At 55.2% G+C, this 135,011-nt stretch overlaps 8 protein-coding genes across 18 annotated transcripts; 7 read left to right on the top strand and 1 right to left on the bottom strand.

Moving 5' to 3' along the window:
* Nucleotides 1-8,170: 8,170 nt before the first annotated feature.
* Nucleotides 8,171-36,814, top strand: TACC1 (transforming acidic coiled-coil containing protein 1). Of its 4 annotated transcripts, none has more exons than XM_088068213.1 (14): nucleotides 8,171-8,253; nucleotides 17,053-17,159; nucleotides 23,111-24,128; nucleotides 25,125-25,160; nucleotides 26,718-26,778; nucleotides 27,024-27,222; nucleotides 28,874-28,929; nucleotides 30,724-30,837; nucleotides 30,999-31,075; nucleotides 31,747-31,790; nucleotides 31,884-32,044; nucleotides 32,265-32,371; nucleotides 32,880-33,000; nucleotides 33,425-36,814. In XM_088068213.1, exons 1-14 carry the CDS (start codon nucleotides 8,186-8,188, stop codon nucleotides 33,491-33,493), a joined length of 2,238 nt encoding a protein of 745 aa, XP_087924339.1. In that variant the 5' UTR covers nucleotides 8,171-8,185; the 3' UTR covers nucleotides 33,494-36,814. The 4 variants fall into 4 exon arrangements, with proteins under 4 accessions (XP_087924339.1, XP_087924338.1, XP_005530894.2 ...); XM_088068212.1 differs by lacking the exon at nucleotides 8,171-8,253 and adding an exon at nucleotides 16,348-16,583; XM_005530837.3 differs by lacking the exons at nucleotides 8,171-8,253; nucleotides 25,125-25,160 and adding an exon at nucleotides 16,349-16,583.
* A 133-nt stretch (nucleotides 36,815-36,947) lies between these two features.
* LOC148182423 (uncharacterized) lies at nucleotides 36,948-39,726 on the top strand. The gene is made up of 3 exons (XM_088068229.1): nucleotides 36,948-37,695; nucleotides 39,135-39,248; nucleotides 39,521-39,726. Exons 1-3 carry the CDS (start codon nucleotides 37,638-37,640, stop codon nucleotides 39,724-39,726), a joined length of 378 nt encoding a protein of 125 aa, XP_087924355.1. The 5' UTR covers nucleotides 36,948-37,637.
* Nucleotides 39,727-41,672: 1,946 nt separating this feature from the next.
* On the top strand, nucleotides 41,673-55,773 carry PLEKHA2 (pleckstrin homology domain containing A2). Of its 2 annotated transcripts, none has more exons than XM_005530800.3 (12): nucleotides 41,673-41,800; nucleotides 44,536-44,699; nucleotides 45,050-45,106; nucleotides 46,495-46,543; nucleotides 46,671-46,768; nucleotides 49,690-49,836; nucleotides 51,597-51,734; nucleotides 51,829-51,897; nucleotides 52,026-52,096; nucleotides 52,614-52,677; nucleotides 52,928-53,005; nucleotides 53,119-55,773. In XM_005530800.3, exons 2-12 carry the CDS (start codon nucleotides 44,559-44,561, stop codon nucleotides 53,425-53,427), a joined length of 1,221 nt encoding a protein of 406 aa, XP_005530857.1. In that variant the 5' UTR covers nucleotides 41,673-41,800; nucleotides 44,536-44,558; the 3' UTR covers nucleotides 53,428-55,773. The 2 variants fall into 2 exon arrangements, with proteins under 2 accessions (XP_005530857.1, XP_014115087.1); XM_014259612.2 differs by lacking the exon at nucleotides 41,673-41,800 and adding an exon at nucleotides 44,298-44,373.
* Nucleotides 55,774-56,658: 885 nt separating this feature from the next.
* On the bottom strand, nucleotides 56,659-57,823 carry TM2D2 (TM2 domain containing 2). Its single transcript, XM_005530799.3, has 4 exons — nucleotides 57,606-57,823; nucleotides 57,446-57,533; nucleotides 57,262-57,377; nucleotides 56,659-57,149 (listed from the first exon to the last, which is right to left on the bottom strand). Exons 1-4 carry the CDS (start codon nucleotides 57,791-57,793, stop codon nucleotides 56,936-56,938), a joined length of 606 nt encoding a protein of 201 aa, XP_005530856.1. The 5' UTR covers nucleotides 57,794-57,823; the 3' UTR covers nucleotides 56,659-56,935.
* Nucleotides 57,824-59,086: 1,263 nt separating this feature from the next.
* Nucleotides 59,087-82,352, top strand: LOC102103092 (disintegrin and metalloproteinase domain-containing protein 9). The gene is made up of 22 exons (XM_005530798.3): nucleotides 59,087-59,277; nucleotides 66,115-66,212; nucleotides 66,723-66,787; nucleotides 67,789-67,867; nucleotides 69,328-69,404; nucleotides 70,130-70,319; nucleotides 71,064-71,129; nucleotides 71,567-71,638; nucleotides 72,175-72,344; nucleotides 72,681-72,762; nucleotides 73,506-73,639; nucleotides 73,848-74,019; nucleotides 74,136-74,228; nucleotides 74,492-74,687; nucleotides 75,208-75,313; nucleotides 75,735-75,918; nucleotides 76,559-76,639; nucleotides 77,103-77,208; nucleotides 78,216-78,354; nucleotides 78,823-78,925; nucleotides 79,486-79,613; nucleotides 80,308-82,352. Exons 1-22 carry the CDS (start codon nucleotides 59,163-59,165, stop codon nucleotides 80,420-80,422), a joined length of 2,571 nt encoding a protein of 856 aa, XP_005530855.2. The 5' UTR covers nucleotides 59,087-59,162; the 3' UTR covers nucleotides 80,423-82,352.
* A 118-nt stretch (nucleotides 82,353-82,470) lies between these two features.
* Nucleotides 82,471-90,507, top strand: LOC102109626 (disintegrin and metalloproteinase domain-containing protein 32). Its single transcript, XM_005530836.2, has 19 exons — nucleotides 82,471-82,670; nucleotides 82,817-82,954; nucleotides 83,101-83,179; nucleotides 83,316-83,392; nucleotides 83,550-83,721; nucleotides 83,907-83,972; nucleotides 84,222-84,293; nucleotides 84,916-85,082; nucleotides 85,515-85,596; nucleotides 85,763-85,899; nucleotides 86,513-86,690; nucleotides 87,672-87,761; nucleotides 88,119-88,317; nucleotides 88,747-88,855; nucleotides 89,137-89,320; nucleotides 89,635-89,715; nucleotides 89,795-89,912; nucleotides 89,990-90,143; nucleotides 90,315-90,507. Exons 1-19 carry the CDS (start codon nucleotides 82,471-82,473, stop codon nucleotides 90,487-90,489), a joined length of 2,478 nt encoding a protein of 825 aa, XP_005530893.2. The 3' UTR covers nucleotides 90,490-90,507.
* A 5-nt stretch (nucleotides 90,508-90,512) lies between these two features.
* LOC102102902 (indoleamine 2,3-dioxygenase 2) lies at nucleotides 90,513-99,444 on the top strand. Of its 7 annotated transcripts, none has more exons than XM_088068223.1 (10): nucleotides 90,527-91,675; nucleotides 92,125-92,220; nucleotides 92,796-92,915; nucleotides 93,095-93,213; nucleotides 93,533-93,547; nucleotides 93,943-94,042; nucleotides 94,251-94,368; nucleotides 94,460-94,511; nucleotides 96,264-96,412; nucleotides 98,623-98,791. In XM_088068223.1, exons 1-10 carry the CDS (start codon nucleotides 91,523-91,525, stop codon nucleotides 98,703-98,705), a joined length of 1,005 nt encoding a protein of 334 aa, XP_087924349.1. In that variant the 5' UTR covers nucleotides 90,527-91,522; the 3' UTR covers nucleotides 98,706-98,791. The 7 variants fall into 7 exon arrangements, with proteins under 7 accessions (XP_087924346.1, XP_087924347.1, XP_087924349.1 ...); XM_088068218.1 differs by lacking the exon at nucleotides 98,623-98,791 and adding an exon at nucleotides 97,092-98,042; XM_005530797.3 differs by lacking the exon at nucleotides 98,623-98,791 and adding an exon at nucleotides 97,092-98,040 and having other exon boundaries at nucleotides 90,527-91,621.
* An 11,652-nt stretch (nucleotides 99,445-111,096) lies between these two features.
* Nucleotides 111,097-113,735, top strand: TCIM (transcriptional and immune response regulator). Its single transcript, XM_014259611.2, has one exon. It carries the CDS (start codon nucleotides 112,307-112,309, stop codon nucleotides 112,625-112,627), a length of 321 nt encoding a protein of 106 aa, XP_014115086.2. The 5' UTR covers nucleotides 111,097-112,306; the 3' UTR covers nucleotides 112,628-113,735.
* The last annotated feature ends 21,276 nt before the right edge of the window (nucleotides 113,736-135,011 follow it).

Consider the following 135,011-nt stretch of genomic DNA (forward strand, 5'->3'; position numbering starts at 1 on the left):
AGCCCGTCAGTAGCTGCTGCATTGGAGCTCTTTGGCTGGGGCCCTGCACAGACACGAGCTCTTTTCTGGGGTCTCTGAGCTCTCCAGGACCTGCTCCCTTCAGCAAAGCTGGAGGATCAGTGGCTGCAGCTCCTGCAGGTGCTCCTGGCTGCTTTGGGGTGGGGATGTCGCTGCAGTGAGTTCACATCAGTCCTGCTGTGGCATGGCTGAGGGTCCCCACTGCAGCCTCCCACGGCAGCCCTGGCGCTGGGGCACTGCTCCCTTCCGGACTGGGAACGGGACGAGCAAGGACAGAGAGCCCTTTGAGGTTTTGTTTGCCCAGAGCAGCTTCACGAGCTGTGGCTTTGGATGGGGTTTCTTGACGGAGTTCCGCTCGCTGCATTGCTGAGGTCTGAGGATGGAAAACAAACCCTTTGGCCTTTCCTACCTCCGGCTCCAACAGCAGATTTTTCTCTTTTCCTCCCCACAGGTACCGGCTCTTCCCAGCCACAGGAACTGGGGGAAAGTACAAGCAAAAAGGAATTTCTCCATGTCCCCAAGGCTGTGTTCTTCATTTTACGCACACACAGGTCAGTCCACAAAGCCCTGGGGGGGCTGCACAACCCCAGGACTGGTGACTGTGGCTCTGAAGCCCAGCAGTGAGGTGCAGGCATGGCTCTGGTCCTGTGACCCTGGCCAGGGATGCCAACAGTCACCCAGAGCCGTCCCTGGGGAGATGCAGCAGAGCCCTGGCCCCACAGGGCACTCCTGGAGCTGGAGGGCACTGAGATGCCCTTGGACCCCTACAGTGCTTGTGGCCAAATGAAAAGAGTGGTCTCTAAAAGAGTGGCTCATGATGCACGAGACACCTGCTCCCAGCTATAAAAATGGATTAGTTGCATTGCATCTGGAGCCCATCCAGGCAGCAGCGCCTTCCCCAGCATCCCATTTGGCACGCAGAGCCCGGTGCCTGAAAGCACAGCAAAGAGCAGTTAGGGGACAAGCTGCAGAGTTAAAAGGAGGCTCTGGAGGCTGTGATCCTCCCTTGGTGGAAAATCAGAGAGCTGGGAGCAGCCCCAGACATGGTGCTGTCACCAAGGTTGGGTCTTGCCCCAGAGCTCCTTGCTGAGCCTTCCCATTGTTCTTTGTACCGGAGCCTGGTCGCAGCGTGCTCCCAGCTGGCCGGGCTCTCAGCTGGGATGCAAGCTCCAGAGCAGCAGAGACTAACTCATTGTATTCCAAGGCTTGGAAGGACTCCATGGTCCAACGCAAATTGAGTGCTGAGATATTCAATGGGAGGAAACCCTCCTCTTTAACAGAGCGTCCCAGGCATGTGGAGGTGCTGCCTTAGCCCTGTGCTGGGAACCCGCAGCCAGGAATTCCCCAGGGACATCTGCTGGGACCTGCTGCTGCTGCTGCTGCTGCTGCTGGTGTGGCCCTGCTGTCCCCCAGAGCCCGGTGGCGCTGGGAGGGTCCCCCTGGCTGTGTGCCACAGCAGCAGCTGGGCACAGCCTTGGTGGCAGTGCTCTGCTACTCTCTCATGACAGAGGAGCAGTGAGCAGCCACTTCTCCTCATCAGCGCTCAGGAATATCCCAAAACAATGGCTATATCCATTTCCTTCTTTCACCTGGAAAATCTAATGCTACACATCTGCCATAATGCAGTTCTGCCTGGACTGTCAACCACACGTGGAGTTCGACCAACTATTTCAGGTCCTCCTGCAGCAATCTCTGCCCCAAAGGATGTAATAAGGGAATTGGAGCTAAGCTGAGACCACGTTTGGGTGATTGCTACATGTCTGGTTTTACTGAAAGCGCTTTGGTCGGTTTGGCACTTGGTCCTCACTGCCCTGGTTTGGACTGACACACTCTGCAGTCCCAGATGCCTGGGACCAGCTCTTGGAAAACAACTGTCAAGGTCAGGGCTGCAATCAGCAGCTCAGGTTTCCAACTGATTTGCAGTGCTTGGGGAAGCTCCCAGAGCTGCAGCGTGGTCCTGCCACTCATCAAAGGTGGGACGTTGGGATGTGCAGAGTTTGGAGCAACCTGCTGACCAGCTGGGGAAAGCACAAGGATCAGGGAGGAAAGGAGGATGGAGAGCTGTGGGAATCCACATTTCCCTGGGTGAGGGCCCAGGAGAGACTCCTGCAGCTCTCTTGGCAGCCTGGGCCACCCCTGCTTCTCTACGACCCTCACCCGGAGCCAAACACCAGCAGGACCCCTGGGAAGGGCAGGAAAACAAAGAGGGGACAGGAAATGAACGTGGCCCAAGGCTGAGCTCGCTGACCGAGCTGTGGCCAGGGTGATGCAACCAGGGTCAATTAAGCTGCCACCACACAGCCTCACAGGGCACATTAAGTGCCAATTTTCTGCACTGCTGAAGAGGTAAAGAATGAAAATAAGAGCCAACAGGAAGTTTCAGCCGAAAAGAAAGAGCCACTCGGGAGACAGGAGCTGAAGGTGAGACTCGGGCCAGCGATGCGGCGAGCAGGCGAGTGCCACTGGCCACGGCTACAGCAAACCCCGAGGCTCCGGCAGCTGGGAATGCTCTGCTGCCCCGGGCCCTGGGGAGCACAGGGGGTCTGAGGGTCTGGGGAGCACAGGGGCTCTGGGGAGCACACGGGCCCTGGGGAGCACACGGGCCCTGGGGAGCACACGGGCTCTGGGGAGCACACGGGCCCTGGGGCTCTGGGGAGCACACGGGCTCTGGGGCTCTGGGGCTCTGGGGCTCTGGGGAGCACACGGGCTCTGGGGAGCACAGGGGGTCTGGGGAGCACACGGGCTCTGGGGCTCTGGGGAGCACACGGGCTCTGGGGAGCACACGGGCCCTGGGGAGCACACGGGCTCTGGGGAGCACACGGGCTCTGGGGAGCACACGGGCTCTGGGGAGCACACGGGCCCTGGGGAGCACAGGGGCTCTGGGGCTCTGGGGAGCACACGGGCTCTGGGGAGCACACGGGCCCTGGGGAGCACAGGGGCTCTGGGGCTCTGGGGAGCACACGGGCTCTGGGGAGCACACGGGCCCTGGGGAGCACACGGGCCCTGGGGCTCTGGGGAGCACACGGGCCCTGGGGAGCACACGGGCTCTGGGGCTCTGGGGAGCACACGGGCTCTGGGGAGCACACGGGCCCTGGGGAGCACACGGGCTCTGGGGAGCACACGGGCCCTGGGGAGCACAGGGGCTCTGGGGAGCACAGGGGCTCTGGGGCTCTGGGGAGCACACGGGCTCTGGGGAGCACACGGGCTCTGGGGAGCACACGGGCCCTGGGGAGCACACGGGCTCTGGGGAGCACACGGGCTCTGGGGCCCTGGGACAGGCTGTGAGCGGGGCTGGCAGCAGGCAGAGCCAAGCCCGGCTGAGTGTGAGCGCTGGAACCCACAGTGGGTGGGTGGGACACAAAGAGGACGGATCCTCTGCCCCTCTGGGTAGGGAAAGGGACGGATGGGAAGGGTGAGCAGACAGGGAGAAACCCAGAAAAGGCAGAAGTAACGGGGGCTCCTGGGCTGCCACTCCCCACCCTGCTCGTCCATGGGAGGTGTTCGTTCCAAACGCTGCCCTCCTGCTTTTTGCGGGAGGTGGGAATGAAGAGATCTGCTTTATCCCCCTGCACGGATGCCGTGCTGGGTGTTTGGGAAGGGCACGGGGCACGGGCCGGGGTCTGGCCGGGCACTCCGGGAACAGTCGGCACTGGTTTTTTGTTTGCATGGGGAAGTTCCCCGCCTAAGCCGAGTTTTCTCTTCTCTTTGGAGAGCTGCCGCTTCCCGAGGACGAAATGGCTGCGCGGAGCCCGTGGCTCATTCCCGTTCCTTGCGCTCCCTCTGCAGGAGCGGGCGAGGGCCGGGGGAGCGGGGGGAGCGGGAGGGGTCTGGAGGGGTGGGGGGAGCCGGGGGGGGAGGGGGGGGGAGCGGGAGGGGTCTGGAGGGGTCGGGGGGGGTCGGGGGGAGCGGGGGGGAGCGGGGGGAGCGGGGGGAGCGGGAGGGGTCTGGAGGGGTCGGGGGGGAGCGGGGGGGGCCGGGGTCCCTGCCAGACCACGCTCGCAGCCTGCACCAGGCTGGCACGAACCCTTCGGGGTGAGGACGGGGGATTAAAGGGAATGGCTTGAGCCGATTTCCGTGTGCACGGCGTGGGCCGAGTCCCGCCCGGAGGGACGCTCGGGGGCCGGGCTGAAGTTTGTGCTCAGGCAAACGGGGGGTGATGGCCCCAGGGCTCCGGGCCAAGGGGGGACCTGCCCCAAGCGGGGGCGGGAGCTGAGTGGGGCCGACAGGCTGCGGCATGCGGAGATGCTCAGCAGAGCGATACCTCAATACATCAGTGCCCGCCTGTGGGGTGAGGCTCAGAACAAAACCTTCGGACCCTCACAGCTCCAAAATGTGTCCTCACTGCCCCAGGGCTGGTAGCCTGTGCTCCGGGCGCTGCCGCCTCCTGCCCAGCTGCTCTGGGGAGCTCCGTGGCTCTGTCTGTCCCTGTCACATCTCGCACGAGGCGGCCGGGGCAAAGCGGCATCCCTGGGCATCAATCCGCGGGCACATCCACTGCTCCTGGCCCTCCTTCCCCAGCCTCGCACAGCTCAGGAGCAGCTCCCTGTCACCTCTCCCTGCAGCCCCAGGGCCGCAGCTCGCACTCCCTCTGTAAGCCGAGAGGTTCCCTCCCCGTCAGGGGCTAGCCTGCCAAATTCCAGTCCAGAGCACATTTTTACGGCATGACAGCAGCGGGGCCCCGGCAGGAGCCGCCACGAGATGCGGGCGTTCACCCGCGAGGGGGGACGGGTCACCCCCTGCCCGCTGCTGGCCTCTCTCCGCCCGTGGAGGCGCTGGCCAAATATTACAAAACATCCTCCTTCTTTCCCCCCCGGCTCCAGGGTGCAGAGCCACCCGCGCCGCCCGGCCCTCCCCACCCCGTCCATCCCCTTCCTTCCTCCCCGCTCCTTCCCAGACAGCTGGGAAGTGGCAAGTGGCTTTCGAAGGAGCCCCGGGACAGGTAGCAGAGAGTGACGGAGCCTGGGACCAGTCTGCAGCTGCAAAGGTAGGAAGGAGAAGGGAGCCGAGGGCTGGGACCTCCCCCAGAACTTGCCTACATCAGGCTGGAGGGAGGAGGAGAGCAGGGACCGAGGGCTCCTCGGCTGCCCAAGGCGCAGAGCTTGGAAAACACCTTTGAACAGCACGACCTCCCTCCGCCTTGCCCTGCCAGGGAGCTCGATCTCACCATCCGGGCAGAGCAGGGCACCGGCACCTGCCGGGCCGAGCGGTCACTGCGGGCTCTCCTGCAGAGCCCCAGGGCTGGCCGGGATGCGATCCTGTCGTGGCTCTGTTCGGGTTGCTAAGGAGGAGTTCCCGGAGGCAGACGGGATGATGTGTGCTGCTGGCACGCTGCTCCACGCCTCCTGCCCTCCCTCGGCACCGGGAGATGCCTCCAGAGCTCTGGACAAGCGCAGGTGGACACAGCGCTGTCCCTCCGAGGCGCTGCTGCTCTGCCAGCACCGGTGTGCAGAGCCGAGGTGTTCAGGTACTCCCGAGGTGTTCAGGTACTCCCGGGGTGTTCAGGTACTCCCGAGGTGTTCAGGTGCTCCCGAGGTGTTCAGGTACTCCCGGGGTGTTCAGGTACTCCCGGGATGTTCAGGTACTCCTGGGATGTTCAGGTACTCCCGGGATGTTCAGGTACTCCTGGGATGTTCAGGTACTCCCAGAGTGTTCAGGTACTCCCGGGGTGTTCAGGTACTGCCGGGATGTTCAGGTACTCCCGGGATGTTCAGGTACTCCCAGAGTGTTCAGGTACTCCCGGGGTGTTCAGGTACTGCCGGGATGTTCAGGTACTCCCGAGGTGTTCAGGTACTCCCGGGTGTTCAGGTACTCCTGGGATGTTCAGGTACTCCCAGAGTGTTCAGGTACTCACGGGATGTTCAGGTACTCCCAGAGTGTTCAGGTACTCACGGGATGTTCAGGTACTCCCGGGATGTTCAGGTACTCCCGGGATGTTCAGGTACTCCTGGGATCTTCAGGTACTCCTGGGATGTTCAGGTACTCCCGGGATGTTCAGGTACTCCCGGGTACACCTTGCAGTCTGATGGTGCCAGCTCCGGACAGGTTTGGAACTGGTGCCATTGGGAGGCTCCAAGGGGACATTTAAACACCATCATGTGACAGAGCGGGCTCTTAGTCACAGTCTCTGCAAACCTCTGCAAACCTCTGCAAACCTCTGCCCCGGGCAGCAGGAGGGATTGGCCGCCTCTTTCCCATGGAAATTTCCGTGGAATTAACACAAGGATAATTATTACCATCAGACCACAATCGTCCCGCCGGCCAGCTCCAGCGCTCCTCGGGGCTCTGGACGAGCCGGGGCTGCAGGAGCCCCACCTGAGCTGAGTTCTGCCGGCACAGGAGGACCTCACAGCTGGGGCACATCTGGCTGCTGTGTGCCACCAGCCCTGTGTGCCCGGCCAGCCCGCCTACAGCACACAGCTTCCCGGGCAGGGTCTGTGGCACCTGGCACAGCCGGGTAGCAAAGTCTCTCATGCGGCTCTGCTCACCCCCAGACCCCCAAGTGGGTCTGGGGGCTGCTCTGGGACTGCTGGGGGTCTGAACAGCACTTGGCACTGCTCTAAAGTCGAGGCCGTAGCTCACAGATGGTGACACCGATCCTTCCTGTTGTCCTGAGGGACTGGGAAAAGCTTGATCAGTTTTCTTTTGCCAGTTTGTCAGGTTGAGGGAACTCTGGGGATTGTGGTGAAGGATGTCACCGTGTGCCCTCCGGGTTCTTGGGGTTGGGAGCTGGTTTTCTCTGCTAGTGTGCTACATCACTGTGATTTAATTTTGGTGCCTTCCCCCTGCTGACTTTCCCTCCAGTGGCTGCCTGGCAAGCCAGCAGTTTCCCAGCAATCTGTGTGTGTTTACTCCTCACAGGGTGGGACCCTGCCAAGGAGGGTGGGGACTGCGGCCAAAATCGCCGAGCACGGAGCCACAGTGCTGGCGTGTCCCCTGCTGCCTGTCCCCAGCTAGCCTGGCTTCCGTGGGCCTGTCCAGATTTTTTTCAGCTGGTTTCTAATGTGTGTGTGTGCTGGAGCCTTGGCTCCTGGTCAGATTCACCCCTTCAGTTTAGATCCCTGCTCCGACAGGATGGACTTTCATAGGAAATGCTGAATTCCACCCGCCGAGGTCCTCGGCTCAGCAAAGCCTCATGGAAGCAGATTCTTGGGATGAGCTGCTGAAGCCTGGATCCAGCATCCCAGCCTGGAGTGCAGGCAGGTCCTGGCAGCTCCGCTCCAACAGGTGGAGATGTGTGTGTCCCAGCTTTGCCCAGCCAGGCAGGGCAGCATTTCCAGATGCTCGGAAATGGCTAGAGGAAATTCCTTTGAAAGCAAAGGCACAGGAATGGAAGGGCCAAGCCCTGGGAGTTCTGCCCATGCCAGAGCCTGGCTCCTGGGAACGCTGCCTCCACAGAAGGATGCTGGGCATCATCAGGGGACTGCACATCCATTCCTAGAGCTCACTCCAGCCCCATTCCACCAGCAGGGATGTGCAGAGGCAGAGCTTTCCTCGGCTGCAGGGTGGGGAGGCAGACAGTAACAGCAGGCAGGCACATCATACAAGTGTTTGGCCTTGATAATGCTGCAGGAACCCCGAGCAGTCCAAAACCCACCCCAAGGTCTGCACCTAGGGCCTGGGAACCCAAAAGTCATCTCCTTACCTTCTTCACTTGCTGCCACAATCCATCAGGGCCCGGGGCTTCTGGCTCCAGCCTGAGACCCCCTGGAATTCTGCTCTGGCATGGCCAGTTTCCCCAGCCGTGCTCAGCAGGGGAAGGCAGAAGAGCTGGAGCAGATCCAGTGGGAGCTGTCAGGCTGTGGTGTGGATTTGGAGCAGACCTTTCCCTGGGCCATGCTCAGAGCCATTTCCTGGTGGCTTTTCCTTTCCCCCCGTGGCCGTGGTGCAGTGCCAGGAGGCTGCAGCACCCCAGGACAGGTGTCACCAGAGGTGCCAGGGCTGCAGAGCAGGGTGCAGGGCGCTGCCCAGCCCTGCCTGCATCGCTGCCAGGGATTCTTTGGCCTCCTGCAGCAGCCAGGGCCCCAGGCCACATCCCACATGGCTCTCACCTGACTCAGTCCCGGTGACCGAGCCGACCGCAGCCTCCGGCAGCAGAGGTACCGCTCGCTCCTCCCAGGGGCATTTCAGGGCTCTGGGGTGCTCGGGGCCGCTGTGGGACCCCCGGTGGATGCAGAAGGGTCCCCGTGGGTGTGCGTGGCTCAGAGATGCTGCCCACAGTCACAGGCAGGAGTGCAGGTGAGCCTGGCAGGACATTTTTTCATCAAAGGAAAATTTAGTTGGCTTTTTTGAGGTTTTATTTTGGGTTTTTCTTTTAGGAAGGTGAGAGCTTTCAAGGGCATTGATACTTTTCTTGCCAAAAAACTCTGCAACCGGAGCCAGAACACCCCGATTGACAGGAAAGAAAACAGATTAATCTTGCAGTTTTCAATTTCTCCAAAGTAAAAAGCTCGAAGTGTTGTCAGAAATGGATACTCAGGCACTTTAATTAAAAGGACTCTAACCAGGACGTTTCCTTAGCAGGGTCACCTCCGAGCTTTTAAAGTGCGACCTTAAACCTCCCTCCCGTGAAGGGGTCTGGCCGCTCCTGACATCGGGGCTTCCCCGGCAAGGCAGGGTTCGGAAAGAGGCTGTTCTCAGGGGAGAAATGACACCTGCCCTTTAGCAGGGCTTCTTGACAGAGAACAGGCGCTCTAGACAAGGGGCTCAGACCCCAGTTTCTCGTGGAATGTGCAGTATGAGGGGCTGTGCTGGTAAATGAGCAGGCTTAGCTTGGCTAACAGGGGAAATTTCTTCGTCCAAAGAGCTGTCCCGCCCTGGCACAGGCTGTCCGGGGCAGTGGTGAACTCTCCACTCGTGGAGGATTTAACTCGTGGAGGATTTAACTCGTGGAGGATTTAACTCGTGGAGATGTGGCACCTGGGGACGGGGGTCAGCGGCAGCCTCGGCAGTGCCGCGTTAATGTTGGACTCGGTGGTTTCCGAGGGCTTTTTCCAAGCTCAGCGGTTCCGTGGATCTGTGACTCCCGGTCAGACCGATCGCCTGCCCCGTGCCAGCCCCCGCCCATGCCCCGCATCTGCCGGGGCTCTGTCCGGAGCCGCGGTTCTGCCCCGCCAGGAGGGTCCGGGGGTTCCGAGCGGGCGCTCCGGGCCCCCCCAGCCCGGCCGAGCCCCCCCAGCGTCCCCGGGCCCCCCCAGCGTCCCCGGGCCCCCGCCCGCCTGCGGGGGAGGGAGGCGCCGGCACCGGCGGAGAGGCGACAGCAAGCCCGGCCATGGGGACGGCCCAGAGCCGGGACCCCCGGGACCCCCGGGACCCCCAGGACCCCCGGGATCCCCGGGACCGCCGGGATCTCCGGGACCCCCGGGACCCCCGGGATCTCCGGGACCCCCGGGACCCCCGGGACCCCCGGGATCTCCGGGACCCCCGGGACCCCCGGGACCCCCAGGACCCCCGGGATCTCCGGGACCCCCGGGACCCCCGGGACCCCCGGGACCCCCCAGCCCCGCCGCGCCGGTGAGTGTGTAGGGGAGGGGGGGTCGCGGTCCGGGGTGGGTCCGGTTCCCCCCCAGCCCCCGCCCCAGCCCCTTCCCACGCGTGGGACTGGTCCGGGCTCGCTGCGGTGAACGGGGAAACCGGAGAGTGAAATTCCGTTTGCGGGGAGAAAGTTCCTTTCCCTTTTCTCCTGTCCCCTCCTACACCGAGCACGCTTCGCTCCCCACCCACGGGAGCTGAACATCCCACCCTGGTCTCGGCACACCAGAGCTCCCAGCCCAGCCCGGGGGGAGCTGGGGGAGCTCTGAGCCCCCAGCCCTGAGCTGTGGGTGGGGGCCGGCGCTGCCGATGCCGGGCTGGGGTGAGGTGGGGGCTGCTGGGGGTCTGCGGGCTGGGGACAGCTGGGGACAGCTGGGGACAGCTGGGGGAGCTGCTCCCTGCCGCCTGCTCGGAACTGAAGGGGAGACGCTGGCTGGGATCAAATGGAAACGTGGAAATAGCTATAAACAGTCTGTAAGTCAACCAAAACATTGTTGAGAACAGACAAATTTTCTTTAATTGGGGGACCCTGTAAGGCTGTTTGTTTGCAAGCAGTGGGCTCAGACAAGGAAAACAAGTGCGTTCTGCCCTTGTAACTGCTCGGTCCCGCCTTCATTTCCCTGCAGCCATCACCTACCCAGACATTAGAGGTGCTCTCAGGTGGAAAACCCATTCCAGGGTTCCCTGCGTGGCTGGAGCTGCTTCTTTCTGCCCTGCTGGCCTCAAATGTTTCTCCTTCCCACCTGTTTGCTCCACCTTGAGCAAACTTTGTTTTGCTCCTCCAACCTTTTATCGTCTCCCTGGTCCCCTGTTCCTGTCCTGGCTGTTGTCCTCACTCTTTGCTGTCCCCATTCCTGCTGGTCCCCCAGGTTATGGGTTAAGGGGCTGCCTGCATTTCCCAAAATGACGGAGTCTGGAGTAAGCTCAGGGATCTGAGGCCTGACAAACACCTGATAAAAGCATTCCTGCCACATAGCACAGATATTTTTAGCAAATGGAGTTGAAGGGGGAGTCAATAAGCTGCATGATGAAGGCAGCTGCTTGTGTTCATCCAGCATCAGTGTGGAAATGGGGCTGGAGCCTGTTCCCTTTGAAATGAGCTCGAACCACACGAGTGCATCAGTGAGATTAAGCTGTGGTTGGCATTTTTAAAATGCAGAAATAGCAGAGCATTCATTATCCCGTCGGTCCTTTTCAGTGCAGCCACGAATGTCTGTATTTATCCATTTGCTGGCAGTCTGGTGGGGAAAGGCAGCTGGAGCCTTGGGCTGGCTGCTGGTGTCCAGGCTCGTGTGTGACAGTTGTGTCCTTTATTTCTATTTCTGTAGAGCTGTTTTGATGGAATGTGTGGCGATGGGAACTGTCACATCCCGGGCCGTGAAGGGTCCTGGGGGAGCTGAGCTGCTCAGCAGCGCTGTCCCAAGCTGGGCACAGCTTTGGAGCTCTGGAGCAGCGGGTGATGCCCTGGCTCCTGCTGGGCTCTGGTGGGCAGCTGGCAAAGCCCGAGATGGGAGGGTTTTGTCTGCCTTGAGCTCCAGGGCGTTCAGTGTTGTTCTCCCCAGTCTGGGCTGTGCCCAGAGGTGTCCAGGCTGAGGTTCTGCCAAGGTCAGGAGAAGCAAAAGCAGCCCTGCACACTGGGGCACTGCCAGCCTGCGGGCACCTGCACAACCCCAGCCCTGGAGAGCCTGGCAGGCTCGGGAACCCACCCTGGAGAGCCCTCAGGAACCCTCGGGAACCCTTGGGAACCCACCCTGGGGAGCCCTGGGGAACCCTCGGGAACCCACCCTGGGGAACCCTGGGGAACCCTCGGGAACCCACCCTGGGGAACCCTGGGGAACCCTTGGGAACTCACCCTGGGGAACCCTGGGGAGCCCTGGGGTTCCCTCAGGAACCCTCAGGAACCCACCCTGAGGATCCCTCTAGTGAGAGCAGTGTCTGCCCGAGCCCGCTGGGCTCCCAGGGATGCTGCTGAGTCCAGGAGATGCTCTGTGCAGCTGTCATACCTGGGGGATACTCTGGGATGCTCTGGGATGCTCTGGGATGCTCTGGGATGCTCTGGGATACTCTGGGATGCTCTGGGATACTCTGGGATGCTCTGGGATGCTCTGGGATACTCCGGGATACTCCGGGATGCTCTGGGATACTCTGGGATGCTCTGGGATGCTCTGGGATACTCTGGGATGCTCTGGGATACTCTGGGATACTCTGGGATACTCTGGGATGCTCTGGGATGCTCCGGGATACTCCGGGATGCTCTGGGATACTCTGGGATGCTCTGGGATGCTCTGGGATACTCTGGGATGCTCTGGGATGCTGCAGGTGCTGCCACACGCAGGGGATGCTGATCCCTGATCGATAGAATAGGCTGGAATAAAACACAGCAACAGAGAAATGCTCCTGAAACATGGACCTCCTTTTCTGGAGAAGATAAATGCTATTTGGATAAAGTGCTCATTACAAACTGTGGGGGAGATTTACACAGAATGAAATGTGGATTCATGTCTTTTCCATGTGCTGATCTCTGGGTTGTCATCACCTTCCCCTGCTGTCCTTGTGCCCCATCCTGGAATTGTCTTCAGGGAGCCAGACCCTGGTCCTGGCGAGGGAGCAAAGCCCCCACTGCAGAGGAGCAGAGGGGCAGGAGTGGAGAAGAGAAAGAAATTCCACAAAAGATCTGTTTCTGAGCTGGAAATGTCAGCACTCGCTGCTGTGCCGTGCCCAGAAAAGCTTTGCAGCCAGAAATAGACGTTCTCCTGCCTGAGGAAAGGGCTGAGAAGGGAAATTCCAGGCACACGCCTTCCTCTGGCCTGGGGCACTGCAGCTCCAAACGCCACAGGTGTGATACCCGCTCCACAGCGTTATTCCCTGCGCCCTTCCTGGGGACCAAGGTGTGGATACACCGACAGGAATTGTGCACGCTGTGTTTTGGGGGTCAGGCAGACGGCTCGAAGGAAGTTCATCCCCAGTGTGAGGGGAAGGTCCATCTGGATGAGAGCTGTTATCCCTGGATGCAGCTGGCTTCCTGCAAGGATAAACATGAAAAGCTAAGCAAGGTTTTGCTTCTTTTTGCAGCTTCTGTGATGACAGGGCTTTTCTAGCTCCAAAATATTCGGAATATTTGGAACTGTCCTCTGTGCAGCAGGGGCCGCTGCTCTCCCCCTCCTGGAAGGTGCAGGCAGTGTGTGAACCGTGGCTGGCGTTCCTGGGTAGCTCAGCACAGCCGGTGCCAGAGACATCCAGGAGCTGTAGATCCCCTGTCCCTGAGCTGTGGTGTGTGCATGGTGAGTCCTGCGGCAGCAGGGAGGAGGTGACAGCGGTGCCAAGGACAGCCAGTCCAGCTGCTGCCTGTGTGGGCTGCATCTCACTGTGTGCATGGAAACTGCTGCCAGGTGTTTTTAAACAGCTCAGCATCCTCCCTGCTCTGCAGAGATGCGTTTGCTGACTGTGCCAGGCAGCGTTCGGCAGGCAGAGCCTCCGGTGTGACTGCCCAAGTCAGGTTATCTCCTCGGCGGTGATTTGCAGCCGGTGCTGCTGCCAGGCTGGGTCAGGTGCCAAGCTGGAAAATGCCACTCGAGGCTTTTTCTTAATTGCTCATCAGGAACAGCAAGTGGAGGCAGCGGGCTCTGCCCCTGCACAGCTCTGGGATCCTCCTGCCCCAGCCCCAAGGCAAAGCTCAGCGGGCAGCGAGGTTCAGTCCTGCTGATCCTGCTGCTGCCGGCTCCTTCCCGGGGGGTGGGAGTGGGGGGACCTGGCTGGGTGTAGTGTGTGTGTGAGGGGTTGTGTGTGTGTGTGTGTGTGTGTGTTTGTCTCTGTGTGTGTGTGTGTCTGTGTGTGTGTGTGTTTATGTCTGTGTGTGTGTGTGTTTGTCTCTGTGTGTGTGTGTGTGTGTGTGTATGTGTGTGTGTTTGTCTCTGTGTGTGTGTGTGTTTGTCTGTGTGTGTGTGTGTCTCTGTGTGTGTGTGTGTGTTTTTCTCTGTGTGTATGTGTGTTTGTCTCTGTGTGTGTGTGTGTGTGTGTGTGTGTGTGTCTCTGTGTGTGTGTGTGTGTGTGTCTCTGTGTGTGTGTGTTTTTCTCTGTGTGTGTGTGTTTTTCTCTGTGTGTGTGTGTGTTTGTCTCTGTGTGTGTGTGTTTGTCTCTGTCTGTGTGTGTCTCTGTGTGTGTGTGTGTGTCTCTGTGTGTGTGTGTGTGTTTGTCTGTGTGTGTGTGTGTTTGTCTCTGTGTGTGTGTGTGTGTGTTTTTCTCTGTGTGTGTGTGTTTATCTCTGTGTTTGTGTGTGTGTGTCTCTGTGTGTGTGTGTTTTTCTCTGTGTGTGTGTGTGTTTATCTCTGTGTGTGTGTGTGTTTGTCTCTGTGTGTGTGTGTGTTTGTCTCTGTGTGTGTGTGTGTTTGTCTCTGTGTGTGTGTGTGTTTTTCTCTGTGTGTGTGTGTGTTTGTCTCTGTGTGTGTGTGTGTGTTTGTCTCTGTGTGTGTGTGTTTTTCTCTGTGTGTGTGTGTGTTTGTCTCTGTGTGTGTGTGTGTGTGTGTGTGTGCAGCCTGCACAAGGACAGTTCCCGAGCATTTCCTGCACTCGTGTGTCCCAGTTCCCTCAGCCAGCGAGTGGAGCTGTAGGAGTCAGCCTGCCACCCTCAGCCGCTGCTGCTGCTGCCGCTCCTGCTGCCTTTCCTTCCCCCGTGAGGGAAAAGGAAAGCTTTCCCTGGCAGAGCTGCTCAGCTGCTCACAGCACGGCGATGCCGTCGCTCCTGCTGCTCCTGGGGTTCCCTGGGAGCTGGGAAGGGGAAGCGGGAGCAGGAGGAGGAGGAGGATGAGGTCAGGCTGCCTCACGTTGCTGCAGCGCTGCTCATGCTGGAGATGTAAAATTCATCTGCAGAAATCATCTCTGCCGCTTTGAAACAGGGAAGTGGGCTGTGCTCTGCTCACGGCAGCCATGGGCAACAGGGGGCTGAGCTTCTGCTTTTGCTTCAGACTCACGGGTTTTGGCTAAGCTTCAGTAACAGTCACGCAGTCCCCTCTTGCTGGGTGTCCTCTGCACAGCAGCAGGGGGATGTGCAGGGTCCCTTGTCCCCAGGGTCTGGGGACTGGGGATGGTGTGTGGTTCCCTGGGGCCCAGGTGCTTCTCCTGCACTGGGAAATGGCAGCACCTCAGCTTTGGTTCACCCAGAGAAATCTTTGGAGAAGTTTAGAAGTATTGCAGAAAAGAGATTTTGTTTTCAAGAGGATGGGCAGTAAAAACACACAAGAGGGACACACATAATCAGGACACCAAGAGAGGGAAGCTTGGGAGAAAGGATCCCTGCAGGGAGGTTATTTGAGATGCTCAACGGTGAAGAATGAGCCCTTTGAAGCTTCTGCCAGGGGCTGGTGACAGAGGCAGCCAGACCAGATGGATGGGTCTGCTCTGGCCCAGGGGCCTCTCTGGCCATGCAGAGGCATTCCCAGCTCCCAGAGCTGGCTGATGATTCCCAGGGAAGCACCAAGCCCTGGGCTCAGTCTGCCGGGGGAGCTCTTGGTGTGCTCGGGGGCGGGCCAGCAGCTCTGCTCTGCAAGGGGCCAGGTTTGTTTCCCGGCAGGATGTCTGCAGTTCCCGAGGTCATCCCTGGGACCTGTCTCTGGGATCGGGATAAAGCAGTCAGGGCTCCAGGGAGCTGCCGAGTGTCCCCAGTCAGCAATGGCAGTGCCGTGACAGATCTGCTGCCAGAGGCCTGCACACTGCTCACAGCGCTGCCGGTGCAGGGGTCAGTAATGTTATCCTCCTGTCTCGAGCAAATGTGTGGGAGGTGATGAATTTGGGAGTGGGAGCCCTCGTTAGGGGAGAAGTTCCTGAGGGAAAGTTCCCGAGGCAGTCCAGCAAGGTTGTTTTCTGTGGAAACTGCTGGCTGTTATTTTTAAACAATAATAGTTTAATAAATAAATAAACTTGCTGCCACGGAAGGATGTAAGTCAGCTAGGGGCCGGTAAAATGGAGAGGACAGGTGTTCCCCTCCCGTCTGCCCCTGCCCCCCGTGCTCTGCTCCTCAGCTCTGGGAAATGCCCTTCCTTGGGCTCACCCAGAGGGCTGAACCTTCCCGGTGGGGCCGAGTGTTCCCGGGCCAAGTGAGGATTCCTGGGAGCTGCGTGCCCCCGGGGCAGCTCCCCGCCCGCCTGGGCTCTCCTCCGGCACGTCCAGAGCGGAAAGAATCCGTGTCCTGCCGGCTCTGTGACAGCACACGTGCAACCAAATAAATGCGGGATAAACTGCCGGGATCCGGTTCCGCAGCCCCCTGCCCTCGCACCTGGGGGTCTCTGGGGGGAGGAGGGCAGGGCGGCCCGAGGGGTGACAGCCACGTGTCCCGGCCCCGCCTTTGGGCACAAATAGGTGACTTTGGGAGCTCGCTTAGGAAAGAGCAGCAGCGGCGGTGACCTTGGGCCGGGAGAGCCGGGGAGCCCGCATCCATCCCCGCGGCCGGGGGCGGGCGGTGCCGGGGTGCTGTGGGGGTGCTGTGGGTGCTGTGGGTGCTGTGGGAGCTGTGGGTGCTGTGGGAGCTGGGGGTGCTGTGGGTGCTGTGGGTGCTGTGGGAGCTGGGGGTGCTGTGGGAGCTGGGGGTGCTGTGGGAGCTGTGGGAGCTGGGGGTGCTGTGGGAGCTGGGGGTGCTGTGGGAGCTGTGGGAGCTGTGGGTGCTGGGGGGGCGGGGGGTGCTGTGGGTGCTGTGAGTGCTGAGGGTGCTGTGCCGGGGCGGTCCCGGCGGGCGGTGCCGGGGGCGGGCGCCCCCCGCCCGGCAGCGCGGTGCGGGGGCGGCCCGAGCGGAGCGGAGCGGAGCGGGGCGCGATGGGGGCGGCGGCTCGGCCGCAGTGTGCCCGGCGGGCAGCGGCGGCGCCCATGGCGTTCAGCGCCTGGCAGATCCTCTCGCCGGTGCAGTGGGCCCGCTGGACCTGGTCGGCGGTGCGGGGCGGGGGCAGCCCCGAGGAGGGAGACGGCGGGGCCGGTGCCGCCGAGGAGGATGATGGTGATGATGAGGAGGAGGACCGGGACCCGCCGGCGGGGGGCTCGGGCCTCGGCTTCAGGCAAGTCACCCGCGGCCCATTGCCCTGGCCGCTCTCCCCATCCGCCCCTCGCTCGCTGCCTGGCTGCCGGGGTCCCGCACCGCGCTTGGGGGGCCGGAGCCGCTTCCCGGAGGATGCTCGGGAGCTCGGGGCCGCGGCAGCCCCGCTCGCTTTCCGCGGCAGCCTCCGGAGCGGCGTGGGAGATGCTGCGGGGCTGCGTGTCCTTGGAGGCCCGTGCTGTGTGCTCAGCTCGGGAACGAGCTGGCGAGAAGCCCTCCCGCAGGGCTGGGGATGCTCAGGGGCTGCTGACGATGATGTTTCACCTGCTCTCCCTTTTCCGTCTGCTAGCGTGTCCCGCTGGACAGGAGCGAGAGGCCGCCCCGGATGCCCGCGGCCAGCCTGTGGCCTGGCTGGACGTGTGGGCGTCGTGGAGGATTTCAGAGGTAGCCTTGAAAGCAGTAATTCCTCACTCTTTTCCCCCCCTCGGCAGCTCGGACTCCACTGATAATTTTGAGACCCCTGAAGCAGAAACACCAAGCTGCTCGCCACTCAAGGAGTTCTGCGAGCCACCGGGATCGCCAGAGTCCGGGACCCAAGGTAAAGGTCATTGTGCACCTTCTGCTCCTGGAGCTCTGCTCCATCGGCAAAAAGGCAGGGTGGGGTCAAGGAGAAAAATTCTCTGACTTTGAGTAACGCCTGGCACTCTTCTGGTGGTTAATGGCCTGGACAGTTCAAATGCCAGGGCTGGGTTGGGTGCTCCACAAAGAGCTGTGATGGGTTGAGAGGAATCTGGGGATGCTGTTGAATTACTTTATCAGTTAAATGTTCCTTTGGTACTTCCTCTGTGGCCTGGGGGCTGCCCTGACTGCTGCTGGCTGGTGGGACCTTTCTCATGTGTCACTCACCCCTGCCTCGTACAGGAGTGGCGAGTTGCCAGGTTTGTGTCCCCCAGGCTGGTCAGTGGTAGGGGTTTCATTTCCTTGGGGTTGGGTGCCAGGTGTCCACACTGTGTAGCTGCTGTTAGAGATGCAAAAGCTCCATGCCACTAAACTCCATTTTTTGAGAAATTACAGGGGATCTGCTTAACTGCATGGGGTTTCCTTTCCTGAGCTGTTTTGCAGGTTTAGCCATACATCCCCCACTGCTGCTGTGCCCCTGAGCGTGGCTCCCCATTAGCCCATGGCCTTCTGAGCACCAGCTCCCCACTGGCTCCTCCTCCTCAGGAGTTTGTGCTGGTGTCCATGGTTGCTCTTGGTGTTTATCTCTGTTTTTGTGCTGCTGGGAGGAAGCTTTGAAGCTCTGGCACTGCTGCAGCAACGCACTGGGGGTTATCAGGGCAGGGCCCTCTCATCTGCTCTCGGCAGGGCAGGGTGGCTGGGCAGTGGCAGGGTGCTGGTGAGCCCCGGGGTGATCTGCAGCAGAGCAGCCTCTCCAGGGCACAGGGCACTGTGTGGTGGGTCAGGCTGCCCTGAGCATTCTCTGCCCTCTCTTGCCCCTCACTGCTGCAGACCCTGGTATGTGATGTGTTGTGCCTTCCTTGAATGCTCACAGCAGCGGCTGGGAACTGTTTGCAGGGCTGGTTTCAGAGACTGTGGGTCCAGACCTGGATCCAGCCCAGCCCATGGCAGTAACAGGATGCTGTGGCTCTCCATCTCCTGTTGTTCTGCTGTTGGGTTGGATCTGGGTGCTCATCCATCCTCGTGGAAAACTTGTGTTTGTCTGCTGTGATGGAGGGAGCGCTCGCTTCACGATTCCAATAATCACAGCTCTCGGAATAATCCTTTTAAGAAGGGATGATAGAGACATCCTTACTTAGGGGGTGAGATAAAGGCTTTCCTGGCAGGCAGGAGGATCATTTCTAGGGACAGCGCAGCTTAGGGAGGCACATTGCTTCAGACTCAAGGGTGTCACCGTTCCCGTGTGCCGGTGCCCCTTGTCCTGGGATGAGCAGCTCCTGCTCTGCAGCGAGGCAGTGGCTGCTCCTGCACACAAAGCTCCCAGTGTTCTGGAGATGAGGGCATGATCTCCAGCAAAAGCTGTTTTTCTGTGCTGGCTGGCAGAGAGAGGGATGTTGGAGCCGGCAGAGCCCAACTGCGGTGCCACCACGCTTGGCTCCAGCCCGTCCCTGCCCGTGTCTCTGGCTGTGCCTTTTCAGTTTGTCTGGAGTGGTGGAGAGGCAGGATTGTCCAGCTGTGGGTGGGTTTGCAGTGTGCAGAGGCACCCTGGGGTGTCACACCACCGTGCCAATGTAACCCATGTGTTAGGGCCTCACCTCTGAAGGCTGCTGTGAAGCCTCGGGAGCAGCAGTGGGATGGAGGTGATCCCTGCAATGGCAGCTCGGCACGGGAGAGCTGCTGCCCTGCAGTCCCTGGGCACAGGGACACACCCCAGCACAGCTGCTGCCCTTCTGGGGTGTGTGGGGCAGTGCCAGGGCTGGAGCTGAGGGCAGGTGTGGCTCCCCTGCCCTTGAGGCACAGCGAGGAGCAGGCACTGGCTGTGGTACAGCTGCAGTCTCACCCTGCCTTGGGAACAAGCAGGGTGAGGAATGGCAGAAACCGTGACTCCAGGGCTGGCTGCTCCATGCAAAGCCAGGAGATGACCTGGCTGTGTTAAACCCTGTCCTAGGACACAAAAATTCAGCCCTGGAGTGGGGGTTTATGCCCACTCAGGATCACTCGGTTTCCTCTTGCCATCTCAGATGGTGGCATTAATTCTGTCCCATCCTTGCTCAAGTTACCTCCAGTCATCTCCCAGCAGGTATTTTGCAGAAGGAAATGAGCAGAAGCAGCAGATCTAGAGCCATCAGTGCTGGGAGTGCTGTCGCTGCCGTTACCCTGATGCAGGGCACGTGTTTTCCGGTGCGTTAGCAGCATCGCTCGCCGCTAGGCTAATTCTTAACAGAATAGATTTAAAAATAGATCAACGGCTGTTAAACACAAGCGGAAAGCCAAAAGAGGAAGAGAGTGGTTGGCCATGTGGGGCTGAGCCGGGCGTAGGGGGGCAGATATCCTGTGCAGAGACAGGAGAGTGCAGCTCCCAGTGAGCGCTGCCCTGGGCTGAGCCCGAGGGCAGAGGGGTTGTCTGGCACAGGGATCGAGGGCAGAGGGGTTGTCTGGCACAGGGATCGAGGGCAGAGGGGTTGTTTGGCACAGGGATCGAGGGCAGAGGGGTTGTTTGGCACAGGGATCGAGGGCAGAGGGGTTGTTTGGCACAGGGATCGAGGGCAGAGGGGTGGTCTGGCACAGGGATCGAGGGCAGAGGGGTTGTCTGGCACAGGGATCGAGGGCAGAGGGGTTGTCTGGCACAGGGATCGAGGGCAGAGGGGTTGTTTGGCACAGGGATCGAGGGCAGAGGGGTTGTTTGGCACAGGGATCGAGGGCAGAGGGGTTGTCTGGCACAGGGATCGAGGGCAGAGGGGTTGTTTGGCACAGGGATCGAGGGCAGAGGGGTTGTTTGGCACAGGGATCGAGGGCAGAGGGGTTGTTTGGCACAGGGATCGAGGGCAGAGGGGTTGTCTGGCACAGGGATCGAGGGCAGAGGGGTTGTTTGGCACAGGGATCGCTGCTGCTGCTCCTCCTGCGGGATGGAGAGGACGCCGAGCCTTTGCCTTGCACCGCTGCCAAGTGTTCCCGATTCCTTTGAGGGATGGCATGTTGGAAAGCTGTTTAAGTCAGTGTTTGTGTTTAATTTCAGCCCGAGGAAGACAAGCGAAGCAATTATAATGCAGAGGCACAAAGTGTCTATTACTGCGGTGCCAGACTGTCCTGTCTGTTTTTCTTTAGAAAGTAAAAAATCTCTGTTTTCACTTTGTAGCATCCCCTGCAGGTGCTGACCTGGATGTGGAGCAGGTTTCCAGGCTGTGTTGGTGGGGTCGGGATGCCTGTGCTGGCTGTGTGCTTGGGACCCTGGAGTCGCTGTGTGTGCCATGCTCCTGACAGTGCCCGTTTTCATGCTGGGACTGAGCTGTCCCCTGCTGCAGGGCACGGTGCCAGAGGTGGAATGGGAGACCTCGGGGTCACCTTTCTGGGATGCTGCAGCGAGGCATCTCCTGGGATGCCTGTGAAGGTCTGAGGGGCAGAGCTGTGTGTGGTCAGCGGCTGCCAGCCTGCCTTCTCCTGGGGTGATCAGCACAGTTTTGGCCCAAAAGGAGGATTTGGGCAGTGGGAGGGCTGGGGGACAGCTGCAGGAGTGGGGGACGAGCTGGGTTCCTTGGCAGGAGCCATGGGTGAAGGGAGTACGTGCGGAGCCAACACGCTGCTCACGACGTGAGTGCCCGGGGCTGGCAGGAGCTGGGGATGGTGCAGCTCTCACAGGAGGAGCAGGGAGGGCTGCAGGCAGAGTGCTGGGGTGGGGGAGAGCCAGGCTGGGCTGAGGCACTGCCAGTGCAGCACAGCTGCGGGGGCTGGGGCAGAGAGCTTGGCTCTCTGTGTACCCCAAGGCCCTTCAGGCCGCTGTTTCCTGCATCCTGTGCAATTGTTCCCACAGGAACACGCGCTCCTGTCACGCTGCGTTGGAGGCAGGAGAAATGTAGAGGGGGAGGAAGTAGGGGAAACCCCCCCTGAGCTTGTAGGAGGGAACATTTCTGCTGCAAAAGATTTCCAGAACCATAGGCGAGCTCCTGAGCTGCCTCCCAGTATATCCCAGTTCCTGAGCTCGCAGACTGGCTGGGCAGGGGGGCTGTGCTGCAGGAGGGGCTGAGCACTCCTGGCTGCAGGAAATGGGGGAATCACAGAACTGGAGAGCCTGTGTGGGTGGTTCCTCTGATTTCTGTGGGAAAACGATTCTGAGCTATGGCCACATGTGCCATTGCTCCTTCCCTCCCCACCCTGCAGACACTCCAGCACGGAGAGGTGTTTTGTGTGCCGACTGCTTGTTATTCAAGAAGTAATTACTCATTGCTTGGGTTAGAAACCAGGATGGGCTCACGTCTGTGAGAACAGCGGCTGCCAAACCTTCTGCTGGGAACGCAAAATGCACTTAAATAGTCCTTTTGCCCTGACTTTGAAGTCTGTTTTTCTATTCAGGGCTGTCTCAGGAAGGCTTCAAACAGCTGAGCAACACAGCAAGTGTAATAAAGTTTTATTTGGGGTCTGTTAAGGAGGTTCTCCTGGTTCCTAATGATGGGAAGGCCTGCCAGGCGCTGCCTCAGACTGTTTCCTGGCTGCACTCCAAGTACTCATCCACTGGATTTGTGTTTACTGATGCATTTTCTGGGGCATCATGGCAACGTCTACTTGGAGGGAGCTTTCTTTTGCAGTCAGAGGAAGCATTTTTGCAGTCTCAGGGAGGACACAGACCCTCATGATTCATTTTCATGGCTTTTAGCATCCTGGGGATCAATTATGCTAACCACGAGCCATCAACTGAGTCAGGATTGTTGGCTCCACTGGCTGGATTAGTCCTGGGACCAGATATTTGCCTGCTTCACTTTTCCTCTGCCAGCCTGTGACTCGCTCTGTTCCCAGCACACATGAGCTGGTTGCAAATGCCTGGTGACAGGAAAAACCTCTCCTGGATGCCTGGGGATGGGGGTCTGTGGGGGCACGTGTTTGGTGTCCTCCTGCCAAACGGGGGGGGGATGCTCGAGGTGTCTCCCCTCTGCAGCTGTCACCTCTGTTCCAGGGCAGGGACAGGGACAGGGACAGGCAGATTTCCCTGCCACGAGCTCTTCATCACCCAGCCTGCTCTTCCCAGCCAGGTTTTCAAACCACTTTGGTCCTTGGGAGAGCATTAGTTCTGTTCTGCCCTTGGAGCCCTCTGCCTGTGAGGGCTGCAGATACCCCGTGCTCCCTGTGCATCCCAGCATCCTGCTTTGCCTTCTCCCAGGAGTCTGGGCCATTGTCCCTGGTTGAGGTGCAGAGAAACACCAGTCATTTTCCTCTTGTGCCTTGGCACACCTGCACCACAAGCCTGGCTCTGGGTGCTCAGTGGGTGCAGCTTTCAGGGTGCCCCAGCAGAGGTACAGGATCTTCTCCATCCCTTGATGTCAGAGAAGAGATTAAACAGTAAAAGGATTGAGGGGAAAGGATTGGAGTAATGGTGATTAAGTCATCGGTCAGGATTTGTCATTAGAAGATGCTGACAGCAGTGTGGAGAACCTGGTGTGACTGCGGCAGGGTTTCTGCAGGTGGAGGGTCAGCTTGTGTGGGGCAGCTTCTCCTGCCTGCTGCACATCCAGCTCTGCAGCCCCAGATCCCTCCTGCAGCCCCAGATCCCTCCTGCAGCCCCAGATCCCTCCTGCAGCCCCAGATCCCTCCTGCAGCCTGTTTCTCCTTCACTGAGCACGCCTTCCTGCTCCCCTTCTCCCTGCTTGTGCACATTTTGTGGTGTTGTCTTGTGTCATGCATCCCTGAGCACTGCTCACCAATTTTTAACTCTGCCCAAGTGAGCAGTGACTGCCTGTCATCAGGCAGGAGGGAAATGAGTTCTGAGCCAGTGGATCCCCCATCAAATCCAACCCTGGAGCAGCTGTGAGGAGGGAACAGAAAGCCCTCTGGAAAGGAGTGCACTGCAGGTCAGGGTTTAACCATCTTCTTTTATCTTTTCAGAGCCAGGTGACCTGCTGGTAGGGGAAGTCCACCAGGACAGCTCGCCTGGGAAGCACCCCAAAGATGAGGCTCAAGCAGAGATTGGAGCCCCTAAAGCCAGTTTGGATGCTGAAGGGGAAGCTGAGCCCGACAAGTCGCCCCTGATGCAGCCCCTGGCCGGGCTGGGCTGCAGGGCTGACCCTGGGCAGGCTGCTGTGCCCACTGTGCTGCCAGCCCCCGTGGCCCCTGTGGGCACTGCCACCCGGCCCATGTCAGGAGGGGACACGGCTGACACCGGCACGGGGCCGGGGCTGGGGGCTGATGGCCTGGCCCAGGAGCAGCTCGGGAAAGGGAAAACACCTTCACTGGCGAGGAAAACAGATGAAGCCACGGAGGAGACACAAGCATCCTACCAGCTTGACCCTGAGCAGCGTGACGGGAGTGCGAACCCCTTCATTGCCGGAGCCTGCCAGCTGCAGAGCTCTCCCCCTGCAGCCCCACAATGCTTTCCCCATCCCGGGGAGCTGGGGGGGCACCTGGCTCTGGAGGCCCCAGGGCAGGTCCTGAAACCTGGGGCTGATGTTACAGAAGCTAGAGAGAGCGTGGAGGCCAAGCCAGCTTCGCCCAGGAGGGGCAGCAGGATCCCGGCCAGCAAGCTGACACCAAAGAGACACAGAGAGTCCCCCAGGAAAGCAGCTGAGGATGCAGAGAGGGGTCCCACAGAGCCACCTCTGCCCCAGGGCTCCTCCCAGCCAGGTCCCCCCTGCTGGGACAGCCCTGCTCTCAGCTCCCTCAGTGGCAGCTCAGCACTGCAAAGTTCGCCGGTTCTCCCCAAGGGTTCTTACCGGTTTGACCCCAATAACTTTGACTCCATGGATCCATTCAAGCCCACCAAGACACTTGCCAGCACCAACGCCGACTCTTGCTCCACTGCAGATAACAGCCTCAATGAAATCCTCGAGTCTCAGACGCTGGAGATGCAGGATGATGCCCTGAAAGGCACAGACTCCCCCAAGAAGCCCAAGTCACGGCTGATAACGTGAGTGCCAGTGTGTGCAGGGCCGGGGCCACAGCCCCTGTTTTCCCCATGGGCAGCAGAGCTGCAGTGCTGGTGGTGATGGAGGTGCTGCTGCTGCTGCCCTGCTGCCTCCTGAGCCAGCCCCAAATCCTGTCGTGCACCTCAGGTTCTGCTGGTGCCTGGGTTTTATCCTCCTGCTGTCCCAGCAGAGGGGCAGCTCCCTGGTGCCTTCAGGGATGGGAGGAGAGGGACAGCTGCTCTGGAACAGTGCCAGAGTCCCAGGCAGAGCAGGGAAGGCTGGATTGGGACCCACTTGCAGGATCACCTCTTTGGAACCCCTTGAGGGTCCAGCTGGTGGGTCACGGTGTAGATGTGGTGTCAGAGGAAACCTGTAGTGGAGGCTGGAGCTGATGTGTTTGCTGGACTTGGGCAGGGATTTGCAGGAGCTGGTGGATGCAACTGTGGTTGGTCAAATGTAGCTGAGATATTTTGTGAGCTGACACTGAATTTCTTCTTTATGTCAGAGAAAGAGAACAGGTTGGACAGGTAGACTCTCACTCTGCTGTCAGATTCTCCAGTGAGAAAATCAGATAGTGGGTTTTTACAGAGAAAGAAAAAAATCAGGCTGTGTTGGATGTTGGATGTTTTTGTCCAGGAAATACTTTACAGAAAGTAGATAGAGATTTTTTAAGAGGAAGTGTTCCCATGTGTGGCTGTGGGTGAGCAGAGCCAGTGGGGAGGAGAAGCTGCAGGGAATTCTCTGCTCGTTCTCTGTCCCCCTGGAGCACTGCAGGCAGCAGGATGTTGTCCTGGCAGTGAGGTTTGTTGATCTCACCCCTCTGCTGTGGATAGCAAATGCAGGATCAGAGTGTCCAGTGTGTGTGTGTGCCTTCCCAAAGACTGAGCCAGGCAGCTCACTGTGCTTCTCCAGAGCAGGGTTAACATCCAGGTCTTTTCACACACTCTTCTTCTCTCCATCTGTCTGTCTCTCTCCCTGTCCGTGCTTTGGTGCATCAGGACTACTGAGCAAGTGAAATTTCTCTGTTTTCTGTTGTAAGTACTCTCTCCTGTATTCCTTTTCTTTTCCTTTGCTGTTTTTGTCCTCTCTCTGGGTGTGTGCTGCCCCACTGGTCTCCATGGCATGCTGCTCCTTCTGCCCTGTGACCTGTGCTCTCTGCTGTCCCTTGGCGGGGTCCCCAGGGTGGCCTGGCCTGGTGAGTGCCTGGGAGTGAGGGAGAGGAGGAGAGCTGAGCTGAGCTGAGCTGCAGCAGAGGCACAGGCCTGTGCTTCTCCTCACAGCATGCCGCCTTGCAGCGTCTTCTGATGCTGGATGAGCACTCAGAACCTTCAGCTAATGGAGGGGCAGCAGGACTTCGTGCGATCCAGAGCTGTTATCTTGGTGCTGGGGGGGAGCTCAAACCTGCTGCCAGGTGATGGGGTAACCCTGGCACAGGAGAGGGTGAGGACATGACAGGTTTGACTTGCTGGTGGCAGGGCGTGAGGGAGAAGAGCAGCGCAGAGCGGTTCTTCGATGTGACCGAGGTGTGCATGGCAGCGTGCAGAGGAACCTCGCTGTGCTCGCTGCACGGGTGGGATGGGGAGGCTGGAGAGTGGCAGTGCCTGGGGGCAACTCCATAAACCTGGGAACAGCTCTCTGCAGTCCTGCTCGAGCCTTTGCCTGTGTCCCTGTGTGCCGAGTGCCGTGTCTGGAGGCTGGGATCCCTCCCCAGGTCCCCACTGCTCTCACACGAGCTGTTCCAGCTTAGCAAGCATCTCCTGGGGGCAGACGTGGCCACGAGCTTGGGAGACCCCTGAGTGTCGGTTGTGAGGGGTGAGATGCAGGAGAAAAGCTCACGCCACAAGAGAAATGTCCCAGCCACATTCCCCCTGGGACCGTGCCTCCGCTGCTGTGCTGACGCCCGGTGCGTGGGGACGCGGCCGTGCCCGTGCGCAGATGGATCGGTGTCTTCAGGAACGTGGGATGAAGTTCCAGGGACAGCAAGGGGACCACCTGCAAGACCTGATTGAGCTAAACTTGCCAGCCACAGGCCCTTCTCCTTGGGACGGCGTTTGCGCCAGGCGGAGCGTTCGTTCCAGGCACGGTGCCTTGAGCCGGCCCTGCTGCTCTGAGCCGTGTGGGAACGTGGATGCTGTGGAGAAGTCCCCGACAAGATTCCAGATGTAGGGACAGGGCATAGGCAGCCTGGACGTGGTTCTCCCTGCAGAAAGTCGACTGAAGCCGTGGCTGCTGTCGTGCTGGACGCGCAGGGCGAGGGCGCGGCGAGGGAGATCCTTCTTGCTGGCGCCTTGGCAGTGCCTCTCTCGCCATCAGCTTCTTGGGGTCTGTGCTCTGCTCCTTACCTTCCTCAGGAATAAACACCTCACAGACAAACCCAACTTCTGTGTAGCTGTGTCTTTTGTTTGCCTGTTCCTTCTGTTCCCTCCAGAACTTGCTCTGCCCCGGTGTTCAGTGGTGAGTGGGGTGCTGGCACGTGGTGGGTGCAACGCTGGTGCTGGGACTGCTCCCCCTGCTTGGGCTGTCTGGCACGTGCCCCCGCTCCCCTGCACTGCCCCTGAAGCCCCCTCAGCTGCTGCTTCTCTCTCCTGCAGGAGCGGCTGCAAGGTGAAGCAGCACGAGGCGCAGCCCCTGGTCCTGGACGTGGGCGCTCAGGTGCGTGGGGTCTCGTCCCCAGAGCGGCGGGCTGGGCACAGGGATGGTGGTGGGGAGAGCTGGGCTGAGCTTCGGGCTGGCATCTTCCCTGTGGGCGCTTCCTGATGGGAAGGGAGGGAAAAGGCTGGTGGGGAGCAGTTTGACACTGGATTTTAGGCTTCCATGCTTTCTGTGGAGTAACCAGCAGCTCGCCTGGTGGCCTGATCCCCGCAGGTCTTGCTTAACTGCACGCTCTGATCCTGCAGGATGAAGGAGTGCTGATCTCAGAAATCCCAGCCATTACAAACCGGGATGGGCGTGCCACTGATGAGGAGAAGCTGGCCTCCAGCAGCTCCATGCAGAAACCATCCGGGATGGAGAAGAAGGCCGAGCCAGAAGATGACCTGGAGTACTTTGAGTGCTCGAACATCCCCGTGTCTGCAGCAAAGCACAGACCAGAGGCAGGTGAGGAACATCTCTGTTGCCTTCAGCCCTAGGAATGCACCCAGGGAGCCTCTGCAGCCTCTAGCGAGGGATTGGTGCTGTTGAGGCAGTGCAGCGTCCTCAGTTTGTTTGTACTGCCAGGGCTAAAGGCTGCTGCAGGTTCTCCTGGAACCTCCCATTGCTTTCCTGCTCTATTTCCAGTATGGAACATGATGGTGTGGGCTGTGTTTATTGACACTGGGTAGAGAGCTCTCTCCCACACTGCTGCAGTGGGATGTGGCTCAGGCACAGGGTTCCCTCCCCGAGGTGCTCCTGGCAGTGCCCCACTGGTGCTCAGTGCTGAGCTGAGAGCTGAGCAGAACCATTGTCCCCATTCCTGCCCTGGCTCCTGGGCTGCAGAGTCCCTGCCTAGAGCCTGTGCCTGGAGCAGAGCTGCCAGCACTCGGTGTCCTGGCACAGGGGCTGTGGTTGATGGAGATCTCAATAATGCCTAGAGACTCCAGTTATTGCTCCTGGTGGAATTCTGCTGTCAGTTTCCCATGCAATTAGCCTCTCTGACCGAGCCATTACAAAATAATTAAAATCCAGGCAACATGACACTTTGTCAATAGCCAAGGCCTAGGTGCAAGCAGGAGAGATCACCACAGGGGGTTTGCAGCCCTCCCCTCTGCAGGGACCCATTAATCACTTCTCCCCATGGCTGTGCTGGGCTGCCTGCTCCGGGAGAATGGTCCTTTGTCCTCAGGGGAGGAAAATGTGACAGTGGAGGGAGAGGCTGGGAGGGTTTATTGACTGCTGCTGGTCTCAGAGGGCAGGTGCAGGATGGGCTGGGAGCTGTGGGTGCAGCTGCTGGCACCGGGATAAACGGAGGGAAGCAGTGGGAAGGCTGCAGTCAGCAGTGTTTCATTACCTCCCTTCTCTCCAAGCTGAGCTCTCTAAATGCACTGTTCTCTGCCTGCTGAACTCATGGATCATGTCTGCAGCTGTGTGGGTGCTGCCCATAAGTTATTCCTTATGCTACATGAGGCAGCACCGTGCCCACAGGTCAGGGTGTCCTGTGAGGCAGTGTCACACAGGTCAGGGTGTCCTGTGAGGCAGTGTCACACAGGTCAGGGTGTCCTGTGAGGCAGTGTCACACAGGTCAGGGTGTCCCACACCTTGCAGATGGGAGGAGATGTTCTTTATCTCCTCTCTGCTGTTAGGAGCAGCAGGGGCCCTATGGCAGGTCCTTTGGAGGGTGTTGAGAGCTCCCATCAGGCACGGGCTGATGCCTGTGCTGTTCTGAGCAGCTGGTCTGTTCCAGCATCCTGCTCCAGTGCAGAACATCCTGTGCCTCTTCCTCAGCCTCCGTGGTCTCGGCTAGTCCTGGGGACATGGCCCAGGCTGAACTGCCACCAGAGGGAAGTGTTGGTTTCCTTCCAAGGACTGCTGGAAGCTCCAGGGTGCACCTGGGACAGGGGTTAATGGTGCCCTTAGCAGTGCTGGGGACTCGATGGTCTTAGGGAGCTTTTCCAACCAAAATGATTCCATGTGGGGGCGAGAGTTGGGGGCAAAGACGCCTTTGGGAGGGGAAGCTCAGGGGATAGAGAGGCTCAGAGGTACCCTGCTGTGTCTCTGCATTCCCAGGGTCTTGTTTCCAAGTCAATAAAAGGTTGTGTTTCATTGTCTTTAGGTTTTGAAAGGGAGATCTGCAAGCAGATGGAAAAGGGAGGGCCTGGAATCTTCCCTGTGAGTGTGTCTCGCTTTTTCCTTTCTCAGACGGGTTTCTTTGGGAGGTAAAATTCTTGACAAGCCCACACAGGGACTTGATAAAAATAGCAGAGCTTTCCCAGCAGGCCTGGAGAGCCTGGCAGAGGCTGATCCCTGCTGGGGTGGGAGGGAGGGACAGGGCAGGAGCTGTGCAGAGCCAGGGCTGCACTGGAGCGGGGCTGAAGGACAGGGAGAGGGCAGAGCAGACCATGGGGACGAGCTGCTGGGCACGGGCTGTGTCTCAGGGGCAGTGCCTGGGCTGGCTCCCATGGCCCAGTGGTGCTGATGCCTTCTGCAGGGGATCCTCAGCCCTGCTCTCAGCAAGGCAGCTGGCAGCAGGGATGGGGCAAGAGTAAAGAACCCTGGCTCTGCAGCCACGCTGACCTTGGCACCCCAGCAGCAGCAGCAGCACCGGGCTGGGACAGCCCTGGCATGCCCCGAGACCCCTCTGCTGCGGGGGGCACCCTGTGCCAGCTCAGCAGCCCCTGGCCAAAGCTGCTTGAGCTGACGAGCAGATGACAATGAGATTAGCACCATCAGCAAAACCAGCTTCTCTGAGACAGATTTAACTGAGCTGAGCCCCAAAAGGACTGAGGCAAAGTGAACCTGTTCTTTGGTGCCCAGGAGAGCCAGGATCTGGCCCTGCAGTGTCCCCCTGTGGGAGGCAGCTGGGCTGGACCTCCTCAGTGTTGGGTGCCCAGCCCCAAACCTGTCCCTGGGGGTGGGTCCCACCTCTGGCCCTGGCTACAGCAGAGCTGTGAGGGCTTGGGGAGCTTGAACTGAGCAGCAGCTGAAGCACCAGGGAGGAGGGGAGGGGAGAAGTGCTCCAGTGCTCTCGTTTCCAAAATGTGACGGGTAGGCTGCCTCCTTCCTCCCAGCACTTCTCTATTTCTGGCCTGGCAGCCCGTTCTCAGGAGATGCTGCGTGGCTGTCGCTCGCCTGGGTGGTGAAAGCAGGAACAGGCGCTGTCAGCACCTGGGCTGAGCCTTCCCCCAGTTTGTCTCTGTGGCTGCACTGGTGCCCAGGCTGGGCTTTGGGAAGGGAAGGCAATGGGGAACAACCACCCCAGTCCTTATGGAGGCACCCAGAATGGCAGCAGGAGGGTACCAGGATCTCTGTGTGAGCATCTCCTATTTCAGAGCTCTCCTGGACACCTGGAGCACCAGGGATGAGTGGGGCTGTCCCTTGGACCCCTGCTCTGTAGAAGGGTGAACTCTGCTGCCCTCACAGCTTCCTCGGGCATTTGGGTGATCAGCAAGGCTCAGGAAACATCCCTGCTGCTGCCAGCAGCAATTTGAGTACATCAGCTGCAGTGATGTCCCCACCAGACTGGGAGGGGCTAAAGTCAACCCATACCCTTGCAGACCACCCCTGCCTGTGGCTCACAATCAGCAGAGACCCTCCAGGCTGGGGATATTTTCAAACCAGCCATGGAATAAGGGAAGTTGGATGTGAGCACATCTGCTCTTGGAGCTGCATCTCCTCCTTCTGAAATGGGCCCTTAGTGGGTCTCCCTTTTGGGGTATTGCCTTCCTGGGGCAGCTCATGGGTGTCCTGTGGCACACTCCTGGCTCCTGGCAAGAGAAGGCACTAAAACCTCACACAAGCTCTGCCAGGTGTCAGGAGCAGGCTCTGGGCTCTGTGTGTGCAGAGTGGGAAATGCAGTACGTGAGCAGATGCTGATGAAATAGCAGAGAGCACTCCACAGAGGGGAGGTGGGTACAAAGAACCACACACCCCACCCCAAACATCCCAGCTGGGCAATTCCCCCAGGACAATCCCGGGCTGTGCTCCATGGACAAGTGCCCCAGCAGCGAGAGTCCCCTGGCTGGCATCTGCCTCAGCGAGTCCGAGAAGGCGGCCGTGCTCACGCTCATCAGGGAGGAGGTAAGGGCTGAGCCCCTGGCCCCTGGAGCTGCCTCTTGCCACGGGGGAGCAGGGCCAGCTCCTGCCTGGGGGGGGGATCTGATCCCCTGATCCCCTGCATGGGACACGGAGGGGAACCCTTTGGAGCACACCCTAAGGGCCCCCTGTCTGCTGCAACCCAGATAATCACCAAGGAGATGGAGGCCAACGAGTGGAAGAAGAAATACGAGGAGAGCCGGCAGGAAGTGCTGGAGATGAGGTAGGAGCTGTCCCCTTGCAGGGCTCTGCGCTTGGGGCAGGAGGAGGCTGAGCAGGATGTGAGGGGTGACTGACACAGGACAGCCTCAGCAGGGTGGGCTGTCCTGGCAGAGGTGTTCCCTTAGTGCTGGTGCTGGTCACGCCTGCTCCTTCCTTTGCTGCAGAAATAAAATCCCGTGAGCTGGGCCAGCCCCAGTGGCACAGCTTTGGCCTGATGGGTGCTGCAGCCCCAACATCTGTGCTGCAGCCCCAACATCTGTGCTGCATCCCCAAACATCTGTGCTGCATCCCCAAACATCTGTGCTGCAGCCCCAACATCTGTGCTGCAGCCCCAACATCTGTGCTGCATCCCCAAACATCTGGGCTGCATCCCCAAACATCTGGGCTGCATCCCCAAACATCTGTGCTGCAGCCCCAACATCTGTGCTGCATCCCCAAACATCTGTGCTGCAGTTCTAACATCTGTGCTGCAGCCCCAACATCTGGGCTGCATCCCCAACATCTGGTTTGCAGCCCCAACATCTGGGCCCTGTGGCCATGCTCCTTGGGGGTGCAGTGGTGACAGGGCATGGGCCAGCAGAGCCTCCTGTGGGGCAGATTGGCAGCACAACTGGAGGGGCATGTCCCCAGAATCAGTGACCTCCCACCTCGTTTTTTTTCTCTTCCTCGTAGGAAAATCGTGGCTGAGTATGAAAAGACCATTGCCCAGATGATAGGTAAGGTGCTGTCACCTGGCCAGGTGTGTGGGGCAGGGAGCTGGCTGCCACAGCTCAGTCACTTGTGTCCTTGTTGTTTGTTCCCCATCCCAGAGGATGAGCAGAGGACAAACATGACATCTCAGAAGAACCTGCAGCAGCTCACAATGGAAAAGGACCAGGCTCTGGCAGACCTGAACTCAGTGGAGAGGTCCCTGTCAGATCTGTTCAGGAGATATGAAAACCTGAAGGGCGTCCTGGAAGGATTTAAGAAGGTCCTTACCTTGCTTTGCCCTTTCTCCCTGCAGCTCTGGTTCCTGTGCAGTGACACTGCATGTTTCTATGCTGCTGAGCTGGATAAGGGGCTCCAGCATAAAGCAGAAGTTGGGTTTTTTTAAAAACCTTATTTCTTACACTCAGAACAGTATCTATCATCTGTCAGAGCAGTGTCTTTGTGCCCAGTCCCAATGCAGATGGATGTACTTTCTTTTCCAGAATGAAGAAGCTCTGAAGAAATGTGCTCAAGATTATCTAACCCGTGTCAAGCAAGAAGAGCAGCGGTACCAGGCCCTGAAAGTCCACGCAGAAGAAAAATTAGACAAGTAAGGTCATGCATGAGATTGCTGGGTGCTTCAGGACCTTGTAGGGAAGTGGCTTCCTTTGCTCTCCAGAGGCTGGAGCTGAATGATGTGAAAAGCTGCATTTTACAACCTCAGCTTCAAGTGTCTCTGAGCAAGGCAGAGCAAATCCCTGAAAACATTCTCTGATCTCTGCTTATTTATTTTTTAATGGAGAATCTGAGGTTCACGGTCTATTTACGGTCACTTACCAGGCTCCCATCTTTCAGGGTTTGTGGTACAGGAGGGGGCTGTGCAGCCCTGGGGCTCAGCTGATGAGCAGGAGCTCACCAGCACACGTAACCCCAGGAGAGGTGGGTGGTGAGCTGCTTTGGCCTGGCACTCAAAGAGCAGAGTTTGGTACAGGGCAGGAGGAGCTGGATGAACCCAGTTTCCATACGGGCAGACCCCCTCTGCTGTGTGCAGGCTCTGCAGGGCCTCAGGCCGTGCCGTGGTGCTCCTGGCTGCACCCTGAGCTGGCCCCTCTGTCCAGAGCCAACGAGGAGATCGCCCAGGTGCGCGCCAAGGCCCGAGCGGAGAGCGCGGCGCTGCACGCGGGGCTGCGCAAGGAGCAGATGAAGGTGGAGTCCCTGGAGAGAGCCCTGCAGCAGAAGGTAACGCTCCTGCCCTCGCCTCTCTGCCAGCAGTTCCTGTTACTGCCCTGAGCATCCTGTTCATGCAGGAGGGGGTCTCCGGATTTTTGGTCCAGAAGGGGTTTCGTGGGTTTGGTTTTTGGGGTATTTTTTTTGTTTGCTCGGGGTTTTTTTGTGTTTTATGGGCTTGGTTTGGATTTTTTTGGGCAGAATGGCTTAGGTGTGCCTGTTTGCAGAGCTGTGGGCTGGGTTGCTGCAGACCTGACTGGGATGAAGAGGGGTGAGCACAGGGCTCCACACAGTGCCTGGATGCACAGAGGAGCTGCTGCAGGGACAGCTGTAGAAGCTGCTGCCCTTTCCCACACAGACACGGTGGCAGATGGGCCCGGGTGTTATCCCCCACCTGCGCCACCACAGGAGTCCCCAAGATCTGCTTTTCTTCCAGAACCAGGAGATTGAGGAGCTGACCAAGATCTGCGATGAGCTGATAGCAAAACTGGGGAAGTCCGACTGAGCCTCAGCACCCCTTGCCCAGCACTCTGCACTTGGCTGCTTTTCTCGTGACGTCGAGCACCTTGCCTTACCCCGGAGTCCCCGCGGGAGAGCTCACGTGCCCAGCCTGCCTGCCAGGCCTGAGGCTCCTGAGCAGAGCCGCTCCTCTCACTCCCCCTGTCTGCTTCCCACAGCTCTGGGGCTCTGTGGTCAGCCTGGGCCTGCCTGTCCCTCCCAGGGCCTGCCTGTCCCTCCGTGCCAGTGCCACCTCTCAGGTTGGAGGTGACAGCCTGGGCTCTGTCCCCCTCGGTTGGCTGGGTCTAGTTGTGTCCCCACCACACTTTGTCACTTACTGTCCTGTCGTGCTCAGCGGGGCAGGTCCAGCCCCGTGCTAGGTCCTGCCCTGGGATGTGGGTGGTGGCAGGGGTGCACTGCTGGCTCTGGCCCTGGGAAAGGGGAGCTGGCACTGGGATGGCCGGGCTCTGCTTGGTGGGTGAAGCACAGCACAGCATCTCCCTGTCCCTGGCTGTGCCAGCCTCAGAGGAAGGGAGCTGACATCTCTGCATTTGTGCACTTTATGAGCATTTATGGGCACTTGGGCTCTCTGCTCACTACTTCCAGACAGGCACGGTGCTGACACAAGGCACGACTTGTTCCCCCCTAGAGCACTGAAACAGTCACATAACCTGAGTAACTTCGGTCCTCCCAGGGGAGAGTCCGGGTGAGGGCAGGCAGGAGGTTTCTGCACCAAGAGGTGTTTGAGAAGCAGGGGAGGTGTTGGTTCTGGAGAGCAGGGACTGCCTGTCCGTCCTGCCCGTGGCCCCTGCGGGGTTGGGTGACCTCCTGCTGGACACGGACAGAGCCAGGGCTGTTGCTGTTGAGTGCCTGTGCCATGGTGAGATCAAGGTTCCATTTCAGAGGCTGCAGGAGGAAGGAGGTGAACCCTGAGCTGCCTCGTGGCTGCTGCAGTAACTGCAGGGCTGGAGGATTCTTTGCCTTGAATGGATAGGTATGAAATAAGGGAAATATTTTCAGTTTGGATTGTTTCCTGCCCAGCCTGTTGAACACTTTCACAAACCTTTTTGCTGCTACCTTTTTCTAACAGAATTGAGCTCTTTTCCTTCTATTTTCTAATTCCCTATGTTGAGCATGCAGGGCGAACACCTGTTTAAGCCAGAGCCATACACTTGATTTTGTTTTATTAGTTATATAATATATAGAGGGTTTATTCTACACTTAAGCAAAGGTGTCAGCAGCCTGCCCCAGCACGCAGCTCCCCTGCTGTTCCCCACTCCCAGTTATCCCAGTAACCGACTGGTCACAGGAGCCAGTGGCTGACACCGCTCAAAGCAGTGCACCCGTTGCTTGTGCTGGATATTCACCCTTTGCACGGTTGACAGAAAAGAAAACCCCTCTTTGCCCCTCTCTTTTTAACCACTTTGACCTCCCCACATGTCCCTCTCCTGGGCTGGTGAAAAAGCTTCATTAGAACGATCAAGGACTATTTCTGCTGCCCTTGGGGAGTCAGTGCAGGAAAACCCCTGAGACCAGAGATTGCTTGGGCAGTTGGATTTCTCTCTTGAGGAAGCAAAATGCAGCATTGCAAAACCTCAGAGCTGGTTCAGAGCTGGGGCTGGGCTGGTTCAGAGCTGGTTCAGGGCTGGTTCAGGGCTGGTTCAGAGCTGGTTCAGAGCTGGTTCAGGGCTGGTTCAGAGCTGGGGCTGGGCTGGTTCAGAGCTGGTTCAGAGCTGGTTCAGAGCTGGGGCTGGGCTGGTTCAGAGCTGGTTCAGGGCTGGTTCAGAGCTGGTTCAGAGCTGGTTCAGGGCTGGTTCAGGGCTGGTTCAGAGCTGGTTCAGGGCTGGTTCAGGGCTGGTTCAGAGCTGGTTCAGAGCTGGTTCAGGGCTGGTTCAGAGCTGGTTCAGGGCTGGTTCAGAGCTGGTTCAGAGCTGGTTCAGAGCTGGTTCAGAGCTGGTTCAGGGCTGGTTCAGGGCTGGTTCAGGGCTGGTTCAGGGCTGGTTCAGGGCTGGGGCTGGGCTGGTTCAGGGCTGGTTCAGGGCTGGTTCAGGGCTGGTTCAGAGCTGGTTCAGAGCTGGGGCTGGGCTGGTTCAGGGCTGGTTCAGGGCTGGTTCAGAGCTGGTTCAGAGCTGGTTCAGAGCTGGTTCAGAGCTGGTTCAGGGCTGGTTCAGGGCTGGTTCAGAGCTGGTTCAGGGCTGGTTCAGGGCTGGTTCAGAGCTGGTTCAGAGCTGGTTCAGAGCTGGTTCAGAGCTGGTTCAGGGCTGGTTCAGGGCTGGTTCTGGGCACAGGGGCACCGTTCTGCCCGCAGTGCCGCTGTGCAGCTGGCAGAGCCCAGGTGTGGGAGGGAGGCAGGTCCCAGGTGGGGACTGTGGCAGCCCTCAGCCTTCTGCTTTGCTCAGGGCCATGATGCTCACCTGCTGTCAGGTCAGTCTCTCCTTGGGGCATTGCTGTGGCCCTTGGAGCTGATGGATAATTGCAGAAGTTTAGATTTCACCACTCAGCACTTCCCCCAGCCCCTGACCTGCACACAGCGCTCACCAGTGCAGCTTTCCCTGCGGGCTGTGTGCGAAGCACGGCTCCTCAGTGATACCCCACGGGGCACAGGCCATCCCTCCTGTCCCAGTGTCCCTCCCCAGTGTCACCCGGCCCTGCCGTGCTGCTCCCGGTGCTGTTCCTGTGCCTGTCCGCATGCACCCCAGTCTGGGCAAAGAAGATTCCTACGGAATGATTTATTAACTATAATATGGGTATAGTTCCATATATATAAATACATGTATAATGGGTATAGCTATATAAAATAGAAGTTTGCCAACAGGCAGGATGGTTGCACCTCGTGTGCCGCGCTCAGACGTGCTGAGGTGATGGTGTCCCCATGCCTGGCGCAGGGAATGGTGGCTCCCTGCACGTGGTGTCACAGCTGGGTGTGTTTGTCCTCTGTTTCTTGCAGTAGACTTTAAATGCCCCTTCTGGCAGCAGCAGGCCCTGCCCCTGCTGCTGCGTTGCTGTTTGCAGTGTGTGTTTGCCAGCAGAGCTGTCTGTAACCAAGTGCCAACCAGTAACCCCCAACTACTGATCTCTTCCCCCGTCCCTCCACTGTGGCCTCCCCCAGGCAGGAACTTCCTCTGCCTTGACTCCTGCTCCTCTGCTTCCAGCCATGTGTGTAACTGCCATCGCCATCGATTTTATATGTATGACAATTTCCCTTTTATATGTCAGGTAAATATTTGTAAGAGTTATACTCACACAAATGAGATTATTATAATGATTACTAATATATTTTTTCCATGTTTCATTGCCTGAGTAAAAACTGTGTTTATCACTCTTGAAAGCTTTCTTGGTGTTTGTGAGGTTGGTGAAGAGTTTTTGGAGGACTTGGCTTTACCTTCCAGAATGGGATGTGTTCTGCCTTGTCTTATTAATGCAGTTTACATTGATTGGCAGTTGGTTTCAAATAAGTACAGTTACCTGAAATCTGCATTTCTGAGCTCTTAAATTCAGACCTGGGATGACTTTTCTGGCCCTGTGACTCCCAGCACTCCCAGCACACTGTGATGGTAACTAAGCCATGGTGGTGAGCTCAGCCAGCAGGAAGAGCTGAGGCAGCAGTGGGATGGCAGGCAGGAGAATCCTTGGCCTAATCCCTGCCCTGACCCTGACAACCCTCTGTGGCCTTGGGCAAATCCTTCTGGGAGGAGCCCTGGGGGCTGGGGGGTGCAGGAATGGTTCCACTGGGCTCCCAGCCCTCTAGGGGTTTTCAGCTCTTCTCTTGCACTTCTCTTTTGGTGGGTTGGAAAATCTGGAGGAGTTTTCCCCAGCTTGGCTGCTACTCGTGACAAGAAAGGGGTTGTTCTCTGCATGGAGCATTTGGGCTTGATCCAGCTCTTTGAAAGCCACCACAAGGTTCTGTGTCCAGAGATGGTTTCCAAAGCAGGATATGGAGCAGAGCCCAGCCCATCCAGCGGCAGCAGCGTGGGGCTCTGCCCCATTTCCATTGGGCAGCCCTTGGTGTCCCCGTGTCCTTGGGGAGCTGTGTCCTGTCCCCCCTGGCTAAGATGCATTATCCCACCCCCGATGCAGTCACCCAAGCAGATTAGCTGTAAGACCTTAAGACAAAAGAGCAGCTAGGCACCCCACACTGCACACTGCTGAGAATGGCTGCCCTGAAGACCCTTCTGGCCCTGGCCATCGTCTCGTCCCTGGCTGGAGGAGGTAAGTGTCCCTTGGCTCCAGGCAGCACAAGGTCGGGTAAATCGCTGTGGCTGCTCCTGCGCTTGCTGCTGCTCCATCCCTGTCACCTGCCCCCAGTGTCCCTGCCCCATGCTGCTCCCACCCCTGCAGGAAAACCATCTTTTGGGGGGAGGGTGGCTTTCTCCTCTGAGCAGCACCAAGAGAAGTCCCCTGTCCTTTGCCTCTCTGCCACTGGCACAAAGCCCAGGCGTGCAGTGCCCAGCAGAGACCACAGAATCTCTGGTCTCCCCCTCCAATGGAGGCTCCTGAGCCAAACCCCTGCAGCCTCTTGGCTAGAGCTGTGTTTCCTTGCTAAAACTTGCTTTCTCCAAGGCATAATCACAAAAAACCGTTGTAAAAGGCAGGGGGGTGATTGCACTGCTCAGAGCAATGCCATGCAGTAGGGGCAGCTATAGACAGTTTCAGGATCTTTGGACCAAGGCATGATGAATGCAGCTGGATTTTTAGCCCAGGGCAGATGAAAGGCTGTGAGGAACAGCAGAGGACGCACAACACCAGCCAGCAGCGGAAGCCGGGTCATTGTGGGTTAATGAAAGGCGCTTACTGGCATCTGACCCCGTGAAATCCCAATTTTCCCCGTTCTCGGGTTTTCTCTCCCTGAGATGAAGGTGGAAGCTCTTGCAGGAGCCGGCCCCGCTGCCACGAGAGGGCTCTGCTCTGTCAGCGCAGCAGAGACGAGTTTCAGTTCCCAGGTTTGTCCAGCCCCATCAAAAACAAGGCAGGAACGGGATCTTCAGGTCTGGGTTTTTCTGGGGGTGTGTGTTTGAGGGGCCACACAGCTCTTGCACCACTATCTGACACACAGGAGAGAGGGGTGGCTGCTATCTAACCTGCCCGTGGGGCTCCTTTAAGGACCATCTGGAGATGGCTCGTCCCTGCCTGGCTCTTTGCTGCCTGTCACTCTGCTTGTCCCCAGGCAGCATCCTCGGGCTGAGCTTCCCCAGTGCGCTGTAGAATGTGGGAACTGCACCCACTGGTTGGATGGATTCTCCCTTCTTCCCCTAAAAATACTTATTAAAATGAAATCTGGCACAAGAAGACAAAGATCTAAGATGGTTTTTAACGGTTATGTCTATTTTTACTGTAAAAGGAGTTCCAGAACTCTCAGGGAGTCTTTGCAGCGCAAGGACTCAGCTCACCTGCCTGCTGTAGCTCCCATCATTTTGAGTCACACTTGGAAGACTTTTGCATTAATTTTGTGGGCAGGGGAGGCCCCATCCTGCATCCTGCTGAAGGCCGTGGCAGCGCCGGCTCCTGGCTCGACTCTGTCTGGTGCCAGCCCTCACCTGTGAGCCCCGGTCCTGGGGCTGACCAGTGTCTGTGGTGACCCAGAGAGTGTCGGGGCACTGGGGGCTCTGGGACGGTGGCAGGAGTCACTCCCACTCCTCATCTTCACCCAGGTAAAGCGCTGAAATGCCACAAATGTGTCGCATCCAACGAGAACGACTGCAACCAGCAGGGATCGCACAGCTGCCCCCAGTTCGCCGATGCCTGCTCCACCATCACCGCGCCCAGTAAGTGACTGGGCTGGGGGGCCGGGGTGCTGGGGGGACTGGGCGAAGCGGGGTAGGACCGTGGGGTCTCGGAGGGGACCAGAGGGGCTGGGGGCCGGAGGGCGAGCAGGAGCAGGGGACCTGCCGAGGCCGAGCAGGAGGTGCCTTCTTCTTGTGGGCAGGAGAAAGATCCTTTTATTCCTGCCCCGCACCGTGCTGCGTTCAGGCGTTCTCTCTCCTGTCCCGGCTCCCGGGAGCGCCTGACCCTCGTGTCGCCTCGCCTTTCCTTGCAGACAGCGTCATTAAGTCCTGCTCCTACAAGTCCTTCTGTGACCAGGCGCGTCGCGGCGGCTCCGGCGGTGCCACCGTGCGCTGCTGCTTCAGCGACGACTGCAACGGGCCGGCGAGGGGCTCCCGGAACGGGGCGGGGGTGGCCCCGGCCCCGGGCAGCCTGCTGGCCCCGGCGCTGGCCGGGGCGGTGCTGCTGGGCCGGCTCTGAGCGCTCCCGAGGGGCGGCGGGGCCGGAGCTGCCGCTCGCTGCTCTCTGGGGACGCGGCCGGGGCTGCTCGGCCCCACCGGCCCCGCTTCAATAAACGCTGCCGCTGAGAACGGCTCCGCAGCCTCTCACTGACAGGGAAACCAAAACAGCCCCGGACCCGTCTGGCTCCTGGTGCCGGCCCGGAGAGCTTTGCTGGGCAGAGCCCGCAGCCAGCGCAGATTCGCCCCCTCCCCGTCGGTTCAACAAATGATTTTGGGCCGCTCTCCACAACCTGAGGCTCGGCTGTGGAGAGCAGTTTCTGTGGCTGCGGAGACACGGGGGGATGTGAGGCTGCTCTGTGGTCTGGCCCTGCTGCTGGTCCCACAGCTCAAAGCTCTGCTAGGACCCCCAGGAGCGGTCGGTGAGGCTTGGTTTTGTGAGGGAGAATGGTGAAAGTGAGTGAACAGAGTGAGGAGAACAGAAAGGGGAATGATGAAGGGAGTAAAGGATGGCTGGGACCATGAGAATTTGCCTGCAAGAACTGTGATGCAGGGCGAGCAGCAAACAGCAGTCGTCTGCTGGAGTCTGCCCCAGTCAGCACACGAGGAAAAGGGGAACAGGTACTGAAACTGAAAAGAGCGTGTTTGAACAGATGAAAATAAGTAATTCGGCATGCAGAGATCCAGCCGTGGAACTCACAGCTGGAGGATGCTGCTGGAACAGAGAGCTCGGTGAATGCTGGAGGGTGGGAGGGTCAGAAGTTGTGCAGAACACGGACATGGTCTTGTGAAGGTTAACAGATGCCCAGAGGGTCCCTGGGCTGCTGCCGCTGGAGGGGAGCATCTGGAAAGCAGATTATTCCCTGTCTGCTGTGGATCCTGCTTCTTCCCCGCGGCACACGAAGGGTGTTCTCCTGCCTGGGGCTCTGGCTGCTGGTGCAATCTCCAAAGGTCCTGGGCAAGAGACGTGCCCTGCCCCGGGACTTCCCTCACGCCCCTTCATCTCTGATGGGGTGTCTCAGTGAGTTCCAGGGGCTGCTTGTACCCCCACACACGTTTCAGCAGAAAAACGCCTTGGAACACCCAGGAGAAGTGCCAGGCTCCCTGAACGAAGCGAGAGCAGCGCTGTGAGTCGCTGCCGTGTGACCGAGCACAGAAGCCAGCGCTGCCCCAGGCTCCGGCGGGTCACAAGGGCTGCAGAGATGCCTCGGTACAAAAATACTCCCTGGAACAGTTTAGTCTTTGCAAAGGGAGGGGTGGGGAGAGGGGAAGGCAGCGGTGTCGGGGAAGGGCTCGAGACCTCCAGGATGCCGGGATCAGGCAGCCGGCAGTGGGAAGGAGCCGGACTAGCGTGGGATGGATAGGGCTTGCGGTGTCCGTGAGCCAGATCCCCGCATACCCTCGGCGGCGGCAGCACCAGGATCGGTTTCACCCGCGCCGGGGGAAAGTGCTTCGGAGCCAGATGGAGTTTCGGAGAGAAAAACTGGGGCTTCCCCTGGGCGGCACGGGGGCGGGGGCAGCGGCTGTTTCCTTCTCCCAAATCCACCCTGAGCTCACTCCAGCAGCAGCTTTCCCAAGAGATGCTCTTGCAGGAACCGCGACCCGAAGTGGGCGGCTCATCTCCATCAGCGCCAGCCTCAGGCACAGACCGAGCGCTTTTGTGTGGGGTCTGGGGGATTCACCGGGAAGGCCCCGAGCCTGGGACTGGGCGGCTCTGGGGGACGCAGAGGAGCCCAGACAGGCTGGCACTGGGACCGCACCGGGCCGCCCCTGCCCCTCCCGGCGGCTTAGCCCGCGGCGGAGCCCCGGGGCCGCAGCAGGTGCGCGGGACGGACACGGACACGGACACGGACACGGACACGGACGGACGGGCACCGACCCCCCCTCCACCCCGCGGAGCCGCCCCGCGCCCCGCACTCACATCCGGGGCCGGGTTTGCTAATGACAGACGTAATTAACCCGGAAAGAAGCGACGGCGGAGCCAGGGGCACACCCCCTCCGCCGCCCGTCCGTCCTCCTCCCACGGCCGGCCGGCGTGCGCAGCGGCCGCAGCCCCGGCCCGGCCCCGGCCATGCGCAGCCCAGGGACCCCGCGGGGTAAGTCCGGGCTCGGGGGACACGCGGAGCCGCCTGCGAGCAGCGCTCGCTCTCCAGAGACCCCCGCGGGGCGGGCACGGAGCCCTCGCTGCCCCGTCCCCATCCTCCCTCCGGCTCCCCGGGCTGCGGAGCGGCTGGAGCCGCCCGTGCCCCGCTCCGGGAGCCGCTGGGGAGGGGGCCCGGAGCTGGTGTCCCTGTCCCTGGCGGAGACTCCGGTTCCTGCAGCTGGATCATCCGTGCCAGGGCTGGAGTCGATCCCTCACGGGGCGAGCGGCTTCTGCTCGACGGTTCCTGCAGAGAAGTGTCGGGGCCAGGGCAGCGGGAGGCAGCGAGGGGGCTCTGCCAGGAGCGGAGGGGTCCCCGTGGGAACTCCGGAAACGCTGCGGCACCGTCCTCGCCCCAAGTCTGGGGGATCGGAGGCGAGAGTGGAGGGGATCAGGGCTTTGCAGCTATTCCGTGTGTTCTCCGGCTCTTTTGTGGCAGACGAAGGCTGCACCGAGCCTCTTCCCAACAGGCTGACTAACAGTGTCATTAAGGCAAATATCTGAAATTAGCAGGAGCGAGTTGCTCCCCATCTGTGGGTCGGGACAGACATCGCAGCGGGAGCTCTGGGAGCTCAGGTGAGGAGGGGAACGGGGCACGGAGCTCCCGGTCCTCCTGCGGGAGGCTCCTCCTGCACCCCAGGCGGCACCAGGACAGGTGTGGGAGAGGAGGAGGATGCTGTGGCTGCCCACAGGTGCGATGGGTGCTGTGGAGGGAGGTGCCGAGGAGAAGCTCCCGGAAGCCGAGCTGTGATGCTCCAAATGTCGGGGCTGTCGTTTCCTCGGGTTTTTCTGCCGCAGAGTGTTCCTGGCTTGCTCCTGTGGCCGTGGCAGGGCACAGGCAGCTGTGATGGGGCATCCTGAGGTGCTTCCTGGAAAGTCTGGCTGTGTGGCTGCACACGAGGCCTCTGAGCCAGCCGTGGCTGCAGAGGGGACTCGGGTGCTGCATGGACAGTGCCCTGCACCTCCTGCCTCTCCCCGGGGAGCACTTCCCTTTATCCCAGGCAGGCGAGGGGGTTTTGCAGTAAATCTTCTGTAGCCCAGTTGCTTGCCATGCCATGAGTCAGGTAAGGGGTGTCTTTTTTAGTGGGATATTGTGACTGAAAAACCTGGCATGCCAATTGCTTCAGAGGTAGGAAAGAGTCCTGGAAGTTTCAGATACACTTCACTAGAAAGCTGAGTATTTCTGGCCCTCCTGGATTTCCTGAGCAGTGCCCCACGTAAGCACAGCTGGAGATGCTACTTTTATCATTTTCTTATGGGAAAGCGCAGTTGTTGGTGGCTCCAAAGAGAGATCATTTGTCTTGTGTGGGCAGTGGGATGCGAGGGGACAGGAATCCGGCTGACTTGGTGCAGAGTGTGGGGCAATCCAAATCTCCTCTGCCCAGAGGTTTGTGCACCCCCAGGTGCAGCCTGACACTGCAGGTCAGTGTGCACAGAAGGGCTGAGCTGGTTTGTGGTGTCCCAGATGAGCCTGTGGTAATGAAGGATGGTGGTGGTGGGACATGGAGACTCCCAAGAGGTGTCCCATGGGGCTTGGGTCTTGTCTCTGTGCTGCCTGTGGCACGTTCTGCTTCTTCCTCATCTGTCTCCTAAGCAGAAATCTCTAGACCTTTGCTGTCAGCAGAAAAGGGTCTATGAGGTTTGGTCTGAATGTGTTGGTATGGTTAAAGGTACCTAGGGATCGGCTTTCCATGTGCTTCCCCACCATAAAAATAACCCCACAAAAAGCAGTGAGACCTGAAGTGCCCACAGAAACCCTTGCACTGTTGTTGGTCTAAAACAACCTCTCCCCTTGCAGCAGCATGGTCCCCATGAGCCAAGCCCCGATATCTGTCTCTGCAATGCTGGTGATAAAACGAGATCCTGACAGCAGGCTGATTTGTTTTCTGCCTCCTCTACCTCTGCAGCTGCACCCCAGCTCTTGCACAACCCTCGCCTCCCCGGGCCCCACTCCACTGCAGCTCAAAAATAGTATTTCCTCCTTTTCTGCATGAGTTCTTTTATTTGTGTAGCTCTGCTTCTGGCACCTGTGTGATCACCACTCTCCTGCCAGACAAACCACACTGGGTTCACTCACATCCTTTGGGTAACGGCTGCTCTCATCACTGCCCTCCTGCTCTGCCCGGGCAGGGGGACCTGTCCTGCCCACCCCGGCCTCTCCTGCCCTCCCCACGGGCTGGAGGTGCAGACAGGATTCCCACTGCAGCCAAGGGGCCTCCAAGGAGACTCCCTGGGTGGGGTCAGTGCTGCGGAGGGTCCGTGCCCGTGGCAGAGCTGGGGACACAGTGTGGCCCTGCCGTGATGGGTCATTGTTTTCCCTGCTGACTCGACATCCTGGCTGCACAGATTTTCTGCTGGAGTTGCAGATTGTTCCCTGTTTCCTGGGAGTGTGCTCAGGCTCTCTCTAGCACACTGCTTTGGGATTATTTTTTGCCACAGTTCTCAGGGTTCTGGTGTCTCATGTCAGGCTCTTTGTGGCTACGTTGTCCTCTCTCGTGGGGTTTGGTGGCTCATGGGAGTGATGGGTTGGTGAGTTGTCCCTTCCACCTCCCTCTGGAGAGCTCGGCTCTGGCCGAGTGACTGCGCTGCCATCCTGGAACTTCTGTCTGGGATGGGTTGGGTGGCCACAGCTGCGGGAGCAGCTCCCTGGGGAGCAGCTGCCCACCTCTCCCTGCCTGCCCCGCGCCACAGGGTGATGCCAGAAGGAGCCCGGCATGCCGTACCTGGATCGACAGAACCGGATCTGCGGCTTCCTGGACATCGAAGAAAATGAGACCTGTGGCAAGTTTCTGCGGAGGTATTTCATCCTGGACACCCAGGCCAACCACCTGCTGTGGTACATGGACAATCCTCAGGTAGGCACACGTGCCAGGTGTGTCTGTAAAGTTGTCAGTGAGTCTGTAGGCACATCCCAGCCTCCCTGCAGCAAGCACCTGCTCCGGGTCTCCCTGGCTGCTCCCTGCTGTGTCAGTGTCCCATGGCCATGAGCAGGCTCCAGCCCTTCTGTGACCTCTCCAGGACTGTCCCGAGGAGCAGAGCAGGGCTGGTCCCACTGCTGAGGGCTCTGGGCTGAGCCAGGTGCAGGAGAGGGAAGTGGCTGAGGATGGCAGCGGCTGCCTGACCCCAGGGGCACAAACGACAGGCTGGATTGTCCCTGCCACCTTCTCCCTGTCATTTGCCTCTCTCTGCTCATTCTGTGTTGCAGAACCTGGCCATTGGAGCAGGTGCTGTCGGATCTCTGCAGCTGACCTACATCTCCAAGGTAATGTTGGGGTGGGGCAGAGGGAAGGTGAGTGCTCCCTGTTTTCCCCTTATCCTTGTGGCATTCCAGGAGAGGCAGTGGCTTGCTCTGGAAGCACCCAAGGCCAGGTCCTGGTCCTTCCTGAGCTCGTGACCGTGTCCCTGAGATGAAGCCTGAGTGGGGCTGTGGGAAGCAGTGAGGGACCCCACAGCACAAGGATCCCAGTGCTGGGACCATCCTCACCCGTGGGCTGGGGTGGGACAGGGTGCAAGGCTGGGTTGCAGGAGGAAGAGGAGCTGCTCTGCTGGGAGGAAGGACACGGGGGTGGCCAGGGCCGGGTGGGAACAGGAGTGTGCTATCGGTGTGAGCTGGGCACAGAGCTGGCAATTGCCTGAGCAGTGCTTCAGGAGCTCAGAGGGCAGTGCCCTGAAGGATGAGACCACCTGGAAACTCACTTGTGTGTCTGAAAGGTGTTATCCCGTGGAAAGGCAGGAAAAGTGCAGTAAGCACCAAGTGTCACACAGACAGCGAGTGCCAGTGGAGCTATGGCAGTGGGAAGTGGAGCTGCCACCATCCTCCTCCTGCCAGTGGCCCCTCAGCTGCTGGGGGGGACTGGGGGGCTGGTGGCTGCCACAGCAGGCACAGCTCAGCTTTATCCTGGAGCTGGATATAGCATTGGACAGATCTTTCTGTTCCTGCTGAATCATGATTTATAAATTAAGCGCAGATGAAGCAATGCTGAGAGGCTGAGCCTTCCCCATTTTGGAAAGAGCCTCACAAATTATATAGGTTTTAGTTTAAATGAAAATTGCTGCAGGACAGCATTTGGTCACAAACTGTGGGGTTGGGTTCTGTCAGTGGCTGGAACTACCAACAGTAAATATACCAGAAAAATGGAGGTTTGCTTGAGAAAACATATTTAAAGCATTATGGACTGTCTTTGAAGGAGGAGGACTGTCAGAATAAATACTCCACGAATGCTGTTTGTGGAGCCTCAAGGAATATTATTCTTATATAAATGATTCCTACTCTTCAGGGAAAAAACACTGCTATTTTCCCTCAAGTCTCTTAATTGCTGAAGAGAGTGGCTGTGTTAATCCAGAAGAATGGATGTTTTCAGGTCCTCGAAAGCTTTCTGTCCTCTGCTGAGCCAGGGCCTGAGGGGATGCAGGGGATGAAAGTCCTGGCTCCTTGCTGACTTGCCCCTGGGACCCTCTGCTGGTGTGGCCAGTTCCCTTCAGCTGGCACAGCTGTGCTGTAGCTCAGGTTGTCCTCACATCTGTGGGGTCCTGCTCAAGGGTCCCGTCTGGGGTGGCAGAGCCCAGCCAGGGAGCAGGGTGGATGGGTGGAAGCTTCCAGCTCTGGCTGTGCTGTTAACTCCATTTTTTCCCTGATTTGCTCTGTCACAGGTTAGCGTTGCCACCCCGAAACAGAAGCCTAAAACTCCGTTCTGCTTTGGTGAGTGAGCGGGGTCCTGGTGGGCTCTGGGGGGGGACACCCTGCCTCAGGAAGCTGCAGTGTGGTGCCTGTCCCACGAGTTCTTCTGGCTGCTGCCAGCTCTCCTTGTCCTTCCCTTCTCTGGCAGTTATCAACGCTCTGTCCCAGCGCTATTTCTTGCAAGCCAGTGACCAAAAGGACCTGCAGGACTGGGTGGAGGCACTGAACAGGGCCAGTAAGATCACGGTAGGTTACTTAAAGCTCTTCTCGATTGTTCCTTCCACCATCCCCAGGGATCTTTATGGTTGGGGTTTACTTGTGTGTCTTCCTTTGCCCTCCCAGCCCAGCTGGGGAACAGCAGCCATGCCCCAGGAAGGTCCTGTTGGAGCCATCCACATCCCCTCCTGCTCCAGGCCCTCCTCCTCCTGCTGCCCCTGCTGGCAGGGACCTGGCCCAGCCAGCTCCTCACTGTGGCTGTCAAAGGGTGGCTTTATTGTGCTTCAGTAACTTATTTATTCAATTTTTATTCTTCCTGGAATAAATAAAACATCACACGGCTCCTGTGATGAGGCACTGCAGGGCACTGGGGCTGTGCCTGCATCCAGAGGGGCTCATCTGCCTCCTCCTCTCAGGTACTGGAGTGCTCAGGGAGCCGAGAGCCGATGGGCACTGACCTAGTGCCGGCTCCCCAGGGCTGTCCCCGCTCCCCCAGGGCTGTCCCCGCTCCCCCAGGGCTGTCCCCGCTCCCCCAGGGCTGTCCCTGCTCCCCCCAGGGCTGTCCTTGCTCCCCCCAGGGCTGTCCCTGCTCCCCCCAGGGCTGTCCCCGCTCTCCCCACACCTGTCCCCGCTCTCCCCACACCTGTCCCCGCTCTCCCCACACCTGTCCCTGCTCCCCCCACCTGTCCCTGCCCCCCACACCTGTCCCCGCTCTCCCCACACCTGTCCCCGCTCTCCCCACACCTGTCCCCGCGCTCCCCACACCTGTCCCCGCGCTCCCCACACCTGTCCCTGCTCTCCCCACACCTGTCCCTGCTCTCCCCACACCTGTCCCTGCTCTCCCCACACCTGTCCCTGCTCTCCCCACACCTGTCCCTGCTCTCTCCACACCTGTCCCCGCTCTCTCCACACCTGTCCCCGCTCTCTCCACACCTGTCCCCGCTGCCCACACCTGTCCCTGCTCCCCACACCTGTCCCTGCTCCCCACACCTGTCCCTGCTCTCCCCACACCTGTCCCTGCTCTCCCCACACCTGTCCCTGCTCTCCCCACACCTGTCCCTGCTCCCCACACCTGTCCCTGCTCTCCCCACACCTGTCCCTGCTCCCCACACCTGTCCCTGCTCCCCACACCTGTCCCTGCTCCCCACACCTGTCCCTGCTCCCCACACCTGTCCCCGCTCTCTCCACACCTGTCCCCGCTCTCCCCACACCTGTCCCCGCTCTCCCCACACCTGTCCCCGCTCTCCCCACACCTGTCCCCGCTCTCCCCACACCTGTCCCTGCTCCCCCCACCTGTCCCTGCTCCCCCCACACCTGTCCCTGCTCCCCACACCTGTCCCTGCTCCCCACACCTGTCCCCGCTCTCTCCACACCTGTCCCTGCTCCCCACACCTGTCCCCGCTCTCCCCACACCTGTCCCTGCTCCCCACACCTGTCCCTGCTCTCCCCACACCTGTCCCCGCTCTCCCCACACCTGTCCCCGCTCTCCCCACACCTGTCCCTGCTCCCCACACCTGTCCCTGCTCCCCCCACACCTGTCCCTGCTCCCCACACCTGTCCCTGCTCCCCACACCTGTCCCCGCTCTCCCCGAGCCCCTCCGCAGCCGGGGCACTCTCAGCTCGCAGCCCTGCACCAGGGATTGGGGGCTGGCAGCTCCAGGACAGTTTCTGCCTGGGTGGGGGTCCCGGGAAAGGGCTGGGGGCTTCTGCTGAACTGCTCTGAGCAGTGGGGCCACGCGAGCAGAGTTTCACTGGGTCGTGCACTGATGCGTGTTTTTTGTGGTATGTAAACTAGATGTGAGGAAAAATAATGTAAACATTTTGACTGGGGCCTATCCATGAGTTTTTTCTTTAAAATCCCTGGAGTGCCATGTTGTAGTCTCTGTGGGAAACTCATCTGCAAGACCAGACCTAGCTCGTACTTTCTTTCTTTCTCTGCAAACACATGAAGTGTGACAACCTTTGCATCTGCAGCTGCCAGGCTGCTCTGGCCCGAGCCTTCTCTGGCTGGCTCCAGCTGATATTAGCCACAGATTCCACCTCCAGAGCTGGGCAGAGCTGTAGCCGGAGCTCGCCTGGGCTCTGTCTGGGTGCATTGGCAGCACTTTCCTCCAGGGTCGCTGCCTCTGGGCAGCCTGCGGGGCTGGGGGATTCTGCCAGGCTGGCAGAGGTGGCAGCTGGGGTGACAGCAGAATGAGATGCATCTCTTGCTTCTGCGAGAAACCGTGGTGATCTCCACGCCCTGATTTTGGCCAGCCCTTCCCGGCTCTGGCCGCGCCCCGGCTGGGACCGGCTCGTCCAGCCCTTCAGGGAGGAGCTGTCCCGGGCTGGCTGGAACCCCTGGGGCCACAGGGACCGGGTGATGCTGCCACCCTGCCCCACTCTGTGGGCAAGGCAGCAGCGGGGCTGGCATTAGGGGAGCTGAAGTGTGGGGCTGGGAAGGGAAACTTGGGAAGGATAACTTTCTGTGCAGAGCCAGGTGCCAGAAGGAAGGAACTGGGAAGGGAAAGGGAGAATGACCCTGCTGGGAGCCGTGTTGCTGCATCCCAGCCTCTGCCCAGGCGTTTGGGGCCGCTCACGGGGGGACACGGCCAGCGCTGGGGTCACGGCTGTGGCCGTGCTGATCAGCCTCGTTAGCCAGACCCAGCTCCTCATTAAGCCTGGCTGTAACTGGAGCAGGGACAATTAAAGGAGCAAGCGTCCCACAAACTCACTGAGCTGCAGAGGCAAATCACAGGTGCCTGTGAAGGGATGCTGAATCACTGAGCTCCTCTCATCTCTCCTCCGGGTGTCTCCTGCCTCCCAGGGGGTTCCACACCCTCCCTAACTGGGCTGCTCGGCCAGAGTTGTTTCTAAAGGGATGTTGCTGCATTAGACAGAGATGGGGTGCCCAGTGCAGGTTTGGGGACACCCAGCATCCTGTGTCCCTCATCCCTTCCTTTCTCCCACAGGTACCAAAGGGTGGCAGCGTCCCGCCGGCCACAGAAATCACGAAGCCTTCTGTGGTGGCCCAGGCGCAGGAGAGGAAGCCCCAGGTGGCCTACAAAACCGAGATCGTTGCAGGAGTAGTGGTGCACACACCCATCTCTATCAACCAGGTGAGCTGGTTTGCACTTTCATTTCTGGACACAGTGTGCCTACAAAGCCTTGGCCCTGCAGGTATCGATGGCTGCTCTGAGCACCCTGAACACCTCTGCTTTGTCTCACTCTGAAGTGTGATGAGACGAGGGGGAGTGAGGAGGAGGTCATGGAGCTTCTTTCCACGTGTCCTGGGTGCAAATCCACTCTTGAGGTACCCAGGGCAGAGGAATCTTGTTGGGTGCCTCCACCACAGGGGGACTGTCCCCGGGGTGGTGGCTGGCACCGCTGGCCGTGGCTCTAATCCCCTTCCCTGGCACATGGCTGGGTGTGCACGTGGCCATCAGTGTCTCCCACCTTTGGGCACTTGTCCAGCTCTTATCAGTGGCAGCACTAAAAATAGAGTAGGGAATTCAATCATTGCAGCAGTTTTTGCTGGCAGATGCTTTTAACACTTCCCTGGCCACAGGGCTCGGCAGGATGTAGGGGTGTACGGAGGTTGTGGGGCGCAGAGGGGTTTTTCTGGAGGTGGTGCATCAGCTGCCAGAATATTTCCGTGCTCTTGCTGCTTCCCCTGTGGGAAATGGCCATTCCCCTGCTGCAGCTTCCTGGGCGTGTCCGTGGTTTCCTGGCTGGGTCCCAGCCGCTGCTGCTCAGGACTGCAGTGGGGAGTTGATGCCCTGGCTGCACCCCAGACCGGCCAGGAGCATCACCCCAGCTCCTGGGCATGTGGCACCCCAGCTGCAGGCGTGTCCTCACCCCTGGCTTTGGGCACCACCTGTGTGATGCCTGCAGAGGTGGCACAGCCCAGGCCGTGGGTGGCATCCCCGTCCTGGCCGTGCTGCAGCCGTGCTGCTCTGCTCTCTGCAGGGGCTGGGCAGCACTCTGAGGCCAGATGAAAAGCTGTTTGTGTGTTCTGGGAACACAGAAGCAGCTGTGGAAGGTGCTGGGCAGGCAGATTTACCCAGACCGGGGCTGTATAAGGCTGGCAGTGGCCATCCCACTGCCATGGCAGTGCTCAAACCTCAGCCAAGCGGGGAAGGGCTTGGAGGGATGGGGAAGAAGCTGAGTGCAGAAGATGTTTCATCTCGACCATCCTCTGTGTTGCTGGGGGGAAGGGAAGGCACTGCTGGGATGATGCTGGAGGGTCTGGCCCTTGAGGTGTGCTCAGGGAAAGCAGGGGTGGGTGCTGAGCACACGGTTCTGACCACAGCTCCTTTGTGCTGCACCTGGGCAGGGACAGCTTCACTTCCTGAACTCCAAACACCCAAGTATCCTTGGGAGAACTTAGCTCTGAAAATGACAACCAGAGACTTTATGGCTTTTCTGAGCAATTTATTCCCATGGTATATTGCTTTCTCCCATTGGAAAGCATTCCTTTCTAGCTTGTGTTTGTCTGGTGGTTCTTGTTCTCTCATACCTTCGGTGGTGCAGTCGAGTCACCTCTTTGTCCATGATGAGCCAGGCAGATGGGCTCTATTCACTCCCCTTCTGCAGGGGATTTTCTTCAGCCCTCAGATTGCTTCTCTGCAGCTCTTCTGATTTCTCGTTTTTAACACCTGGTTGCCAAAAGGGTGAATAGTACCAGGGCAGCAGCCCAGAAAGCCATACACAGCGAGAGACCAGCTCTGGGCTCCGGCTCATTGCCCTGCCCGTGCTCAGCACTGCCAGGAGCCCTTGGCTCTCACACTTCACTCGGGGCTTGTGTCAGGTGGTTTTTTCCTGCAGGGCCTTCAGGCAGGGCTGGCCTCCCTGCTCACGGTGGCTCTCTCTGCTGCAGGACGGCGGGGAGGGCAGCGAGGTGGCCGCGCATCCTCTGCTGCGGCGCTCGCAGAGCTACATCCCCCCCTCGGCTGCCAGGCCGCCCGCCGGGCCGCCCGCGCTCAAGAGCGGCTTCTGCGTCAAACAGGGCAACGTGGTGAGTGCTGGCCAGGGCTGGGGCTGCCCCACAGCCCGGGCTGCTCCAGGGAGAGGCAGGGCCCAGCATCGAGCAATTTCTTTCTGTTCTGCAGAGGAAGAGCTGGAAGCGGCGGTACTTTGTTCTGGATGAGTTTTCCATCAGTTACTACAAGTGTGAGCAGGTGAGCAGCTCCCCCGAGGCCCCAGCAGGGCTCTGGCACCGCTGCTGTGCTGGCACGGGGACCCTGCGATGGGCACGTGCCAGCCCCGGGGCCAGCCAAGCCCACGCTGTCTCCTCTCGCCTCTGCAGGACAAGGAGCCTTTGCGTTCGATTCTCTTGAAAGATGTTTGCAAAACCCACGAGTGCCTGGTCAAGTCTGGGTAATGCTCTCACCCACGTTTCCCTGCCGTGGCCCCGGGCTGGTTCAGAGCAGCCGGTGGGAGCCGTGGGAAGCGGCTCTCGAGGTGTTGGCCTTCACCTAGCCCAGGGGGCTGCAGTGTCTCGGGAACAAGTTACTGCAGCAAACACTGATAAAATCAAAGTAACCTAAAGACTGGCAATGAAAAATAACCTAAGAAAACAAACCTCTTCAGCTAAAGTGAAAATACAATGTATTAATGTATCTCTGAACTGTGTATTCCTAATGAGTAATAGCAAGCTGATATTTAAAGTGAGCTGGGAGTGCAGTGGGTTATGGTGGGGGAGGGCAGGGGTTTGCTGGCTGATGGTAGAGCTGGGGGGTTTCTGGCTGAAGCTCCCTGGGGTCTGGGCTCTTCTCAAAATCCCAATGAGATCCAAGGTTCCTCCCTGCACACTCCAGAGATGAGGATAAACACCGGGGTTTTCCTGTCCACAACAGCTGCTGGGGTGTGACTGTCCCTTTCTCACTGTTTCTAGTGACCTCCTGATGCGAGACAACCTCTTTGAAATCATAACGGGCTCCAGGACTTTCTACATCCAGGTGAGCAGCTGAGGCCAGGATAATTTTTGGGGCAGAAAGTTCAGCTCTCGGGAAATGGGCTGTTCCCCACAGCCCTTTGCCAGTGAACATGAGCAGATGGGGCTGTAACACACGAGTGTGAGGGAGAACTGCGGGGGGATTCACTTCTCCCCTGGGATTATTTATAATGATTGTGAGAGCAGGAGAAGGCAGAGCTGAGCCCTGGGAATGCCAGGACAGCTGAGCCTCACTGGGGCTGCTGTGTTTGCAGGCAGACAGCCCCGAGGACATGCACAGCTGGATCCGGGCGATCACAGGGGCAGTGCAGGCCCTGAAAACCCGCCCCAGGGTAGGTCATGTACCTTCAGTTTCACGTTTACTGTCCGATGGAGACTGTGCCAACGTACAAGATACTTATTTCGTGGATTATCTGAGCAGCCTCGCTCTGCCCTGTCCTTGCAGGAGATGTCCTTTGTGAGATCCAGCTCCGTGGCCAGGCCCGGGGGCTCCTCGGGCCCCTCTCAGCCGCGGCCATCGGCAGAGGAGCGGAGAGCCCTGTGCAAGGCACCCTCCAGCAGCTCCTGGCAGCCCTGGACGCCGGTGCCAGCGGCCGAGGGGCAGCGGCCGGCGCTGGGGGAGCTGCCAGCCCCGCTCAGGGACTCGGCCACGCGTGGCACACGCCTGCGCCACCGCTCCGAGCCGCAGCAGCTCAAGGGGAAGCCGTTTGCCTTTGACCTGGACGATGAAAGTATCCGGACCTCCGACGTCTGAGCGGGCACCGAGCCGCCGCCGGCTCCACCTGCCTGGCTGCGGGGATCCCTGGGGGCCCTTCGGGGTGTGCGAGGTGGTCCCTTCCCTCCACCACAGCCCTTCCTGCAGTTCAGGATCCACCTGGAGCCACATCCCCGTTCCCTGCTCTGCAGGGAGCGGGGTCCCTGCCTGCTCCTGCCCACGCTTGGCCCCACTGGTTCCATGGCGGTGCTTCTGGGCACTGCCGGCACTCGCTGTGCAGGGCAGGAGACGCTTGGGACCTGTATGAGGGGACATCTTCTGCAATTGCATCATTTCCCCCACAAACCAGGTCTGGATGAAGTGGCAGAAGGTCTTGGAGGCATGAGGAGGGGGAGTGTAGCCTTTGTTGTGTTTGTAAAATGTTTCTCTCCCCCTTGATGCTGCTCAGATTCCCCAGGGCAGAGCTGGGAGACACCAGCCTGCAGCTGCCCACTCGGGGACTCACTGCAGCTTCCCCTTACAACGACTTGTTCCCTCAGAGAGCAGCTCTTCCCACTGCCCACGCAAGGGTTTATCAGCAATCTGCTGGCTTTTGATTAAGTCTTTTTATACCTGTGGTTCCTGTTGAACCCCAGCCTGGGCAGGTGCTCAGCCCCTCCAAAGGCTTTTGGTGCTTCCTGAGCACGAGCCAGGGCAGGTAGCCGGAGCCACAGTGGCTCCCACTGTCCATCCTCAGGTACGGTGTCAGTTTTGCACTGCACACATCTGGGCACAGAGAGCTGTGCCGGGTGGTGAAGAGTTTTAAGTAAAAAGCAACAAATACCGAGCACCTGATGGAACTGGGCAGACTTATCCAGCCAACTCACCCACTGCCTGCCCGAGATGGAAACCAGCAGGAGTTTCTAGAGCAATGTGAATCCTCATTTCCATAACCAAATGAGCTCCTGTAGGTGTGATAAATAGTATGTAGAAAATCCAGGTGTTCCCTCAGCAGAGAGATCGTCTGATACCTTCACCCCACGAGTGTGTGCAATCCCCGGGTGCTGAGCAAGAACTCAGCTTCCCTTTCACTTCCCTGGCCATGACACATCCTCTGCTCTGCAGGCTCAGCCCAGTGTGTTCCCCAGGAGCAGAACATCTGGTTTGTCCTGGCCCTTTTGGGGCCTCCAGCTGTTTGACAGCTGTGCCTCAGCCTGAGCCTTGACTGACCTTAATGCTGTCCCAGTGGTTCCTCCTGCTTCAGTCCCCTGTGGGACCAGCAGGGCTGCTGCAGGATGGGCACAGTGGAGCTTCGTGCAGCTGGGGAGGCAGGAATGGGGTCCCCCAAGTCCAGGGGGAAGAGGGTCTAAAAGGGGATTGTGTGGAGGCTCTGGAGAACACAGAGACCAGGAAAATGAGCGGGAATCAATGCAAATGGTACAAGGTGAGTGTTAGTATTATTTAATTGTAGCTACCTAGATCCTGCTGTTCCTTTTCTGCTCCTTTTTTCTTTATTTGCACTAGAGTTTGAAACTTTCATTTTTTTAGGCTGACTTGCTGTTTGGCTCTGTTTCAAGAATGTTTTAGTAGTTTGGTAAGCCCATCCATCAGTCACAGCATTAGATAAACAGCGTTCTGATCTTGGTTTTGCAGAGCAGGGAATGCAGAGGGATGATGGTTCCTTTGTGCAAGGCTTTGGAACCACAGACTCCCGAGTATTCCTGGTGCTTGATAATTGCACAGTTTCTTCAGGCCTGGGAAGGTAAAGCAGAGGCTGGTTGCACAATTAAGGTTAATTATCCAGGAGCAGAAACTACCAGTGGCTCCAGCACTATTGCAACATTCCTCTTGCTCATTCCCACCCTCCAGCATCCCAGCACAGCATAAAGGCTGAATGTGAGGTTCAGACAAGTGTGGAGCTCAGCTGGGCTCCAGAGCCATCCGTAACACGGGTGCTGTTGGGAGGGAGGGATTTCCCTCCCATTCCAAAGGTGTGGGTGGATGCAGCCAGACCTTGATGGAGCTTTGTGGTTATTTTAAAGAAACTGGTTTTCCCTCAGCTCTGCATTCACTCCTGGCTCAGGCGTGGGATGGACACGTCCCCTTGGAGCTGCTCCCTCCTGAAGCGTGTGCTGTGGGGCTTTTCTGGGGGTGCTGCAGGTTCGGGGTGCCTGGCAGGGCCAGGGTGGTGGGAGAGAGGGGTTTGCCATTCTCACGTGGTTCCAGATGTTTGGAAGGTGCTGGCTGGGGATTTCAAGTGCTCTTAGGGCTGGGGCCCTTGCAGGCAATTCTCCGTGACTCCCGGGGTGGGGGCTACCTGCCTCCCATGCCTCGCCTGTAAATGCTGCAATGCCCTTTCTCCCCTGTGTTTTTAAATAAAGAAGGAAATCCCTATTACTTTCCCAAGCTGTCCATTTGCACTGTGTATTTTGGGTAAGGGGTGCCAGGAGCACTGAATGCTGTCCCCCCAGGCTGGGGAATTGTGCAGCAGTTGGGGAGATCCCAGGAGCAGGGGTGGGTGCTTCCCCCTCCTCACAATGCTGCTGCCCTGCACAGGGGATGGGCTCTGTGCTGGGGTAACAGTGTACAGTGAGGGCAGGGACATCACAGCTCTTTCTGGACCAAGGTCCCAGATGTTCTTTGGGGAGGAGGGAAGCTGCTGGACCAAGGTCCTGCTGTGAGCTGGCAGTGGGGGGCTGGAGACACGGGAGCTGTTAATGACCAGGGGTCTTTTGCACATGGGATTATTATATTTTTCCTTTCTAGGTCACTGCAGAAATTTTTCCCCTCCACAGACTTTCCAGCCCTGCTGTATTTTCAGGACAAATTTGCCCCCCACCCCCCCAGACGAAGCTGCCAAGTGTGTGTTTGCTGTTTTATCTCAAATGTGACCAGACATTTGCATATACGGATTTTTTGTCTGGCTCTGCCGGGGACTTGTTGCAGCTTCCTTTTCCCATTTTATTCAGCTTGTTAAGTTTTTAACCTGCAGCTGTGGGGCTTCCTCTTTCGGGTGTGAGGTTCTTGCACCCTTTGGCTGCTGTAGGTGCCCTGTTCTGGGGCTGGAGACACAGGGGTGCCTGGCACACAGACAGGAGCTGCCTCTTGGCACCTCTGGCCCTTTCCCAGCTCCCTGACTGCTCCCACAGGTCAGGTGGCCCATGACCCCAAGGTGACCAGGGCTCAGGACTTGTCTAATGGGCTGGCAGGGGAGCTCAGGGCTAGACCATGACCCTGTGGCCTCATTCTCATCTGTGGCTGAGACTCTACTAATCCTCAAAGTACATGGAGTCACCTTCCAGATTTTATTAATGTTTGTTTGATGCCCTGTGTTTGCAAGCTCTTAAGCTGACACTATTTGCAGTGGGAAGCCAGATTATTTTAAACAAGCAAAATATATCCTGAACAACTTTGTGTCCAAGGTTGGTAGATAGTCCTTAACCAAGAGTAACTGCTGTGCACCCTGAGTTACAGTTCTGGAAGTCCACGTTGTGCTGGGCAGAGCCTGGGCTGGTGCTCGGAGCGAGCAGAGGCTCCCAGGGGCTGCAGCTGGGGCCAGCTGCCCCTCTCAGTACACGGTGCACCAGTTGCTGCCATCGCTGGGCATCAGCCCCCCGGTGATCAGCAGGATCAGATCCACAAACCACCAGATGCCCAGGCCCCCCAGGGTCAGCAGCTTCCCCACGGCGGTGCCGGTGTGGCCCAGGCAGAACCGATCCACGCCGAAGCAGCCCAGGAAGAAGGAGTAGAGCAGAGTGGTGATGAAGTAGTGTCCCGTGTACCTGCGAGAGAAGATGCGCCGGGCTCAGGGAGTGCCGGCCTTCCCCGCCGGGCCGGCCCCGCTCCCGGGGCGCTCGGTCCGGCGGGTGCTCGGGGGGCCAGGGACTCTCCTACTTGACGCAGGGCCGGCTGCCCCGCAGGAAGCTCCGCGGCTCGGCGCACTCGATGCCGTCCAGCGCTCGGCACTGCACCCGCGTGTGATCCACCTCGCCGTGGGCCTGTCCGCCGAACTGCGGCGGGGCAGCGCTCAGCGCCCGCCGGGCCCGGGGCACCGGGGCCGCCCCCGCCCCGCCCTCACCTTCACGCAGCCGTGCCCCAGCTCCTGCTGCGCCGTGGCGTTCCCGCCATGGTCCACCGGCTCATCGCACTCCACGAACTCATCGGGGCTGCGGGAACGGAGCGGGCGGTGAGGGCGGCCGGGCGGCCGCGGCGCCCCCCCGGCCCGGCCCGGCGCTCACAGGTAGGTGCACAGAACGAGCGGCGCCCGCGGATCGCTGTAAGCCCAGGCGGCGGCGGGCGGCCCCGGCGGCAGCTCCCGGGGCTCGGTGTCGTTGCCCGGGAGGCCGCGGCCGTGCAGCAGCAGCAGGTTCCCGAGCAGGAGCGCGGCCTGCCCGCACAGCAGCGCGTACCCCACGGGCGGCGCCATGGCGGCAACGCCGCCCCGCTCGCCTTCGGGCCGCGCCGGCCGCAGCCAATGGGCGCCCGCCGCCACCCCGCCCCGCCGGCCGCAGCCAATGGGCGCCCGCCGCCGAGCCGGCCGCAGCCAATGGGCGCCCGCCGCTCGCAGGCAGTCAGAGCGGAGGCGGAAGAAGCTGCGGAAACGGCAGCGAAGGGCGTGGCGGAGGGAGTGCGCCCAGGCGAGGCGCTGATTGGCTGGCTGGGGGGGCTGGCGGCCAATGGGCGAAGGCGAGGGGCGGGGCGCTGGGGCGGCGCGCGGGCCCCCCGGCGTGCGCCGGTCTCGGGCCGGGTCCCGGGGCCGCTGTGGCTCCACCGGGGCTCAACCGGGGCTCGGGGACCCTTCCCTCGGGTGGTGCCCGCCGCGCTCACACGAAGAGCAGACACCTTAGAGCCGGAGAAGTGCTCTCAGGGGTCTGTGTTGCTGTTAACGGGCATCGGGGCGGCCACATCAGCGACTGACTCCGTCCGAGCTGGCCTTTGTACTGCGCGGCTCCCACCAGTGTCACCCCGCCCTGTGGGAACGGGAAGCAGCCCAGGTTGGGGTGCATTTGTGCTCTTTTCCGTAGTAAATTGACTCCATTCCCCGTGTCTGCCCTTCGTGTCGATTTAAGGGAGAATCGCTCCTGTCACAGCCACGGGAAGGACAAAATGTCTGTGCTTGGATGTCAGGAAATCTCACTGCAATGGGTTTCCTCACTGTGCCTTATTCTAGTTAGAAAGTTCGTGCTGGAACCAGCGAACAGCCCCAGTCCAGTGCTCGGCTCCGAGGTCTCATTTGTGGCTTCAGACATTGCAGACCTCCAGAATTTATTAGTTAGTTTTCCCTGTTTCTCCCAGAGCAGCTCCCACTGTGCCGGCTGACGGGGATGTCTCCCCCTGCGGGATTTGATTGACCCGGGCCGGGTGCTCAGCTGTCCCGGCGGTGCCGCGTCCGGAGCCCCGAGGGGCGCTTACGGTGCCTCGTACCGCAGGGCTGCAGCAGCGCTGCCGAGTGCCGGGAGAAGCCAGGGGAGATGGATGTGGCTCTTGTTTGAACCTGCGAATCTCATGCCCCTCAGGCAGGAACCACAGGATGATTCATGTTTGTGCGTTATTTGTACAGGGCACAGAGGTATCCGTGCTGGGTTCCGGGCCGTGCCGCTGTCCGGGGCCGTGCTGGGTTCCGGGCCGTGCCGCTGTCCGGGGCCGTGCTGGGGGCCGGGCCGGGCCGTGCGGGGCAGGCGGGCCTGGGCGGGCGGGCGGACGGCTCCGCCCCGGGGCGGTGCAGCGCAGGCCCCGGCCCGGCTCCATAAGGCCGCGGGGCCGCCGGCCGGACCCAGCGCCCCACGGGAGGGGCGATGGGGGTAAGGAGTGTCATGGCCCGGGCCTGGAGCTGCCTCTGTCGCCTCCTACTCTTCCTCATCTTCCTCCTCTTCCTGCTGCCGCCGCCGGCCGCGCCCGGGCAGCCCGCGGGTGAGTGCGCGGGGCCGAGCTGGGCCTGCCGCCCGCACCCCCCTCGGCCCCCAATTCCCTTTCCCCGTCCCCTTGGGAGGGTCGGGCCCCCCTTATCACCCCCCCGGGGCCATGTGGGGAGGCTCTGGCAGCCGCTTCCCTCCCCTGCCCTCGAAGGGGCAGAGACGCCCCCAGGGCTTGGCCGGAGCGGGGGCTCCTCCCGCCGGCCCGTGTGCCCCGCGGGGTCCCCGGGGGTCGCTGGTGGCAGCAGGAGGCTGAGGGGGTGGCAGCACCCCCCGTACCCTGCCCAGCATCGGCAGTGCTCCGGGCAGGGATGCTGCGGGGCCCGGCGGGACAGAGCGGCTCCCTTGTCTGGAGCACGGAAATGTGGAGCTGCTCCCGGCACTGCCCTCGGTCCCTTCGCACCTGCCCGAGGCCGCAGGTGTCCCGCGAGCATCCTCCCGTGGCCGTGCACTCACCGAGAGCTGTGCCAGGCTCTTCCGGAGCAGGAGGCAAAGCCCCTGGAGATTCAGGGCTGCCCGGGCGGTGCAGGTGGCCTTGGCCATGGAGGAGCTCGGGTAAGGGGCAGAACCGCGCAGGCTGCTGTGCCCAGGGAGGCAGCGCAGGGCTTTTAAGGAGTTGGTTCCCTGCTGTCGTTAAGGGCTGTTTATGAACTGAGATGGTTCTGTTTGTGGGCTCCTGAGGTGCCGATTCAAGGCTGTACATACATGACAGGCAGAAATGTCTCCTCTGTCATTGATTCACCCTCCTGAAGGGACATGTGCACTGTGTAAAACTTTTGTGTTTGTCGTTAATGCATGTTTTTTATAGTCAGGTCTTCCCAACTGAGGAATATACCACTTGATACTGGTGCTTCATGCTGAGGACAGTGCTTATGTGGTGTGTGCCTCTCCCTGAGGGATTCTGGGCTGGAATCTCTTCCTCTTGCTTGCTGCTTTGTTGCTGGTGTGTGAAGTGAAAGCTCTGAGAGGTGGCTGGTGGTGGAGATGGCACAGCATGTTGGGAGCTGCAGGTTATGCATCGCTGAGATACCAGATGCTTGTGCTTCCAGGGAGGTGGTTGTTTTGAGGAATAAGATTTTAGTTCCTACCTGTGGGAAAGAAACACTGCTGCCAGTTCCTGATGGTGGATGGTAGTATTCCTCTCTGCCTTTGGAACTCTCTGTCGCAGCTATTAATGCCAAACCTGCCATGAAATATAATGAACCTCCTTTGCCTGAGGTATGAGCTTGAAGGAGAGGGTAGAAACCTCCAGCTTTTGGGTTATAATGTAAGTGCTTCTGACACGTACAGGGATGTAAGGCAGGAGTGGAGTGTTACCAGAAACTGTTATTTGAAAATTCCTGAATGACCATAATCACACAGTGATGTGTAGCCTTAAGGGATTTGCGTTTATGGCTTTTCCTCTCCTATTTGTGTCCATAGGAGCCTTCAAGATTTGACTGTATGAATTCAGAAAAATTCACAGGCAGAGACTGTTTTGTGCTACTCCATCTCTTTCTTGATATCTGGTGTCATATGCACACCAGGGTGTTCCAGCCAGGCTTGGCCACAGTAAGTGTCTAAATGCTTGGGTTTAATTTTCTAGGGAGATAGGGTGTTTGGTTAAGATAATTCTTTTGTTCAGATCACAGAAAACACAATACTGCCTCACCTATGTTGCAAGAAATCTGGGACAATCATTCAGCAAAGAGAGGGTTTGTGGTTATTTCCTCCATGTGAAAAGGAGAGAGAGGAAAGACATTTCAGTGTGGCTAACACTGCCTCTTGTAGTGCCTTGCTTTTACAAAAACGAAGTTTGAATCATGACTTTAGCATTTCTGCATGTCTTGATCATTATTATTTCTCAAGCTAAAATTAAAAAAAGAGGTAAGAATGTGCCTTTCACAGTTCCCCTTGGTGGCCAGATGTAAAGCCAGTGATGTCTCTAAAGAGAAGGTTCCCACAGACTCAGCTGAGAAAGCAGAGCTGACGTTCCCAGCTGGTAAGATGGGGAGGAAGTGAGTGGGCTGGGCGTGCTGAGCCCCTGTCCATGGCCATGCTGTCATGGGTGGAAGGGGAGGGATTTCAGGGCCAGTGACCCACAGGAGGGTTCATTTTGTGCAGAGACCAGCTTGGCTTTACCTGCTTCTCCCTGTGAGAAGGTTCCGAGGTGCAGAGGGTGTAGTGACAGTACCAGTGGACACGCATGACAGTCCTTTTTGTGGAACAAGGGGAGCTGTTGTCTTGCAGATGAATTAGGCTTTAGGAAGGGCAGAAGGAATGGGGAGAGTCTAGACAGGAAACACTTGCAGCATAGCTCTGGATTTCAGCAAGGGGTGTAAGAATTTTCTAGGAAATATTTCTGTGGGAGAGCTCCGTAACCTGATCAGCATCCAACATCCCTGGTGAAATACCAGAAGAAGCTTCATGAGCTGCTCTGGCCAGGTTTAATGCTGTACAAATAATCCAGGTGAGCAATACATAGAGATGAATTTGCTTCTCTTGCCATGATAGTTGGTAATCTCTTCCTGCCTTCTAAAGGGCACTGGCACAGCAGGAGACCCAGCAGGTGTGAAGAATGAGAGCAGGGGAGGGGAGGGAGGATACAGAAGTCCCAAGGAGTGGTACCTGTAAAAGAACATCTGGCCAGATGTTCCCAGGTGTTTTGAAGGTGAAGCACCTCGGAGGTACTCTTTAGTCTTTGAGGCAGGGGAGGAGCTGGAACTGCTGGCTCCACAGAAAACATTCCTACATTTAGAAGAAGACTTGTTATCTTTGTGTTTTGTATAAACCACTAAACACTTTTAAGTGGACTTGGATAATATTTGCATAGTGAAAGTGAAGGTTTTTGCTTGCAGTAGTCTAAAGAGTAAATCCTACTTCAACCACAGCCTTAGTGCAGAAGTCAAGTGCACCAAAAAATGCTTTTCCTGGTGTGTCATTGCCTGGAGAAACCCACCAGCAGCGGTTCTGGTGTTTTGAAGGACATGTGTAAGTAAGCCAGGTCATGGAAGTTTCTCCTCAGACACTGCTTGGCAAACTCCTGTATGATTCTGAAAATAGGATATGAAGAATGCAGATGGAGCTGGCAGCTGGTACCTCCCAGTCAGATGGGATTCAGGCTCCATGAAGACTGGGATAGCAATCCCAGTGATTTGAGCACGAGGGAAGTATCTGTCAGAAATAAGTGGCTTTGAAAGGAGGATGCAAAGTGTTCCGCTGAGGCGGAAATAATTGTACAAGTATGAGAGGGTGAAATATGGGGAGCAGGAGCATGTTGCAGGAAAGGAAATGAGTGTCAGAATAGGCTGACAAGTGAATCAGATGTGCTGTCTGTTTTGAAGGTGAGATTAATCTGTGGAGATCCATAAACACACACAGCACAGGTACCTTGGTATGTGTGAGGTCTCTCTGGCCTCTTGTGTCCTGTTGTGGTGCTTTTTTGTTTGTGGCTGTTTTGTCCATTTGTGGTTCATCAGAACAGCCTGACATGAACAGGCAGGGGTGTAAGGGAATATTGCATATTGATGCTCCTTGGTTGCAGGAAAGGAGAGGCAAGCATGACAGCACACTGGAAATGCAAAGATTTGGAGCTAGAGAGAAGGGAGTGGAGGGTTCCCCTCCTCTGGGGGGTGCAGCTTGGAGCACCAGGAGCTGATCCCTTGGAGATCGGGGATGCTCCGTGTGGAGCTGGTCCTGCCCGGGGCCCTGATGGGCTGGATGGGCCTGATGCTTCTGGCACTTCTGGTGAGCAATCTCCTGCCAAGGTGTGGGATAACTCGTGCAGCTGACCTCAGCTATTCATAGTGATCAATTGATGATAACCACAGTTAACTTAATGAGTTAACTTAATTAGTTGCTGACCTGCTCACGTGCTGATGAGCTTGTTTTTAATGAAATTATCTTGTTTTGTGTTGTAACAGGCCGCAGTTTGAACTTTCCTCTTTTTATTTTTTTTCTTCCATTGAAGAGTGTATCTTTGACCTTCTGTTGCTAGGCTTGGGAAGGAGTCACAGCTCAGGAAGGATGATAATTGAGGGGAAGTGTGAGTGTAGGTGGCTGTAGCTGTGTGCTGTGATTCTGTAACTGAGCCAATGACCCATGGACATGGCAAGGCCTAGCAAGACAGGGGATGCAGTTTGAGCTTTGCTGAATACGGATCTGGATCGCTCACCTGAACACTCCCAGAGCTTCCCTCAGTGTCTGGAGAGCTGTTATGGCTGTGATGTGTTCTGCTGGTTTTCAAGCTCCCGCATGCCGTGGAGCATGCATGGAATTCCTATGGTGGATTTGGGGTGGGGAGGGGAAGATGATTCACATCTTCCTAGTTGTCTCCAATGCTTGGTGATTAATGGCAGCCTCTAATGAGATGAGATAAATATGGTAATGGATGCAGTTGTGTTTTTCTGATCAGAAACAAGATCTCAGCCCGGAAATGGGTCACCAGCATGTCATGTCCTCAGCAGTGACGTGGTACAGCTCCAACAGCTGCCAGTGACACAAAGCACCTGAGGATTACAAGCCCTGTAACTTAATGAAAATCTTATTCCAAACTGTACCTGGCCTTTGTAAGAGGAAAATGTGGGAGCAGGGTTTGCTTTCTGCTTGGCTGCACTTGTCCCTTGGATTGGATTTATGTTGAACTACCCTGTGCCCTCTTTGAGGGCTGCTGGCGATGTGTGAAATGATGCACAGGGCACTTGGCATGGAAACAGGTTCTTTGGGAAGTGAGGGGCAGTGCCAGGGCAGTGCCTGCTCAACTCCCACCCCCATCACTTCCAAACTGGGGATGAGGAAGGATGGGAAGGAGGGCAGAAATTGGGGAGAGAACTGTCAGAGCATTCAGGAACTTGAAAATTGTCCTCTTTTAGTGCTGTTGCTCTAAGAGGATCCTCTTGGAGTTGTACTCTTCCCAGAAATCCCTCCCAGTTCTGCTTTATGTGATGATTCACTTGCTTGTTTTCTGCTTCCAAGCTGCTCTTGGGCAAACGTGTCCTACTGCAAGCAGTGCCGGGCTTGGCTGTGTCGTGCTGTTTGTGTAACCTGTGCCTCGAGAGCCTCCAGAGCCTGGCCCAAGCGTCCCATCCCCGCTGCGAGGGGCAGGAATGGCCATGGGGAAGGAACAAGGGCAGAGCAGCGACCTGCAGGAGCTCAGGGCAGTTGGAAATGACAAATGGAGAGAAGTGATTGCTGCAGTATCTTGGTGGCTCATTCCAGGGAAGGAAGCGGCCCTTCCCTCCCTTGTTTTCAGGCCAGGGAGGTATTGCCACTGTTCTGTAGCCTGTGAATGTAAAGGGGCTGTTTGCAGGAGTCTCATTGCTGCTTTTTTAATACCTTTTGTCTGCAAATGCTGTATTAACACAGGTTCTGCTGCAGTGTGTGCCCTGTGGGAAATCCTGAGGAGCCGTGGGGCTGTGCCTGTGCTCAGGTGACAGAAATGCTGTGTGGCAGGCAGGAGAGCCCAGTGCATGAGGCCTCCTGCCATGGACGTGTGTGCTGTGGAGGGAGGGAAGCTGGAAGTCATCTGATGGCTTGTTCTTTGGGGATGGTGGTGGGAAGAGTGTGGGAAGGGGACTTGCTTTTCCCTTGGCATGCTTTTTGAGTGCTGAGGCAAGGTGATGATGATGTGTGTCAGCTTGCCAGGGATGGGAAGAGGAGGGGAAATGCCACTGCAGCCTGGTGCTTTTTGGGGAACCCCTGGCTTTTAAAGCCTACCTGGGGCTCCTGCCCATTTTCCAAAGGACAGAGCAGGCCTCTCATGTAGGCTTTGAGCTCACAGTGCTGTCCTGCAACTCAGAGAAGCCAAAGGCCCTTGGGAGATGGAGTGTGAGTTTTGGTGTGCTCTGAGGGGCTGGTTTTGACTGGATGCAGCATCTCAGACCCACTTGAGATATTTTGGAGGATCTTGGACACCAAACACTCACTCACCTGCCCCAGATGTGATGATTTCTGGAGACAGACAGTGAGGATAACTGTTCCCTTTCCCCCTACTTTTGTGGGGAAGCTCAGACTCCTCTGATGAGCTCATTGATTCCTTTGCCATGAGCCAGGAAAACTATTTCTCTGGATACTACCTGTGATCTGGGTTGGCCAACCTCCTGCTTCCTGGGTGAGCAGCTCTGAGCCAGGCACCAGCAGATGCCACCACTGATGGGAAAAGTAATTTGCATGCACAATTTATTGTTGTTTACATAGTTAATATAAAACAGTTGCTTGCAAAAACTGTTAAAGGGAGCTTGGACTGTGGACTTGTTTGGTTCAGGAGATCTGTCTGATGTTGCATGTGTAAATAATATATAAAGGGGTCTATGACAGCTGCTTTGTTGCAGGGATTTGTCTCACCTCAGTTGTTTTGATGAGGCCCTTGAGAGCTCTCTAAGACCATAATGAATAGTAGCACCAGCCTCAGGTCAGGAGTTTGGCTGTGCTGTGCCATGGGGAAGCACAGGAGCTGCTGGAGCTCTTTGAGAGAGGTTGCAGGGGGCAGTTCTGCAGCCTTGCAACACAGGACACTTGGTTTGACACTGGCTATCCTTGAGTGAGTCCTTGCTGTGCTGACCTGCTTTAAATGCTGATTCCTGCTGATGAAGAGTGGTGGTGTATGAGAAGGGTACTGGTAAGACAATATTTGGAATGTGAAAATTGCTATTTTAAACTTTCTGGAAAAATTGGTATCTTCTCTGCAGTTTGTGTGTTTTCCCTGGCCCCTTGCAAGGCAATCCAAATGTGACTTGCTCTGAGGTTTGCTCTGTGCTCTTCTGTGTGTGGACTTTTCCTGAAGTCATGCTTTCTTCCTTGTGCCTCATCCTCTTGATTGCTTTGTTCCTTTAGGCAGTGTTTCTGTTCTGCTTTCCAGGTTTCCAGGAGATCTCCCAGCTCACTTCCTACCAAGTTGTAACTCCACAGAGACTGGGAAGAGGACGACGAGAGGCTTCCAACAGCTCCTCCATACAGGTACTGGGCAGTCCTAGACATATCTTCAGGGTAGTGTCTACTTCCAAAAAAGTGCACCCAAAACTGACCTGAAATGCCCATGGGATGCTGCTGGATTCACCTGGCAGCAGGGAAATGTCTGTCCTTGCAGAGAGCATCACCTCTGGCACTGCTGGCAGCTGAGGTACAGAAGTGCCTCTTCCCTCCAGAGGTCAGGAGTTGCTGCAGTGGTTTTTTGATCTGGGTGTAAAACTTGCATCGTGTTCAGTAAAAAACTCTGTTGTCCTTTTCTGGCTCTGACTTGGAACTCTTCTGTGGACATTTTAGAAGAAGAAAGAATAAGAAAACCACAGTTCTATTTTGAAACCATTTCTTTCATGTGATTTTTTTTCCCCAGTCACACAGGAAGAGATGCTAGGTTCTGGAGGCAGGGACAATTATAAAATAAATTTCAGGCTCATCCACCTTTGTTGGTTTCAAAGACTGTTTTATTCATTAACATGAGTGAAATGCACCTTTCTTTGTATCCAGGACAAGGTGTCATATTCTATTGAGATTGAGGGAAAAGAATACACGATTCATCTAGAAAAGAACAAGTAAGTGATGAATTTCTTTAAATTATTAAATCATTCAAACTGGTGTGTCCAGATGACAAGCTGGCAGGTAGCACATGAGTTTTGAATCCTGGGGTTGTGTGTGGGAAGAGATTGAGTCCTGGTGTCTTGGCCATCAACAAGAGATGTTTTTTGATTCCTGCAGCCCTAGGGAACCCCCTTCAGAGCAGGAAGCTGCAGATTACCCCAAGGAGACCCAGGGAGTCTACAACTCTTTTTATTCACAGCTAAAAATAAACAAGCTGAACTTTATTTCAAGTAAATATTTTCACTTTTGTCTGAATCTTTTAGTTTTGTATTTTTTCCTGTCTCAGTAGCACAAGGACACTAGTAAATGAGGAGGCTGACTTTCCCCCCAAGGTCTGAATACTGAGCCCTCCCAGCTGATCTAGAAGCTGTCTGTCTGGAGTGTAAGGGCCACTTGCAGCACCAGCACATGGTCATTCACCAGGCCACTGCTGCTGGGATAGAGATACAACTGTGCAAGCCCCTGGGGAGCCCGAGCTGCCACTTGCCAAGGCCCTGACCCTCAGAAACGTGGGAATTTAGCTGCACCACATCAATGGAATTACCAGGATGGTGCAGCAATCTCAGTCGTGGGAGACTTTCCCAATGCACTTCCTCCTTAGACTGGGGAGGAAGAGGCATATGCAGCAGACTGAGGGCTAGAATTTATTTTTTTTCCTGCTTGGAAACAGGCTTTTAGCACAATTTAATGGGTTTTTCTGCTTGTTCTAGTCTCTGAAGTGAGGTGGTTTGGTTTATTTCATTAGCAGTGCTACCATTCTGGTGTCTTGAATTTTGCTGTGAAAATATACAACTTCTTTGTTAATTTTGGAGGGTTTTCCTTTTTAATGTTTCCTTATTTAATTTCAATTTACCTATTTGTCACACTTTTGGTTAGGACCATCTTACTGCTCTGCTCCAATGTCATGGTCATTTAATGAAATTCCTCTTGTGTTCCTTCTCCCCTTTCATTGCAGAGAACTGCTGCCCAAAGATTTCACCGTTTATACTTATGATAAGGAGGGAAAGTTGCAATTGGAATATCCAGATGTCCAGGTAGGATTTCCTTCTATTCATATCCTCACTGAAGGTGGCTGGAACAGAGCATCTGTGGGATGAGAGAGTCAGGATTACAAAAGGATAGCTGTATTTTCTGCTGGGCCACCTTCAGCACCCACTGCCCTCTTCCTGGAGAGAATCCTTAATTTTGGATGAGGCTCTAAACTGTAAAAGACCTGTGTTTTCTGATGTGGAGATGGTTGCTGTCTCATTAAAAGCCTCTACCAGGCAGTGCTGCTCTCAGCTGTTGGTATCTCATTACTGGGGTGTTGCTGCCCTCGTCTCGCAGCCCATTGCAGGGCTGCTGTCACTTCTGGCCTCTGCCTGCCTTCCTCCAAGGCCTGGAGCCCAGGGGCAGCCCTGGGTGCTCTGAGGGCTGAACAGGCAGCTTTGGTTTTGCTTTTGCACACAGTGAGCTTCCAGATGTGTCTCCGAGGCACAGTGAAGTGCCAGTCCATTCAGCAGGGCTGGCTGCTAGAACTAACAGCTTGTGTTAGTACTGGCAGGTGGGAACTGCTGGAAGGGATGGATGGGATCAAGTCTGAAGGACCTTTGAGCAGGATGTGATCTGTGTAGTGCAGGAGTTACTCCACAGAAAGCATGTTTGCAGCCCTTGTTCTGTACAAGCAGGCTGCCTGCCATGTTGCCTTTGGAAATGTAGAATTAAAGGCAGTTGTGTGATAAAATATGCAAGAAAACTTTTCTAATGGCTTCACTCTTAGGGATCAGTGTTGTTCCTTTGAAAGGGAAGTAGTAGTCATACATGATTCATAGGATCTTGTTCTTGAAAGCAGAGCACCTGAGTCAAATGGGTATTTGCTTCCTAGTTAAAAGGGATTGGTTAATGGAGGAAAAATGCTTTTTTAGCATTAGGTCACAGAAGTCAGGCTGACCCTGAGCGATCAGCACAAGCCCTCTGTGCTTTCTGCATTCCTTGCTGAGCACCTGGTGACAGAAAATGTATTATAGACCCCCAAATGAATGTCTAAAAATGCCCTAGCCAAAGAAAATGGAGTGTAGTTGCCCCATGCTGCCCCTTGTCTAGTTTCTAAAATATGTGTGTCCAGAGCACACAGTGGATGTGTCCATCTGTCAGGGCTGCTGGGGGCTGGGCTGTGCAGCCAGAAAACTCTGGCAGTGGGCAGCACCTGCTGTCCCTCCTCCTGCTACAGAGAGGTGAAAACAAGCCAGAACTTTCTGCCAGAAAACTGAAGAGTACTTTGGCCCAAATCTGGAGGGAGGGGCTGGCCTCAAAATATTTGAGGCAGGGTGGAGGACAGGAGAACAGGAGAGGGATAGCCTAGGTCAAGTTAAGAAATCTAGCTGGGGTAAATTTAACTTAATGCATTTTGTGTTCTTGAGTTGTAGTCACTGCTGGTCAGTGGCAGATCAGAGATTGCCCTGGGAGTACAGGCATGCCTGCAATGTGTGTAATGCACCCTTGTTTTCCTGTCCAGGATCACTGCCATTATCAGGGATTCGTGGTGGGGACCCTGGATTCCCTGGTGGCTGTCAGCGCTTGTTCGGGGCTCAGGTAGCACAACTCATCCTTTGTGTCCTGCCTGTCACACTGTGGCTGCTGAGCCCAAAACCCAATCCTGCTGTTTTTAACTGTGCCTCAGCAAGCCAGGGAGGCACTGGGTGACTGAGCTGCCTTGGTGCTGTTGTCCTGTGGAAACTTTTATTCGAGGAGTTCACAGATATTTGAAGTACCATCAAATAAATTATTAATGCAGTTTGTTAGCAGAGTGCAGCAAGTTGGTTTCCATGCATATTTGGCTTATTTTTTTAACTTGCACAGATAGTCATGTGTCTATTGCAGAAATGGAATGTTGAACACTAGTCTCCAAATTTCACAGAATTTGCCCTAAACCTTATACACCTCAAGTTTGATGGGATTGTGTTCTGCTTTGGGCTAATTGCCATATATTCTGTGCCATTGATTTTTTTGCAGGGTCACACCAGGCACCAGAGTGACAATAGTGTACTTGAACTAAAGCATTTCTGCTTAAGACTTGTGATGTAATTCCTGGGGCGTTGCAGAGCCTTACAGAGGTGTTTAATTTACTGCATTTGTAAGGCTCTGCTCAGTGTGAAAGGCTCCTGCCAGGCCTGAAGTGAAGTGTGCTGGTTCACAAGAGCTGAGGCAAAGGCAGGCTTTGGTTATCCAAGAATAAGTTCCTGTGTTTAGCTGTAAGAACTGTGGGTAACTGTCCTCTGTGCTCAGTGCCAGATTTCTCACACATTGTCATATTTTAGGGGTTTGGTGACAATGGGGAATGTCACCTATGGGATTGAGCCCATGCATCCCTCTTCTGGCTCTAAACACATTTTATATCGACTGGATAATGTGAAGAAAGAACCCACAATGTGTGGAGTAACTGCTGAAGGCCAGGAAAGGGAACATGCAGAGGGAAATCTCCATCCCAGTATGACCCAGCTGCTGCGGGTAAGTCCTCCCCAGTCCCACATAAGGGGTTTTGTGAGTTCATTTAAGAGTATGGAAGCAGCTTATCAGATTTCCTGGGACTTAGCACATACCTAAAGGTTTTTGATTTGGGGGGTTACTGGACAACTCAGTTTCTCCCCCAAAGCAGCCAAAGTCTCCTCCTGCTTCTGCACACAGCAGTGAGGATGGGACAGATGATTGGAATATTCCTGGGCTTTTTTGGGGGACTTTTAAGGGCAGGAACATGACCCTCATGGAGAGGCTTCTTAAAGTACTGTATCAAGAGCCAGGGGAATATGGTCATGTTTATCCCATCCTCCTCACCATCACAGTAGCAGTTTGGTGTGAAATCCCCCTTGTCCTTCAAGGACTGTCTGTACAGGAACAAGATTGAAATGAAAGCAGGAGAATGGAAAATGTGTTTCACTTCAAGATCACTGGCATTTGCTTGTAGAATCTTTCTGCCCCTTTTTGAAAGAGAGTGCTGACTTTCCAAAGCAACCTGTGCAGAGGTCCCTTGCTTTTGAAACAAGGGAAGTCTTTGTGCAGCTGAGTTTTAGTGTGAAACACAGAGATTGTCATTGCATTGGATTACAGTGCTTGGGTTTGGCACTTTGTGCTTTGGGTGTGTCTCAAACCGCTGATGGTGGTATCAACTGAAATATGACAATGTCATGAGGGTTTTCTTTGCTTACACTTGAATTAATAAATCTGAAGTTGTCTAAACCATTTTTTTTTCCCCAGAGAAAGAGGGCGGTCCTGCACCAGACAAGATATGTGGAGTTGTTCATAGTTGTGGATAAAGAAAAGGTGGGAGTTCTGTGTGGTTTTCCTTTTTCTTTCTCCTCAGGAGAGAGCCTGGAAAGCCCTCAGGCTTCATTACTCCCAAATGGATTGTTGAAAAACACTTGACAATTTTCCCAAGTTGTGCAAATACGCGACCCTAGAAGTGGGTAAATGTATACAATGCAATCCTCAGAAAAGGAGCCATCAGGCAGGGAGAGGTTTTGTTAGCAAGGAATCTCACAGTGTAAGGAAAGCACGTGGTAAAAACTGCCTTTGCTGTTGTCTTTGGAATATTGAGCTGCTGAGCAGTAGCAGTGAAGATGCTGCTGTCGTGGTTAGCATCTTCTTGGAGATTTGGAGCCAGGCAAAAATGTTCTGTTCCTTTTTCTATTCTATACTATATTTCTATACTATTGTCTCTATCTCTTCTCTTCATGAGGCTAAGTTTCTTTGTCTTGCAGTTTGAAGACTTTGGGAAGAGTGAAACAGAAGTAAGAGAACATATGGTGCAGCTGGCAAACTTCCTTGACAGTGTGAGTAGGAGGGATGCTGTGTGCTGCATCCCTGCTGCCTTTTGTAAATGTCTACCTTGGGGTCTGTCCTGTTACCTCTTTGGGGAATGCATCCCCATGGAAGCTCTTCCACCTCTAAATTAATCTGCACTTATCCACCTTGAGAATTAGTTTGGGAAACTCTTCCAACCTGTGCTGCATCCAGTGAGTGACAGGACAGATTGTTGCGATTCTTGTGTCTGTGTAAAGGTTAGAGAAAAAGCATTTCTATAACTCCACTGTTTCACATGATACTTGTCAGAATTGAGACTTGTTTCTATTTCTCTTTGGTATTGTCTTGCAGTATAGCCAGAGTAGCATTTAAGCCTTCATCCTATGGCTAATGAAGGTCTAAATCATGGGGAAAATGCATTCTGGTGGTTCCATTGTGTACTAGCTGTGAAAAGAAATCAAACCCACACAGAAAAGATGGATACTTGCAACAAGATCTATAACACCAGGCCACTTGTTTTTGTCTGAAGTTATTAATAAGTATTTCTCCTCCTTTTTCTCCCCAGATGTATGTTATGCTGAACATCCGCATCGTGCTGGTTGGTCTGGAGATCTGGAAGCACGAGAACATCATCAGCACAGATGGGGGGGCTGGTGATGTGCTGGCCAACTTTGTACAGTGGAGAGAGAAGAACCTCGTTCTGCGGCGGAGACACGACAGCGCCCAGTTTGTCCTGTGAGTACCAGCTCCTTCCCTCTGATCCCAAAAAGTTCATTCTGTTCCTGCCTGCTCAGCCCAGCTGTAGTGCCTGTGCTCTTTACATGCAGAGGGATGGTGTGGAAGAGGCTGACTTTCTCTGTAAACACTTGTCTTAAATGAACAGAGTAAAGGAATCTTGAGCAGACAGCAGAAGCTTAACTGGTGCCGTTTGTGCTTGCAGTCAGTAGCTGTGTTAGCCTTGGAAAGCTGAGCAGCAGGATTTGTGCCCCACAGGCAGGAGGGGTGTGTGATATGGACTCTGTGTGTCTGTACAGACAGATGATGGCCTTTCCTTTCTCTTCATGACTGTAGGAAGAAGGGTTTTGGTGGCACAGCTGGAATGGCCTATGTGGGAACAGTGTGCTCCAAGAGCCATGCAGGAGGCATTAACGTGGTGAGATTTCTTCAGTGATCTCTGAATGTGATTGAGATCAGAGTTTGCTCTCTGGAAGTCTTCCTGGAAGCACAGAATCTTTCATAACAAAGCTGAAGTGGCTTAGTGGGGCTCCTACGTTGTCCCCAACAATTTCTGACACTTCCATGATACCTGGATCACAACTCTGTAGTCTTCTGCTCAGCTTCTCCTCTGCTCAGTGTGCAGTATTCATGCAAAAGGATTTCTCAGAGAGGATTTCTGTGTCGTTTTAAACATCTCTGCCTGGAAAGTATGTGGGAGCTATGGGGGTTCTCAAATCTGACCTGCAGCTGTCACCTCCCTGAGAAGTGCCAGTTCACTGCATGTTTTAAATGGAACTGCAGAGCCTTAATGAAACAAGCTGCTGGTCTCAGATAACTGGCAATCCCAGAAACCTGGTTTCTTTGGGCCAGTGACAGAAGTGCTGGAATGTGTACATTTCAGGAGAATTGGGCTGGTGTGGAGTATTTCAGTTTTTGTGTTAATGTTGCAGCTGCTCTGGAAAGTGGAGGTTGTTGGGTAGTGTCCCAGAGAGGGTTCTCTTGAGAGCTCTTACTGCTAAGCAAATTCCATGCACTTGGTTGGAAATCCAGCACTGTTGGTCTGAGAATCCTGATAATGTAGAGACAGAATGGCAAAAGGGTCTCCTTGGCACATAAGTAAACACTGACTTTGTCAATATAAGCTCTCTGCTGACTGCCTTCTGTGTCACTCCTGTGCAGTTTGGAAGGATCAGTATCCAGATGTTTGCATCCATCATGGCTCACGAGCTCGGCCATAACCTGGGGATGAACCATGATGACGAACGAGTCTGTCACTGTGGGGCAAGCAGCTGCATTATGAGCTCTGGAGCATCGTAAGTAGCTGACCAAGGGAAGGCCAAGAAGGCTCAAAATGCCCCATCCACGTGCTTTGTTTTTATGGATTGCTTTCACCTTCAAATTCCCCTTGGAAAGAGTCCTGTTGTGCTTGTAATGGGGACAGCCAACATCCCCCTTGTTCTGCAAACACAGGGGATACTGGCTTGGCTTAGGGTAAAGCTCAGCTCATTTTCTCCCTTGCAGGGGATCGAGGAACTTCAGCAGTTGCAGTGCAGAAGACTTTGAGAAGCTGACACTCAACAAAGGTGGGAGCTGCCTGCTCAACGTTCCGAAGCCCGATGAGACCTACAGCGTCCCGTACTGCGGGAACAAGCTGGTGGATGCTGGGGAGGAGTGTGACTGTGGCTCACCAAAGGTTCGTAGCGCTGTGTTTTCCCAGTGCTGCCAGGGCAGTCTCGTGCCACTCACTCAGAGGGGACTGTTTGTGACAGAGGGGAAGATTTTGTGACATTCACAGCCTTGTGTCCCCAGGAGTGTGAAAGCGATCCGTGCTGCGAGCCAGGAACCTGCCGGCTCCGATCCGGCGCTGAGTGCGCCTACGGTGACTGCTGCAAAAACTGCCAGGTAGGAGACTGCAGCGTTGTTAGCAAGCTGAGAAAAGGAGAGCATTGGCTTAGTCAGACTGCAGCATTGTTAGCAAGCTGAGAAAAGGAGAGCATTGGCTTAGTCAGTGCATCTGTGAGAGGGAGTGGTCCTGCGTGTCCACGGCCCCACGAGGGCTTCAGATCGGTCCCTTGTTTGGGGCATGTCGTGGGTCAGGTGCAGTGCCAGTCTCTGCTGGGAGGTTCCTGGTTCCTGATGCAGATTTCCATCCCCTCTTTCCTCAGCTCCTTCCCGGAGGCACCGAGTGTCGGGCAAGTTCCAACGAGTGTGACCTCCCGGAGTACTGCAATGGCTCCTCTCAGTTCTGCCAGCCGGACTTCACGGTGCAGAACGGGCACCCCTGCCACGGGCAGGACGCCTACTGCTACAACGGCGTGTGCCAGTACTACGATGCACAGTGCCAGGACATCTTTGGCTCCAGTAAGGAAGAGCACGGTGTTACAGTCTTTCTAAGAGATGTAACTAAAGAATACACTAAGTTTATTTGAAATGTATTTATTTGCTTTTCTGTAACAAAGACCAGCTGGCTTTGGCAGAGGATTTGAAGCAGTGGTGGTAATGGCTTAGCATTCTTCCTGCTAATGCTAATGGTTGTGCATTCTTCCTGTGTTAGTTCTGTGCTGGGGATTCAAGTAATAATTTTGTTGCACTTGTAATTTCTGGTACAGTTGAGTTTCTGTTCTATAGGGCTGTAAAGAAATATCAAATGCTAGAATCGACTCAGATTAAATATCTGTTTTTCTCCATTTTTAAACCTGGAACCTTGCAATTCTGGTGTTGTAACCTCTTCAATGTTTTTATCAAGTTCCTAAGCTCGCTTCTGCATGGCAAATACTTGGTGTAGCAGGGTAGTTGCTCTGGGTACAGGAGATCCTGTGTGAGACGTTTCTGTGCTTGGGTAACGTGGCTCCTCTCTCTGGGGATGGGCTGTTGTTTGCAGAAGCCAAAGCAGCCCCCAACATTTGCTTTGCTGAAGTGAACTCCAAGGGGGACAGATTTGGCAACTGTGGTTTCCATGGCCATGACTACAAGAAATGTTCCAGCTGGTGAGTTGAGCCCAGGGCGTGGGGAAGCTCTGAAATGCGTGGCTGGGCATCTGTATTTGGGTGCTGCAGTGTCAGTTTGGGATGTTGTAGTGGGTGTGCAGGGGAGGGATGCAGGGCTGTGGTGAGGAGAGCATGTTCCACATCTCCTGTGCTTTTCCTAAGTGTTCACATAAGGGAAGATGAGAAGCAAATCATCATGTTTTCCTTAATGTAGAGATTCCAACAGCTTACAGAGAGAAGGGATAAACTATTCTTGCAGTGCTGGAATGAAGCCCAGTTCAGTTTTATTTGTTAAGTTGCCTCAATTTTGTTTTCCAGTAGCATCTTCCAGTGGAAAGGAAAGATCGTATCAAACACATGGTAGTCTCATTCTCAGAATAAATTCAAGTGTCACTACAGTGTTCCTGTGTTGCTGTTGTAGGAATGCCATGTGTGGGAAGCTGCAGTGTGAAAATGTGAAAGCCATGCCTGTGTTTGGAATCAAGCCTGCTATTATCCAAACTCCCATCAGAGGCACCACATGCTGGGGGGTGGATTTCCAGCTGGGCTCTGATGTCCCCGACCCAGGAATGGTGAATGAAGGTACCAAGTGTGGTAATGGAAAGGTAATTAAACATTTAAAAATTATATCCTAGTGTAATAATTTGGGGTATTCATGGGAATAAAACTTTCATCTGCATTGTGTCATGAATAGTTATGACCATTATTTTTTGATGCCTGTAGTTAATGTAAAACTAAATGAGTCCACTGATCCCCTGACTGCCCAGTACTGCACTGCATGTGCATCAGACATTTAATGAGCCTTTCATTTGTAGGTGAAGCGAAAGAAACTGAGTTTGATGAGAGACAAATCTTTGCTCTGTCAATGAGCAGGAAGAGCCAGGCACACACAAATGCCTTGAAGACAGCTTTCAATTAAAATCCAACTAAACTAAAGAGTGCAGAAGCTTAGCCCTAGCAGAGGAATGTGTATTCCACATGTCCTTACTGGACACAATTTAATTGCTGTTCCTTTACATTCAGACTGGAGACAAAAGGCTCCAGTGCCAGCTCAGCCCCATGCTGAGAGGCCTTTTGTGGAACAGAGTTTCTGCAGAGCTTGGAATTGTCAGTGAGAGTGTGTGAGGCTTTGTGGCAGCAAGCACAGTGTGGCTGTGGAGCCTCGAGCTAGGAGCAGGGATCTGGGCAGGCAAGGGAGCACTGAAATGCCATCATCCCTCAGCTGTGTGCATCTCTGTCCCCCAGATCTGCAGGCACTTCCAGTGTGTGAGTGCCTCTGTCCTGAACTATGACTGTGACGTGGAGAAGCAGTGCCATGGGCACGGGGTAAGCAGGGAAGAGAGGCAGCAAGTTTTAAAATGGTCATTGGTAACTTTATTTTTCTGTTTTGTCAAACTGTAAAACTATAAAATGCCTCTGGGCAAGAGAACCTGTAGCAGTGTCAAAAAAATCTTTGACAAAGCTCTTTGCCAGGCAAGAATTCCCCATTCCAGTATTGCTAATGAAATTTGACTCTGCATCTCACAAAGAAAAAAACAAGCAAAAGCCATGGTGTGTAAGCTGTTGGGATAGCTAATCCTTGGAAGCTCTTCCTGAACAGTGCTGTGTGTGCTCAGTCATGTGAAATCTTGGGATGCCTGGCCAAGGACTGTTGGGAATTGGGGAGGGAGTTACTGGGTAAAATTCTCCAGGCTGAGCAGTACAAGGGACAGAACAGGCTGTGGCTGCTGCACACAGATTTAAATGCATAGGAATGGAAGTTACTGAGTATTTGTGTTTTGGCATGCAGGTGTGCAACAACAACAGGAACTGCCACTGTGAAGCAGGCTGGGCCCCCCCTTTCTGTGACTCCAAAGGCTACGGGGGCAGTGTGGACAGTGGCCCTCCATACAATGGCAAGTGGCTGTGGGGGCTGGGGCTGGGTGCTCCAGAGCAGCCCATGTGCTGGAGAACTTTGGTGGATGGCTCTGCACTGGGTTTCCCTGGCAAAGAATTCTGGCAGAGGTTTTCTGCTCAAGGTGTTGCACTTATCTTTTGGGATGCTGGGGTAGGGATCTGTAAGGATCTGGACTGGTTGAGTTCAGGTGATTTCTGACACATTGGAACAAAGATCCTCTTGGACTTCCCTGTACCTGGGCTGGGAAGGGAAGCCCCAGTGAAGGGAAGCATGAATCCTGCACAAGAAAAGGCAAACTGACAGAGCTGGGAAGCTCTCTGAGTGTTTGAAGGTGAACTAGGAAGCCAGAGCCAAGCTCTAATTTGGAGAAAACTTAGGCTGTGTCCATGTGAAGTGTATAAAGATGGGATTGGTGTAACTTCTGCGGGCTGCAGGAATGAGCTTGAAGACTGTTTTTCATAAGCTCGCGTGGGTTTGGGAAAGCTAGGCACTGTGGTGCAGTAACAGGCTGGAGAAGCACACTGGAGCTCAGGCAGATCCCTCAAATCATCAGACAGAGAAAGGGAAAGACTGTTTTAATACAGCCTGCAGGGGAGAAATTGCTGCATATAAAAGGGTCAAGATTAAGAACCCAAGTTCTTCGTCTACAAGTCTGGAGAAGAGGTAGATTTAACATCAGACCAAAAGGCAGCAGCTGTTTCCCTCTCTTGTGAGATCTTTAGTAATGAAGTAATGCTCATACGTCATGAAAAACGAGGATTGATCTCCTAATGTGCTATTACAGCCCAGGGTATCAGCTCTAAAAGATAAACAGAAAGGATCTATTTGGGCATATATCTTACTGGACTCTTCTGGGTTTTTTCTATAAAAAATGGAGAGCAGTTATAGAACCATTCCTACCAAATTAGGTAGGAAACTACAAAATGCAGTTCCCCTGCTGTTATGAATCTGGTGGTGGTAACACCACCTAAGGCTTGTTTCTCCTCCGTGGTTTTGTCCCCCCAGACAAGGACACGTCGCTGCGCAATGGGCTCCTGGTGTTCTTCTTCCTGGTGCTCCCACTGCTCGTGGCTGCTGCTCTGGCCTTTGCAAAGAGGAACAGGCTGAAGCAATGCTTCAGGAGGCTGATGTCCCGCTGCCACTCGTGAGTGCCTCCTCCTTTCTGCCTTCTCCCCTGCCCTTCATGGATGTTTATTTACACCAGCCAGTGCCAAAGTGTGGAGGCATTTCCCAGTCCCAGGATGTCAGGTGGAGGCCTCTGCATCCAATGGCACGTGTAGCTTGCCTCTGGCAATGACAGAAAAGATAAATTCATCCCAAATCAAGACAGCAGAGAGTTTTCTCTTTATTGTTATGTTTGTTCTTGTGCATTGGTGATAGGGGTTTATGGTTTTGGGTCCCATCTTTTTATAAAGGGGCAAAGGGAAGCTGCCAGAGTCTTGAACAGAAAAAGTGTTGTTTTTTATTAAATTTGTAGTACATTTTATCTGTCTCACACTTGATACATGCTAAGGTAGTGTCAATCCAGCTGTCAGGTTCACAGTGTCTGGGTTCATGGCCTGCATTGTGTCTGGTTTATGTGCTCACACAGTCCATATCCATCGGATTTCAGGTCACTTCAGTCACCTCCTCCTCGGCCAGACACTGAACCCAGGGCCTGCCAGCAGAGAGGCTTCTCCCGTGGCATGCCATATGCTCCAAGAGCTGTACCCATGGTACGAATCATCTCCTTGCCCCTACTCTATTTGTTACTCTCAAGTAAAGACGTGAAGGAAGCTACCATAATTCTTGCCCTAATAAAAGCTTTAAAGTTACTTCATTTCTGAAAATTATGTTTCTCCCTGATAAAAAGCAGAGAGAACATTTGTTTCCTAAGGGTTGTGTGGGGGGCTCCTCAGTCTCTCAGTTTAAGTGTTGTCCCAGGCTGTGCCTAGTTTGCCTGTTCTGCTGCTCCCTTTTCCTCATGACAGAACGCCCACCCCACATCAGAGCCCCTCTCCTTGTCAGAGCAGTTGTCCTCTGAAAGCCAAAACCAGCCAGAGCACACTCCCAGAGCAAACCAAGTGCTGTTGTGATCAGCCTTTCTGTGTTTTTCAAAATCCAGCAGTTCCCAGACTGCTGTTGCTTCTTCTTACTCAGTTTCTCAGAGGAGAGAGCGGCTCTGACATTGCCAGGCTGGTTTGCAAGTGGTCTTGAACGTCACTTATTTAGTGACACAAATATTTTGATTCCCTATGTGCAATTTGTGAACATTTTCTTTGTATTTTCTTCGTAGGATATGCATCCAAATACCTTTCCTGTCCCAGCTTACCCAGTTAACCAGCACTCTCAGCAGGCTTTCCACCAGCCCTACTACTCCCCGCCGCAGTACCCGGTGCAGCAGCCGCAGAGGGTGCCCAGCAGGTCAGTGCAGTTACTGCAAATGCCCATTGGCAGCGGCACTGATGGGATTTCTTGTCCTGGCCTTCACTCTCGGGAGCCCTGGGGTGTTCCATCACACATTGTGTGCAAGCAGGGCTGACTTTTCACTGGGAGAAGTTTCTCCTTCACCCTGAAAGGCAGCGCGTTCATCCCACGCTGTCGCGGCTGCGTGCTGATGAACGAGGCTCAGGGCACTGCTGAGGGGGCAGATTAGCCCAGCAGGTTAAAATAGTCAGTTTGAAAGCAAATTGCTCAAAAATCTGTCATTGTGCTGATTTGTGAATGTTATGGCCAAGTGCAAAACCATTTCTCTTAACTTTTGAACAGAAAGTTTCCCTTTATTTTTATCTTGCTTTTTGGTTGTGCTTGTAAGATGCAATGCTGTGCTGTGACACACAGCCCCAGGAAGTGCCAGTTACTGAGTGGGAGCATCCTAATGTAGCTCATGTTGGGGGGGCTCTTGTGCCATGGGGCTTTGCAGAATTTTGGGAGAAAAGGTGAGTTTTGACAAGTGGGGGTTCCCAGAGGATTTCAGGCCGTTGAAGGCACGGTGTGAGCACGGCACATTGAGGATGAGTTTGGTGTGGGAGCAGTGGGGTGCTGGCAGGGGAGCTGGCAGTGGTCAGAGGGCGCTGGGCACCGCAGGACTGACCGCACCTCCTCTGTCCCCTCGCAGGCCCCCGCCCCCGCAGCAGAAGCTCGTACCTCAGGGACCGCCGGCACCACAGCAGAAATGTTTACCTCAGGGACAGTACTTCCCTTCCCGACCGGCACCTCTGCCTCCCAAATAGCTTTGGGCTTCCTTGGGGCCTTGGTGTGAGCTGACCTGCTGGCTGTGACAGCTGAAATTGCGGTTCCCCTTCTGGCATCCCATGGCAGTGCCAGCAGCCTCCCTGCTGCAGCCTGGGACAGGGCAAACAGCCATCCAAACCAGGAATGTAGAACTTGACACTCAATAAATACCTCGACCAAAGCTCCAGGGACTGAAACACCCAGCCAGCCCGTCCCTCGCTCTGTCCAAGCTTTGCCACTGCAGCCAGGCCAGCAGCAGGAGTGCAGCAGCCTGCAGGGCAATAGTCCTGCAATCCAGCACCTGGGTTTGGGTTCCCCATTTCTGCCACGAGCCCTGGTAAGGAAATTGTCTGACTTGTTGTTGTCTCTCTGACTGTGCAGTAAGGAATTGGAGTAACCTGTTTGCAAAGCAAGGAGATCTGGTCAGTTAATTTAGTTACTCTGCATGGACTGGGGAGTGTTTCCCACATACATCTTAAATGCATAAATGGAATGAGGTCTCAGAGGACTATTTGAGGAAGAGAGGTCTATTTTAAACATGTTTATGCATGTATATATGTTTATAGATGCATAATAATGCACTTAAATTCTTAACTCCATGCTGACTGACACTAAGCTGTGCTGTAGGAGCACTGAGTTTAATGCTTTTTAATTAGAGAGTGGCAAAATGAGACTCCTGTACTAATTCCCACTAATACATGGCAGTGACGATAAAGGTACGAGAAGACGGCCGTATTCTGGTTTTAAAAAATGGGGTTCTGTTAGGTTTTAATTTGGGTCTAAAGACAGCAGTAGTCCCTGCAGAACACTGGGAAGCAGGAAGTGTCTCTGCCTGGACCACCAGAGGTTCTCTGAGCACTTTAAATGGGAACCTGGTGGCTGATGCACTCCCTCTTTTAATACCCAAACCCTGGTAGTGTCAGTCGGGATGTGTCTGGGCTGCTGTGTCGGACTAGACTGCCCTCTGCTCCTGCACCATGGGCTAAACTCCTCCTGAGCAGAGGTGCTCAGCATCCACCGTGCTAAGAGAGGGAGCTGGAGATCCTGATCCCATGGTGCTGTGGGTAGAAGCTGGATGTTGCGGTCAGAAATAGAAATCTATTGCACAACTTGCTAAAAGTGAGGTTCTATTACACAAATCTGCTAAAAGTGAGATAAGTGCTGAAGAGTGTGCTGGGCTGTTTCACTCTGTGCTCACCACAAGCACAGCTCAATCTGTAAAATCCCCCTAATATTGCCAAAAAATAATCTTTTCCTCTGTATATACATACATAAGTATATATATAGTGTGTGCAGTAATAAAATACTTGAACTCCTGTGGTTTCCCATAAACTTTAGACTAAGATTTATAACACTATTAAAATCTGTAAAATGTCACCTAGAATTTCACCGACTGTACTGGTGGGGGGTCTCCTTTTTGTTCCAAGATTACTTCTTAATTGTGTTGCTGTGTCCCGCTCTGCCTGAGTGGGCTGTCCGTCTGTCTGTCTGTCACAATGAGCTCTGCAGCTGGATGCAGCCCATCTCCAGCCCTGCTCAGAGGGTGGGGAAAGAGGAGGGGATCCAAGGAATGAAGTCATCCAGAGAGATGTACTTAACTGTGTGTGTGAACTAAACTATGCTAAAAACGGTGCCTTTACTAGACAAAGAGTTTTTGTACTCCGAGCCCGCGCGTCGGAACAGCCGCAGTTGCGGAGGGCAGGGCTGTGTGCTTTCAGAAGCGATCCCATGGACAGGAAATAGCTGCAGTTTTTGGTGTTGAATGCTGAAGATGACTACTGACTTTCTTTCGTCAAGTGAACGGATACCTGTCCCTGGGCGGGGCTGTGTTCGCCTCCAGGCTGGCCCCGCGCTGCTTTCTGGCCAAAGGGCTGTTCCTGATCCCTTTGTACAGACCCAAGGAGCAATAAAGACGCCAGTTTTGTACAAGTCTGCCTCGGCCTCTGCTTTCGGGAGGGAGGGGCTGTTGCTGCTGGGGCAGTTGCCTGTGGGGCAGTTACTGGTGGCCGTGGGGCCGTTACTGGCCTGCCCGGGCTCCCTGTGTGCGATGCCAGCGCTGCTGCTCCTGCTGCTCCTGCAGCTGCTGCACGAGGCTGGGCAGGGCCCCCGTGTGCCCCCCGCCCGCCGGGCCTGGGCTCAGCCATGGGGGGCTCTGTCCCCTGTGCCTGGCCAGCTCTGGTCCCAGGTCACAGTCCCACAGCGGCTGGGGGCCAGCACCAGAGGAGGGGCGAGGCTGAAGCAGGCATGGTGCTGGGGGGGCTGGGAGCGGGGAGGGCAAAGTGAAGTCTTCAGCTGCAGAAGGGGGCTGGGGGAGCGCAGATGTGGCAGCAGCTGTAACAATGTCACCACAGCAAGCTGCCAGAACCCTGGTGCTCCCCCTTTGCTGTTCACAGCGGGCCTCGCGTGGATCGTGCTATTTCCAACTCCCTGTTCCCAATTCTCCCCCTCTCTGATTTCTGTGTGCACAAGGATGCAGTGTCCTACATGCTGAGGATTGAGGGGAGGCCATACACCATCCACCTGCAGCAGCAGTGAGTTGACCCTGACATTGCCCTCACTGACAGCAGCTGCCCTGCTTCCTCGTGGCTGCAGGACCCGCAAGAAGCTCGAGAAGCTCTGGGTGATGGATGATGGTAATGGTGCTTACAACACCTCACTTTGCACCTCTCTCTTGCAGTGCCTTTTTATCTGATGGTTTCCAGACTTACGTGTCCAGCAAGCAGGGGTCTTTGCAGGCTGACTCTGCCCGCGTTGAGGTAACCTGGCCTTGCTTTGGGCTGTTTGTGCTTTCAGTGTCTCTGCCCAAGGCAGCTGGTCCAGCTGTCTGGGTGCTGGGTAGGGGATTGTCATCCCAGCCATGGAAGGGACTCCCTGTGCTCTGTCACGTCCTAGGGAGGCTGTCACTACTGGGGGTACATCGATGGCTTCCCCGGCTCGGCTGTGACCCTCAGCACCTGCTCGGGGCTCAGGTAAAGTTCCAGCCCTGTCCCTGTGCTGCCCTCCCCGTGGCCACTTGCCTGGCCTTTGCCACGGGGGCCAGGGATGCCCTGGCAGCCTGGCCTGCAGCAGCTGCTGCTGGGGCAGCTCTGCAGTGCCCGGAGCAAGCGGCCAGTGCTGCCTCGGCAGGGGTTTGCTGCAGTTTGAGAATGCGAGCTACGAGATCCAGCCCCTGGGCTGCTCCCCTGCCTTCCAGCACGTGTTGTATCGAGTGAGTGAGGAGCAGATGGCAGAGACCCTCCCAGCCCACAGCCCCCCCAGAGGAGGGGAGATGTTGGACAAGGCCCACGGGGAGGATGAGGTGAGCGGTGCCTGTTTGTCAGAGCTGCTGGTGTCCCTGTCCTGTGAGGGGTCTGGTTCTGCTGGAAGCTTTGGCCAGACACTTGGACACAAACTTTGAAGGGACACTTGAGAAGCACAGCCAGCAGCAGCAGTGAGGTGACCAGAGAATGCAGAATCTGCTTTGAAGCCCGTTTTCTCTTTTAGCCCCTCTCAGCCGCTGCACAATCTCCCAAATACCTCACAGTCTACGTGGTCTTGGACAAGGCTTTGGTAAGTCCATGCTAGCCACTTTTCCCTTGTCTTTGCCTGACTTCTGTGAGCATGGAAATGGTAACATTTCCCAGCTTTTACATGGATTTGTTTTCTGTTTTGAAAAGTTAAGCATTCCGTGGATTTTTTAGGAAAAAAGGAACATGAATTTGTAACTCATGTCTCAATCATTTCAGTGTTCCAACGTTGTCATGCTTCACCCTGGTAAGCAGCTTGTCCACCCTTGTGTCTTCTTGGGTTGTTTTTCAGTACAACTATATGGGATCAGACCCAAATGCTGCGACACAGAAAGTAATCCAGGCCTTCAATTTAATCAACAATGTGAGTTTTTAAGTCTGGTTTGTACTACAGTGGATGGGGGACGAGGGGGATGTTGATGTTAGCAGTGGGCACCTCTCTTCTAGGTGCTTTTAGGTTTAGGAGGATGTTATGTAAAAAATTCCATGTTTCCTGAGAAGGCTTTTCCTCAGACGTGTCAGTCTGCCACAAAAGAACATCTTTCCCTGTGTGATGGCCACGTCTTGTGCAGATGTACAGATAAACAGGCAATTTGCCTTAGGGCAGCCAGACCCCCCTGCATTTTGAGGACTCCTGGGTTGCTTCCCTCCCTGATCTCACTGGTCCAATTAACCTGCTTACTCTCAGGTGCTTGTAACCAACTTCCAGTCCTGTTCTTTACTCCACTGGTGATCTCATGGTTCACTTGTGTAATGAGAAGTTATTCCCAAAATCTGGAACACTTCTTATGAAGTTACTGGACTTTGGCTCAGGCCTCTTGCTGTATCCCTTTATTCTTTAGGTGTGTTCATTCTGTATGGCTGCAGATGTCTTTGAGGCACTGACAGCAGCAATTTACTTTTCCCTTGTGTTTACTGTGTGCAGAGTAGTGACTCTGCATGAGGGGAAGGTGTGAGAGCAGAGGTTTCCTCTCTTCTACTTCCAGATGTTTAATCCCCTTAATGTCACCATTGTGCTGTCCTCCCTGGAGCTGTGGGCAGAGGGGGATAAAATATCGACAGCAGGGGATACAGACGATCTTCTACAGAGATTTTTACAGTGGAAACAGCTGGCCCTGGAGCCACAGGCACACAACATTGCTTCTCTCTTAGGGTAAGATAAAGGTTCATTAGTGTTAAAGATTATGTTGTAGCAATTAGTCAAACCAATGTAAGTTGAAATATAAAGGATTCCTTTGATACATGCTTTTTAAAAAAATCTGTATTTCCTTAATACAAATTACCTAATTATATTTAATTACTTAAATCCTTAATATTCTTAAAGTATTTAAAGACGTTCCTCCTAGTGATGCAGCAGCTGCAATGGTGCCATCCCTTCCTTGCCACCCACCCAGGCTGAGGAGATGGGAAAGGTGGCAGCCCCCAGTCCCTGCCCAGCACCAGGCACCAGCCTCCCACCACGCAGACCCTGCCCCAGCTCCCCTGGGGACAGCAGAGCAGTCGGGGGCACCAAGGGGACTTGGGCTATACAGACCCAGCCGAGAGAGCGTCTGTGGCACCAGCAGTGACCACACCTCTGTTCCAGGTACAGGGACCAAGGAGCATTCATGGCTGCAGCGGCTCCAGGAGGGGCATGTGAGAGAGATGCTGCTGCCACAGTGGCCCTGGTATGGTCCCACTTGTCCCCTGCCCGTCCCTCAGCAGCCCACATGGCTGTGAGCCCAGCTGTGGGCAGCAGGAACAGGGCTGGATGGGAGCAGGCGGGAGGATCTGGAGCAGGGATCTCTGCAAGGAACTCTCAGCTCTGGCAGCTCATCTCTCTCCTCCCTGCAGTACCACGGGAACGTGACGCTGGAGTCCTTCTCCATCCTGCTGGCGCAGGGGCTGGGCCGCAGCCTGGGCATGGACCCGGACACCTCCCGAGGCTGCAGCTGCCCCGGGCGCGTCTGCACCATGAGCCCTGAGGCGCTGTGAGTTTGTGGGGCTGCAGGGGCTGGGGCATGGCAGGGGGGGACAGGGGTGGTTGCAAGGTGTCCCTTGTCAGAGGAGGCCTCTGCAACTGTCATTCCATTGCAAAAAGTACAACAAATTAGAATCACAGGCTCATGGGATCACTCGGGTCGGAAAAGGCCTCCAAGACCACCGAGTCCAGCCTTTGACCCATCGCCACCTTGGCAACTGGAGCGGAGCGCTGAGTGCTGTGTCAGCCCTTTCTTGAACACCTCCAGGGATGGGGCTCCACCACCTCCCTGGGCAGCAATTCCAGTGCCTGACCACCGTTTCAGTGGAGAAATACCTGCTTTTATGCCTCTAAAAAGTAAAAAATAATTAATTAAATAGCAAATTAGGGCCCAATTTGACAAAAGAGATTTTTGCTCTCTAAAATTAAGGTCCTTCAGAATGATTTTCAATCTCTGTTAATAATGAGCTGTAGATCAGGTGAATTGATAGACCCCTGGGACCATCCTACCCTGTGCCAGTGTCTGGGTGAGCCCTTGACTTGCACAGAGCTTTGGAGAGAGGGAGGGCGGGAGGGAGGAGGGTGAGTGTGTAACACATAAGCTGATAACCGCTGTATTTTAGACATTTCAGTGGGGCAAAAGCCTTCAGCAACTGCAGCACCAGGGACTTTGAGAGCTTCCTGAAGCGGGGCAGAGGCGCCTGCCTTTTCGGCAGCCCCCGCCTGTCCCGCCGGAGCGGAGCCCTGTGCGGCAACGGCGTGGTGGATCCGGGCGAGCAGTGCGACTGCGGCACGGCACAGGTGGGGCCGAACCCGGAACCGGGACCGAACCCGGAACCGGGACCGAACCCCGAACCGGGACCGAACCCGGCCCCGGGACCGAACCCCGAACCGGGGCCGAACCCCGAACCGGGACCGAACCCGGCCCCGGGACCGAACCCGGCACCGGGACCAAACCCTGAACCGGGACCGAACCCCGAACCGGGACCGAACCCCGAACCGGGACCGAACCCGGAACCGGGACTGAACCCCGAACCGGGACCGAACCGAACCCCGCACCGGGACCGAACCCGGCCCCGGGACCGAACCCCGAACCGGGACCGAACCCCGAACCGGGACCAAGCCCCGAACCGGGACCGAACCCCGCACCGGGACCAAATCCCGAACCGGGACCGAACCCCGCACCGGGACCGAACCCGGCACCGGGACCAAACCCCGAACCGGGACTGAACCCCGAACCGGGACCGAACCCCGAACCGGGATCGAACCCCGAACCGGGACTGAACCCGGCCCCGGGACCGAACCCCGCACCGGGACCAAGCCCCGAACCGGGACCGAACCCCGCACCGGGACCAAATCCCGAACCGGGACCGAACCCGGCCCCGGGACCGAACCCCGAACCGGGACCGAACCCCGAACCGGGACCGAACCCCGCACCGGGACCGAACCCCGAACCGGGACCGAACCCCGAACCGGGACCGAACCCGGCCCCGGGACCGAACCCCGAACCGGGACCGAACCCCGAACCGGGACCGAACCCCGCACGGGGGCTGCGGGCGGCTGGGGAGGAGGTGCAGAAGCCCCGGGAGCCGCAGTGCAGCGGGGAGCAGCCCAGGGAGGGATGGGTTTGGGATGGTTTGGGATGGTTTCTGTGTGGCAGCCATCTGGCGGCAGCCTTGCCCATTTGTTCTGTGGACATTGCCCAAGTAATACGGGAGAGGAGGAGGAGAGGCTCGGCGGTACAACAAAATAAAATAACATGAGTTTGCCATGTGTCCCCAGGAATGCCTGAAGAACAGGTGCTGCACTCAAACGTGTAGACTGAAGCCAAGAGCAAAATGTGCCTCCGGATTATGTTGTAGGGGTTGTCAGGTAAAACACATTTTTATAATTATCACAAAATCGTAATTTATTTTGGACAAATATGTTCCATATTTGGAATTATGTTCCCATGCTGAGGGATAGAGCCAAACTTCTTGCTGTGCAATGGGAAAGGTTCCTGGGGTTGGGTTTCCCAGCTCAGCTCGTGGGAAGCCCTGGGGGAGCATTACCGGGACTGTTGTCACCGGCGGTGTCACATGTGCGGTCACCCCAGCGCCTCAAGGGGGACCCTGAGGCCATGGAAAGAAGGGTCTGTGCGGGCAGGCAGGCGAGGGAGGCTGCAGAGCTCCTCCTCCTCCTTCTCCTCCTCCTCCTCCTTCTCCTCCTCCTCCTCCTCCTCCCCTGCAGTTCAAGCGGAGGAACTCGGTGTGCCGCCCGGCCGCCGATGCCCAGTGCGACCTGCCCGAGTTCTGCAGCGGCTCCTCTGCCTCCTGCCCCCCCGACGTGTTCATTCAGGATGGGCACGACTGTGGCCATGGCTCTGGCTACTGCTACCAGGGACGCTGCCGCTCCTCAGACCTGCAGTGCAAGCGGCTCTACGGGAAAGGTACCAGGCTGTGCTGGTGGCACTGCCGCTGCTCAGGGACAGGGACAGGGACAGCAGCACGGTGCTCAGTTTGTACCTGTACTCTTCAATGCACCAGCCTTGGTGAGAGTAGGGCACCTGGAGAGAAGGCACAGCTTTAGGAAAGCATTTCAAGTTCTCTTTTGGCTCTAGTTGATAGAGTTCCCCAGTGCTTCACAGATAACAATGGAAAGAACAAAAAGCAAATTATTTTCTGTGGGCAAACTCAGTCAGAGAACTTCCCCATTTTCTACTCCCCTGCTGATTTCTGAGGTTCAGGACTGTTGGGGGTTTGGGCAGGGATAGGTATGTTTTCTCTAATTAAGTTGTGAAAAATGAAGTTATTAGATACCATAATATATTCCTTTGTGTTCATTTTAGCTGTAACAAATCTTATTGCTAAACTTGTAGATTCAAGGAATGCTCCCATCATCTGTTACGAGGAGATTAACGGGCAGCAAGACAGGTTTGGGCACTGCGGGTTCAAGAGCAAACACAAGTACCGGCCCTGTACTTGGAGGTATGCTGGGGATGTAAAATGCATGTTTAATTGGGATTGGCCAGTCAAGAGAAGTGTCAGGACTCCAGTTTATGGTGAGATTTGTGAAGCAATAAATACCTCTGTGTGTGTTCTCCTTGATACGGTGTCTCTCCTTATGTCACAGATCCTCCCTTGGCCTTCCCCGTCCTGCTGATGTTTTCTCACCAGCTTGTGGTGTTTAATGTTCTGGTGTTCATCAGGCAGGATCTGTGTGTGTCTGTGTGTGTTTGATACACATCCTGTGCAAATTGGCTTTCCAGGGATCTCAGGTGTGGGAAGTTAATCTGCACGTACCCGTCCCACAAGCCCTTCTCATCAACTGCTGCTGCCGTCATTTACGCCCGAGTGCGGCACCATTTGTGTGTGTCTCTGAACTACCTGAACGTACCAGCGTGGCTGGATCCTCTTCTGGTTCCTCCAGGAACAAAGTGTGGCTCTGGAAGGGTAAGGAAATATTTCATAATCATCTGAAATGACAAATAGGAACTGTAAATATTAACAAGATGATAGAAACACTTTTTCCTTGCAGCAGTGTGTTTGATATTTAAAAGCACTGTAAAAACTTGCAAACATTGCATTAAAGGTTTGGTGGGGTGTGAGCACTAAACATGGCCTGGCCCCAGGGCAGAACTGTGGCTTCTTTGTCTTTTTTATTTATTGTTTTTAAGTAGCGTGCTTTCCTTTGGGCCATAGCCCGATGCACTGAGTGCTGTTTGGGTGAGGCAGTGCTGGGCTGCAGCTGCCATGGTTTTTCCCAGGTGTGTATAAACAGCACATGTCACCCACTCTCGGAGCTGAGAAACAACTGTGACAGCAAAGCAAACTGCCACGGCCACGGCGTGAGTGCCACGGGGCTGGGGACGGGCAGCACGGGGTGCAGGGCTCGCTGCACACCCCTACCCTCCCCTGGGCTTGCAGGTGTGCAACAACAAGGGCAATTGCCACTGCTACCCGGGCTGGCAGCCCCCCGACTGCCAGAGGAGGGGCTCACGCCGGGGGGGCAGCAAGGACAGCGGCCTGCAGCTGACGGACAGAGGTGAGTGTGGGCAGCCCCGGGCACGGCACGGGCAGGGCTGGCAGCACCCCGTGCCCAGCTGGGCTGTGTCCTGCCAGGCCTGCAGCGAGCACTGGAGGATGGGGAGATGGCCTGGCTGCTGCTGGGCTCCAGCCTCGTCCTGCTCGTGCTCACCGCGGGCCTGGGGCTCGGCCTGTGGTGGCAGCGGGCGCCGGGCCCGTGCCGCGGGGAGCAGCCGCCGGCCGTGGAGCGGTGAGTGCGGACCCCGGGGTCCCTGGGGGATGCAGGGGGTGGGAGAGGGCTGGGGGGGTCCCTGCAGAGGGGAGGGAAGGGGGCAAGGTGATGCCCATGGGGACACGGTGACCTCAGGCTGAGGCACTGAGTCAAGTCAGGGCCAAGGCACCACTGCAGGTCCCCCCACAGCACCATCCGGGACATGAACAGGGAGCTGGAGCCGGAGCTGGAGATAAACCTGGAGCCAGACCCAGAGCTGGCCCTGGAGCTGCAGACAGACCTAGAGCGAGAGCCAGACCTAGAGATGAAGACAGGCACGGACCCAGCAGCAGAGCCAGCGCTGGGGCAGCACCACGGGCGCTAATTAAAGGTGTTGGGCAAAGCTGGTGTCATGGCCCTGTGGTTTTATGCTTATGTAGTTTGTGTTTTTTGTCAGAGTTAATCCTGCTCTTGGGGCCTAGGGGCCACAGCTGCTGAGATTGTCCCCTTTTCTCTGCGGGCACGCGGGATTTGCCCATCTCTGAGGGCTGTGAAGCTGCCTGATGCCGGGGACTGTTCGGCAGGGACAGCTCGGGTGCTGTGGCTGCCTCTGAAGCGGACCAGTGGATGTGTGTGGCTCCTGGCCCCCCTGCTCAGAGCTGGGCACCAGGGAAGGCCGCTGCCCCGTGTGGTGGTCGTGGTGCCGGTGTCACCTCTGTTTTGCACGTGAAGTGCACATTTCCTGCAGTGCCTGTGGACCTGCACCCCACAGAGATGTCAGTCCTGCTGTTTGTACCCCTGGCCCTTCCCCTCCCATGCACTCACAGTGCCTCCAGCCCCAGCACTCTCAGGGCTGCCTTTCCCCCACGAAGCTGCTGTTTGGGAAGGCCCTTCTCAGAGCACCCTGCCGACCCCTGCTCTGGTGCTGGGACCCCAGCAGCAGCCCCAGTGACCCCAGCACCATGGGGAAAGCAGCAGCATCCACTGTGTTTTGTGCATCTCTGGCCAGGTACCAGCGTGAGCTTGCCAGCATCGAGCACCCCCGAGCTGGAAGGCTGGCTCCTGCCTGACAGTCAGGTCAGCAGCCCTCTGCACACAGGTTTGGCATTGCCAGGGTGGTGGAGATCCCCATGCAGGGACCATCCCAGGGGAGCGTGGCAGCCCCTCAGGGCGGCCCTGGGAGGAGTCAGCTCAGAGCCCCTGGGGTCCCCCCAAGGCTTTCCCATGGGTGGATGCCCACGGGGGACAGAGTTTAAGTTTGCTCCACAACAAAGCCTTATCAACAACCTTTAGCCGTGTTTGCTCAGACCCTCCGGCCATTGGGCAGCCAGGCCCGACCCCCAGGACAAGGTACTGCTGCTGGCTCAGCACATGCTGCCAGTGGGGTGGCCAGGCCAGAGCACAGCCAGTGTCCAGCAATGCAGGCCAGCGGTGACACCGAGGAGCCCCCGCTGCCTCTGGCACTGAGCAGGTTTCAGGTCTCCGAGGAGTTTGGCTTCCTGCTTCCCGACCCTCTGGTAGGAGCTGGCTGTGCCTCCCCGTCCGCATGCCACAGGAAAATAGAGGGGTTGGTGAGCAGCTTTCTGGGGGAGCTTTGATTTAGCATTTTGCTATAACACTTGACAAAGAACAATGAGGAAGGCAGGTGCTGTTTTGGCAGTTTCATAGGACAAACCCCTACCCTTTAAAATGATGGAAGTGGCTGCAGCAAGCAGCACAGAGGAGAGGTGAAGGAGCTCTGCCATTTACACACTGGCCTTGGCTCTAGAGGATTTGGGGAGTGCAAGAAGGGCAAGTCTCCTGTGTCCGAAGTGGGGCTGTTTTTTACAGGCCTGGATCCACAGTGGGACTGGGTGGGGACAGACAGATTGTGTTCACCGTCCGTTAATTTGTGACCACACAGGCTCATCTTACAGGAGGGGGGAAGCAAACACAAGCCCTCAGCAGCGGTGTGTGAGGCTGGGTGGGTGCTGGGAGCCTGGGAACATTCACAGCCCTCTCTCTGCCTCTCCCCACCAAGACAGAGCTGCCAGCACCCTACGGCCCCTGGATGGACATCGCCCGTGAGCTGCCCCAGCTGATCGCGAGCCGTCAGCTCCGCTCACGCGTTCGCCAGGTACGGTGTTCTCCTTCCTGCCTCCGGAGCTCTCTCAAACCTTGGTCTGACACTGCAGTGTCTGTAAAATGTGCAAAAACAACCCAGCAGCACAAATGTGTGCTGAGCCAGGACTGACACCAGGCGACAGCAAAGTCTTTAACATTGGCACAGAAATAACTCCCTCAGCAGATCCAAGTGCTCAGCAGCCAGCAAGGGCTGGAGCAGGACCCCTCTAGGTGTCACAAGAACCATGTCACATCCCAGCCACACTCCCTGCCAAAGGAGCACAGGTGCTCCATCAGCTTCCAGTCAGGCTTGACCCTTTCGGGACACGGGGATCAGCTGCTCCCATGGGCATCCCAGAACCAGGAGGAGGGGCTCCTTTTGGAGGAAAATCCCATGGATTACCGTCCCTCCTCACAAACCAGGAACAGTGCAGAGGGAGCAAATCCTGCAGAGCGGGTGGGAAGGAGGCTTAAAGGCAGGGGAGAAGCACTAGGAGGGTTCCCCCCGGCTGGCAGGGCAGCCCATCCATGACAGGGGCCTTGGCACTGGCTGGCTCTGCTCCTTGCTCCCAAGGGTTTCCCTGGCAGATGCCGCAGCTGAGCTCCCAGCACCTCCGAGGACGTGAGGAGCTGCACTTGGCACACCTGGTGCTCAGCTTCATCACCATGGGCTACGTCTGGCAGGAGGGAGAGGAGGGCACCGTGCAGGTAAAGGCAAGGTAAAGCAGGTTCACCTGCTCCTTGGGGTCTGGGAGCTGATGCTGCTCCCTTAGAACTTATCCCATGGGAGCAAAGCCCCTTTCCTGTGGCTGCAGCAGGAGAGTGCCCACTCCTGCCTGGCACCTTCCTGCAGCCTGACAACACCCCCTGTGCTTTGTGCCACTCAGGTCCTGCCCCGAAATCTCGCCGTCCCCTACTGGGAGGTGTCACAGGCCCTGGGGCTCCCGCCCATCCTCAGCCACGCAGACTTTGTGTTGGCCAACTGGAGGAGGAAGGACCCCAACGGGTAAATGGGCAAATGCCAGCGGACAAAGCACGGTTCTTCCTGTGGCTGGGCAGCAGTGATGCTGGTGTTGGGGACAGACTGTCCCCAAACTGCTCCTGTTCTGCCAAAAAACCCTTGAATCCCACCTTTCCTGGGGTCGGCCTCATGGGTGTGGACACAGGAACTCCGTGGGGACATGGGTGTCTCTGGGAGCAGCCCCTGGGGCAGCTCCTCTGTTCCCTGCAGAGCACAGACCATCAATAGAACAATTTATAATCTCTCTCTCTTTCCCTCTCTCATTTCCTTGTGCATTTGTTGGCCATAACTGAAATGTCTTCAGGCCTCTGGAAATTGAGTAAGTAGTTAATGCTCATTTATTTTCTAATGGTGTTGGTTTTGTTTGGATTGGCTCAGCTCTCCAGCACTGCTTGGGATCAACCTCTCTTGATGTGTGCACACATGAGCAGTGTTTGTCACACAGGTGCCACTGCCACGATAGCAAAGGGACTGGGCAGAGCCACTGGCTGCTCTGGCTGCACACAGCCAGTGGCCACAGGCCATGGGGAGGCCACGGGGAGGATGGCAGGGCCCCCTAAACCAGAGCAGTCCTGCTCCCCTTTCACTCTTTGCCAGCTCCTCTCTGCACAGGGTGCAGAGAAGAGGCTCTGGAGTCTGGGATGGTTTTCCACAGTGTGTAGGGAAATCCTGAGCTGCCACCCCCCAATCCCTCTCCTCGGCCCCTTTGTGCAGGAACCTGGACACGATCATCACCCTGCCTGGTGGAGAGAGCCTGCAGGGCTTCATCCTTGTCACCCTGCTTGTTGAGAAGGCAGCTGTGCCTGGCATTAAGGTGGGTACTGCTGTGTGCTGGGGCTCTCTGCTTACCTGCACTGTAAAGTGCCTGGGGTGCACCCACAAGGTGTTCCTGTCCCCTGATCCTGGGCTGGGGAAGGGGCAGAGCTGGCATGGGTGGCACCAAATGTCCACAACCACTGCACAAAGACATCCTACCCATCCCACCCCTTTGTCACCTGGTGCTGTCCCTCCTCCCCTCGCAGGCAATCAGCCGGGCCCTTGGTGCCATCCTGCAGTGCGATGAGGAGACCCTGCACAGAGCCCTGGAGGAGCTGGCAGGGGCCATCGAGGCCATGAGAGAGGCGCTGAGGCAGATGCATGGTGAGAGCAGCTGGTGCCTGTGCCTGCTGCAGCTCATCACATGCATTGGTGCAACTGCCCATCACCTCTGATCTGACTGATTTCCTCCTAGACCATGTGGATCCAGAAGTGTTCTACTCTGAGATCCGGATCTTCCTCTCTGGGTAAGTGCAGCCTGTTTCCCTTCAGAGCCACTGTGCTGGCAGCTCCCAGGGCTGGGGGGAGCTGGGGATGTGCAGGGAAGGGGCAGCACAGATGGGATATGGAGTTCCCCAGGGCAGGGCAGGGTCCAGCTTGTGTCTGGCAGTATGTTCCCCTGAGCATCATGATCCTGTCCCTCAGGAATTCCTAGGCACTGGATCAGTTGGGGAGGGACTGTGCCCAAGGTCTGGGGTCTGCCTCCCTTCAGCTTCTCTGCATCCCATGCTGCAGCTCAGCCCTGACAGCCCTGACAGCCAGAATTGGGCACAAATTAATCCTTCCTGCTCTTGGCCCAACAGTTTTGACAGGAGAGGAGGAATTTCTGTTTACTTCCACACTGTGTACGCAAAGCTCCAAAGCTGAGCAGAGGCTCCTCTCACTGTGTGGGAAACATCCATAACAATCCTCCTGCTGCTGCTGTGTTACAATTCTGTCAGTTGAAAAAAAGAAAATCCCCTCAAATACTGAAAACACTGTTTGGGCAAGGCAGAACCACGGCCCCAAGAGCCCAGCACAGCACATTCACCATCCCTCAGCATCCCTGTGGGGCTGCAGCATCTGCAGACTCTACGTCTGGGGTTTCTCAGGGGGGTTCTATTTTTATTTCTCTCCATCACATCTCAGCATTCCCAAGTAAAAAGCTCCATGCACCATGTTTAAGCTTCTCTCATTCTTTATGCAAGCTGACCTTGTCTCGATGGTCATCAGCTTAGGAAAACATGCCTTTTAAATTCCCTTCTGCTTATAAGAACTTCCCACTAGTAGAGGTTACTATAAATACAATCCTGGGAGAACTAAAAATACTCTGGTATTTGATAATGAATCTATTTTCTCTGCAGTTTGTGTAAAATCTATTCCTGTAGCCCAACAGACACTGCAGCCAGTACCTAAAGCCTCATGGAATGGTGCATTCTGCTAAGGTCAACAGATACATATTTGTGCCAGGCACTTTACCTCCCTGAAATCATAACAGATCTCCATTTGGGTGTAACTTCTCCATTTCGGCACAAGGGGGGCTGACAGGATCTGAGTTCAGGGTGTGTGTGGGAGGCACCAGCAGTGCTGGCTCTCAACCTGCCCAGGACCAGCAGCTTCAGAGAGACAAAATCCCATCCTTGCCTTGTTATCTACAGAGATAAATAGAGGCGGGCTGGCCTGACCTCTTTATATCTTTTAAATGCCTTTCAAAAGACATCACCCTGAGTATTAAGAACAAAGGAAAATCCAAACTCTGGGGGCTCAGAGGAGTGTTTGGGTGACTACCTGCTTCTCTGAATGGCTGCTGCCATCCAGGGAATTGATGTAAAGTGCCACTATTGCCCAGACAAGTGCCCCCTCCTCTCTCACACACCTAAGGCAGCTCTGCTTGCAAAAGCCTTCCCAAAGTGGAGCAAGCCAGGCAGGGCAATGTGACTCAGCACCCTGCCACAGGGCGCTCAGCAGGGCATGGCGACCCCAGAGAACGCTCTTCTGGCAAAGGAAAATTAAGGATGTCTCCTTACACCCATGGCTTCATTGTGTGCTTTGGCACAGTGTTTGATTTCCAAGTTTATCTCCTGTTTGAGGAGGGCTGACATGGCTGAGTTGGAGGATGGGCTCCATGGGCTGGGCCAGGAAAGTTCTGCTCAGTCTTGCCAGCCCAAGGTCCCTTCTCACAGGCCCCTGTCCCCAGCCCCATGGCTGCTGCCTGCCTGACTGCCGTGTCTCCTGCTCAGCTGGAAGGACAACCCTGCCATGCCGCACGGGCTCATCTACGAGGGGGTGTCCCCGGAGCCCATGGCGTACTCGGGGGGCAGCGCGGCGCAGAGCTCGGTCCTGCACGCCTTCGATGAGCTCCTGGGGATCTGCCACCGCCAGGACAGTGGTGAGCCACGAGCTTCTCCTTTTCCAGAGCAAGTGAGGGGCAGGGGAAGAGATGAGCCAGAGCGCTTCCCATGACTGTGCCAGCTCTGTCAGGCAGGACATGTGCCCCTTGCAGACCCTGGCTGGGACCAGGGAGGAAGGTTATAAATGGGACCAGGGAGGAAGGTTATAAATGGGACCAGGGAGGAAGGTTATAAATGGGGCTTCGGCAGGTGCTTCCTCACCACCATAAATTCACAAAAGCACCCGTTTGGCTTCTTGCATGTCAGCTTTTTGCTGAGGTTCTCTATGGGCCCAGAGATGAGGGAGCAGAGCATGTAGGCATCCTGCCAGTAAGAGGCCATTCATAAAGCTCCACATTAGTCCAGCCCACAACAGAAATATTTACCAGAAATTAGCAAAAACACTTTACTAGCAAAAAAAAAACCCAAACCAACAGGCTGGGAGCAGGGCTAAACTCTGCCTTTTAGGGTTAGCACCAGCCTCAACAGAGCACTGACCTAATATGGGTTTTCTTTCTCACTTAGTTTGGAGGGAGAGCAGAGGAGGCTGTGCAGGCTGTCAGGGGTCCCTGCAAACTGTGCCAGCACCACAGCTCCAGGCCAGCTTCTCTCCTAGAGGGTCAGGGCCTTTAATCTGCTTACCCACAACTCATTCCTTCCTTTGCTGCTGTCTCGCAGCTGCCTTCCTGCACAGGATGAGGGACTACATGCCCCCGCCCCACAGAGCCTTTGTGGAGGAGGTCCGGGGTGCCGTGTCCCTGAAGCAGCATGTGCTGTCCTCGGGGGATGCGCGGCTCCGAGCCGCCTTCAATCGCTGCGTGTCTGCGCTGACAGACTTCAGGTCCTACCACATCAGCATCGTCACCAAGTACATCGCCACCGCGGCGGCCAAAGCCAGGGCCAGGCGGGCACAGCCGAGTGCCAGCGCCGGCCCCGCGGTGGGAAAGCCCCCGTCTGCCCTGGAGGCTAAAGGAACCGGCGGGTCCCACATCTTCAGCTTCCTGAAGAGCATCAGGGACACCACCAGGGAGGGGATGATAAGTGCCTGACCTAGCCCGAGGGTTGCCCAAAGCGGGGCGCAGGAGGCCAAGGGGCTTTGGTGTCTGATCCAAGATCCAAAACCTCGCATCAGCATCAGCCTTCCCACCCTGTGCACGTGTGGGACATGAGGGCTGCTGAGAGAGAATGCTGCTGCTGCTGCTGCTGCTGCTGCTGCTGCTGCTGCTGCTGCTGCTGCTGCTGCTGCTGCTGCTGCTGCTGCTGCTGCTGCTGCTGCTGCTGCCGCTGCCTCCCCCAGCAGGCACTCAGCGAGCTCAGCATCCTCCCCTGGCACCGGCATGGGCACAGTGTCCTCCTGTGGAACTGGCGTTCACACATCACCCCCGGGTCCCAGGGGAGAGCTGTTCCCTTCCAGCCCCGCTTCTTCCCCGCTCCGCCCCGGGCGGGGGCCGCAGCTCCGATACACACGGGTGGGTTACACGGACGAATAAAGCGGCGATTCCCGACCCAGCCGGCAGGCAGGGCCTGTGTCCGTCACGAACTCGCAGCTTCTCCATCACCAGGTGGCGGCAGAAAACCGCGTTCGGCTGCGACGCGGAGCGGGCTGGGGAGCTGGGCACGGCTGGGCAGAGCAGACAGAGCGGGGATGGGGAGCTGGGCACGAGTGGGCAGAGAGGGGATGGGGAGCTGGGCACGGCTGGGCAGAGCAGAGAGAGAAGGGATGGGGAGCTGGGCACGGCTGGGCAGAGCAGAGAGAGAAGGGATGGGGAGCTGGGCACGGCTGGGCAGAGCAGACAGAGCGGGGATGGGGAGCTGGGCACGGCTGGGCAGAGCAGAGAGAGAAGGGATGGGGAGCTGGGCACGGCTGGGCAGAGCAGGGAGAGAAGGGATGGGGAGCTGGGCACGGCTGGGCAGAGCAGAGAGAGAAGGGATGGGGAGCTGGGCACGGCTGGGCAGAGCAGGGAGAGAAGGGATGGGGAGCTGGGCACGGCTGGGCAGAGCAGACAGAGCGGGGATGGGGAGCTGGGCACGAGTGGGCAGAGAGGGGATGGGGAGCTGGGCACGGCTGGGATTGGGAGCGTGGAGGGCAGAGGGGTTCCGGGGACAGCGAAGGGCGAGAAGGAGCTCCCCGCTGTGACCTCCAGCCTCTGGCACCCGGACACGGCTCCTGTCCATCCACACCTGCAGAGTGACCATGGTTACTCCACAGGGGAGTCCAACAAACACCAGCTCTCCCGTCATGAAAGCGACGCTGAAGCCACTCAAACCCAGCCGCGAGAGGAGTGTGGATGAAAGAGAGCCAAGCTGTGGGATACATGCAGGGTGTCCAGGAGGCTGCTGTTCATGGGAAGAGGCTGTACCGAGGCACAGGGGCTGCTCCCCATGGCCAACTCCATTGCCCCTCCTGGTTCATGAAGGACTCAGGCTCATAGGGGCAAAGCTGCAACACTGGTGGTCACACGGGCTTCACTTTAAGTCTCAGTGATAATACAGTGTTGTAGTAAGGGACATGGGGACACATGGCTTCCCCAAGGGGCCAGCACGGGAAAAATACTTCTGACAAAGCCCTGATCCTCACTAGGTACCGGCAGCAGAATGCCACCCAGCCTGGAGCCAGGGTCATCCCAGTACAGAGGCTCCTCTGACACAGACCCATGAGCAGCCCCTGTGCTGCTCCTGCCTGGCACTGCCTGGCCCAAGGCTGCAGGAACAGCTCCTCTTGCACCACCCAGCTGGGCTGAGTGGGCAGAGCCTTGCGCCAGGAGCGGTGCTAAAGTGTTTTTTTATAACCCCAGGTGCTCATGTTGCCATTTTCTAGCAAGTCAGTGCACTCGGATTCCTTGGAATTTGCACCTTTAGGGAAATCAGGCCATATGGCTCTGTTTTGCCTCCCCAGGTTTTGCTGGCACAGACAGCAGAAGCAAGATTCACACCCAGTCATGTCTTGGTGCAAAAATAGCACTGGCCCCTTCTTACTACCAGAAGAGAGTCAAGGTCCTTTGAAATGAGATGTTGTTCCCATAACAGCAAAAACAAGCCCAGTACACTGTAGCTTGAATTATTAAACTCTTGCTAAATTGTATTTTGTGCTCTCTTTTTTTTAATATAGCCCTAAAACTGAGGCTTCAGAGATGACTTCAGTAAACAACCCATGGGAATGTGTCAGCACCTTTAAATCTTTGCCTGGCACTGCTCCTTCCACTTGATCTTCATTTCTGAATAGCTGCTGCATATTTCATGTAGGAAATATTTCATCCCGATGATTGTCTTGGTCTATTACATTTCGGACCATTTCAGGAAAACAGCAAACTTGGACCAGGGGAAAAATCTCTGCATCTAAATGAGACACGCAGTCAGGACTGGAGGGAGCTGGGGCAGGCTGGCCCTGCGGGGCACGGGGGCTCCACACGTGCTGCAAATGCCCAAACCCCGCTGGGCAGAAGCGATGCTGCTGCCAGGAAGGGCCACAGGACCCCCAGCAGGTGGGTTTTCTTCCTTCTGCAAACTCCTGAACATGCTGCCCCGTGCCATGGGGTCAGGAACAGGTCCTTAGGAGCAAGGAGGATGGATTTGTGTCACCTCAGAAGAGGGGAGATGGAAAATCAGAGAAGTGTCAGAGGCTCTGGAGAGCCAGGGGGTTTCCGTGCACTGGAGGGCACAGTCCCCTTCTCTCAGTGAACAAGGAAGGTGCCTAAGAGACTGCAGAGGAGCCAGCCTGCTGTGTTCCCCAGCCACAAACCCCACTGTCCAGCCTGCTGTGCTCCCCAGCCACAAACCCCACTGTCCAGCCTGTGTTCTCCAGCCACAAACCCCACTGTCCAGCCTGCTGTGCTCCCCAGCCACAAACCCCACTGTCCAGCCTGTGTTCTCCAGCCACAAACCCCACTGTCCAGCCTGCTGTGTTCCCCAGCCACAAACCCCACTGTCCAGCCTGTGCTCCCCAGCCACAAACCCCACTGTCCAGCCTGCTGTGTTCCCCAGCCACAAACCCCACTGTCCAGCCTGTGTTCCCCAGCCACAAACCCCACTGTCCAGCCTGTGTTCCCCAGCCACAAACCCCACTGTCCAGCCTGTGTTCTCCAGCCACAAACCCCACTGTCCAGCCTGTGTTCCCCAGCCACAAACCCCACTGTCCAGCCTGTGTTCCCCAGCCACAAACCCCACTGTCCAGCCTGTGCTCTCCAGCCACAAACCCCACTGTCCAGCCTGTGTTCCCCATGCAGCAAACTCCACTGTCCAGCCTGTGCTCTCCAGCCACAAACCCCACTGTCCAGCCTGTGTTCTCCAGCCACAAACCCCACTGTCCAGCCTGTGTTCCCCAGCCACAAACCCCACTGTCCAGCCTGTGTTCTCCAGCCACAAACCCCACTGTCCAGCCTGTGCTCCCCAGCCACAAACCCCACTGTCCAGCCTGCCCGTGCCTGGGCTCACCTTACCAAAGGCTGTCACAGCCAACTCAGTCAGCTGCAGCTCCTTTAGAACTGAATTCAGTGAGGACCTGCCCCTCTGAAGTAGCCAGAGAGTGAGCCCCAGTAAAGCACAGTGAGCCCCAGTAAAGCACAGTGAGCCCCAGTAAAGCACAGTGAGCCCCAGTAAAGCACAGTGAGCCCCAGTAAAGCACAGGCCTTTCCTGTGTGCTCTCCTGGCAGCCTGGGACAGCTGCTCCAAGAGAGCTTTGACTTCTCTCTGTTTTCAAACCATTGCTGTCTAACGTTGATCACAAGACACAGACATCTAAGGTCTCAGGTGCTTCCTGACTGGAAGCACATGGAATTTAAATAATTTATGCCTGTGCCTAAAAATGGCACCATGTGTTTGAGCATCCACGCTGCATCCTGCCAGTGCGAGCTGTGCTGCCACAGGCTGCCAGCCTGAAGCCCCACTCTGTCCTGAAGGGTTTGTTCTGGCAGGCTCTGGGGGAGCCCAGGATGTGTGAGGTGAGTCCAGCCACAACTACCCATCACCTCTCCTGAGCAGCAATGTCCAGGCTCTGCTGCTCTCTGTCAGACCCTGACTGCGACAACCTGCGCACTGGAACAGGCAGGGTTAAGACCATTTCTGCAGCTCTGTAATAGAATTAATGTTATTTCAGCAAGGGAAAAGCAGCAAAGAGCAGACTCCCCTCCCTCTTTCAGAGATGCTGCCCCCAGACCTCATCTCCCAAAGGTCCATCTCCGCAGTGAGGCTGGGATGTGCAGCCTGCCCAGGATCCACGGGACTGAGAACAGGGTTTTGCACCAACTCCCTGAGCCCAGCAGTATCTGCTGGGTCAGCTGGGACTGATGCCTGCCAGGGAGTGGATGGAAACACAGGAGAGATGTCACAGCCCTTGTCCACATCCAGAGCAGCAGCTCCAGCCCCAGACTGGCGCCACCCACACAGAAATCTCCCTTATCTCTGGAGCCAGGCCCTGTCCCTGCAGCACTGAGGCACACGTTCCCATTGTGGAGCTGCCACTCAGAGCTGCCCAGCAGCACAACAGCTCTTCCAGCCACATTTTGGAGTGTCCACCTGACTCCTGACTCCTTTCTTTTGTTAAGCAGAGATTTTCCCCATGATATCTGATGTTCAGACCTGTGTGATGGAGTCTGGTGCACGCCCAAGGTGACAGCAGGAAACCTCACCTGGGCACACCTTCGCTGCACCAAACCTCACAGAGCCTCAGGAGCCCTGGGACCAACCCACAGGAGGTGGCCAGCCCTGCCTGCCAGGCTCCCTGGGCCATGCCCAGCTCGTCATCCCACCCACACTGTTGGCTCAGACTTTCCAGCATTCTCAGTCACTTTAGCCCTGGGTCTCTCCTTGCTGTGCCTGGTCTCACCCAGGTCACCAGCCACTGAGACAAATCTGTGCAAAAGTTCCTGAGCTGCCCATGGGCACTGGCAGCCCTTTCCTGGTGCTGGGCTGCCAGCCCCTCTGCAGGAATTCCCACAGCCCCCAGGCAGGCTCAGCCAAGTGCATTGCTGCTTTTGTCCCCGTGAATATTTGAAATCGAACAGGAATACAAACATTTGGATTCTAGACACTTCCTAATTCTGGCCTTATTTATCATACTTGGCTCTGCTCCTGGAGCCAGGGCCAGAAGAGGCTCTGAATGATTTAAGTGATTTAACATGCTGTGCATAGATCAATCTCACTCTCCCCTCCAGACATAGGTTTCCCTTTGTGGTTTGCTGTACACTTATTATATCCATCAATATCTAAGTAATTAAAATCCCCCATTATCTGAGTCCTGGCTCCCTTACAAACTCCTCATAAGCTATAAACTTGCTCATGATCAACCTCCCTAAAGTGTCTGGGAGTCTCCAGCCCCATCTCAGGGTCCCCAGGCTGTTGTTTCATTGTGAAGGTCCCACTGGAGCCATGGCCAATTCCAGTCTGAGCTGTGGCTGCTATTCCTCTCCCTGTGTTCCTGGTGCCAGGATTGTTCATTTCCAGCCCCATCTCTCTCCACTCACTGCTGAGTTTATCTCAGAGCAACTCCCCCAGCTCCTGCTTCACTTGTGCTGCTGGAGCAGAGTTTGGACCTGCTGCATTCCCAGGAGAGCCCAGGGGCTGCCGGGCTCCAAATGCCACATCCCAAACTCTGCCCTGCTGCAGAACCAATTGCTGCACCTTGGAAAGGCAGCAAGTCCCCAGTGTTGTCACACCTGTGTCCCAAATGTCCCCACACTGTGGTCAGGGACCATCCCAGGGCACTTCTGGGGGGACACTGCCTCGTGTCAGGCCCTGCTCGGGCTCCGTTCCTGCACACCTCAGCCACAGGTCTCTAAGCAATTTATTAATAACAACCAAGTTTGCCCTGTAATTCCCATTGGGAGGGATGTGAGAGCACGGAAGATAATTGCCTTCACCTTCTGGTGCTGCCACTTGCCCCAGAGCTGAGGCTCTGCCCGGAGCACCGCGTCCCTCGGAACACTCAGCCTGGCACAAACAGAGGGAATCTTATCTGCACCTGGGGAAGGGCTCAGCTCTGCACAGTAACTGCAGGCCAGATATGATTACAGACCATGACTCAAGGCAAAAAGTGCTAATTACAGCAAGGGGGAGGAGTGAGGAGCTGCTAAATTACACCTAATATGGAGAGGGAGAACAGATTGAGAAGCCACCACTGCTAAGAGGATGACACAGGGCTGGGAGATGGTGAAGTCTTCATTATCAGATAAAGGATGCCCAGAGAGACCTTTGGGAAGGGGGTTTATTTCCCTGAAATGCTTGGTGTCTGGCCAGTGTTTGTAAAACACCGCACTACTACAGCTGTTGGTAAATAAAGAAATCAGAGACCCAAACATTGGCACTAGAATAAAAATAGCTTAGTGTGGGGCAAACAAAGGGTAGGAAGGAGACACAGGCAGGTCCTGACAAAGATCTCACCATTCTTCTGCTGCCCAGTCAGGCTGGGAGCAGGTTTTGGCCAGTGCCTGCACGGGGGCACGTCACTGGTGCCACACTGAGGATATGCCAAGGCCTCTCAAATGCCTGTTTGCCAAGATAATCACCACAGCCCGCAGCTGCCAGAGCTGGCAAACAAGGGCAAACACTGATACTGGTGTCCCAGGAGGCACAGTGAACCTGTGAGGCAATCACCATCCGGCATCCCAGGAGCTCCAGTCAATCCCATTGCTTAGAAAAGAGAAAAAAAGAGACAAGGCACTGCTATTATTGCAGTGAGAGGCTGTGTCATGCTGGGCTCTGCAGCTAAATATATTCGGTGTTTACTGTAAGCAAGGACAGTGGGAAGCCTTCCCAAACAGCACAGGGGCTGCTCCTGTTTTTTCAGCTATCAATCACACCCAGCTCGAGCCGTTTTTATCCTGACACAAATGGAAAGTATTTTCCCAGTTTAATTTCTACTGATCAAAGAAACAATACTTCCTCAACAGAGAGGAGCCCCACAGCCCTGGGGAGGGAAAGAAGTCCCGAGGACACTGTTTGCCTGAGGGGACGTGGGACACAGCTCACAAGCAGATGGGGCATATCAGGACAGCACCCCACCAGCCCAGGGGCAGCTGGCCCAGCTGTTATTCCTTTCTCTTCCCCAATTAATTTGCCAAACAAGAAACTTGGTGTTTTACCGTGTGCCTGCCAAATGCAGTGCCAGGAGCACCTTGACACTGCCCCAGGGTGTGCAGACCCCGTCTGATGCACCAGCATCCTCCTCCCCAGCTGCTGCCATGACGAGAGACGCCTGCAGAGGGGCAGGATTTTGGGGTCAGATATCTGTTTACTTTCTCTGTAAGATTTCCCTAAACAGCATTGGAAAGTTCTCCTCCCACGAAGCTCGTTGTGGCCGGAACTGATTCAGCTTTCTGCACACGGGGTCCTGGACATGAGCTCACTGGCCTCAGCTACTTCACGTCACACTCAGCTCTGTTTACTGACAGACCACACATTTTATTTCTATCTGTGCCCATCAGAGTGGTGTGAGCAGGGCTCCCAATGCATCCCCTGATCCTTGGCTCCCTCAGTCCAACACAGACCCTTGTGACGGGCAGATTCTCCCCTCAAGGCAGACACAAAGTCAAATCGGATTTACTTCTCCCAGGCGGGTGCAAACAACTCCAGAGCACAAAGTGCTGCCTGGGCTTTTGGTTCAGCCCCAAAGCACCGAGGGCTCAGAGCCACCAGAGCTCAGGCTCACCATCAGCACTTTGCTGCTCAGCCAGACCCTGCCAGGACTGCAGAGCACAGCTTGCTATACACACAGCATCACCCCTCTCCCCTCCCCTCCCACACAGACCTAAAATCTACTGGCAGCTCTAAACTGGTTCTTTTTTGTCTGAACTGCTGCATAAATAACCCAAGAGACAGCCTGAAGCCCCCGCATACTGACACCTGACAGCGAGTCAAGGGCAGATCTCAAGAACAAAGACAAAGCTGCCATGTAAACAAGGCATTGGTGGGGAAACATCTCGGAGGCATTGCTGTGAGAGTTAAATACGTCTGAGAGCAGCGGCTGTCAGCGGGCTGCTACCCATGTCGAGGTCACAGCACTTGGGCTGGTGGCTCTGACTGGGGCAGGACACAAGGGAAAGAATTCTGTGCCCTACAGAGCAGGTCTGTGCCCCACAGATGATTCAGGGTTTGTGGGATCCTCCCTGCTCCAGTTCTGCCCAGCTCAGACCTGTGGCAGGTGACACTGCTCTGGTGCCTGGAACTGCCAGCCTTGCCTGGCTTTACAGCTCTGCCGCTGCTCTTTGAGCAGGGCTGACGTGTGCAGCTGGAGCCACTTTTCTGGGGAAAACAATCACTGGCAAAAGTTCAGTTACTGCCCATAATCCAGCAGCAGCTGCAGTGCCCTGGGGACAGCCAGAGCCCAGGCACAAATGACACCCACGGAGCAGCTCCTGTCCCCCCACAGCAGAAGGAGCACAGCCAGCCCCAGCTGAAGTGGGCAGGATCTGCAGCAGGGCCCCAGCATGCAGAAAGTACCCCCAGACACCCAGACACAGCCAGCAGCCCCTGGGGCTCAGGCATGGCCACAGGGATGGGAAGGGGATCACAGAAACTGCTTTTCTAGCAGCTACAAAGAGCCAGAAGTTGCTGGGCCACCAGAGACGGTGGTAGGAGCCAAACACCATCTGTTCTCTCCCAGGAACTCTTTTGTTAGTGGAGAAATGAGCTACAAGGCTGATAACTCCACACCACCAAGCTCATCTCCCAGACGATCAACGCAGCATTGACTCCCTGATAATTCTCCAGGGATGCAGCTTTGCTGTTTCCCTCGCTCCCTTCCCGGTTTTCTCTCTCAGTGTTACTCAGCTTCACATACCCAAACCTCGGCTGTTCCTCTCCAAAACAGCCAGGTCAGGAGCTCCCTCTGCCACATCCCACTTGGCTTTCACACTAAATTAAGGAACCGAAAACTAAATTCTGCCCTAGAAGCCTGTCCCTCTGACCTTGGACCTGGCTTAGCTCTTTGAACACGAAGCCAGTGTTTCCCAGGCTGGACCTTGCAGGCACAGAGGTCGCCCAGGCTCTCGCTTGTGCCAAGCCCGAGACAGAGCCGGGAGCCTTTGGTGTCCCCCCTGCCCCTCTCGCTGACCCCGCTGCCTCGGGAGGAGCTCTGGGCACCGCAGACCCGGCACCCGAGCAGCCCCAAGGCACAAAGGCACATCCTGCAGCAGAGGAAGCGGCTGCAGAGCGATGGAGCCCGGGGATCGGGGCACTGCGGCGCCGCTTCGTGCGACAATGGCCCGGCACAGCCCTCGGCACAGCCCCGCAGAGGATTTCCCGTCAGCCCGTCCCTCCGACCGCTTCATTCACACAATGAAAGCCTGCCAGCTGCAGCCACGGCTCCTCGGGACCTCCAGGAACATCAAACAGGAAACGGCACACAAGGAAAAGCGTTGTTCGTGCTCCAAACTTTCATTCCTGACCTGGGAGGAAGATGCTGAAGCCAGGATATTCAAATACTTTCCCTGGCTCCCATGGGAATAGCAGGACATGGCGAGCGGGGTGGCACGAGCGACGGGCTGGTCCATCTCGGGGTGCTGGTCCATCTCGGGGTGCTGGTCCATCTCGGGGTGCTGCTCCATCTCACAGTGCTGGTCCATCTCGGGGTGCTGGTCCATCTCGGGGTGCTGGTCCATCTCGGGGTGCTGGTCCATCTCCCTGTGCTGGTCCATCTCCCTGTGCTGCTCCATCTCACAGTGCTGCTCCATCTCCCTGTGCTGCTCCATCTCCCTGTGCTGGTCCATCTCCCTGTGCTGGTCCATCTCCCTGTGCTGGTCCATCTCGGGGTGCTGCTCCATCTCCCTGTGCTGGTCCATCTCGGGGTGCTGCTCCATCTCCCTGTGCTGCTCCATCTCCCTGTGCTGCTCCATCTCCCTGTGCTGGTCCATCTCAGGGTGCTGGTCCATCTCGGGGTGCTGGTCCATCTCAGGGTGCTGGTCCATCTCGGGGTGCTGGTCCATCTCCCTGTGCTGCTCCATCTCCCTGTGCTGCTCCATCTCCCTGTGCTGCTCCATCTCCCTGTGCTGGTCCTGCTGGCACGTGCTCCCACCTGACGAATTTATCCCACTTCAGCTCCCACCCTGCCCCACGCTCCAGGCATTGCATCCCCACAGACACGGCTCTTCTTCTTGTGACCCTGCTCTGGCTGGCAACCTTCCACTGTATTTCAGGAATGATCTCCCTTGACATGTGGGGAGCACCACAGCCAGCGTTTCTCTTTGCAAGATGGTTTTCACAAGTCCCAAGCACCAGGAGAATGCACCTGTGGTTTCCTTACACAGTGAGCCCTTGCCTCCCCACACCCTCCAGTCCCCTGGGGCAGCAAGCACCCACACCAGATGTGTCCTCAGCTCTGCTTTGCTGTGTGCAGGGCTTCTTCCAAGGGGTTCTGCCTGGTAAAAGTGCCAGAAGTTTCTGTTTCTCTTCTGTTTCTTACAGGCGTGATTTACTTACTGTAGCTAGCTATCCTGTTATGTCCTGCACTGCATTATTAACTTGGTGATTGTACATTTAGCAGAGAATTTATGAGAAATGAGGAGACATTCATTATCAGTAACACCACAGACTTTACTCTTATATGGTCTCTGTGCACGGAGCTTGGCCCAGCCAGCACCCACCCAGCTCCAGCCATTCCCTGGGCTGCTCTGCACAATCCTGGGGCTGCTCTGCACACTTCTGGGGCTGCATTCCCCTCACTTAGGCCAGTCCTTATTTTTTCCCCTATTAAAATATTTTCTGATGGAATTTAACTGGCTTAATTGTGCAATCATGCCTTCTGTTGTCTGAAAACCAGTATGTTTTCCCTGTTTTCAGGCAGGGAGCTGTGTGAGGATTGTCTGAGACATATCTGTGCTTCCCAGCAACAGAACTGCAACAGAAATGCCCTTAAAATACCCTCCTTATCCTGAACCACTGACCTGGGGACAAATATCCGCTCCTTCCTGTACCTCTGAAGTGGGGACAAGTACCTGCCCTGTCCTGACCACAGGAGGAGTCACAAGGAATGGAGATGGCCAAGTGAAGCTCTTGGGGTTTGTGAGCAAAGGCTACAGCATCCTGCCGTGAGATTTGGACAAGTGTTCCCAGATGTTCTATTAAAGAAACAACAAGCACAGAAAAGCCCAAGCAACGGCCAAACAAACAGAAATTTCAGGTGGAGGCCCAGAGGCACACAAGCCCCACTGGAAAGAGGCTGTAGGCAGGCTGGAGCCAGGGCAGGCACTGCCATTTGCACAACCTGGATGTCTGACAACCTCCCAGGAATTTGGATTCCAAGAGCAACACAACGAAGCAGCTCCTCCTTGACCTTAGAGCCATGCCACAGCTGTCTCTGCAGAGCCCTCCACCTTGGACACCTTTCCTCCTTGGAAGCCTTTCCCAGCAGACAGGGCCATTTCTGGCTCCTAAGAAGGGCTGAGGTTCCCCAGCTGAAGGCTGGTGGCAGCCGTGAAGTTCCAGATTATGGAAGCCAGGGAAAGGATGGGAAGAGCAGAGATGGCTGGAGGCTCCTGGATATTTCCCATTCTTAGGTTTTCACTGAATGACCTGAAGACAAAGCAAATATCTAAATCTATCTAGATGATCATCATCTATCTATCTATCTATCTATCTATCTATCTATCTATCTATCTATCTATCTATCTATCTATCTATCTATCTATCTATCTATCCATCCATCCATCTATCTATCTATTTAGCTAGCTATTATATCTCACAGGTATCACAGGATATTCTGAGTGTAACTTTCTGAATGTCCCATGCCTGGCTGAGAAGGATGCTCCACGGGGCTGCTGCATCCTCTGATCCCAAATGGGTGTCACAGACAGAGCAGGCTTTGGCAGCAGCCCGTGGAGGGAAAGCTATGCAAAACATGCCCCAGGGGACTGCCAGGCATGCCGGATTACCTTCTTTGGAGTGGTTTGGGAGGTTATATTAAGGCAAAGCAAGTTCTCTGCAAGAGTTTGTGGTGCTGGCACTGGTGGCCCCAGCTGGCCCAGCACCCAGGGCAGCCCCAGGCTCCCTCCACTCCTGCCCCAGAGCTGCCAGCTCCAGCTCCCTGGCCAGTGCTGGGGCTTTCCTGCCAGCAGAACCCCCTGCACCCCTTGCAGCCCGAGCCTGTCACACCAGGAGAGGCAGAGCACAATTAGAGATGTGGCTGTGCCTCTCTGCAGATGCTGGGGATGGGAATTAATCCTCCCATTAGCGGGTGAAACGGAGCATTTGCGTCTCACAAAGCAATTACACAATAATAGCAGGAGAACGATGACAGAAATCACATCTTCTCTGAAGTTGCTCTCCAATCCAACACATGAATAATTCCTCCTAGGCATTACTGGGAAAGCAGTATTAAAAGACCCATATAAACAAAAATTACTGGAAAAAAAGACGAGACATGCTTCATCGCTCTGTCAGAGCCAAGCACAACTAAATTTATACAAAGTGGGCAGGGAAGCTTGAAGGGGCAAAGACATTTGTTACTGCTCTGTGTGAGATGAGCTCACAAGGAACGCGTGCTTGATCTTGGCAGCTTTCTGATGTCTTACTCCTAAAGCATCAGCTTTAGTCTCGGTTTCCATGGCAGATACTTTTCTGAGCTTGTATCTTCCACAGATATTGCTAATTTATGCTGTCAGCCACATCTCTGCAAATACCTGCAGAGTGATTCCATGTGCAGTGGGAGTGGTGAAAACAAGGCGCACGTGAACCTGCCTCAGCTCTTGTTTTTTACCAGGGGACAGAAAAGGGTTTGTTTTCTTCAGCCAGAAGATTTTGGCTGATCTTCTGGCACTGAATTTTGCTGCAAGTACCCTGACACTCTGTTATCTGTCCTGTGAAGCAAATCACTTTCAGCATTTCATCTGGACACGTGTTTCAGGCAGGTTTTCCCCCGCTGCTCGGGACAGCTCTGAGCAGGAAGGGTGGGGCAGCACATGTGGCCCTGCTTCCTTCTGCTCCCCCATCACATTTCATGTTAGCAGAGTCTATAAACCACGAGATCTTTCCCAGGCAGAGATCCAGCCACACCAAACCTGTCCTATTTTCAGGGTGGATTTATCAGCCCTGCAAATGTTGCAGCTGATGAATTGGTCTCACCAATTTGGCAGCACAATGGCAAGGTGAGAGGCTGCATGTCTGGCTTTGCAAAGCTGTTTTTATACACTGAAGCACAGAACATCCAGGACACACAAAAGAAGTCGTGAAAAATGTGTAACAAGTATCTCACACAATGCCAGAAGCACGGGAAGTGGTGGCATGTGCAGAGAGAGCTCATGCAGGAGCAAAGTCCTGGCAGCAGTGGGGAAGTCCGTGTCCTGGCAGGATACGGTGACTGCAGGGTTCGGGGCTGTTGCAGGACGTGCCCAGCAGCACCAATGGGTGCGTCCCAGTTCCCAGGTAGGCAAGTGGCCAGACACTGAAATGAGACCACTCCCTCTCCTCAGGATAGAAGCCTGGCAAGTCCTGGCCAGCTGGAAGTTGATCTGAGCCCGGAAGGAGCTGGACTCGCCAGTCATTCTGGGGCCCAGGCAGCCACCTGCCCTGCTTGCACTTCACCTGGTGAGCAACAATTCCCAGCTAATCCCCTTCTCCTTCTGAGCCAGCACAAACATCTATACCTGGGCTTCAGGTGAGTTCAGCTCCTCACTGGCTTCCACTGGAGGGGGTGTATGGCTCAGACATAACCTCTCCCTCAGTCTAAACTGAAGTTTTAAAGTGGAATTAAGAGCATCTGGGTGATGTTTCTTTAGATCTGTTCTTCGGTGTTGTCAGAGGTAATTTCTGCAGCTCTCTGGTAAAAAGGAAAGCCCCTGGTCCGAGTGGGATGGGGACAGAGGTTGTTCCTAGAGTCTTTCAGCAAGGGTGACTAACAGGGTCAGCAACAACAGTAAACAAACTTCTAGTTTTCCAAACAGAGCCTCTGCAGCATCCGGCTGCTTTAAAACATTAACCAAAATACACTTACCTCTGGCTCCTGGCCTTAAGTGACTTTTGAGCCCACAGCTATTCTGGGCCAGACTTGACAGGTGTCTGAGCCCAGCAGGAGCTGGGTCAGAGCCCTGTCCGCTGGGTATCTCAAGTGAGAAGGGACCCATAAGGGTCACTGAGTCCAGCTCCCTGCTCCTCACAAGAGCCAAAACTAACCCATATGACTAAGAGAGAGTCCTCCCAGCCCAAGGGCTTGTCATTGTCCAAGGGTGGTGTGGAGAGCACACACTCTTTTTGGAGCAGAGGTGAGTTTTCTTTCCAGCACTAATGAGCATTAAATTTAAGCAAGAGGACACTGCAGGCAGGAGCAGGGCAGTGAACTGAGTTCTCCGTCCCCCCCTGGGACCATTGCCATGTGCAGCTGGGCAGCTGAGGGTGTAACACGCAGAGAAGTCACCCCAGAGGATGTAATGGATCACCTGCCTTTGGGACAGCACTTGTCAGAAACTGCAGCTCTGTGCACTAAAGATGAGTTGCATCTGCTGGGAAGGAGCAGAAAGGAGCTCATGCCCAGACAGGAGAAGTCTGGCAGTGTTTGCAGTGGAGACTCCAGCCTCTTGCTAGCATTGCAACAGTCCTCACCTGGAGTTTTACCTGTTTATGGTACGATACATGGTGCACGCAGTGCTTTTCCCATGCAGCAAGGGCAGGAGTGGAGTTCGGGCTATGCTGGCTCAGGTCCCACAGCGATGGTTGAAGCCTGGTCTGTGATGGGTAAAGGAAAAAAAAAGCCATTTCCGTGGCAGAAGCAGAGAGAACTTTTCATCTGGTCCGCACGACAGGAAAGTTGGCAACTTAAATGTTAAACTTGCCTGTGACTGTTGGGTGTTGACATCATCGTGATCTCACCGCTGTAACCGGAGCCCTCCAGCTTTTCCTCCAGCCTGCCTTTAAAAACCAGTCCTGGAGGCAGCACAGCACCCGTTCCTCCGACTGGCGCAGGACCCACATCGATGAAAGCGAAGCCGAGCTCCAGCGCTCCAGCCATGTCCACATCACTGCGGGTGAGCCCCTCTGTCCACGGCTACCGCTTCGACACCGCCCTGCGCAAGAAAGCCGCGGCCAACATCTTCGAGAGCATCAACGAGGCGTCCCTGCAGAAACTCTTCAAAAACTCCGGGGACAAGAAGGCGGAGGAGAGAGCCAAGATAATCCTCGCCACCGACCAGGACATGGAGGAGAAAACGAGAGCTCTAATGGCACTAAAGCAGAGGAGAAAAGACAAACTGCTCCAGTTTCTGACATTTCGGAAATACTCCATTAAAGTTCACTGAACTGGCAGAGGGAGCAGAAATGGAGAACATTTGGTTACGGGACTGTTCGTGACCTCCTGCCGCACGCAGCGTGCTCCGCTGCCCCGTGGGCCTGGGGACCTGCCAGGCCACGCACAGGGCTCCAGCCCTGCCACGAACTGCAGCTGGCAGCGGCATCGGTGCCCGTGGGACATCGGTGTCTGTGGGACATCGGTGCCCGTGGGACATCGGTGTCTGTGGGACATCGGTGTCTGTGGGACATCAGTGCCCGTGGGACATCGGTGTCTGTGGGACATGGCAGTGGCAGATCAGTGCCCGTGGGACATCGGTGCCCGTGGGACATCGGTGTCTGTGGGACATCAGTGCCTGTGGGACATGGCAGTGGCACATCAGTGCCCGTGACACACGGCTGTGGCACATCAGTGCCCGTGGGACACGGCTGTGGCACATCAGTGCCCGTGGCACACGGCTGTGGCACATCAGTGCCCGTGGCACGTCGCTGTGGGCAGCAGACTGGTGGCCAGAGGCTCCCAGGGACAGCAGCTCCCTGCTGGAGGCAGAGCAGCCCTCGGGCAGCCGTGGGACGGAGCTGGGGGAGCCCACACACCCCGCTGTGACTCGGGACTGTCTTGATGGACTTGGTGCTCACGGAGCCGGTGCTTTGCCTGCTCAGCCTCGTTTCCTTACAGCATTTCCTTACAGCCTGAGCCCGTGCAGAGCCCCGCTGCTCTGGACACCCAGCAGCTGCTGCCCACGGTCACTTTGCATCATGAAATGCACCCAAAAGCGTGGGTTCAGCCACCCGGGCACGCATCCAGAGACACTCTGCACAAATGAACCTTTCCTTCCCAAGCTGTATGTGTGCAGTAAAAGTCGTTTGCACAGAAGCAATAATAATGACAGATTTCCCTGAATTTACTGTGAAGTTCCCTAATATTGTGTTCACTTACCACTAACTCTAAAAATCTAAATATAATAACTACAGTTCTTCTCTGTGTAGGTTACAGTCACTATTAGATGAGTATTTACTTCACAGCAATATTTTATGACAATGTTATTATTATCTCGACTATAATTTATTGCATACAGTGATGTGAAAACTAATAAATTATGAAGTAAATATAAATGATCTTGTCTGAAATGCTCAGTTGTCCTGCAGTGGTGGGGTTAGATGTTTTTTCACAAAGGGAGCAGACTACCTGCATCTCTCCTTTATGCCCCAGGTATGGCTTTGGCAGCGCATTCTCAGGACGTGGAGCAGCCCCTGGCTCCCCCATGGCCCCACTTGGCAGCCTCAGCTTGGCCCACATTTGCTGTGGCAGAAAGGCCTCACCAAAGTCATTGTTAATCAACCCAAATATCAGTTTCCCCTCTGCATCTTCTGCAATGAGGAAAGAAAGGTGTAGAAAATGGTTTGGGGCCGGGGTGGGGAGCACAGCTCATCAGCCTCTGACATTTCTGCAGAGAAGGAACCTGGGCTTGACTCCTTATCACCCAAAGAAACAGAAGTAAATTATGAAGTTTTGGCAGCAGAATGGGACTGTTTTTCTGCAGGTTATGCTGTACTATCATGATAGACGATGCTGAAAGTACTTAAAAATAGCAAAGACTGGTTATTTATAAGTCTGTCCTCTAATAACCTGATGGTTTAGATAAAAACATTCCCATGACTCTGCTTAGAGCAACAAAGATAAAGCAGTTTGGAAGAGTGATAGCCCAGCTACAGTTTTTTTGACTACAGTAAGAACTCCAAATTGCCAATAAGTCAGGGAGACTGGAAATAATCTTTTAAGTCACATAATATAATGGGCAATTACAATTTTTATAGCTGGAGTGGGATGCACGGTGATTTCCCCTCCCAGGAAGACCAGAGAGTAAACTGGTTTGGGATGAAGCTGTTTGAAAGCGCTTCCAAAGGCTTTTCAGAACTCTCTTGCTCAGAAAAATCTGTCTCAGAGCAGGTTTGCTGCAGAGGAAGTTGCCAGTTTTCCAGCATTTGACCTCTTCCAGAGCAGCATCCCACGCTGGCTGCAGCTGCTGCAGGCGCTGGTGACACATCCCCACAAACCATGCACAGCGCCAAAAATTGCCTCAAATGGGCTGTTTCCAAAAGAACAGGGCCACTCAGTGCCTGCCCACAGCCCAGCCCTGGGCACACAGCCCCTCTGGGCCCCAGGGATGTCACACAGCTCCTCCTGCCTCGGGGGCAGCTCCTCCTGTGACAAACACTTCCAGCAGAAGCCAGTGGGGCAAGGAGCCCTAAGCCCACCTCCCTCTGGGGCATGTTACCTGCCAGGACCTGACCAGCCTGCTGCTAAGGATGCTCTGAGAACACCCTGCAGGGACCAGCTCTTCACCATCCTGCTGCTTCCCTGGGCCTGCTGCTGGGGCTTTGCTCCCTGCTCCCCTGTCCTGCATCCTTGAGGTGTCCACAATGCACCCCCTGTGCCAGGGCCAATGCTGGATTTGGCAGAGCCTTGTCACTCTCTGAGCCCCCAAAAGCAAACTCAGGTCCCCAGTGCCACCCGGGCAGCCCGGGCTCTCAACTGTCAACAGCCCTTCCCTGAATGAAGGAAGCAAATTTGGCAGAAGCCATGCTCGTGGCAGACTGAAATCAACAGCCACTGAAGTGCTGCTGGCACGTCCCAGGATTGCCCAGTCAGTCCTGTTCACAACATCTGCATCACACAGCTGATAACATCTGCTGGCTTGGGGACTTTATAATCCCTTTTGTCTCATTACATTGAAATTATGAGCCCAAGTGGTATCCCTGATAAATAAAGGCCACTTACTAAGAAGTTATGTGATTATTGGATATTTAGAGTGCAAGAAGGGCAGGTCACCCGGCAGTGCTGTCACAGGGCAGAGCTGTCACCCGCAGTGGCAGCAGGACAGGGCGGTGCCGGTGCTGCAGACTCGGCGCCTGTGGCCGGCGCACGCCGCGCTCGGGCCAGCCTGGCTGCACCCCGGCCAGCCACAGCCCCATTGTCAGCATCCCCACACAACAAACAGAGGAAAAGGCTGTTCAAGGAGCTTCCTCCCTCCAGGAGCCAGGCGTTTCCATTAATTCTTCTCCATGAGTCAAACTGGCTGTACTGGGTGTCCCCCGTCCCAGCATCCTGAGGAACATCTGAACAGCTAATTTTATCCAGCTTGCCCCGCTCAGCAGCTGTGCTGGGAGTGTGCTGGTGGCTCCCCACCACCACTGCTGGCTGGGGAGAAACCACAGGAAGGTGGGACAGAAACTAGGGAGAAGACTTTTGGCAGATGTTCTGGCTTAGCAGACTGGAGAAGCTGGGGAGCAACTCACAAGGTGCTGGAAAAAGGAAGCCCAGAGCAAAGGGGGTGTCGGTGACAGCACACCACACAGAGGTCCCACCCTCTGTCCCCTCATCAAACACCCATCCCCATTTCCCCATAAATGCCCATGAAAAGATGGGGTTAGAACAAGTCAACAGCTCAGCCTGAGCACAATGTTCAGGAGGAGATGAGGATGTCTGAACAGCCAGTACCGTGACCTTCAGCTTCTGGTGAAATGCAGCACATGAGGCATGAGCAGAGTCCAAAGCAGAGCTGGGTCAGCCCTCAGCCAGCCGTGTTTGTGTGTGGGGAGACAGACTGCTCCAGTCAACAGCAGCACCTCCCTGGCAGCTCCCCTTCCACACCATGGAGCAACAGGCAAGTTAAAAATTAACCACCCGGCTGAGCTTCTGCTCTGCTTCACCCAGAGGGACAAACTCTGCCTTGCAAAGCAGCAGAGGAACGGTCTGGGTGCCCCTGGCAGCCCTGGCATAGGGGATGTCTCATGCCTGTGAAAACAGCCACAGATGAAGTGCATTTCATCTGCAGCTGCTGAGGGTAAACCTCTGCTCTAAAGCAGATTAAACGTGAGTGACAAGCTGTAAAGGCTGAGATTTGTGGATGTGTTAGTGTGGTTTTCACAGAAGAGAGCTGGTCTGGGGTTTGAAAGCATGAATGCCTCATATGCAGCAAAACGATGCTCCAGTGTCACTTTGAAGGGACAGACAAGGCTATTTATGAGAAGAAAAGCCTCTATAGTACTGCAGGCAACAGGAGATGGCACAGTTACCATTTATCTTCCCTAAAAACCAAAAGTTGGGCCGTGACCAGAATCTTAACACACAACCCTGAAGAAACCTTTATTCCCTCTGAGCTGCAGCCCGAGTCGGGTCCTGTGGCCGAGGCTGCTGTGCCGAGGGAGCAGTGACATTTCCCGGCTGGGGGTCCCGGCTGGGGGTCCCGCTCAGTGAATCCGAGCTCAGGCAGCGGCACCGCCCGGACCGCGGCTCCTCTGTGCGCATCAGCCATCCCCATCCCCATCCCCATCCCCATCCCCATCCCATCCCCATCCCCATCCCCATCCCCATCCCCATCCCCATCCCATCCCCATCCCCATCCCCATCCCCCTCCCCATCCCATCCCCATCCCCCTCCCCCTCCCCATCCCCATCCCCATCCCCATCCCCATCCCCATCCCATCCCCATCCCCATCCCATCCCCATCCCCATCCCCATCCCCTCCCGGGACACTCATCCTGCTGCTGCTCCGTGTCCCGCGTCCTCCCCCGCGGAAAATCCGCTCCTTGCGGTGACTGAGCGCTGCCCCGGGCCTGGGCAGGGTCACTGATTCATTCTGCTGCATCATTTCCCAAAACAGCCGCCTGGGAACAGCGAGCAGCGGTTCTGCTGTGCTGCTCCTGCGGAGCCCTGCCCGCTCCCCCCGGATCCTCCCGGCCCCGGATCACGCTGGAATCGGCCCTGGGGGCCGGGACTCAGCACTCCGGGAAAGGGAATTCCCAGGGTAGCAGGCAGTTCTGCGAAAGCTCTCCCGCAGCACTCCGTTTATAAAACGCTCGTGCCCATGAAAAAGTGGATTTCCACTGTCTTTGCAAAGTAGAGATGCTTTAATGTCTCAAGGAATTAGGGAAAATCTGACTAAAAGTACCTTCTCCACCTGCTGTTGTTTCTGCTTGGACCATAATGCAAAGGGAAGAGAAAACTGCCACATTGTGCTTCCCAGACTGGCCGTATTCCAGCTGGGCTCTGTTTAAAATTCACCTACCATCCCAAATGCTGAAAATATTCCAATCCAGACAGTTTTTTTCTCCTCTTCCAGAACGGTAAAGTATGAAACACAATTTTTCATTTAGAAATCTGCTTGGGAGACATCAGATCCTTTTGTTCTGTGAGGTTCTGATTTGCACCCTCGCCCTGGTACCATTTTCTGAGCCAGTTTGCAGGATGACAGCACAGGCTGCCAGAGACAACAAGGACAAATGTACAACTCTAAGGCAAATTGAAACCTTGAGCAGAGTGCTGTCCATGGAAAAATTCCAGGTGACTTGAAGGATTTTATACACAAGTAGAAAATCTTTAATATATTATGCAGAAAGTGCTGCCAAGCACGTGCTGGTTTTGTCCTGATTCAAACAATAAACTTCTTCCTAAATACTGAATGTTTTAGCTACAGTAAAAGTATGCAAAGCTATGTTTTGAGGTTGGAGAGACATTTACCACAGTCAGGGAGCAGGCAGCCCTGAGCCCAGGCCGAGGGCTGCCTGAGGGGCTGCCCTGGGGTCTCTGGGACTGGGACACCCCAGGTTTACAGTGGTCAATCCCTGCCCGTGTCCCCTGTGGCTCAGCAGCCTCCCCAGTGCACTTCCAGGCACGTCCCCTGACTCTCAGGAGAGCTTGTGACAAAACCCCTTACACATCTGATTGCAGAGCTTACAGTTTGCCATAAGCAAATAAATTAGGTATAATTTAATATTTGATTGTAAGATTTACTGTTCTACCCTTTACAGCTTCACAGGTGGATAGCCAGTAATTGAGTGAAAGGAAGAGCCCCATTAATTCTCAGCAGCATGGACAGGCTGGGGAAACCTTCCAGCACCTCCAGCCTGAGCCCAGTCCCTGCTGGGGAAGATGAGGAAGCTCCTCCTGGCTTTAGGGAAACAATTCTTGCTCTTTGCTTTTAGCTGGTGCTCGGAGCCACACACCCATCATGGGGCAGAGCACATGGGGCTCCTCACAAAACCCAGCTTGGTTTGGCACAAAACTCAGCAATGACCTGAGGCTGTTACAGAGTGAGATTTAGCTTTGATGTGACTTTGAAACCCTTTCATTTTGAACAATATAGGCTAATTTTTATAAGATATTAAAGCTCAATCAGAACCTGAACTTGAAGCAGTGCCCCAATATATTTTAGCAAGTTCCCAATGCCAGATTGCATCACAGCCTTGCAGAAGCCAGAGCTCACCTCCCTTCTTGCTTTCAGCTGTGCAGAGAAGGCTTTCCCCACTGTAAATGAAAAAAAAATCCTTTTGTGTAGTGTTTTAGATTAAGTGCTCCTCAAAGTTCTCTAATCATGTTGTGTTTTACAACACTATTCTCTGCAATCTGTTGTTCAGTCAGCATGTTTGGGTCCTTCTCCAGGATGGGCTCAAACACAGTCTGATTCCTCCAAGCCCCATCCCATGGGAATTACATTTGCAGTGTGAGCTCTTCCCACACAGCTGCAGATAAAATCTGGAGGTGTCAGTGCCAGGGAAAAGCTAATAAAAGAATTCCATTTTGGACTCTTTTTCGGGGTTTGCCTAGTTCAGGTATTGAGCCCCAAATGCTGTCCCTTGACACTCTGTGCCAATTCTTAGTTTACCCCTCGCAAGGATCTTTCTCAGAAACAACTCACTTCAACCAACCAAAGAAGCCTTTTTGGAAGGTGATGCCCTTACCCTGCTGCAGACTGAGCTCTGACCCAAGAAATTTTCTCCATCTGCAGGAAACATCACCGAGGCTGGCCTGGCCTGAGCCTCACACACCCCTCAGACAGACAAATCCCATTCACCTGAGCAGGATCTCAGGTTAAACATCAGCCAGGTGCTGAGAGCTGCAGAGCATGGCATAGTATTGCCAGCAATTCCACATTTCAACATCATTTATATAACTTTTCCCTTATTTAGTGAAGCAGGAGATTGAGCAGGAGCTGAGCCTTCTGACCCTGCAAAAGCTGTACCCAGAGAGATCCACTGCTGAGACACAGGTCTCTCAGACCCCGGGACCTCAGCACCCACTCTCCTCTCATTTCCTCTTTTAATTATTTTCCAAGCCACTGTAAACACAATCAAAACAGCCATCAAATCTTTACCCCTTTAAAAGAGATGTTGGAAATGGTGAATGATTTGTGAATGACTAGTGCATTATGTCACTGTCCAAGTCTGTTGCACATTTAAACCATGAAAGGTACCACAAAAATCCTGCTGGCTTTCTAGCTGCCCCAGCTCTTAGGGGAAACAGGATGCTCCTGCTAGATCACTTCATGGGGGTTTTACCTTCTTGTGATACTTAAAAAAATTATTTAGGGATAAATCTTGCTTTGAAAAAGAAATTCTATTTCTCCATGGATTCGCACAAGGGCTCATCAGGGCTGAGTGATTCTTGAGGGTTCCTCTCTTCCTTCCTGTTAAACACTTTTATATTTTATTTCATAATATACACACACACACATATATATATGCGCTAATTTATGTTTTCTTTTGTTTTATTTTTCTAACGAAAGCCAAGCTGTAACAAGCACTTTGGCAGCTTGTGCTGGTGCCGCCCTCCTGTGGCTGGAGAACCCCTCAGGTTGGAACAAAACCAGCCTAAAGATCTGATGAAATGTCCCTGAGTCACCAACAAGTAACACCAGAGCAAGGTGGGCATGAGCAGCCTGGACACACCAGCTGGTCCCAGTAACTCCCACCAAGGGCTGCTGGCTCTGCACAGTTCAACCATACCCACAGTTTTCCAAGACAGGGGTTTGGGATAAAAACCTTTGGGATGATTGGCTTCATCCCAGTGCCTCAGCAGCTCCCACCCTGTGTTCCAGGTTTCCTCTGTGTGCTACGGCAACAGCAAATGCAACACGTTCTGTGTTTTGTGGGGTGTTTCACGTGCTAACACCTCCCTGCTGCAGCAACACTCGGGAGAGCAGGCCCACCATGGAAAGGCATCAGCCCACGATGCCAGCCATGGGCAGAGCCCGGCCATCCCTCACACACCGTGCCACGCCAGGGACTCCGTGCCAGGGTCACTGTGCCATGCCAGATACACCGTGCCATGCCAGATACACCGTGCCATGCCAGGGTCACTGTGCCATGCCAGGGACACTGTGCCATGCCAGGGACACTGTGCCATGCCAGATACACCGTGCCATGCCAGGGACTCTGTGCCATGCCAGGGACTCCGTGCCAGGCCAGGGACACTGTGCCAGGCCAGGGACACCGTGCCATGCCAGGGACACTGTGCCATGCCAGATACACCGTGCCATGCCAGGGACACTGTGCCATGCCAGGGACACTGTGCCATGCCAGATACACCGTGCCATGACAGGGACACCGTGCCATGACAGGGACACCGTGCCATGCCAGGGACACCATGCCATGCCAGGGACTCCGTGCCAGGCCAGAGACACTGTGCCATGCCAGGGACACTGTGCCACGCCAGATACACCGTGCCATGACAGATACACCGTGCCATGCCAGGGTCACTGTGCCATGCCAGGGACACCATGCCATGCCAGGGACACCGTGCCATGACAGATACACCGTGCCATGACAGATACACCGTGCCATGCCAGGGTCACTGTGCCATGCCAGGGACACCATGCCATGCCAGGGACACCGTGCCATGCCAGGGACACCGTGCCATGCCAGGGACACCATGCCATGCCAGGGACTCTATGCCAGGCCAGGGACACCGTGCCATGACAGATACACCGTGCCATGCCAGATACACCGTGCCATGACAGATACACCGTGCCATGCCAGGGACACCGTGCCAGGCCAGGGACTCCATGCCAGGCCAGGAACACCGTGCCAGGTGCAAGTGCTGCTGCCTCACCGAGACGTGGGGCCAAGGCCACGGCGCTGCTGACGCGGCTGCGGAACGGGAAAGGCAGGCGAGGCCACAGGGAGAGCAGGCAGCAGTGCCAGGGCAGGAGGAAGCTGGGAGACCCCGGTGGGGAGTGCTACTGGCAGCCCACCACCACCTGCCCCCTCCCCGTGCCAGGGCCCTGCAACCACTGCACCAGCATCTGTGAAGTGAAATCCACAGAATCCTGTGCCACAAAATCTGTGTGCCACAGAACCCTGTGCTACAAAATCTGTGTGCCACAGATCCCCTGTGCCACAAAATCTGTGTGCCACAGAACCCTGTGCTACAAAATCTGTGTGCCACAGAACCCTGTGCCACAAAATCTGTGTGCCACAGATCCCCTGTGCCACAAAATCTGTGTGCCACAGAACCCTGTGCCACAAAATCTGTGTGCCACAGATCCCCTGTGCCACAGATCCCCTGTGCCACAAAATCTGTGTGCCACAGAACCCTGTGCCACAAAATCTGTGTGCCACAGAACCCTGTGCTACAAAATCTGTGTGCCACAGAACCCTGTGCCACAGATCCCCTGTGCCACAGACTGGGCTCCTCTGTCTCATGAAACAGCCAAAAATTGCACAGCAGGAAAGCGGTGACTGACGAGGGCAGTGATGCAGGCGTATTGTGACTCTAAAAAAGGCAAATACATAGGAAACTGCTCAATCAATCAACAGCCCAGCACAAGAGTCCTCTCTCTGCATTCCTGAGGAATGTCTGGAGCCAACATTCTGACAATGAGCTGCTCCTTGTCAACATGCTCCACCAACCTCGGCAGCCCACGCTGCTGGGAGCAGCAAAATCATACCAATAACTGCCCAAAAATATGCAAGCTAATAAGTGTTGTAAACTGCAAGGGACTCCTGCTGCACCAACAAAGCCCTGGGTGAATTCAGAATTGTTAAGAACAATTATAAGATTGTTAGCCATGTTTCTTGTTGGACAGTTACTGTTTGTAAATTAATAGAAAGCCCTTACCTTGTACCCCTGTCCCAAGTTGCTGTACCCTGTGTTCCTCGTTCCTCGCTCAGCCAGGCCCTGCCTCCACTGCTCCCCTACACTTCCACATGGCAATAAATGGCTGTACCTGGTATTCTAACCATGAGTCTAACCATTCTAACCATGCCAACTCCCAGGAGTCTGAGCCACAACAGGAGGTGACACCACCACCTGTGGACCCCTAGAGCCAGCGAGCCGTGGTACGAACAACCGCCAGAGCACACCGGAGGACTGACAGGACACCAAGCTACCTTGCAAAGCCATCTGGTTGTGTCACCATGACAGGACAGGACCCTCTCATAGCCACCCCCTGGACTTTCAGGGAGCCAAAATTGAGAAAGGTCCCCCATGGGGCTCCTCTCAGGGTGGAGACCTCAGCTCTGCGTTTGGGCAAAGCTGCTTGCACCTTCTCCTTCTCTTTGTCCACAAGGAGCAGTGGCCATGTGGCCACCCGTGCCCCCACCCGTGCCCCCACCCAGGCTGATCAATAAAGGCTTTAGAATAAGGAGAAGAAGGTCTCCTTGCTGGTTCTTTTTAAGAATTAAAGCGCCCTTAATTCACTCAAAGGGATATGTCAAAGCCTCCCTTAATTGTGATAAATCCCATCCCTTCATCTGAGAAGGTGACATTTCATGGCAAATAGTCCCAAAAAATCAAGGAAGAGTTTCCTGTTTTGTAAGTGATTTCCCGTGATGACAAAGCCCAGCATGGGAGCAGTTGGCTGCATGGCTGCTGCTCAGGTTTTTTAGGTCTTTGTTGTTCCCAGGCAGACAGATGGAATTTGTCACAAGAAACTAATCAGGGACACTGAGACCTAGTCGCACTTACAGGGATAAAATCTCAGACTGAGGAGTGATTAGAAAGCTGCCTCTCACAAGCACGCTGCCTGCTGGGTCACAGACCATTGCCCAGGCCATTTTCCTGTCAAGCCATTTGTGAGCAGGGCAGAGTGGCCGGGAGGGCCGGGAGGGGAGCAGGGGAGAGGAGCAGGGCAGGGGAGCAGGGAGGGGAGCAGGGAGGGGAGCAGGGAGGGGAGCAGGGAGGGGAGCAGGACAGGGGAGCAGGGAGGGGAGCAGGGAGGGGAGCAGGACAGGGGAGCAGGACAGGGGAGCAGGGAGAGGAGCAGGGAGAGGAGCAGGGAGGGGAGCAGGACAGGGGAGCAGGGAGGGGAGCAGGACAGGGGAGCAGGGAGGGGAGCAGGGAGGGGAGCAGGACAGGGGAGCAGGGAGAGGAGCAGGGAGAGGAGCAGGGAGGGGAGCAGGACAGGGGAGCAGGGAGGGGAGCAGGGAGGGGAGCAGGACAGGGGAGCAGGGAGAGGAGCAGGGAGAGGAGCAGGGCAGGGGAGCAGGGAGAGGAGCAGGGAGAGGAGCAGGGCAGGGGAGCGGGGCAGGATGGCCGGGAGGGCCGGGAGGGGAGCAGGGGAGAGGAGCAGTGTCCCGCTGTTAACCCGTGCCCGTCCGTGCTCCAGGGGCTCAGGGCTGCGGTCAGAGGGGTGCTGGGGGGACCCACAGCAGCAATCGGCCCGAGCTCCGAGCGTGCAGCTGCTGTCCCTCTGACACTGCCCGGCTCCCCCAGCTCGCAGCTCAGCCTGAAAATCCCATTTCTTCCCTAGACAAAGCCTCCCCGACCCCCGGGGGCAGCCAGCAGCCCCAGTGCGCTCCAAGGCAGCTCCTTCGGCTCCTGTCCCACCTGCGGGGGACTGGCCGGAGGGACAGACGGACAGCCGCTGCCTCCCGGGGCTGCCAGCACAGAGCCCGGCTGCCTTCAGCGAGCGTTTCTTGTGTTGTCAGAGGTGAAACTGCGAACAGGAAAGTGCTGAGCCAGCTGGGAACGAGCTGCTCGCCTGCCCGGGTGTCTCTCTCCCAGCAATGCTTTGATGCCAGCTCGAACTGCCAAGAAAAGGAGCTCCTTGATCAGCAAAGCCTTGAGGAAGGGCAGCTCCGGCTGTCCCTCCCTGTGTCTGTCTGTCTTTGGCCGCCGCCCTTCCTTCCCCTGCAGCCTCAAGCTCGTGGCCACGCACAAATCCTTCCCCTGTTCCTGCCAAAGGCCGGCACACCCCGAGCCTGCCAGTCCTGCACAGGCTCCCCACGAACAGGGGCTGCTCTCCTGCACCAGTCAATGTCCCACAAGAGATGCAAAGTTCCCCGACTCCTGCTCTTCCAGAAACCTTGGCTTTTCTGCATTCCAGTGCATTCCAGACAGAGATCAGACAGACAGATCTCCCCCAACTGTGCTTTGCCATTTCTCTGATGTTTCCATTATTCCCCCTGCACCCAGCAAATTCTGCCTTGTACTAAAAGCTATTTCTGTCAAACTGAGTTAAAATAAAGTAGTGAAAAACTAAAAACTCTGTATCTAATCCTGCAACCTGGAAAATCAGCAGAGAAATATAACTTTGTGGTCTTTCAAAATAAATCAGATTCTGGGCACTCTGCTGTTGGGTTTATCCAATGCTGAATGGAATAGCTCTGCTCAACCATGGCTAGGTTTAGCCATGTTCAGTTCGTGGCAAAGCAGTTCCAGATCAGAGATGCTGCTTTTAATTGTATCCTTATGCTGTTTTAAAAAAATTATAATTTTTCTGAACCATTCTCCATTAGTGGGCTCAGCAGGAGGTGGCCTTCAATGGCAGAGCAGCTCATGGTACCACAGAGAGCAGAGGTTGGAGTTCTGCACTGGGGTCACAATTCTATCTGTGTTTTGTGCAGCTTTTCCCTTCCCTGGAGGCTCACAGTGTCTATCTGTGTTTTGTGCAGCCTTTCCCTTCCCTGCAGCCTGCAGCTCCCACCAGGGCTGAGCCACAGACGCTCCAGCGCGCTCCCCGTCCCAGCCTGGGGGCTCTCCCCTCCGGAGCAGCTCTGCTCCCTGGCACTGCTCAGGTTTCTCACTCACACTCAGGACATGTCAATGCTCTTGTTTTTGCTGGGTTCCCTGGGTGGCTGTGCTCTGAACTCTCTCCTGGCTGCTGCTCTCCTGTGCCAGCCATGCCCAGGAGCAGTCACTCCCACCTGTCCTTGATGTTTTGTATAAAACTGACCTGCCCATGATTTGTCTCCCTGTTCTCCTTTCAGCATATCAAGTACAACCATGAGTCTCTCTGTACTTTGCTTTATTCTGTTTTTTCCCTGATTGCTTTTCACAGGCAAAGTCCAGAATGTCACATCTGATCTTCCCTCATTTTCCTGCAGGTTTTCTAGGGAAGCTTAGACCGGTTGCATTAGAAGTAGCAAGAGTGATTGAAAGTGTGATGGTGCTGAGCCATCCTGCAGGGCTCCTTCTCCCTGAAGCCTTTGAAGTCAGAGCAGTTTGGGAGCTCAAGCTCTGTGCAGCACTCAGCTCCTGCAGCCAGGGACAGAACCGTGCCACCACACCTGTGCTGCCAGCATTCTCCTCCCCTGTTTCAGGCCTTTGCATGTTTCCTTAGAACAGTTCCAAAAGGGCAAACACCTGCAATTCTCTCTTTCAGTGTGAGCCTGAGTGCTCTCCAGTGAACTGCTGCTGTTTCCTGAAGGAATTATAGACTGGAATTAAGTAATTATGGGCTGGATTCATCCCTCCTTAACTAGCTTTCTCTGCAGAGAAATAATAAAGCTGGCCAAAGAAAACTTACCTGTGGCTGCTGAGATTTCAGTGTGAGGTTTTTTTAGTTTTACATTTAACAAGTTAAAGGATCTTCAAATGTTTCTCTTTTTTTCCTGGCCTTGGAAGGAGCAGGGCTGCTCACATTCCACCAGGGCTCTGGCTCTGCTGACCTCTGCAGGCAATGAGGCGAGGCTACAAAGGTGACATCAATCACAACAGTTATTTTTACAGAAAAACAGAAATGACATATTTTTCATTTCTTCAAATGAAAAAACCCAAACAAGAGTAAACATGAATGAGATGGTTCATTCTGAGTAGTTTTTCTGGTATCAATAGATATGATCTTACACAATATGGTGTTTTGTTTCTGTTTCTGTCTTGTTTTCCTAATTTACGTTGTGTTTTATCGTCTTGAAAAATATCCCTCAGGCTGCTAATGGCAACAGGACCTAGAGTGGTGATTTAACACGAGAAAATACGCTCTCTTACCCCATTTTCTCACACTTTTCCCTTTGTGCTGTGATGTCATTAAAGCACTCAAATCCAGGTGCAGAGGCTGGATCTCCATCGTGTCCCTCTGGCCGTGGAGCTGTCCTGTCGGGTACCAGCGCTGTCACTCAGCAGCACCTCGCTCTTCTGGCACCTGGCAGCTCCCAGAGACCCGGTCCCCACTGGACACCAGCTGCCAGTGAGCCCAGGAGCTGGCCCTGCCAAGAGGAGGAGGAGGAGGAGGAGGAGGAGGGCTGGGAAGCCTTGCCCTGGCACAGAGCACAGCTCCTACGCTTACCTGGAGGCATTTTGGATTTGAGGATAGGACATGCACCGAGCCACGGGCCAGCACGCTGATAGCACCCGAGTGGGCACTCCCTGCTGCTCCAGAGATTTAACAACCACAACCAGAGTGAGCCTAAAGCAAAGGCTGTGAGAACAGCAGCAATTCCTGCCAAGCAGCACAGCTGTACAGGCACGAGGGAGCAGAGCTGCTGGGAGAGCAGCCGGGCTCAAATGGATCGTGGTAGGCGGGGAAGGAGAAGCTGAAAGCTGCTCCTTTGACCCAAATCTGGCACTTCTCCATGTGCAGGGAAGGCCGGTTTGCACTGCTGTTCCAGAAGATTAATCCATCGCTCCTCTCAGGGCAGGTGTTGATGGATTGTTTGTGGAACTGCAGAATTTCACCAGACCTGAGATGAAATCAAATCTCCAGGAAATGTTTCACTCCTCATATTCAGGGCTATCTAGAAAAGGCAGGTCCTCGGGAGTTTGGCTTTGCCTGCAATCATCTGCAGCAGTTTGTTTTGTTTCCTTTAAGGAGACTCGAGGGTGCAGTGAGAGGCCATCTCAAGGATCCAGGGGACAGGGCAGGGTCTGAACCCTCTGTGGCATTGTGTGCCATTACTGGCAGCAGGGAAGGAGGCAGTACAGGTAGAAGACTCAGAGAGGTTCCAGGTTATCCAGAGCCAGCACACAAACCCGTCTCTGCTGGGATTTGGGGGAGAAGTGGGAACTGCTGCACTGGGAGGCAGGACGAGGCCACCCACCCAGCAGCCACTGCTGGGGCACATCCCCTTGGACTCAGGCCTGGACCGAGAGAGGGGGAGCAATCTCTGCCTCCAGTGAGCACAGCTGGAGGATCAGCTCCATCCATCACCTGCTTTTCGTTTTCTCCATCCCTCTCCCATCCCCACAGGCCGACAGCTGGGCACTGGGCAGCGTGGGTGCACGGAGCAGCTCTTGGCAATGTCAAGCTCATCTGTCTTTAACTCCACAGTTTGAAAGTCAGAGTCCACAACACTGCCATTTGGAGAATTTTTTACATGTCATCTAGTTTTAGTGCTATTCTATTTCATCTGCTACCTTACCTTCAGAATTTTTTAGCAGTCATTCAGTTTGCATTTCTCTCTCTTTTCATTTTCATCTGTTCCTGATATTTTATTTCTCCAACAAACTAAGTAATTTAATGGCCTTAATCCCAAGCCTCCTATTTAGAGCATGGATGTGGAGGCTGCAGGAAGAAGTCCCAATTTAAATCTGTCAGTCAAACATAACTTAATCTATCATCATCTTTATATCTGAAACTGCTCCATGGGAAGGAAACCATGACTGGGATTCAGTTCAAGTTTAAAATATCCAGCTTTACACCTTTCTCTTTGTTTGCTCTTTTGTCTCTTTTTTTACACCTTTCTCTTTGTTTGCTCTTCTTGTGCACAGGCTGTTAAAAAATGGGAAAGTTATAGAGGCCTTGGACACAAAGTCACAACAGTTTAAGTCCTGAAGTGATTGCAGGGACTTTGAAGGGCCCAAGGCCACAGCCCCAGTGCCATCACCATGGCACAGGCACTGCTATGCAGCTGTGATGCTTTTCTATTGTTTTTCTATTTCTGGACCTCTAAAAAAAGTCAAGGGAATTAAAGACACTGAAGATAACTACTTCTCTTTGTTACCTTTCCTGCTGTCAGACAGTCCACGGATTTGCCAGAGGCTGTGGCTCAGGGCTGAAGGACAGTCCCAGGCACGTGTGGCTTGGCCAGAGCCAAGGAGCTGTAGAGTGAGGACACTGAATGGGAATGTTCCTCCTTGCACTTTCTGTGGCTCCATCTTCTTTGCTGGTTCTATAGCGGACAATGTTCACCTGGAATGATCAGCCCAGGACATGAGCAGCACCTGCAGATCCACACACAGCACAGCAGGTAATTAATTCATCACCCTCCCTGCTCGGGGCCGGTGATATCAGGCAGAAGCAGAAAATGTTCAACAAGACTGACAGCATGAGAAAAGAGCTCCTGAAATCAATCATATGAGACAGCAGTTAATTACTAGACATCATGCCTTGCCAACCCCTGCTCCCCTGTCCCTGGGAGTTACAGATATGGGAAGGGTTTTCCACTGGCTTGACCCCCTTGGGTCAACAGGCTGCTCTGTGCTTCCAGCATGGCCAAGACTCCTCCACAGCACTTGGTTTGGCACTTGAGTCTGATTTACATTTTCTCCATTTCACTGGGATCAGGACCTGTACAAACAAACCCTTGTGTCTTCTTCCAGGGGTGGGATCAGAGGTTGGGGAGAAGCTCGTGGTGTGAGCACTCACTGTCCTGAATCACCAAGTACTAAACTGTTTAGTACTAAAGGAATGGGTTGTGTTAGTTGGATGCCATTCTCCATGAATCATTAAGGAACTTTCATCACAGTTTCAGCACTGGCTGGGTGCTCCCTGCAGCTGAGGGCTCCCAGGAGCTGCAGAGCTGCAGCCCAGCAGTGCAGGGCACATTCACAAAGACACTGCAAGTGCCAGAGCTCCAGAGCCTCAGAACTGGGGACGTGTGTCACACACCTCTGCTCTTCTGTGTATCTTAGGGAAATCTGCAACACTGAACCAAGCAATTCCTCCTCTTCAAAGTTCTCATGGGCTGTTTGTTTGTTTGTGTTTAGCCCATCACTGATGGCTCTGTGGCAGAAGCTCAGACCCAGCTCTGTCAAAGTCCAGAGAAATCACTGTGCTCACTGCCCTGAGCTGGAAGCATCCAAAAGCTGCCAATATATTCAGGGCTGCAGCAAGCAGCCTGACAGCTGGGTGCAGCAACCATTTAGCAGATAACCACATTTTATTCTGACCCTTATTTCATCTTGCAGCAATTAGTCAGGAAAAAAGGGCCACATCACTCTGTCATTCCAGCCTCGTGTTCCAGTGTGTTTAGGGAGGCAGGACCTAGACATACCTTCTGGATCCTGAGTAAAAACACCATTGATGTCTGCTAGTTCACATCAGTGTTCTCAACTACAGCATGAGGGAAAAGCTACTGCTGGGTTTAGTCACCTCAGAGGATGATTTTGAACAAATCTGAAGCAACCCAGTGAGGAGGGAGCTGCACTCTTGGCAGTGCAGTGCAGCCACCCTGGCCTGGGGATGAGCGCCCCACCAGCATTCAGATATTTATTGCATGTTAGGTCCTTCCCTTTGCTCAACCTTAAAATAAAAACATAATTTTGATGTGCATATTCTAGTTTTCTGAAATGATATCTTCCCCATAAATATCTTTTCAATAGTCCCAACCCCAAGCCCAGCTCTAATAAAAGTGCTCTTTATGGTTATTAGACAAGTGAGATGTCCCTGGACTGAACAATTACCTTCAAATATCTGTCCAGAACTGGCAGGGAGTGGAAATCAGCTTCTTCCTCCCCAGGTACAAATCCATAATGAGGATTTATTTCTGAGGCAGTGGAAATGAGGTAATCCCTCTCCTTCCTGAGGTGAGATAAGGAGAAAGAAAAAGAAAAATGAAAGAAATAGTACAAGTTAATAGTGAAGCATCTGGAAAATGATTTGCAGGAGGTAGGGGCAGAAGGTCAATGGCATAGAACAGCTTTGAGTAATAAGGGAAAAATGATGGATTTGCTTAATGCTGACCTGTGTGGGGGCACGGGCAGGAGGCTGGCACAGGCATGGCCCCTTCCTTGTGCTCAGCCTCCTCAAGGTCCTGCAGCCCCTCGGGACAGCCAGCACCCAGCTCCTGTCAGTCTCACAGTTATTCTTGCTTATTCTAACACCCACCAAAAGTAAAACAAATCCTGAAGTCACCTGAGGAAGCACTGAGGAGTGATGTGCTGCTCCTGGCAGCTGGCAGACAAATGCTTGGGACAGACAGACACTGATGGGCCTGGAATGAGCTGGGGTTACTCTGGCACAGGATAAACCTGCATTTGTGGAGATGGCCCTTTTCTGCCTGTTTTGTTACAGCAAATTATTTACTGTAATAACCCTATTTCTGTAAAAAACATAAAAATTGCCATGAAATGAAGCAGATGAGGAGAAATCAGATCATTGTGGAAACCAAACTGTTGTCCAGTCTCTGCTTCAACAAAGCCACAGCGGATCTGTATTGCCTCATGCAAATGTAGTGACTTGAGAAACCGTGCAAATTACAATAAAGGTGTGTATTTATGGAAGAAATTGAGGAAAACCACCTTGGCTCTCCTGGGATTCATACTCCAGGTTTGCCATTGGCTTTGCTCTCTGCCAAGCCCCAGCAGCTCAGAGGCAGAATCTGTTGATGCTACAGAAAGCAAAGTCATGCAGAGCAGTCAATGGGAAATAATGGATATCAATTACACAGCTTGAACTGCCGACTGGATCAGGTTTTATAACTCTTTACTCTTGTGGGCTTCTTAATAAATCTACTGGGAGAGATGTCATATCCTTTATAGCAGGAAGCTTCAATGTTTTATTTCCTATGCGGGAGCCACTGGCCACTTTACAAAACGCTCTTTGGAGTGTTCCACATTGTCCTGGAGTGACTTTGTGATGCTCGTATCCCCCATTGCCTTGTTTACGTTCCATATGGAGTTCTGCACCTTTAAGGCTGGCTCTGAGAGTGAAGCAGGGGAGGAAGAAGTTTGCAGTTTGTGTTGAGGAAAAACATCACTCCCCCACATCCTCCTGGTGGACTGTGGTGTCTGCAGCACGGACAGACAGCGAGACACAAATCTCTTTTGCTCTTAGTTAGTTTTTAGCTAGCTGAGGCAGAAAAGTTCCCTGGACTTTCTTTTCCTTTTTCCTAGATCTGTTCGAAGCTGCTCTGGACTAATGAAAAGAGCAAACCCCTGGAGCTCAGGCCTGGGGCCCAGCGGGGCCTGGGCCTCGGAACTTTCCAGCACCGGAGGGACTGAGAAGAACCTGAGCGGGCCCAGCTACACCACATGAAAAGGACTTTTCTGCCTGGATTTGCCATCTCATCCAACAGTGAGAAGTTTTATTGTTTAATATTATTCAATTTCTGTTAAATAAACAGTTTTTTCCACTTTTCTCCAAAGAAATCTTGTTTCCCGAACCAGTTGAGGGAGGGGCCACTTGAATTTGCTTTTCTGGGAGAACCCCCATTTGGAAGTTCTCTCCCAAATTTGCCCTAAACCAAGACACACAGCCTCATGAAGGATTCAAAGTTGGCAGGAGATGAACATGAGCTATTTGTTCTCTAATACAGGGACCAGTTTGCCACAAGATTCCGATATTGCCACTGGAAATCAGATGGATTCCTTCCCCTCTGCTTCAATCCTGTTTATAGCACGGGGACAGTTTCTGGAGAATGTGGGATCTTTACAGTGAGGTGCTCAAAGCTTAGGTCACCTAAAAGAAATGTCACATTGAGGAGAACTTACATTTTTGTGGCAGGCAGAAAACAGCATCAGTCTGTGAGGGTGTGAGATTTTCCAGCTCTGCAAGTGTAGGGAAAGAGCAAGCACATCACTCAAATGAAGGTAAAAATTATATTGAACAGGGGTACAGAAACCCCTCATCTTAATTTATCACTTGCAGTCTTTTATCTGCATTTTTATTTAAACCAGCACTAGAAGAAGAAATGCAGCCTTCTTCCATGGCACCTTCCCTATGGTAAATCTAATTAAACAGCCATTAAAATGTGTCTTAACTCGCTTGTATCAAGGTGACCTAGAGCTCCTGCTAAATGTTAGCAGCAGCATTCCCCACAAACTGGCATCCGAGAGGGAACAGGCAGTACTGTTTCTCCTGATGTGGCCTTTAGATGAATGTGGTTATTAAGTGCTTTGTGTACAACAGATTTCCAAATAAATGAGTCTAATTTTCTGGCAGCTGAAGTGCTCTGTGTGCCCCTCCCGTGCTCCCAGCCAAGGCTGGCATCCCAGTGAGCATCCCAGCTGGACTCTGGCTCTGCAGCGCTCCGAGCAGGATGCCAGCAGCCACGGGGGCTGGCACACGTGGACAAAAATGCACAGGCAGCATTGCTAAAAGCCTGGCCAGAGCAAAAGTGCTGAAATGTCAGAAATAGGAGGAGAGAGGGCAGAGTCTTACCTGCAACAGACAGAGCAGCTTCCACCTCTGTGGAAGGACCTTCCTCCTGCAGACAACATGGTTGTTTCCTAGCCCAAGTAAACACCTGGCTAGGAGTTTAAATATCTTTAAATCCCTAAGTCTCAATTCAGATTAAAATCTGGAAACATTTTCTTGATTTACACAGGCCTGACCTGCAGTGTCAGAACCACACACAATTCATATTCATGATGCAAAACTCTGTAGATCAAATTCCACATCTCTCCTCACAACTACACCTGCTAATGCCCAACAAAGAAATATCTGTTTTATAAGCAATTTATCATGCTCAGGTTAATGATAGCAAAATGCTAATGACGAGACTGAGAACAGTGTCTGTTGATTACTGCAGGTTTTTGTCATGCACAATAAGAAGTATCATTATCCTAAAGAAAATGTTCACCAGGTACTAAACCAGACAGATCTGCAGCTAAAAAATTACTTCCTTTGGTTGTTACCTTATGTTTGACTTCACAAATTTATTCCTTTAACTGCAGCTACAGTTAAAAATAGGAAATATCCCACCAAGCTGCAAACTAGCTGAACAGGTGGGAAATGTCTCACTTCCCCCTTGCACATGTCAGCAGCCACAATTTGGGCACTGGGGCTACACGACTGCAGAAATCTCCCCCTACGCTGTGTGCAGGGGGGCTGGAGAGGCTGGAGGCACAGGAATGATGAATTCCCAGGTGCTGTGATAAAGGAATGAAGTAAGTTTAAAAACAAAATAGAACAAAGAGAGATGGAGCCAGGCATTGGCACAGTGCTCTTGTTCCCCAGGTTTTGGAAGCCCTGGACAGCCTTGGAAAGGTAAACATCCTTTTTGTGCAGCCCACATGGGTTTGGCTGGGGCACCTTGGCAGCAGTCACATATTAAATTCTGCCTCAGTCCAGGGTATTGCAAACATACTTCAACAAAAGACAATGTGCACCAAGTTCATCCCGATTTGGGGCCAGCTTTACACAGTCACCATGAGCCTTTGGAGAAGCTCAGCCAATGCCCTTCCCCAATTCCACCATGGATTTACCATGCACCAGCACTGGTGGGTCAGAGCTGGGGCTTCAGGCTGACAAGAGCAGCTCTCTGGATTGCTTCTAACAGCAGCAGTGCCTGTAGCACTGAGTCTCATCAGGGCAATTTTTAAAATTCTGTTTTTATTTTCAGATCTTTGTTGTTCTGTCTTGGTTTGCATTTGAATTTCTGATTAAAACATGTTTTTTTATGAATCCTTCAGCTATTATGATACATCTCTGCAGAGTAGGGAAGACACAGTAAAACAAATTAAATGCCACCCAAGAACTTTACTCTGCCATTTAGGGAAACACATTAAACTATGAGTAATGGCTCTTTCAGAATCATTGCAAGGGGTGCACAACCTGCTGAAATTTCCCTTGATGGACAGTCTGGTACCAGGGCAGTCAGGAGGGCAGCAGGCTCATGGGCAAAGACCAGCACAGCACCCTGATGGCAGGTGGGAGAGGACACGGACCTGCAAGTGCTGGTTGTGAGCAAAGATGCAGCAAGGGAAGGGGTGATATACACAGGAGAGAAATGGAGATGTACACAGCAGAGAAAGGGTGATGTGCACAGGAGAGAAATAGAGATGTGCACAGGAGAGAAATGGAGATGTACACAGGAGAGAAAGGGTGATGTACACAGCAGAGAAAGGGTGATGTGCACAGCAGAGAAATGGAGATGTGCACAGCAGAGAAATGGAGATGTGCACAGCAGAGAAAGGGTGATGTGCACAGGAGAGAAATGGAGATGTGCACAGGAGAGAAATGGAGATGTACACAGCAGAGAAAGGGTGATGTGCACAGGAGAGAAATGGAGATGTACACAGCAGAGAAAGGGAGATGTGCACAGCAGAGAAAGGGAGATGTACACAGCAGAGAGAGGGATGTGCACAGCAGAGAAAGGGAGATGTGCACGAGGGAAGGGGTGATGTGCACAGGAGAGAAAGGGAGATGTGCACAGCAGTGAAAGGGAGATGTGCACAGCAGAGAAAGGGAGATGTGCACAGCAGTGAAAGGGAGATGTGCACAGCAGAGAA

The sequence above is a fragment of the Pseudopodoces humilis genome, chromosome 30 (genome assembly GCF_049639895.1).
Source record: "Pseudopodoces humilis isolate 2021_Gansu_Grassland_sample_001 chromosome 30, ASM4963989v1, whole genome shotgun sequence".
Lineage (NCBI taxonomy): Eukaryota > Metazoa > Chordata > Aves > Passeriformes > Paridae > Pseudopodoces > Pseudopodoces humilis.

What these genes read in the sequence shown, in the direction of transcription:
- TACC1 (XM_088068212.1), top strand. Translation starts at nt 16,348, where the DNA reads ATGGGGGCGGCGGCTCGGCCGCAGTGTGCCCGGCGGGCAGCGGCGGCG. An exon ending in TCCTGGACGTGGGCGCTCAG is followed by an intron (nt 26,779 to 27,023) that starts GTGCGTGGGGTC and finishes CTGATCCTGCAG; the next exon opens with GATGAAGGAGTGCTGATCTC. An exon ending in GCAGAAGAAAAATTAGACAA is followed by an intron (nt 32,372 to 32,879) that starts GTAAGGTCATGC and finishes CCCTCTGTCCAG; the next exon opens with AGCCAACGAGGAGATCGCCC.
- LOC102103092 (XM_005530798.3), top strand. Translation starts at nt 59,163, where the DNA reads ATGGGGGTAAGGAGTGTCATGGCCCGGGCCTGGAGCTGCCTCTGTCGC. An exon ending in ATGCAGGAGGCATTAACGTG is followed by an intron (nt 72,763 to 73,505) that starts GTGAGATTTCTT and finishes ACTCCTGTGCAG; the next exon opens with TTTGGAAGGATCAGTATCCA. An exon ending in ACTGCTGCAAAAACTGCCAG is followed by an intron (nt 74,229 to 74,491) that starts GTAGGAGACTGC and finishes CTCTTTCCTCAG; the next exon opens with CTCCTTCCCGGAGGCACCGA.
- TM2D2 (XM_005530799.3), bottom strand. Translation starts at nt 57,793, where the DNA reads ATGGCGCCGCCCGTGGGGTACGCGCTGCTGTGCGGGCAGGCCGCGCTC. An exon ending in TGGGGCACGGCTGCGTGAAG is followed by an intron (nt 57,378 to 57,445) that starts GTGAGGGCGGGG and finishes GCCCCGCCGCAG; the next exon opens with TTCGGCGGACAGGCCCACGG. An exon ending in GGCAGCCGGCCCTGCGTCAA is followed by an intron (nt 57,150 to 57,261) that starts GTAGGAGAGTCC and finishes CTTCTCTCGCAG; the next exon opens with GTACACGGGACACTACTTCA.
- PLEKHA2 (XM_005530800.3), top strand. Translation starts at nt 44,559, where the DNA reads ATGCCGTACCTGGATCGACAGAACCGGATCTGCGGCTTCCTGGACATC. An exon ending in GGTACATGGACAATCCTCAG is followed by an intron (nt 44,700 to 45,049) that starts GTAGGCACACGT and finishes TCTGTGTTGCAG; the next exon opens with AACCTGGCCATTGGAGCAGG. An exon ending in GAGTGCCTGGTCAAGTCTGG is followed by an intron (nt 52,097 to 52,613) that starts GTAATGCTCTCA and finishes CACTGTTTCTAG; the next exon opens with TGACCTCCTGATGCGAGACA.
- LOC148182423 (XM_088068229.1), top strand. Translation starts at nt 37,638, where the DNA reads ATGGCTGCCCTGAAGACCCTTCTGGCCCTGGCCATCGTCTCGTCCCTG. An exon ending in CTCGTCCCTGGCTGGAGGAG is followed by an intron (nt 37,696 to 39,134) that starts GTAAGTGTCCCT and finishes ATCTTCACCCAG; the next exon opens with GTAAAGCGCTGAAATGCCAC. An exon ending in CTCCACCATCACCGCGCCCA is followed by an intron (nt 39,249 to 39,520) that starts GTAAGTGACTGG and finishes CTTTCCTTGCAG; the next exon opens with ACAGCGTCATTAAGTCCTGC.
- LOC102102902 (XM_088068218.1), top strand. Translation starts at nt 91,523, where the DNA reads ATGCAGGCCAGCGGTGACACCGAGGAGCCCCCGCTGCCTCTGGCACTG. An exon ending in CAGCTGTGCCTGGCATTAAG is followed by an intron (nt 94,043 to 94,250) that starts GTGGGTACTGCT and finishes CTCCCCTCGCAG; the next exon opens with GCAATCAGCCGGGCCCTTGG. An exon ending in CTGCCACCGCCAGGACAGTG is followed by an intron (nt 96,413 to 97,091) that starts GTGAGCCACGAG and finishes GCTGTCTCGCAG; the next exon opens with CTGCCTTCCTGCACAGGATG.
- LOC102109626 (XM_005530836.2), top strand. Translation starts at nt 82,471, where the DNA reads ATGCCAGCGCTGCTGCTCCTGCTGCTCCTGCAGCTGCTGCACGAGGCT. An exon ending in CTGACTCTGCCCGCGTTGAG is followed by an intron (nt 83,180 to 83,315) that starts GTAACCTGGCCT and finishes GTCACGTCCTAG; the next exon opens with GGAGGCTGTCACTACTGGGG. An exon ending in CAAGCGGCTCTACGGGAAAG is followed by an intron (nt 88,318 to 88,746) that starts GTACCAGGCTGT and finishes CTAAACTTGTAG; the next exon opens with ATTCAAGGAATGCTCCCATC.
- TCIM (XM_014259611.2), top strand. Translation starts at nt 112,307, where the DNA reads ATGAAAGCGAAGCCGAGCTCCAGCGCTCCAGCCATGTCCACATCACTG.